The sequence below is a fragment of the Hippopotamus amphibius genome, chromosome 12 (genome assembly GCF_030028045.1).
Source record: "Hippopotamus amphibius kiboko isolate mHipAmp2 chromosome 12, mHipAmp2.hap2, whole genome shotgun sequence".
Lineage (NCBI taxonomy): Eukaryota > Metazoa > Chordata > Mammalia > Artiodactyla > Hippopotamidae > Hippopotamus > Hippopotamus amphibius.
In genome coordinates this window covers 62,945,400-63,089,578 of record NC_080197.1, presented here as the reverse complement: position 1 = coordinate 63,089,578, position 144,179 = coordinate 62,945,400, and the positions used below count along the sequence as shown (strand labels likewise).

General features: G+C 35.7%; 3 protein-coding genes and 1 pseudogene across 5 annotated transcripts in view; 3 read left to right on the top strand and 1 right to left on the bottom strand.

Moving 5' to 3' along the window:
• The window catches only part of SLCO1C1 (solute carrier organic anion transporter family member 1C1), a 56,400-nt gene extending 23,232 nt beyond the window's left edge, over positions 1–33,168 (top strand). The window contains exons 4-14 of one of the 3 annotated variants that reach the window (XM_057702874.1): positions 1–81; positions 3,395–3,541; positions 5,114–5,212; positions 6,970–7,215; positions 8,205–8,369; positions 17,473–17,668; positions 20,795–20,960; positions 23,910–24,094; positions 25,714–25,778; positions 31,290–31,407; positions 32,946–33,168. The exon at positions 1–81 is cut by the window's left edge and continues 44 nt beyond it. In XM_057702874.1, the coding sequence (XP_057558857.1) occupies positions 1–81; positions 3,395–3,541; positions 5,114–5,212; positions 6,970–7,215; positions 8,205–8,369; positions 17,473–17,668; positions 20,795–20,960; positions 23,910–24,094; positions 25,714–25,778; positions 31,290–31,407; positions 32,946–33,168 (1,691 nt within the window). Of the gene's footprint in view, positions 82–3,394; positions 3,542–5,113; positions 5,213–6,969; positions 7,216–8,204; positions 8,370–17,472; positions 17,669–20,794; positions 20,961–23,909; positions 24,095–25,713; positions 25,779–31,289; positions 31,520–32,945 lie in introns of all 3 variants that reach the window. The other 2 variants (XM_057702875.1, XM_057702876.1) reach the window with 2 other exon arrangements.
• Positions 33,169–45,038: 11,870 nt separating this feature from the next.
• Positions 45,039–45,648, top strand: LOC130834006 (AP-1 complex subunit sigma-2-like; annotated as a pseudogene).
• A 24,777-nt stretch (positions 45,649–70,425) lies between these two features.
• Positions 70,426–139,865, top strand: SLCO1B3 (solute carrier organic anion transporter family member 1B3). Its single transcript, XM_057702595.1, has 15 exons — positions 70,426–70,481; positions 75,391–75,541; positions 102,048–102,189; positions 104,909–105,041; positions 108,962–109,083; positions 110,968–111,114; positions 111,348–111,446; positions 113,736–113,972; positions 117,129–117,293; positions 118,607–118,802; positions 122,693–122,858; positions 125,049–125,233; positions 130,494–130,558; positions 134,527–134,644; positions 135,702–139,865. Exons 2-15 carry the CDS (start codon positions 75,452–75,454, stop codon positions 135,895–135,897), a joined length of 2,061 nt encoding a protein of 686 aa, XP_057558578.1. The 5' UTR covers positions 70,426–70,481; positions 75,391–75,451; the 3' UTR covers positions 135,898–139,865.
• Positions 118,847–119,515, bottom strand: LOC130833203 (protein S100-A10-like). Its single transcript, XM_057702596.1, has one exon. The coding sequence runs from the start codon at positions 119,435–119,437 to the stop codon at positions 119,144–119,146; it is 294 nt and encodes a 97-aa protein (XP_057558579.1). The 5' UTR covers positions 119,438–119,515; the 3' UTR covers positions 118,847–119,143.
• Positions 139,866–144,179: the final 4,314 nt, after the last annotated feature.

The following is a 144,179-nucleotide window of genomic DNA, read 5'->3' as shown; positions in this document are numbered from 1 at the left end:
GCATCTCTCCGTGTCTCTTGGAGTCAAACAGTCCATTACCAATCTCAGTTATGGAAAAATCACAATCCAAAATAAATAATGGTAAGATGATTATTTTTTACTCAACTAAACAAGCTCTTTTTAAAGACTTTCTAGGTGCTTTAGTATGAACAAAAAGTATCTATGTGATTTTTGCTGTCAAAAGCTTTATTACTTAAATTGAGATATTATAGTGTCATAAGAATTCCTAGAATATAAAGCAATATATGATGAGATCCTAAGAAAATATGCAGACAATCAGATATTATGGAAAGATGGGGCATTAATTGTTGGTGACTGAGAAAATCTTCCAGTGGTTCCAAGGCAAGCTGTGAAACAGTGTAAAACTAGTTTAGCATACACAAATCTCAGTCTGTTGCTCAGATATAAAAGAAATATATTTTTCCTCCAAACTCAATTTAATTTGTGTTCAGCCCCCTTTCATCAGAATGGCAAAAACGTAGTCTCAGTCAGTTTGTCCCTAACCTTGACCCGTGTTCCCAGGGCTTGCTTACATTCTAGGGAGCTTACATAATGGTAAGGGGGGAAATCGTGGGAGGGGAGGTCTTGGTGTTATCAGGAGTCCTCTGTCAGCCTAAATATCTAAAATCCCTCTGGCCGCAGTGTTTGTTCATACATGTCATCTTGGGGTCATCTTATGTCCTTTTTAGCACAGCGGCTCTCTCTGATGCAAATGTGACCATCATGGAAATGTGGAAATCATTCTACTTTCCACACAAGATAGGGTGTGAGGAATTTCATTAGAATATGCAGAGTTCCACATGGCTGACCCACACTGCACAGCAAGGCTGTGTGTGAGCCAGCCTTGGGAGCATGGGAACCATCTCTTGTGTGTTACTCTAGGCATTGGAAACCCTGTGAAGAGGCAGGGGTAGGGATGCTTAGCTATACTGTGCAGCCATCTCATCTTCAGGATCTTGCTACCTCCCTGGGCTCTACCTGGCCATGGTGGCATAGGTTCTCCTCTCTCATGGAGTCCATGAATCTACCCACAGGCGTTCGCCATATCTCCAGGATGCTGCACTGGCTGGTGCTCAAACCCTTTCTCCATAGCCCTTCAGCATCAATATGCTCAGCACCTCCTCCGCCACCCTCATCTGACTCCCCACCACCCTCATCTCACTCCCTACCCCTAGGCTGGGGAATCCACTTCTATAGAGGCAGTGTGGAAGTCCTTCCTTATATACCAGCTATCCATCCAAATCCTTTATCTACACCATAAAACCTTTTCACTCCCCTAACATCCTCATAAATGCTTTCTTTTGCGATGTCCTTTTCCTGGTCAATAAACCCAAGAGGTCTGGCTCTTTGAATGAAGGGAAGGGCCAGGGAATTAAAAGAAATATTGAAACAAGAGGCAAGAAAATGGGGTGGTCATAAACATGTAAAAATATTTACCTTGCCCTGCTGTACGAAAAGAAAGCATTCTAGAAGAAAAGGCAAGTGTGAAAGAAGGTAATAGATAAATTCAGGAGGCATATATAAATCAATGGATGAGAACAGAGGGCTTGTTTATGGAAGAATATAATGGATAGTAAGTTGAATTCAGGTTCACATAAAGAGGCAAGGAGATGAGCTAAAGGATTTGGACTTTCATCTTTACACAATGTACAGTCATTGAAGATATTTTATTTTATTCTTGGTTTTGACAATCAGGGAAGAGACATGGTATAAACAATAATATGACTAATTAGGAAACATTTAAACCTTTAATGTTAAAAAGAGAAACAGTGTTTAGGGGCAGGGAATGAAAATTTTTTAATGTAAAGAGACAAGTTATTAGGCAGGTACAGAGTATAAGACACAACTCAATCCTTTTGTTTCCTTTAGATGAAATCAGCTCCCTAAAGTCATAGCTATAGTGGACAGAGGCTTATCCTAAAGGGGTTAGTGGGGTAAACAGAGGACTCTTCTCAAAAATGCTTTGCACACAAACCCCATTTCACCCAAACACTCTAGAGCTGAGCTCTCCACCAGAACTTCTGTGATGATGGAAATGTTCTGCAGCTATCCCGTCCAGTACAGTAGCTGTTAGCTGCACATGACTATTGAGCACTTGGAATACAGCCAGTGTGACTGAGGAACTGAATTTTAATTTCATGTAATTTTAATTAATTTAAATTTCAACAGCCACATGTGGCTTATGCCAGTCTATGGGAAAGCCCAAAGCTAAGTTATCTACGCATATCTACGAGACTCCTCTACCAACAAGCATACAATCCCACAAATGTCAGGACTGGAACTGACATTGGAATCAATTTTGAAAAAGGAGTCCCTATTATATTTTTGGGAGTGGAATAGAAATCCAGAGAAGATAAGTGAAGAATCCCTAGTCACTTGACCACGTTTCTAGAAGAGGCAGAATCTGAACTAAAAGCAACATGACTGCACAGTAATCTTTTCTGTCACAAAGTCTGATTCATCCACACAAAAGAGTTCACCCCAGTTTTTCATAACCCACATTTTACCTTCAAAAGTTACTTTGTAGCTTACTAGAGGAGAAAGTATCTCCTGCTTTATAGGCTTATTAGAATTCAATTTGAAAATGTCTGCAAGCCACTCAGCCCAGTGCCTGGCAGAAAGGGAGCATCCAGAAGTAGTGATTGTTAGAGATGGTATTATCACTTTTATTAAAGTCACCAAACTCTTCAAATTATATTTAATTTATTATATGGGAGTAATTATTCCACATCACATGATCATATTGACATGACTTTTATGAAAGCATTTTAAAATTGTTAGCTTTGAATTTCCCTCTAAAATTACTGTCAAAAGATTCTTTTTGTTGGAATAGTTCTACAAATAAACCATATAAGGTTTTAAATATTTATATGAATTTGTTTCCGAAACGTGAGCCCTTAACATGGCTGTTCACTAACAAACAATTGTAATTGTAGGCAATGTTGCTCAAATTTGAAGTATCACCCATATAAAATTTTGGAATTTCACATAAAACTTGGTCAGCAATAAAATCACAAGTGATTTCTGTCACAGAATAGAAAACTTTAAAGATTAAGGTGAGAAAAGCCTTTGTTCAAAATGTTTCATTTTGTCCCAAACAGGATATTGGATGTCATTGGAGTGTAGAAATTCAAAGAATTCATTATAAGTATGAAATAAAAAGAAAGAAAATAAGAAATAAGGGGTCGAGAACAAGAAGCAGTAGATTTCCTTGGTCAGTCTCTGGGGAATTTACACGGCCTAAAATATCTTGCTCAAACTCCTATCAAATTAGGTTTATTGCAGATTTCACTTCTGCATGCTAATGCAAGTTTAAGACAACATAGACATGCAGAATAAATGTTTAACTTCAATAGTGATTGAATTTCAACCTCTTGTTTGCTTTCCTTTCAAGAATGTGAAATTGATGCCAGCTCCTCCAGGTGGGTTTACGTCTTCTTGGGGAACCTTCTTCGTGGCATCGGAGAAACTCCCATTCAGCCTTTAGGCATCGCCTACCTTGACGATTTTGCGAGTGAGGACAACGCGGCTTTCTATATTGGTAATGCCCACCTCATTCATTTTCTTGGGATTCAGGGTACCTGGTTTTCTCAACTTCATTCTCAACTAATTAGGGTGTGAAAGGTTTTATACTACCTAACCAACTCCTTTATTCAGTTCACACTTTTCTGAAGTCCACAGTGAAGATTTGGAGAGTGAAGAAACTTCAGTTAGAAGGATCTATTGCATTAGCGAAAGAATATCAGATTAAAAGAAAACATTGGCAAGCTCAACCGCTGTGATATATGACTTGTGCAGGTATCTTCATGGATACAGGAGGGGGACAAGAGCAAGGCCTGAGCCAACCCCATGTCTGGAACAGGTCCCAGTGGATAGACCAGCAGCTAAGATCACAAAACCCAAAATATAGCAATGGCAAACTCCAATGCCAGACAAATGGAAGCAGCGTTTATTGAGTGCCTCATCTCCTGGAAGCTAAATTTGTTCTGTTTCATACATCAGTCTTGATTTCTTGGAGTTCTGACCTTTTGAAGGCCTCACCCTCAGAGACAGAAGGACAAGATTTAAATTCACTGAGGGTAGCTGTAGGTAGGTCCACGGTATAGTTCTGCCCTGTCTACTCACTCCAGAGGGCTCTGCTGATAGTCAAGCATGCTGTAGTTAAAAACAGGGCACCAGTTCTAACTGGAAGACTGCTGCATAGATCAGGACCTAGAACTGAAACAGAAGCTCCATCACTAGAGTAAGTGCTAGGCAATTACTCTGGGTACCAGAAGAAAGATTGCAGCCAGGAGATGCACGCAGTTGTCACGGTGTCCCCGTCCTGTCTAGGAGCTCAGAGCCTGCTCACTCTCCTTTGCCCTCTCTTCTGTTCTGAAAAGGACCTGGTAACTGCTGTTTACTCCTCCAGTTAATTTAAATTAATCTCTCAGGGATATGTGCGTAAGCTCAGCGATGAAATGAAAGACAGATGGGAGATATCTTGCAAGGAGGAGCAACCTTTCTGGTTACTAGGAATGGTGTCATTTGGGAGGTCTGCTCCACCTACTTGTTAAAGTTGCCCAGGTGGGTGGTGAGTGTTCTAGAGGGCACTTCTCCCCTCTCCCAAGTCTAGGTCCTTTGCTGGCTGCATAGTTACTGCGTTCACAGATGGTCCCTCGGAAGCTCTGAATGCAATCACTTTTTCATTAATGTGGAAGAAATCAATTTTAATGTTAAAACAAGTATTATGTTTAACTGACCATAAAAAGTTTTTGAAAGACTGTCAATATAGTATAATTCTGATTTTTATCACTGGGGGAATCTAATCCTAGAGAGTAAAATTTGCTCCACTTGGGGAAATGAACTTCTTCAGAGTCTTAGTGCTATTTTCTAACTAAGAGGAAAATAATACCTTAAAAATGCCCATTCTTCTTCCAACACCGAGAAGGACTTATTTCTGGATTCAGTGAGGTTAAAAAATTGACAAATTAAGAATACTTAAGGGAAGAGTTGATGAAATATTTTCAGTTACTAACTGGATCTCATGCACATTTCTTGTTTAAAAATTTATTAATTTACAAGAGCAAAGCAATGGAACTTTTTTTTCTTTTTTTTTTTTTTTTTGGTGCAGGGTGTGTGCAGACGGTTGCAATTATAGGACCAATCTTTGGCTTCCTGTTAGGCTCATTATGTGCCAAACTGTATGTTGACATTGGCTTTGTAAATCTAGGTAAGGGAGTTTCTTTCTGTTTATTCGTTTATTTTAGTTACTGTACTTTTTTAATGGGGATAGTGTAGAAAATATCAAACTGCCTTTCTCTAAAATAACAGGATGGTAGTCTTTCATAAAATGAAAATAACCCATGGGAAACTTATTGCTGATACAATCATCACACATTAATAAGTGGAATATGAAAAATAGGCAGTGACTGGAACTGCTTGACCCATGGTTCCTTATTCAGATGTATCATTTTCCACTTCTGGTTTCCCAGTTCAAAGGCATTCCAGCTTAAGACTAATAACTGTGGCTACTTGTTGGCTCTTCTTGGTTTCAGGTGAATCAACATTTATTACAGTCACATCAATTGGTAACATATTTTTGGACTTGCCAGAAAGGCCAAAGATTGAAAGTCTTCTGGCAACTAAAATTCCCTTTTTAATGTACAAATCGTTTTTAGTTGAAGGCATATTATAGTGAGATTAACTTTCCTTCTGGGGGAATGCTCGTGGAGGGAGTATGTGGAAGACCTTATCTTTCCATAGCTGTTTAAAATGTTTCTTTCCTTATAAGAGGTAGCCCTTAGACACAGATAAGCCATCTGTTTTTTCTAAAGACACCCTAGAAAGGAGTTAAAAACGAGTTTCATTTTTAAAAATTCTGGAATTGCATTGTCATTAGTGTGTATGACAAATGATTATTGTGTGTCAAAATAGAATGCAAAACTCTTGGGCTAGTTGTTCTTTATTCAACAAATAAACTGGAATCTGCATTCCAAAAATTTTATTTATTCATTCATTTATTCATGTATTACTCCCAAATTGATTTCACATCTACTCTATCTCAAATGTTGTTCTACCACAGTGAACAAAATATTGAATATTTGAGTTCCTTGACTTCTTGAAGTTTAAAATCTGGTCTTGGAGACTGCTGTAGATAAGAAAGTGCTGGTGTGATGAGTGGTACCGAGGACAACTCTGAAAGGGGAGCACTGCAAATGCAGTGATAAACTAGTTCAAACATTTTACTGAGTGTAATGTACATAGTACCAATTGAGCCGAGTTGCCAAAGGATTCTCATAGAGTGTAGTAGAGTATAACGTTTCATAGGTTCTTATATATATAAAAAAACACTTGATTTGGTTAAAAAACTTTGTCAGTGCTTACCTTTTAGTCAAATAAGAGTATCAAAAATAAAATTTTATGAGTAGATATTGATGTTTCAATTACATATACAAATCTTGCTCCAGATCTGGAATAGCTCTGAAGTATCATCAATCATCATTTAATAAATAACATTCTGAGTGGCTCAGACTAGGTTTGGGCCAGAGGGCGTAGGGCATAATTTTTTCTTCCAGTAAAATCTTAGACAAACATCCAGTATGTAAATCAGATGAAAGTGGCACTCATATGGGGTAGCTGGCAGAAGGTTTTAAGCCCTCATAATTCTTTCTCACATGTTGCTTTTTTCCTGTCATGGGTCCTGGGGTCCCACTGCAGAAGCCCAGAGCAGAGTGAGACCCCTTCTAGTATGTAGCCTCTATACTTTTAATCAAAGAAACAAAAGGAGAAATAACCATGCTCTGAAAACACCCCCTTTCCTTCAAAAAGCAAAATAATGATGTTCAGATAAGAAAAGGTTATCATGTATGAATTATTAGGTATTTTTAAGACATGATAGAGTTAATACTAGGATTTTTTTTTTAAGAGGCCTATTCAACACACTAGCTTTGCTGTGTATGTTCTTTGGCTACACTCTCTCTTTTTCAGATCATATAAGCATCACCCCAAAGGATCCACAGTGGGTGGGTGCCTGGTGGCTTGGTTATCTAATAGCAGGATGCATAAGTCTTCTGGCAGCTGTGCCTTTCTGGTGTTTACCAAAGAGTCTACCAGGACCCCGGAGCAGAGACGATTCCAGTTCCTCCTCTGAGAAATCTAAGTGTATTATGGATGGTCGCGCAGACCACCAAACGCATCTTGGAGACAAAGCAAAACTCATGGACATGGCAAGAGGTGAGCCAGATTCTCCTTGTGTTTGAAGCACTTTCCATTTTACGGTTGAAACTTCATAGGGGATCTATAGACAATACCTCTGTCTCCACTACATGCGTTCAGACAAAAATGAGAAACTGCACAGGAAGCAGAAAGGAAGATTATTAAAAAGTCAGCTTTGTTACTGGAGAACTGACTGAAGAACGTGTCCCAAAGTCTTGGTAACCTTGGCTGCTGTCCCCATCCTTCCACCTCCTTAGTGCAGACGCTGCAACTGCCCTTCTCCGGCAGGGCCGTTTCGCAGTCCTCTGGGTGGACAGAAGAGAGTGAATCTTCAGGGCTTGTGGCCTTTTAACAGAGGACATCCACCCCCTTGAGAATGTGCACAAGGGTGTGTGTCCCACCAGTGATCAGAGGAGTGAGTGTCACATGGGGCCAAAGGTCATATTCTAGTGAATTCCCTTCACGTGGAAATGTGTGGCCATGAGAAAGACTGGTCCCCTCAACAGGCCCAGCACTACTGACATTTATAGACAATCTTCACGTTTCTGTTTGGCTGCGCAGAAGGAAGAAGGGAGAATGCCAAAGCTCATTTCTGACAATGATTAGATGGAGATAACATTCATATTCTTTTCCCTGTACCCGTGACCCCAGTTTAAAGGAGAGAGACCAGAAAACTCAAGTTCTTGATGTCCTGCCTATGACTCCCAGCTCGGTGGTGAGGGAGTATTCATATCCCTAGGAATTTGTTCCCCTCTGACTGATACTCTAATTTATCATCTAGATTTTATGCCTTTAGAAGTGAGTGCCTATGTCTGGATCTGAACCTGACTGGAACTCAACCTTAACTTGAGCCAGTGGCTTAATATCCAGAGTGCATGCATGTCTCCATGCTATAAATGCTCCTGAGAGCCATGACAATGAGACTCAGCCTCTACTGATGCCATGGCTGTATCTTCTGCCAAGTGTGACACTGTCTTTGATTACTCTATGCTATTTTTGTCTTATAGATTTTCTGCCATCACTGAAGAGTCTTTTTGGAAATCCAGTGTACTTCTTATATTTGTGTGCAAGCACCATTCAGTTCAATTCTTTATTTGGGATGGTGACTTATAAACCGAAGTACATTGAGCAACAGTATGGGCAGTCATCCTCTAAGGCCAACTTTGTTATTGGTACGCTTCTCTGTCCTTCCTGCTTTCCAATAGGTATTATCAGCTGTGTCTTGTTAATCCTTAGTAATTTTAGAGAAATTGTTCCAATATTTAGACTGGAGGTAATTTATGGCATTTCAAAAAGTGAGCGAAAAAATCTAGCAGAGTAAAATATTTAGATAGTCTGTGGTACGACTTTGTAGCAAAAATTGTTCAGAACTATGTGTAAGTGACCGTGAGAATACCACATAGACCAAACATGCATTTTATTAGGAGATTGTTAATACTGGATATTTGTCTTTCATGTGTAGCCTCATAAAAGTGGCTGTTTTGCCTCAACAGTTTCTAGGATTACAAAAGCTAAGTATTCAGACAGGTTAAAAGGTGTGCATTGCAAAACAAAGTTTGTGTTTGCTCAAAGTTGAAAGACTTCTCTGGTTCCTGGCATTTGGGTTATTTAAAAGGACTGTGTTTCTAGCATAGCAGGACAGCCAATAAGAGACAGATATTCAAGGGCAAAGAAAAACATGAAAAGATGAAGGAAGAAGAACCAGAATCTCCAAATATGTAACCACCATCTTGCAAGCAATTGGATGCTTTAAAACCTGGATAAGCTCCTTTAGTCCATGAAGATGTTAATTAATGCTACTGTTTCAAAGTATAAAACATATTCTATTCCTTTGGACATGTTCCTTTATGATAGGAGACTCCAATGGTTTAAAAACATTTCTTCTTCATAAAATATTTTTAAAATTGCTCTATTCATCTATCTCTGAAAGACACCAGAGTGGGGGTGTGTGCAAGGAAACAGCTGAGCATATTTTGGGGTATATAATTTTCTTACAACAATCCTGGATAATGGGCACTTAGCAGATGCAATTCTAATTGACTCTTTGAATTGTTGTCCTTCCCCTAAATTCTAAATGTGAAGGCTATAACCACTGTTGAATTTTACTTTCAACATTATTTGGTTCAAATTAATTTATTATTTAATGGATGACCTGAATATTGATATTTCAGTTTTCTTTTTTAACCCCACACTGCATCCATGCCAATCAAGGCTTTATACTGACTTGAAGAAGAATAGAAGAGGAATGAAAGTTTGAGACATTCTTTTTATTTTAACATTTCTTTGTGTTTATTGAGATATAACTTATAAGCAGCAATTAAATCTACAGACCTTAGATGTATACCTCAGCTGCATAAATGTTTACACATGTATCTGTGTCGTGGTCCTTAATCCAGAACATGTAGCACATTTCAGTTGCCCAGAAGTCTCCCTCAAAACTTCTTCTACCCAGTGTTCTTCTCCAAGCTAATAACTATTCTGAACTCCATCTGTACTAATCAGTCTTGCCTGTTTTTGAACTCTATATAAATGGAATGTTATGTACTCTTTTGTATCTAGCTTTGTTCAATGGAAATGAAATCTACAAGATTCATTCATGTTATTGCGTGTAGTGGTGGTTTGATCTTCTTATTGCTGTGCAATATCCCATTACATAAATATACCACAGTTTATTTGTTCATTTTCTTGTTGATGGACATTTCAGTTGTTTACTGCTTTGAACATTCCACGTGTATTTTGGTAGGCAGATTCACTCATTTGTCTTGGCTACGTCCTGGAGTAGAATTGCTGGGTCATAGGAGTATGTTTCGATCTGGTAGATAATGCCAAAACATTTCATAAAAGAATTGTGCAAATTTTTACTCCCATTAGAAGTGTAAGAATGCTCCACTTGCTCCACACTCTTCTGATATGTGATATTGTCAGTCTTTTTCATTGTAACCATTCTTATGTAGCGTGATGGTATCTTATTGTGGCTTAATTTCCATTTACCTGCTGACTCAGGACATGGAGCATTTTCCCCCAGGCTTGTTGGTCATTTCATTAACTTTTGTTAATTCTGTTTAAGTTATTTGCCCATTTTTATTGGATTGTCAGTCTTTTTCTTATTGGTTTGTAGGCGTACTGTGTATTTTTCTTGATACAAGTTCTTTATTGAACATATGTTTTGCAAATATTTTCTCACAGACCTCAATTTGCCTTTTCAGTCTTCTTAATTTTAATGAAGTCCAATTTTAATCTTTTCCTTTTTCATTAGTGCTATTTTGAGCCTATTTTAAGAAATCTTTGTCAAACCCCAAGGTTATGAAAATGTTTTCCTAATATTGCTCCTAGTACATTGTTTTAACTTTCACATTTAGGTTATAATACAGTTCAAAGTTTTTTTTTTTTTTGTATTATGTGAAAGAGGTCAAGGTTCATTTATCAAAATGAAGAGATCATCTTTTCCCCATGAATTGTAGTAAAGGAACACACCTTTAAGTATATGTTTATTTCTCATTATTCAACATTTCCATAACACTTAGAGATTTGGGGGCATTTGACTTTGCTCTCACTAGAATGATGAATAAGTTTTTTCAAAATTTTAAAATTAAAGAGTTTATTTCAAAAAAGAAAATTAAGGACATTTTCGGGGGAAGGTACTTAGAATAGAAATGAAATCACATATAATCTCATTCCCTTATTAAGTACATAATAAATGAAATGTTTTGCCTGCAAAATAATCTTTAAGGGTAATTAGCACAGGTGAAAGAATGTGAGATTCTGAGAGCTCCAATGGCCTGCCCAATATCATGCATGTGTATCATACATACATACATGATATAGCCAGGAATAAAATTATTTCCCCTGAATTTGAGTTATACTTCCTCACTGGGCATAATTGTTTATGGAAAACTGTCAGGAAGTATCTGATTAATAATTATCTTTTGAACTGTGGCTGATTGATTTCTTTTAATCCATGACCCTACTCTGTATACTGAAATGAACTCTGAGATCCAAACAAACTCATCATCAGACTTTTCTGAGCTTTCTATCAAAGGTGGCCTGAAACTCTAATTCCTCATAGTTTCTGGCATATCTATAGATAATCGAAGTACTTTTGTGAGAAATAAGTAAAAGTGTTTAGTAATTCCACATCCTTATAACAAGGATACTTTCCTGAGTGCATTGTGATTTTTACATTACTAAGTACAGGATGCAGCAGAGTAAGGAAAGTGGGTAAATTATTCAATATCCCTAAAACTTATTTTGATTATCTTTAGAATAGTGAAAAGAATGCATCACTGGGTTAAAATAAAAATGAAGAAATACATGTAAAATGGATTGTAAACCCACATAGCTCTCATTCAACAAACGTATTTTCTCCATCTTCACTTTTTCTTTCCTACCCCTCTCTATTTTCTCCTTCAGCTTTTTTCTTTGCCTTGTGGGAGAATGACCCTTTCTCTGATAAAACATGGGAAAGGCATAAAGAAGACATATTTCCCTTCTACTCTCAGAGAGAGCATTTGATATGACACGGAGGAAAGAATAAACAGAAATTTCCCTAAAGTGTTCGAGGGCTGACTGACCCAATGACAGTTTATTTTACTGTACATGTTTTTATACGTTGGTCACATTCTTCCTAAAGTTTAGAAATAACATTTTCTTATGTTAATTACTTTAATTTTGCAAATGAAATGAAAGAAAAATACACAACAAAAATGGTTCCAATTCAGGAAACTAGAAAGTATGTGGTGAAACAGGTTTGCTTTTTTTAAAAGGGTGTGGACTTTTAAAAAAATTTCCATTGCAATTTCTACTGGAAGAAATTTGATTAGACAGCTGAATCTTTCATTTAAGCTTTTCCTATCACTATGAAGTTACATCAACATGATCTTTTCTCTTCCTTCTTAATACACAGATTGCAATTATTTATTTTTGCTTAACTTCTTGAAATGTTTTGATTAAATAAGATAGTAACTAGTAGACAATATACATCAACACTGACTACTACTGACAACAATGGTTACCATTCTCAATTTCTGCAGATGCTACACAAACAAGGAAAAAGTAAGAGAATTATTTGAGAAAAAGTGGTTATGACAGAAAGCATTATCATTTTTGTGGCTAAGCTAGCATAGCAAATTTAGAATTGTATTATGATGTGTTCTAAAATTAAGTAAAGTTACATTAAAAATCTGTGAGGTGATGGAAAACTATCAATTTGTGAGGGGAAAAAAAAACCCTGTTATTATGCCCAAGAAAGATGCCTAATTTTACTTTTTTGTCTCACCCAAAGATCTAGAAGCAAGAGAACACAGTAAACCCTCTGGAAGTTTCAAGAGAGCACGAGCCTCTAAAAAGAGGTCAATCAGGAGAGGATATTCCCAATCCATACTGAGGGAGTAACGCCCCTTGAATGATCCCACTTTGATTCTCAGGCTCTCCTGAGAGGCCAGATGGAGTGGTGGGAAGTCAGTGGAATCCAGCACAGCATGTAGCTACAGGCCAAAGAGTGTATTTTGTGCAATGATTTCTTATGTCCCAGATTTGATGGGTGCTTTACAAAATAATTTTTTTTTCTTTCTTTTTTATTGAAGTATAGTTGATTTACAGTATCACGTTAGTTTCAGGTGTACAGTACAGAGATTCAGATTCTTTTCCCTTACAGGTTATTACAAAATATTCAATATGGTTCCCTGTGCTATATAGTAGGTCCTTGTTCGTTATGTATTTTATATATAGTAGTGGGTATATGTTAATCTCAACCTCTAAATTTACCCCTCCCCACCCCCCTTTTCCCCTTTGGTAACCATAAGTTTGTTTTCTATGTCTGTGAGTCTCTTTATATTTTGGAAATAAGTTCATTTATATCTTTTTTTAAGATTCCAAATATAAGCGATATAATATGATATTTATCTTTCTCTGTCTGGCTTACCTCACTTAGTATGATAATCTCTAGGTCCATCATGTTGCTGCAAATGGCATTATTTCTTTCTTTTCTATGGCTGATTAGTATTCCATTATATGTATATGTGTATATATATATATATATATATATATATACACACACACACTTACATACCACATCTTCTTTCTACATTCATCCATTGATGGACATTTAGGTTGTTTCCATGTCTTGGTTATTGTGAATGTGCTGCTGTGAACATAGGGATGCATATATCTTTTTAAATTATGATTTTCTCTGGATATATGCCCAAGAGTAGGATTGCAGGATCATATAGCTCTATTTTTTGTTTTTTAAGGAACCACCAATAGTGTAGGAGGGTTCCTTTTTCTCCACACCCTCTCCAGCATTTGCTATTTGTAGACTTTTTGATGATGGTCATTCTGTATGAGGTGATGCCTCATTGCAGTTTTGATTTGCTTTTCTCTAATAATTAGTAATGTTGAGCATCTTTTCATGTGCCTTTTGGCCATCTGTATGTGTCCTTTGGAGAAATGTCTATTTAGATCCTCTGTCCATTTTTTAATTGGATTGTTTTTGTTTTTTGATATTGAGTTGTATTATGTGTTTGTATATTTTGGAGATTGATCCCTTGTTGGTTGCATCATTTGCAAATATCTTCTCCCATTCTGTAGGTTGTCTTTTCATTTTGTCTGTGGTTTCCTTTGCTGTGCAAAAACTTTAATTATTTCCCCTTTGTTTATTTTTATTTTTATTTCCATTACTCTAGGCGATGGATCCAAAGAGATATTGCTGCTATTTAAGTCAAAGAATATTCTGCCTATGTTTTCTTCTAGGAGTTTTGTAGTATCTGGTCTTACATTCAATCTTTAATCTATTTTGAGTTTATTTTTGTGTATAATGTTAGAGAATGTTCTAATTTCATTTTTTTACATGTAGCTGTTCAGTTTTCCCAGCACCACCTATTGAAGGGACTATCTTTTCTCCATTGTATATTCTTGCCTCCTTTGTCATAGATTCATGATACTATACATAGAAAATCCTAAGGATGCTACCGGAAAACTACGAGAGCTCATCAATGAATTTGGTAGAGTTTCAGAATACAAAATTAATACACAGAAATCTGTTGCGTTTCTATACACTAACAATGAAAGATCAGAAAGAGAAATTAAGGAAACAGTCCCATGTACCATTGCATCAAAAAGAATAAAATACTTAGGAATAAACCTACCTAAGGAGGCAAAAGACCTGTACTCCAAAAACTATAAGATGCTGATGAAAGAAATTGAATACGACAAAAACAGATGGAGAAACATACTGTGTTCTTGAATTGGAAGAATCAATATTGTTAAAATGACCATACTACTGAAGGCAATCTACATATTCAATGCAATACCTATCAAATTACCAATAGCATTTTTCACAAAGCTAGAACAAAAAATTTTTTAATTTTTATGGAAAAACAAAAGACTGCAAATAGCCAAAGCAATCTTGAGAAAAAAAAAATGGAGCTGGAGGAATAGGCTCCTTGGCTTTGAGTATACTGCAAAGTTGTAGTAATCAGAACAGTTTGGTACTTGCACAAAAACAAACAAATAGATCAATGGAAGAGGACAGAAAGCCTAGAAATAAACCTACACACCTGTGGTCAATTAATCTATGACAAAGGAGGCAAGAATATATAATGGAGAAAAGACAGTCTCTTCAATAAGTGGTTCTGGGAAAATAAAATTCTAACCACATTCTCTGAAGGTTTCAGTTCAGGACTTCATTTTCAGAAAAATTTTTTTTCCTAAACCATGTTGTGGGGGATAGAATTGAGAGGATAGTATTCTGTGCTCTTTTGTGCTAGACTCAGGTCTATGAGAATGGATTCAAAGTCAAATACTAAGAATATGAGTGTGTAACAGTAGTGTCCTAAATGATATGCATCAAATGCATGGCAGCACTTATTCTTGGGAAGGAAAACAGAACCTGGAACAGAGGGTCCATATTTAGTAGTCATGAAAAATGTGAGAAAATATTAGCAATTATTAACTTAGGTCAAGAGAAACCAGGTTTATTATATTATTTTCTATTATCTGCTCTTTTTTGAAAAATAATAATCCATTCTAAAAAATTCCATTAGTGTTTTGATAGGGATTGCATTGAATCTGTAGATTGCCTTGGGTAGTGTGGTTATTTTAACAATATTAATTCTACCATATGACACAGCAATTCCATTCCTGGGCATATAACTGGGCATATACTCCTGAAAAAAATCCAAAAACACTAATTTGAGAAGATACATGCACCCCAATGTTCATAGCAGCACTATTTATAATAGCCAAGAATGCAAGCAACCTAAGTGTCCATTAATAGATGAATGGATAAAAAAGATGTGTTACACACTCACACATATATACATACATACATACAATGGAACTCTACTCAGTCTTAAGAAAGAATGAAATTTTGCCATTTGCAGTAACATGGATGGATTTGGAGAAAGACAAATACTGTATGATATCACATATGGAATCTGAAAAATACAACAAACTAGTGAATAAAACAAAAAACAAGCAGACTGACAGATACAGAGAACAAACTAGTGGTTACCTGTGGGGAGAGGGAAGAGGGAGGGGCAATATAGGGCTAGGGGATTTTAAAAAAGTTTATTATGGGATTATCTGAAATCATGTTTGTGAAGCTTTTGAAAATTGTATAGCACTTAGAATTTAAGGAATCTTTCATCAATAACAAACAAACAAACAAATACATTCTCAAGTAAGAAAAAAAATCCCATGCCTCTTAGCTGATGTTTGGCTATTCTGGGACCCAATATACAGTTTCTACTACCTGCACACCACAAACCTCAGTTTAGCTGAAGAAGCAAAAATTAACATCTTTTTTTTTCAGTTTCACTAATTTCATGATCATGCCCCTGTCAAGGTGGGTTGATTTCTAATGTGATCATTTTAATAGTAATGTATAATCAAACCAAAAGAGATGAAGCAAAATGTCCTTTTTAAAATCAGCTATCAATATATAGTGAAAACATTTTTAAAATAAGTCATGTAATAGCTAGCTAAATATCATTATATATTTGATATTTTAGGTTCTATGAAACTCAGGAGACTGGATATACAAATCTAAAAAGAGAGAAAGAAAGGGGGGAAAGTAGGAAGTTAGTTTGCATCTTATTATTATTAGATATCAGTGTTTTTAATTTTTTAACAGTCAAATTGCAGCGTGAGTCAGAGACAGGTTGTGTTTCAGCAGATGCTAAGATCATATTGAGCCTAGTATGTTGGCCAAAGTTTCTACAAATTCAGCCCCTTTATTATTTGAAAGAAATGTGTTATCTCAAAACCTCAAGATAATGTGGACATGTCATTTAGTCAGCTCAACAACATATTATTAGCTCCATATTATATGGGAGAAGACGGGTTTGGAGAAGCTCATAGAGTTACCTGCAATTGCAGACCTATTAAGTTGTAGAATGGAGGTCCTAACCCATGTAGCTGGGTCTTCGGAGTACAACTCTAGCACTTTGTTGGACCTTTTCCTAGGGTTGTTTTTAAATCAGATTTATTTGACGGCTAGTGAGATTGCACATCCATTTATCAAGAATACTATCTCCTAAATCCCTTGAAGGAGAGGCAGTTTAATATAGTGATTTAAAGCATGGAACTTTATATCAGACTTCCTGGATTCAAATCTGGCTTTACCACTAACTAACCACAACCATGAAAAAGTTGCTTTCTGAAATGAGGATAATAATATGCCTATCTCCTAAGGTTGTGGTGAAGAGTAGATATAATAGAGAATATATCAAATGCTTAGCCGAGTGGTTGGTACATTGTAGGCAAATAACAAATATGAAAGTTGTCTAATAATATGCTGTTACTGTTGATATTGTCAGAAAGAATATCAAACTAAGAGGCTGGGTCAATAAAAGCAAATTTTGTTTTGGTCAGAAAATAGAACCAAGACTTTTTTATTCCCTACAGTCTATGTGCCTATTATTCTTTTATGCACAACCTTAAAAAATGTTATAACCACCTAATTGCCACCTGATTATACCTCTTAATCCTGGGATTAGACCAGAAAGACATTGATTCATTGATTGATATAGTGTTTATTGATTTCAAACTCTGTGCTAGACATTGTAACAGGCAGAAGTCTGTCTGTCAGTTATGCTTTCATTAATATAAAATCTAGGTGATAGTGACTGAATATTCCTATATCTTAAATTGACCAAGTAGTTAATTATAAGTCAGAAACTATTGTATAGTTTTGTACAATCCCTTAGAAAGTTTGTGTGAGTGTACTCATATTGCTTTTAGAGATTCACAAAATGATACATTTTTCTTTTTCCTCAGGGCTCATCAATATACCTGCAGTGGCCCTTGGAATATTCTCTGGGGGGATAGTCATGAAAAAATTCAGAATCGGTGTGTGTGGAGCTGCAAAACTCTACTTGGGGTCATCTGTCCTTGGGTACCTCCTATTCCTTTCCCTGTTTGCGTTGGGCTGTGAAAATTCTGATGTGGCAGGACTAACAGTCTCCTACCAGGGGTATGTTTACTCATTAAGTACTCTGAAGAGATTGGTTTGTTTAATCAAATTATTGACAGAGTTTCAAAATAAGATAATTTAATTTTTAAGCATCATAACTATGAAAAGAACTTAATGTGTCATTAAGGAATAGTAGATATTATGGAGTAGTGGACAATGCTTGTGACATGGAAGCTGTTATTGTCACCAAAATCTGTCATTTCCTTTGAATTTGAATGCGTTAGAGAAATATAAAAATGCTAAACCTACATCTTACTTTAGGGAAGCAACCTGAGTGTGGAAAATACAGACCTTGAATTTTGCCTTTGCCCATTCTTAGTGAAGTGACATTGTATGAGTTATTTAACGTAGCCTAAATTTTTGCATCTTAAAAATAGAAATAATAACTGCCTTTTAAGGTTTTGTAAGGCAAGATAATATACATAAAAGTGATTAGTGCTAATTGGGAGATTGGGATTGCCATACATACATTACTAATCAGAAAAAAAAAATCAAATTGTATACTTTAAATATATGCAGTCCACTGTAGGTCAATTATATCTCAATAAAAGTTCTTAAAAAAAGTGATTAGTACTTACTTGGCACAAAATAAATGTGCCAATCAAGGAAACAATTGTATTTTTTTTCTTTGAACACCTGGATAACTGGAATAGTCTCTATGCCACCCTTTATAGTCTTTGTTACTTAAGTTAAGGGAAATTTCAGAAGAAAATGGCTATCCCTCAGCTGGTGACCCACATGCCAGCTCTCTTTAGCTCTTTGCAGCTTTAAAGCAACAATATTTATTGATGCTTTCAGACTTATGACATCCTGCATGGGGTGGGTGATTAGATTTCTTAGTTTCTAGAGTCTAGAGGCTGGGTCTTGAAGAAACTACTTTACCCTTCCCCTTCAAGTGTCCTTGCTATCACTCTACTTCTGGACCTGAGTTCCCAGAGGCAGTTCTCATCATCCTTCCATCTAGCTATATGTTGTTTGTTTGAAAAAAATTATTGAGCTGCTACTGGTTGCCAGGACAATCTCTCTGACTGTATCAGCCTGACTGCCTAAAACTCTGCCTGTGGTTCAAAGGCCAACACTCCTGACATTATGTTCTGTTTCCTGATGGTTCAGTTGCTTCTTGTTTCTACTTGCTCTCCAGCTTCCTTCCACATTTATCTATCTGTCTCATGTTCATGTTCCATCATCTTCATTCACCTGGTTTCTCCTGCTGTTTAGTGAACATCAATTATACTTTTGCCACCTACAACATTCAGGAAAATTAATAAATGCAAAGTTCATATACCATAATTTCTGAGGGTTATCAGAGCAACAGAGTTAATGGGAATGTAGTGTTACCTTGGTAACAGTGAGCAATGTGGATTAAGAATGTTAGTTGTAAACAGGAATTGCAAGAAGATTCTGAACAGAATAGAATCCCTGTGCCATCTTTAACTGTCTCTAAGATCCTCATGGTGGATGGACAGTGGTTAAGTACTTTATATTTTGCAATTTAGAAAATACCTTAGCTTTTATTATCTCACTTCTGTCTTCATATGCCTTTATGAAGTTTGTTTACCCTTGTTTTAAGGGAACTGAGATTAGAGAGGTCAATTAACTTCCTCAAAGTATAATGTTCTTTCTACGATATTATGCTATCTCTAAGCCAAAGCAAATACCTAAGTAGAAAACAACAGAAAAATTTTGAGATTTTACATTAAAAGTATACTCAGATGGTAATGAAAGATAAAATATTTTAAACAAATAAAAAATAATATATTCATTGAGTACCACCCCTGAAAGCAGTCCCCTTGAAAGACTATAACTACATTGCAACTATGCTATCATTTTTTAAAACTCCTCTTTTGAAATTGCTTTCCATATTTTTTAGAACAGTCTCAACAATGGCAAAGATTTAACCTTTAAGAGTAGCTTTGTTATTGGAAGCAACAAAAGAAATGGCACCATCACTGGGGAAATCTCTCCCCTCCCAACATGACTATTTTGGAAGAAAAATCTCATTTGGGTATAAACATTCTGGCATGTTTGATAACGCTCACCTTAAAAATTTAAATAAGGACTCTACTGCCAACACATCCTTCATAAAACATATATGCAATTAATTTCTGCTTCAAGATCACCCTAAGTGATAAATTTACTGTACCTTCAGTAATATAAAAGAATTGGCTTTATAAAATAGACATGCTCTCCAGGGTTCTCCAGAGTCTCTCTGTTCTGCAAGGCTGTTTTGATTCCGGACGTTCAACAGGAACACTATAGACAAGCTTTAGATAGGATTATGGAAGAAATTTTTCCTTCTGCAATGATGAGAATAAGTCTGATCAAGACAAGAATTTAGAATCCAGAGGTGGAAGTGTTCTAATTCTGGGTTTGTCAATAACAAACATTTGAATTTAAGCAAATTATCTGCCTACTTTGGACCTGACTTTCCTGATTTGCCCAATAAGAAGTTGGCCTAGATCACATCCACAGTTCTTTCAGCTCTAACCTTCTATAATCTGAGCCCTACGGTAACCATAGTGGCCTGATTCTACGCTCTCAAAGACACGTATTTATACTTTCAGATACAACAAAACAGTCTCAGTTAAAACTTAATGCCTTAGGGAAGAGAACAGGATGAAATATTCCTGGATGACTTCTTAGGAGGCCTAGTTAAATACCCTTTCATTCTGCTAGAAGATATCTCAAAGGTCTTCTGTTTTTACATTTGGGTGACCAAATCCATAGCAGTTCTATGAGATGGAATATTATATGAGTTTATTATATTGATGTATAATAAGAGTAATGTCATAAATTGCTCTTAAAGTTTACTTTTCTACCTTGTTAATCATTTTCATATATCATTGCATAGAAAAAGACTAGAAGATTCTAGAGTCAGTAGATGTTAGCGAAAGCCATCAGCCAAGAAATGGATATCGTATGAAGTTGTAAACCTCGAAAGAGAACTATTTAATAGTGGATTCACACTTAATGATCAGAAGCTGGCATTTCTGATGACAACTGTATTCCCCCAAAGCAAACTTTGTTGGCAGTGCCATTTATATCACCCAAGAACATTGATTTTTGAAAGTATTAGGGTGCTGCCTACTAAGAGGTAATATTTTATACTATCACATTTCTTTTCAGAACCAAACCTGTCTCTTATCATGAACGAGCTCTCTTTTCAGATTGCAACTCAAGATGCAAATGTTCAGAGACAAAATGGGAACCCATGTGTGGTGCAAATGGAATCACATATGCATCGGCTTGTCTTGCTGGTTGTCAAACCTCCACCGGCAGTGGAAAGACTACTGTAAGACATCTTCCCTCAAGTGTGTGCCCACGGGCCTGCGACAGTGCTTAACTATGCAATCCCATGGGGGCTCAGGGACCAACCTAGGAGCAGACCACACTGGTCAAATCCCTGGCTTTTACTCTGCCCTTGTTCTTTTTGTGGAGACAGGAAATATAAGCATCGCTAGTAGAACTAGAGTTGCTAGAAGAAATAGGGTCAGAATTAGAAGAATGAAACAGGCTAGAGGAATTTCTAATTATGTAATCTAGTTCTTTCATTTGGCTTATATGGAATATTAGCCTCAAATGAGAAAGTCTCAGTCATAAGACCATATGATAACATCTGCACTGGGAGCCATCTCTCCTGACCCCTGGCCCTTTCAGGTGTTACAGGACAGGGCAAATAGAGGCTGGTGTTAGGAAGGCTAGCCCCAAAGGTCTAGACCCAGGGGTCAGGGACCCAACTGTGAGGAGGTTGATGGTTCAGGGACAGCTCTGCCTGAGATATCAAGCCAATTTGCATAATGATGAAAAGAGCAGGTGGCTGGAATGAAGGTTCCTGTAGGGTGTAAGGGGAAGATGAGATTGGAACCATAGATAGGAAACCAATTGTTTCAATCTTTAAGAGACTCATCCCTCTAATCACACCTTTACATCCCTGTTCCAAACAGAGACTCTTCCTTACACTTGCTGGGTACATGACACGGTGATTGGGTGGCTTTATATTTGTGACTGATGAAATCTGCCTGTATTTGACAGCCTTAGAGGGCTGAAAGTTAAACCACACATATATTTACATATTCTTATCAACTAGATCAGAATGCTTAGGCAAACACTTCAGTAGACAGATTCATGCTTGCTGATTGTCTCTCTGTTTACTGTTATTTTGACATTTTATTCAAAGCAGAAACAATTGGTCTCTAGCAACAATGATATAAGACCACCCACCCATCTGAAATCTGAGCTTTCACCTTCCCTTCCTTTTTGCCTTCTTTCCTTACCTCCCCCCTAGCCCCCAACTTTGGCCGCTACTCTTTGGCCCAAACTGCTTGAATGTTTTTCTTTTCTTTTTCTCTTTAACTTTGGATTTACTTTTTTTTTTTATTGATGTATAGTTGATTTACAATGTTGTGTTCATTACTGCTGTACAGCAAGGTGATTCAGTATATACATATCTATCTATTCTTTTTTTAAAATATTCTTTTCCTTTATGGTTTACCATAGGATATTGAATATAGTTCTCTGTACTATACAGTAGGACCTTGTTGTTTATCCATTCTATATATAAAAGCTTACATCTAACCCCAACCTTCCACTCCGTCCCTCCCTTAATCCCCTCCCCTTGGCAACCACCAGTCTGTTCTCTATGTCCATGATTCTGTTTCTGTTTCATAGATAGGTTCATTTGTGTCATATTTTAGATTTCACATATAAATGATATCATATGATATTTGTCTTTCTTTTTCTGACTTACTTCACTTAGTATGATAATCTCTAGTTGCATTGGAAGGTTTTTCTTAACCAGAGCTTCCATTTATTGAAAACACTGCATGCCAGAGACTAAGAGAAGTGCTTTAAAAACAAAATTGCATTTAAACATCATGGTCCTCAAGTAATTGGGTATGATTTTACTTATTTTCCTCATGTGAGAACTGCAGCATTGAGATATTCTGCCTAAGTTTACAAATCTAGTGAGAGGCAAAGTCAAGATTCAAAAGCTGTTTAACCTGTCAGTTAAAAACAAAACCAAAAAAATCCTATGTTGCTACTCTTCCTCGAAAAGGAAATGCCGCTTTTATTTCTTTTTTTATCTAAAAATTCACAAACTCTCCTGTGATAAAAATGACAACTCGTATATACACATGAAATTTACAGAAATAAACTGATGCGGAATTATGAAAGTTGCCTCTCTATCTAAGATTTAGTTGAGTTGTACCCATCAGGACATTTATTTCCTCATAATCATTATGTATTCTTTCATATCTTCAACTTGTGTCCATTTATTTCACAAATTTTTATTGTGTCTAAAATGAGGGCCTATTTTTGGGCCTAGATGTACCATGATGACAAAGCAAAGAGTTACTGCCAGAGGGTACATTTTAGTGGGGACGACATTATGTAGTTTAAAATTAAATGATTATGTAATATTCTGATAAGAGGTAATAAGCACTGTGAAGAAAACAAGTTAGAATAAAAGTGTGGAGAGATGGAGGTACTATTCTGACTGGGTGGTGATGAAAGTTCTCTTTAATGAACTATCTGTGCAGAGAACTCCAGTGTGTGTGCTGGCCATGTAACTCCCTAGAATTGCCCAGCAGAGAAAACAGGAATGCCATGAGGCCTGGGTAGACTCACCATGTTTGACAGTTGACAAGGGTCCCATAGGAACCCATGGGTGTGGCTGAAGTAGAGGGAGAGGGGGAAGATCACTGAGCAATGAGGTCAGAATGGGATTCAGAAGCTGCATCGTGGATAGTGCAGAAGCCACTATAAGGATTTGGGATTTTATTCAAGCACAATGAGACGTCATTGGAAGGTTGAGAATAGTGATGCAATCTGACTGCCATTTTTAAAGGCTTACTTGCATTATTGTGGAAAAGAGACTAGAGCTGAATGAGAATAGAAACAGATTGAGGATGATGAGACCACTGCGATAATCAAAGCAAGCAAAATTGTGGCCTAGACTTAGAAGTGGTAGAGAAGAAGATAAGGTACTGTTGGGTTTGGTGGGATTTGCTTCAAGATGGTTCTATGGGATCAATAGTTTGTAGACCATCTGCTCTTTGGATAATGAAATGTTGTCTCTCTAGATTTCACTTTGCTTGATACATTCTAACACAGAAAAATAAAAACTTCCCCATTGTTTATGTAATAAATGTAAACTATAAAGTCTTTTAAAATAAATATTTATCTTTAATTTTATGTACAAGTTATCTTAGTAATTGGATTTTACCCTATTGTGTTACAGATATTTAATAACTGCACCTGTGTGGGAATTGCAACCTCAAAATCTGGAAACTCCTCAGGCATGGTGGGCAGATGTCAAAAAGATAATGGATGTCCCAAAATGTTTCTGTATTTCCTTGTAATTTCAGTCATCACGTCCTATACTTTGTCTCTAGGCGGGATACCTGGATACATATTACTTCTGAGGTGAACACTGATTCTCCCTGCCTTAATTTTAATATAAGACATACTGTGATCATCTAGAGCAGTGATTTCAAACTCTGCTCTGTGAAACCATTATGATTCCTTACAGCTCTCTTAGGAGACTTGTTCCACTTTTATGCTTTTCCCACGTTAGGTTTTTATACAAAAATGTGGTTGTAATATAATTTATACTTGAACATTTGAATTGGCTCTCCTACCATAGATCTCAATAAAATACATACATAAATTCAAATTTTAAAATATTACTTTTGTAGCGAGTATTCTCAGTGATAAAATTTTCCTCCTCGTTGAATTAGTGTTGCAAATATTACTGCTATATAACTGATCAAAATAAATAACCTAAAGATATTACAAATTTTGATAAAATTATTAAACATGAAAAATCAAATTTTATTGGAAACCAATCTTTTATGAGATGGATTAGGAGATTTTTCAAATTAATTCACATATCAAAGGATTAATATCAAGTTTTTTTTAAAATGAAACTAATCAAAACGTATGTATCTTTAATTCACCACAATTTATATTACAGAAATTTATTAGGAAAGATCAACAGAAAATAGGAGCTAACATCCTCACATCTGTTTTTTGTAAAAGGGTTTAAGGAAACATGAGATACTGATGTTTTCAAATGGAAGCATGGGTTTGATGGGAAAGCATTACCCCAGAATTCTCAGATCAGGATTATTCTTCATGGGTATCTATTTCTTCAACTTTTTCTTATATTGTGCCAATTCACCTGGACCAAGTGAATAATCAGGCTAACAGAGGAAGAGTTTTCCTCACCACCAGTCCCTCAAATGAATTACACTTTATTTCAATGTCAGAAGGAAATGTCCTTTGCTTGAAGTTATAATTTTTGACTTTTAGAGCAGAGATTTTATATTATACATTATATATTATATTATACATTATATTATATATTATACATATGAAGAACTTACTACCATGGTTGACACACAGTAGTTATTATATATCCTCATGATTATTACAATTAAAATCTATAGGCCAATCCATCAGTTAAAGCTATACAGCCATATCAAGGATGCTTTTGTTATGCTAGGTACTCTTGTACTTGGCTGGTAAATTCAGGTCCCCACTACATAGCAAAAACACAGCATGTCACAGCGATTTTGATTCAACTTGAGTTAACATGGTCCTGTGCTTTTAGACCAAAACCCACAAAAACTAGTTATATGTTATTAATCCTTAATTGTGCCTCAAATACTTACAATTTCTTAGAATTTTTTTCCTGTGAGTCTTTGTTATTTTACTGATTAAATTTGATTTTACTTTACCTAACACCATTTGAATATGTTACATAAGAGTGCTTTACCTTTTAGAAATACCAGCTGTAAACTCCTTGATACATTGCATATAATGGTACATGGCTTTTACATAATTTTCTTTCCCTATGTTAGAATGCTAGTGGGTTCTCTATAAATGCTACTTGAATTCTAACATCATTTCAAATGTGTTCAGTAGATTATCACTGACATTACTATTTGCTTTAATGTGATATATATATTTGGTCTAAAAGCACAGGACCCTCTTGACTCAAGTTGAATATATATTTGTAATGGTGCTTTTGTTGTTTTTAGGTGCATTAAGCCACAACTTAAGTCCTTTGCCCTGGGTATCTACACCTTAGCAGTAAGAGTTCTTGGTAAGTATAATCTATGCTTTAATTATGGTAGCCATCACAAGTGCATTTTGAATACTTTTATAGAATTAATACACATAACTGAAAAATGTGGGTAGTAGAGCCCTGTTCTTCCTCCCTTTATCTCTTTCTTCTCTCCCTCTTCTCCTTGACTCTCTTCCTTTTTTCCAGAAATACTTAATGGGAACCAATGCTGTACCCATGATAAAGTGATCCTGTAAGAGTAATGACATTTTTTAACAAGCTTGTCTCCTCTGGCACTGGTCTAGTGGCTAAAAATACATTTCTTTTATAAAAAAGCCCTCTGAGAGGAAAGCAAAAAATGAATCAGTAAGAAAAGCTGAAGTCTAAATATAATTTTTAAAGCTATTAAATGGAAGGAATTCTTTTGAGCTAGGATATGTCATTTGTAGAAAGATAAGATCATTCAACCAATTAGAGCAGTATGGATTTGAGTTCATAATTCTTTAAATGTAAATGGAATGGTTTTTTTCTGACTACCAGATTTTTCAATATTCATTCATTAAAACCCATAGAAAATAGAGTGAATAAGTCAGATGAAGTTTTTGTCCTTAAAGAGTTTATATTCTAAAGAAGAAAGTGAAATCATTATAAATGTTCCTCTGTAACTGGACAGAGAGGAACTACCTGGAAGAAAAACAAATTCAGGGATGTAAATAAATGTGGTTTACATAAATCTTGATGTAAAAAATTAGATATATGTGAAGATACAATATAATCCTGATAAAATTGGGAAAACAACAAAACTGGAGGTTTATGCCATCATGGCTGCTCTATTTTTACAATGTAAAAACAGAGATTATCTAGAAAAAAGGCTGTTGAGCCTGAAGTACATCCCTGGCTGTAATTAGTCTACCTCCCTCCCTTTGGGAACATAGATGTAAACTATGGGGTGAAAAAGATCTCAGATAAAATAAGTAATTCATAAAGTTGATTTCATAAAAATATACTTAATACTGTATAATACCATTTATATGTGGGATCTAAAAAATACAGCAAACTAGTGAATATAAGCCAAAAATAGCAGACTCACAGATAGAACAAACTGGTGGTTACTAGTGGTGGGGGGGGCAATTTAGGGGTGAAGGAGTGGCAGATACAAACTACTGGGTGTAAGATAGGCTCAAGGATATAGTATACAACATGTGGAATATAGCCAATAATTCGTAAATACTGTAAATGGAAATAACCTTCAAAATTGTATAAAAATAAATATACATATACTTGGAAATGGCAAAAATATCATAAAGCAAACAGCAAACAGACAAGTGGCTAATATCCCTATTACAAGGAAAATACCTAAGTACTGAGAACAAAAAGATCGACACCCTAAGAGAAAAGTGGGTAAAAGATATAAACAACCATTTCATGGAAAAATAAATATAAATACCTCTTAATATATAAAAAGATGGTCAAGGCCCCTCATAATAAGAAGAGTACAAATTAAAACTACATTGATACTGATTCTTACTTATCAGATTGGCAAATTACCAAATGTTATTTGTCATGTATTACAATAGAAAATCAACACACTTATACATTGCTGTCGTGAAAATTATATTATTTCTGGAGAGGACTGTTTGGCAACAACTAACAAAATTACATAGAGGTTTATCTTTTGACCTAACAATCCCACTTTTAGGAATTGATGCCAAAAATGTGCTAGCAAAAGTATGAAGTCTAATCTTAGAGACATCCAATTATTGTGGCATTATTTATTATAGTAGAAGACTACAAGCAGTCTAAATGTACATCAGTATGAGACTGGTTAAATAAGCTATAGTAAACCCACATAATGGAATACTATGCATTCTGTATCTGTATGGACAAATGGGGAATATTCCGTCTCTAATATTACCAAGTTTATTAGTCAGTACTAGCTGTCATAACAAAGCACCATGGACTGAGGGGCTTAAACAACAAGAAGTTATTTTCTTGTAGTTCTGAAGGCTGCAAAGTCCAAGATCAACATGCCAGGGTGGGTGCCTGGTGAGACCTCTCTTCCTGACTTGTAGATGGCCACTTTCTCACTGCGCATTCCCATGACCTTTTCTCAGTATACAAGGGGGAGAGAGAGATCTTTGTTGTCTCTTCCTCTTATGGGACATCATTCATACCAGATTAGGGCCCCATCCTTATGACCTCATTTAACCTCAATTATATCCTTAATTACTTTGTTTGCACATGCAATCACATTGGGGGTTAGGGTTTCAACATGTGCATTTTGGAGGGACACATTTCAAGCGATCTCCAGGGTACACTGTTAAGTTAAAGAAAGCAAAATGTAGAAGAATGTATATAGTATGATGCATTTGGTGTAGACAGAGAAAGGTGAAAATATTATACACACACACACAAAGGTGTTTGCTGTTGTTAACAAAAGCAATGGGAGTATAAACTAAAAACTAATAATATTTTTTTTAAAAGGTTATCTGTTGGGGAAGAAAGGAAAAAGGGAGGAGAGAACAGGATGGAAATGAGATTTTGTAAATGTAACTGTTGTATAATTTTACATTTGAAATCATGCAAAGATTTTACATATTTCAAAATAATTAAAAAAACCAAAGAATTTCTTAAAACAAACCAAAACTAACTGTATATTATATGGGTGACATAACCATACAGAAAAAACTTTAAACTACATAAAAAATAGAATTATTACCAAATCCCCATTGCTTCAGTACACTTTATAGTCTTGTCATTAATACTAAATTTGGCATTGTTATGTTAAAACTATTATGTATTTTAAGATAAAGTAAATAAGATGTTATGTTAATATCATTAGGAATCAATATTTTCAGCATAATAGAAAAGGGATAAAAGCATAAAATAAAATAAATAAAACATTCTTAATTTAAACTTAAAATGTCAATATGAACTCATATAGTTTTATTTTAAAATAATGTGTATTTTATAACTATCTTCTAAAAAAATCTAGAATATACTTAACCCAGCAGAAATGAGCACCCATAGCAATGAGTCTGTGGTATCTAAATATCATTCCTCAATAAAGAAAGTGTAGCACCTTGGAGAACTGACTAGGGTAGAAAATGCATAAGATGATTATGGGACAACTTTTGTGTGAGAAAGTGAGAAAACTATCTAAGGGATATGTCAAAAGGACACGGGACCAATTTGAGGAGCTTGGCCCAAGATGAGATAATTTGAAAATAATATATATAAATATACTATTATATAAATACATAACATAGCTAATCATAATAGCTGCAGTGTCTTGAGATACATTGACTATATAAAAAGATGTAAATTTGTAATGATATCTGAATAATTTTGGAGAATAATAGGACATCAACTCATTATTCTTAAAACTGATAAAAGGAAAGAACTGAGCATTTATCCTGCCTGGCTTCTACTAATTATATTTCAAAGTAACCAAATAGTCAGGAAGGGAAATTTTCTTTTATAGAAAAATCCTAAATAATTTGTACACAAGGAATAACATAATTTTTAAAAATCTCTGCTTTGCAACCTCATCAATATTTGTAAAATCTATAGGTGAAAATTGATGAAAAACTTCATAACAGAGGGCATAGCCTGAGCCTCAGATCCATTTTAACATTACTAAGAATAGCAAGTAAACAGCGTATGACTCCTGCCAGGACACACAGAACTACCTGTGCCTTGTTCCTGCCTGAGTCTATGCAGGAGCTAGCTACCAGGTTATTGGAAAAATGAAGGATAGAAGAACTAAGTAATGATGTCATGAAGAAGCAATCAGTCAAATCCAGACTGTGGCACATTCTACAAGACAAATGTCTCTCTTCAAAAATCATTAGTATGAAAAAAAAAGTTGGGGAAGAAGCTGTATAAAGAGCCATCAACTAAATTTAATGTGTCTACCTGATTTGAATCCTGATTAGAATGAACCAACTCTAAAATAATGCCTTGTATACCCTGAGAAAACCATATTCAAAAAGATACATGTACCACAATGTTCACTGCAGCACTATTTACAGTAGCCAGGACATGGAAGCAAACTAAATGTCCATCAACAGATGAGTGGATAAAGGAGATGTGGCACATATATACAATGGAATAATTACTTAGCCATTAAAAGGGAACGAAACTGAATTATTCATAGTGAGGTGGATGGATCTTGAGTCTGTCATGCAGAGTGAGGTAAATTAGAAAGAGAAAAGCAAATACGATATGCTAACTCATGTATATGGAATCCAAAAAAAATGGTACCGATGAACCCAGTGGCAGGGCAGAAATAAAGACACAGACATAGAGAATGGACTTGAGGATACGGAGGGGAAGGGGAGGCTGGGACATAGTTAGAGAGTAGCATTGACATATATACACTACCAAATGTAAAATAGATAGTGGGAAGCTGCTGCATAACACAGGGAGATCAACTCAGGGCTTCGTTATGACATAGAGGTGTGATAGGAGATGGGGAGGGAGGCTTAAGTAGGAGTGGACACAGGGATATATGCATAAATATAGTTGATTCACTTTGTTGTACAGCGGAAACTGGCACAATACTATAAAGCAATTATACTCCAACAGAGATGTATAAAAAAATAAAAAATAAAACAATGCCTTGAAGACATTCAGAAAAGTTTGAATATGGATTTTTGATAGGATTAAAGAAGTATTACAAAATGCGTTAAATGGCAGAGTGATATATTTTTAAAACTAACATCAGTTAGAGATGCGTTCTGAAATACATATAAGGAGAATGATGTGATATCTGAGATATCTCTTAAAATATTTTTTTTAAAAAGTTCCTGGATGCATGTTGGGTTGTAGGACTGGAAAGAGATAACATAGGAATGGCAAAATACTGATATTAATAAGTTAAAGTAAGTGATTGTACATGAGGTTGCATTATATCATCCTCTCTAGTTCTGTGAATATTTGAAAATTTGCCATTATTAAAATTTTAAAACATACAGAAGATGGCAAGCATTTGAATCTTGAGGAACATCTTCATGTTATTAGGAGCAATATAGTTAGTTATCACCTAAATGTTTTTAAGTGACAAATAATCTATTTAGTTGGACAATGTATATAAAGAGAATTTTTATTTGACACCAAATAATCTAAACTGACTGTTAGATATCTTTATCTAACTGATCTTCTTGCTTATGGGATTTTATGCCAAGTAGGGTCAGTTAGTTCTTTTTTGAATCTAGAATTCTTCTCGTCCTGGTACAGAAAGGGAGAGATTCTTGCAAACATTTTCCTTTATAAACGTACATTTTCCTTACCAAAAGGTCACTGAACGCTGCCTTCAGAGCTTCTCCTATGACTTCTGTTTCTCAAAATTATCAGCTCAAAATTATCTTTATATAAGAGATTTTGTATATATTTTGGGGGGTGGCATATTCTAATTTCCTACAGATGCCCTGTTAACTCCAAAGAAGTGAATTTTGGACTGACTGTGGTTTCTGAGAATCATTCGTTACAGGCTTACCAAAAAGATATGCATGTATTTTTAGTGGCAATGATTTGTTTTTCTCACAGCAGGAATCCCAGCTCCCGTATATTTTGGAGTTTTGATTGATACTTCATGCCTCAAATGGGGATTTAAAAGATGTGGAAGTAGAGGATCCTGCAGATTATACGATTCAAATGCTTTTAGGTACTGTATCAAACTCGTTCCCACGTCTCACTGCTACCACATCCCAGGTCTGCACAATGCAATTGGCACTAGTAATCCTCACATATTTTCATTGCTTGTAAGGAAAAGTAAAGTCTAATCAAGAAGTTTGTTATGTTTTGTAGAATAATTCTATTATCTGATTATTTGGCTAGATCTTTCATTTTCCTCCCATTCTTAATCTTGACTCGCATTTTAAATGATTAATCATTTAAAAAATATGACATAAGAGTTCAGATTAGAGTAGAATTTTCAGTTTGTGCACACGAGTTAATTCCCTGAAACTCAGAGGCATTTAAATTTAGGTCACATTTGGGGTTTAATTCTATTCTTTTTCAAACTGAGCCAAACCGTCCCATTTACGTCAAATATAATCCCCCTGGGCAAGAGTTGGATTTGGCTCTAAATCTGTCTGGCTTTTATTGCCAAACTGATGTTCAATTATTCCAGTACTTGAAATGCATAAAAGTAAAATGTTTTCTCTGTGTGTGTGAGTGTGTATGGGGTTGAGGCCATGGTTTTTTTCACTATGGTATCATTCAGTTCAATTCATCAAACATTTAGTTTCCCTGTTGCTTAAAGCAATGCTTCAATGGCTTAAAAGCAAGAAGCTTTTTTTTTTTTAATTTACAATCTGAGTATTCTCTAGAGAAATAAACTTGGTGCTGAACCGAGTAAGTTGGAAGTTGGATGTGAATTGAGCTGACTATCTCAAATAAATTTGCTTGACTTAATAGGCTTTGATGTTATGTGAGTAATTTATTTTGGTCTTTGAAAGGGACCTAATCTGTGAGGAGAATTGGCCCTTTTTTCACATTTACTAAGGCTGTATTTTTATGTAAAGACAATGTAACTCAGTTGGAGACTGTGAGTGTATGTACAAGGTAACCAGCATGAGTCACTCAACCTGTCCTTTCAAGTCTTCGTATCTTATGATCTAATGCAGAACTAAAGGCTTCTCATGGAAGACACTGATGTACACTTCTGGTTTGTTCTTAAGTCAGTCTACTCTACTGAGAGCTCTTATTTCCCCTTAACGTTACTTCTTGCCGTTTTTCTGTAGAAGTGAATTTGGGCAAGTTTCAAGGGGAGGGTAACCACATAATTGATCACTCCAACCTGGATACTTTTGAGAGTGAAAGAGGGCACTATTAAAAATTACACTGGGACAACACTAGCATAAGCTGGGACAGTTCTGGGCAAACGGATATAGTTACCTGGTCTAAAGGAATAATTTACAGAGAGGATGGAACAAATTATATAATTAGCAGTAACTGAAAATGATGGTACTACTAAAAATTGCTTTATATTAGCTTACTGCCTTCAATAGTCTGTCAGATGTTCATAGAAAGATCTTTTACAGCCACCGAATCTGCATTCTTAAAGAAAACCATCCTGATGATGGTTTTATTGATATCGATTGATTTCATTGATATTGATATTTTTGGATGATATTATTACATTTTATTTAAAGTTGGAAAGTTAACAATAATTAAGACTGAGATTCTCTCTTCTTCTAGACACATATATCTGGGACTAACCATGATGCTTGGCACAATGTCCATTTTCCTAAGTACTGCAGTACTTTTCACCTTAAAGAAAAATTATGTGTCAAAACATAGAAGCTTCAGAACCAACAGAGAAAGAACAATGATGTCTACAAGAATCAGGAAGGAAAACTGTACTACAAATGATCATTTGCTACAACCCAACTATTGGCCAGGCAAGGAAACGCAGCTTTAGAGAAATGATGACTGGAAGCTGTGTTTTCTAATTTCTGAAAATTCTGCAAGCAAATTTTAATCAAAAGCGTTTTAAATGTGTAAAATCTTTCTCCTTTCAAAAAGATGTCTACTTTGTTTTCGATCCTAAGTATTAGATAATATACCTGATAACAAATGTAATTAACCATGTTATGGAAAATGTAGATGGTAAAGTTAATCTTAAATATTTTAATTTATAAACAAATTCCTTATATTATTTACTCATTCTGCTTAATTTTGCCTGTGCCCATTGATATATTAGCTGTACTCCTAGTGGAACAATTGTCTATAATTTAATGGCTATGTGTAAAGTAATTTCTAAACTGAGATACTTGCCTAGGATAAGCGAACACTTAAAAAAATTAAACATCTTGGTCTCCTTCAAATATCGCCTTAATGATGATGTTGGGATGAGTCAGAACACGTAGAGGAAGATTTCATTTTAAGCTTCTTCTTTCTCTTGAAATATAATAATTGATATAGAAATGTATATTTGCGAATGATCTTAGAAGTTTCAAATTTTGAATTACTAACTCCTCTTCCATTCATTACATGTACTTTATGTATGAGATTTTAAGTAACCATACTTGTAAAGTAATAAAATTAATATTAATACGCTTTCTTGTCTTTCTATGAATTCAATGGAATAAAAAATATTGTTAAATACTACCCATATTTTAATGTATATAAGCAGCTTCAGACTTATGATTGTGATGTGGTCCTAAAATTTATTTGAAAGTGAATTTTTGAAAGTCTACAATAAACTTAGATGTTATAACAGGAACACAGAGCGATGGGTTGAGTGATGGTGTGGTCGCTTGTGGTGTTCTCCCCGGCATCTGTCACAAGGCTTCCGGGCAGCGTGGTGCCACTTGCACAGCCTGTCAGATAGCTCTCTGCTTCTCTGCAACTGAAAAAGTCAAGCCAGGCATCTCCTCTTCACTGGCTTCCTGGTCCTGTTCTCACTGGAACTAGTAGATTCAGTAGTCCACCATTTTTAATCTTCAGCTCTACTACGTGCAATGTCTTTCTTCCTCTACCACTGCTACACCCTAGGAGGGGCCTGAACTTCCCAAGAAAAGCAAACTTAGGTAGATCCACTCCTCCCCCACAGTGGAATCTTGAAATTCTGTCACAATTCTTAGCAGCCTTTAGAACACAGAAACAGGGCACTCCTGACAAGCGGTCTTTTTGAGGTGTTTCTTGGGAGACTAAGTTCAACAAAAAAGTCCAGCTCAGAAATGCAATTGCCTTGCTCACACAGTGGAAGGATCGAGTAGTGTGACGAGGGTTTACGGTCTCTAAATTTTCCCTTTACATACTGGTCCTGAGAATATGATGGATGGAAAAAACTAGAGATGAAAAGTGTGCGGATGGAGAGCAGAGAAAATTTCCTTTAAATCTATATTAATTTTGCTATTTTATTTGAATTGATGGTGCAAGATTATTTCATGTTTTACTATTTTTTAAAAAGGAAAACAGGCTTGTTTTGTTTCCAGCAGGCCTGCTTCAGACCTGCTGCCGCTGCGCTAATTTCTGAGCAGGAATCCTTTTTGACATCTCAATATCAGTCTTACCCATAACAAATATTTACTGAATGGGTGAGTGGGTACATTTGTCAAGAGTTTTCTTTGTAGAGATGTAATTAAAATTCAAGTTCCTCATCCTGTCTCCCACATCCTCTTTATTTTTCAAAGCTTTTGTAGCAATATCCTGAAAAATAGCTTCTTTACAAGTAAATTTCTAAATGGGATCCTATCCAGTGTACTCTTGAATGACTTGAAAAATAAAAATTAGCATAAAGGAATATTTAAAATGATTTTTTTCATAAAAGCACCAACTGTCAATGAAAAGCATATTTTTATGTATAACCGTTAATTCAACAGTGGAATTATACATACTAAACTCAGTTGTACAGCATATGAGGGTATCATTTAGTGGCAAAGTGAATTTACTAAAGGGAACCTTGATGTTTTAGATGAGTAAATTCATTTGACAGAAGTAAGCAGGCTTTTTACGCCTCAGAAAGCACATAATTTTTTTCTTTTTTTTTTTGAGAAACCAAACTCAATTTCAGAGGTCAAAAAAATTCCCTCAGCCCTAGGGCCAAACATTAGAGGTAAGGCCTTGACGGACGTGTGGGATCCCACAATTGCACCACTTTATTCATTTATTATACAATCATGATTCCTGGAGGTGACCAGCACCTCAAATGACATCTGATTCACTCTAACCTTCAGACAGGTAATGCTCCAGCAATATAATTTTTTGTTTTTTTTTTTAATTAAATTAAAATTAGCACTTTTATTAAAAAGGAGCATCAATTTACATTATGAGGACATAGAAAATAATCCTGTACATATATCTAGGTGTCTCTCTGTTAACACTTTTTTTTTAAGCTCTTTATTGGACTATAACTGCTTTACACTGCTGTGCCAGTTTTTGCTTTACAGCAAAGTGAAAAAGCTGTATTTATACATATATCCCTGTAATCCCCTCCCTCTTGAGCCTCCCATGCACCCCGCCATCCCACCCCTCTAAGTCATCACCCATCATCGAGTTGATCTCCCTGTGTTATGCAGCAACTTCCCACTAGCTATCTATTTTACAGTTGGTAGTGTATATATGTCAATGCTACTCTCTCACTTCGTCCCAGCTTCCCCTTCGCCCCCAACCCTGTGTCCTCAAGTCCATTCTCTACATCTGCATCTTTATTCTCAGCAATATCATTTTATAAGTGGAGTGACTTCAACTGGATTAAATGACTTGCCCAAGGTAGAGGCAGTCAAACTAACGCTGGGTTCTTCCATTACATCATGATGCCTCTAAAGCAGGTAATAAAAACAATCTGAAACCTCCAAAAACAGCTGGAAGAATTTTTGTGACCATGAGCATTTAAGAAATCTCCACTTATGATAAATTTATAGACTCAGACATAAAAGGAGATAGAATAAATTGACTATAACATGTACAGTTATAACTGTTATAACAACTATTAAATATAACAATATTAAGCACTCTCTTTACTGTGTGCTGAGTGCTTTAGACACATTATCTCAATTTCAACGGTCAAAATAACCTTATGTGTTAGGTGTAAGTACTGGTATGTTCAAAGGAAGCTTAAAGAGTTTTAGTGATTTGTCCAAAGCCAACATGTTCTTGTAGTTGGTAAAGCCAAGATTTAAACTGAGGTTTATCAAACTCAAACAGCCATGTTATGCCTGTAGTAATCTAGATCCTAAATTGTTGTCTTCTACTGGCTTCGCTGAGTCAATTTTGTACACAGACATTAGAGAAGTTTTAGCATACTAAACCATGCATATGGTTAAAAAAAAAAATCAAATGGTACAAAATGATTTAAAATGGGAAGTAACAGACCTCCACACCACCTTCACTTTTATTCCTCAAAGGAAATTTTTTTCTAACCAGTTTGGTTTGTTGCTTTTTCTGATGGTCACTTCCAGTATCTTTGAGGAATATGCGCATACCACTTTTCTTGCTTTATTAACATGGGCAATGTTTACTGACTCTATAGAACTATTGTCACTTGCGCCCTGCTGTTCTTCCCCTGTAATCTATACAAACTGAGGTCACTATTCTGAGTTTCTCAAATGTCACATCCATACCTCCATTTCTTGTTCAATGAACATTGAATATCATATATTTTCCCCACTTTGCAAAAAAATGGTCCCCTCCCTTCCCTCCATGTCTCCAAACTCCGTCCCATCTCCCTCCTTCTGCTAGCTGTACCTTTACTTTTACACTGTAAAGAATGGTGACAATTACAGTCAGCTCTGCAACCATTAAATCTAGGAAAGGCCTGAGTGGTTATGATCATGACCAACGCCACCTACTGTCGAGTCATGAAATCTACCGCTAGGAAAAAAAGAAAAATAGGGAAACATATATTTAAAGAGGACCTACTATGAACCAGGTATTAGAGGCAAACTAGCATATTTAACTGTTAATAAGTCTGATGTTGAAAAGTGTTTTATGCTTGAATAATTTTGGAACATACTGATAGCTGTTGTATGATTGCAGAATCTCTCAGATTCTTATATGTGATGCTGTACATTGGCAGTCTCCTAAAGGGGATGTGTATCTCAAAATTATTTGGCATTAAATCCACTGTTTTATTAACAAATATAATAAAACTGACGTGGACCTAACTAATTTTCAATACAGTATATTTGGAAAGCAGAACATTATCATTCTCTTTGTAAAATTTTTTGCTATCTTTGTCTGCCTCTAGTGTAAGAACTAGGCAGTTTTATAAAATTAACTACAAAACTACCTTATTTTTAAGTGTCTGGAAAAGATTTTATAGCATAGGAATTATCTGTACCTTTTACATTTGAAAGATTGTTTTTAGCCTTTTTGAGAAATAATACCCTGAAAAGTTGTTAATTTGTTATAGTGGCTTTAAAAAAAAAAAGAAAATCTGCTTACTGAATCAACTTTCAACATTTGTATTTTTTCTAGAAAAATCTTCCAGATTTTTAAAAGACATGTTTAATATTATAAACAGAGCAATTAAGATAATTATTACACTCTTTTCCCATTCTTAATTTTGTGTATTCGGGTTTATCCTTTTTCTATATTATGCTTGCCGAGAACTTACGGCATTGGACTTTTCAGAGACATGGCATTTGTGATTCTGTTTCCCTGCTTTTTAATTGTTTAACTTTTGTGTTTTACTTTAGTTACCTTTTTTTTCCTTCTGCTTTCTTTAGGCTTGCTTTTCAAAAAACTCTTTACCTAAATACTTGATTTGTAGACATAACTGTATGCTCTAGCTTAGTAATGAAAACTTTACTATGCCTTAATGCTCAGCATTGTTCATAATGCAAAAGGTTTGCCATGCTGTAGTACCAATGATGTTTTCCTAACTGTTTACAAATGCATTCTTGATTTTCTATTTGATTCAAAATTATTATTTGCTCTAAAAGGAGAATGATTTAAAATTTCTCTGTGTTCGGATATTTCAGTTTAAACTTTTAATTTTTAGATTGATTACATTTATAATTAGGGAATATAGCCTATTCAATTTATTATTTTGGATATTTGAGGGTTTAAGCCAAATAATCATCAATTTGTGAAAATGTTCGGATATTGAAAATAAAGTATGTTCATTGATTATAGATGATAATACTATAGATGATATAGTTGATTATAGATAATAATATCTCCCAATTACGACTGGGTTTCTGTGAATTGCTTTCACTTTTAAAAAAAGGTTTATTCGTAGAATCAAACATTGTGTTTCATAACTATTATATCCTTATAATGTATATATTTGATTTTTAAAACTTTGTTATCAGTTACTAATTTTTCTTTGAATTGTATTTTAAATAAATTAATTGTCTTAATTAATATTGGCATTTCTGTTTTCTTTATTGATTGTGTTTACTTGATATATCTTTGGTCCTGGTCCTGCCTTTATTTTTAAAAGTTTCCAGTATTCTGTTTAAGGTTAGTTACTTGTTAACAGTACAAAATTGAATTTTATTTTTACTTTAAAGCTTTGTCTATTAATCACATGCGATGTTTGGTTTTATTTTTGTTATATTGTTCATTAAGTTTTTTCCCTTATGTTTTCCTTTCGTTCTTCTGTGTCCTATAGGTACCATATTTCTGCTTTTATTTCTCAGCATTATAGAAGATATAGCCACTTCTTTAGCACTCCAAAAAATATTCTGCAATTAGTTATCCCCAAATTATAAAAATATACATGGATATTATTCTCCTCTTTTAAAAATTCCAAGAATCAGATAAATATGGTCTATTGACTCTCTTTGTGTAAGATTAGACATTTAAAATGTTACATTTAAAAGACTTAAATATAAGACCTGAAACCATAAATACCCATAGGAAAACGTAGAGGTAAGCTTCTTGACATTAGTCATGGCATGGATTTTAAAATTTTCACCAAAAGCAAGCAAGACAATAACAAAAGTAAGTAGGACCAGAGATCGTAGGATCAACATGGTGGAGTAGGAGGACATGTGCTCACTCCCTCTTGCAAGAACACTGGAATTAAAACTAACTGCTGAACAACCATCGACAGAAAGACACTGGAACTCACCAAAAAAGACACCCCACATCCATACACAAAGAAGAAGCCGCAATGAGACGGTAAGAGAGGTGCAATCACGTTAAAATCAAATCCCATAAATGCTGGGTGGGTGACTCACAAGCTGGAGAACAGTTATACCACAGAAGTCCACCCATAAAGTGAGGGTTCTGAGCCCCACATCAGGCTTCCCAACCTGGGAGTCCAGCGACAGGAGGAGGACTCCCCAGAGAATCAGACTTTGAAAGCCAGCAGGATTTGATTGCAGGACCTCCACAGTACTGGGGGAAAAGGAGACTCCACTCTTGGAGGGCACACAAAACAGTGTGCTCACCAGGACCCAGGGGGAAGGAGCAGTGACCCCACAGGAGACTGAACCAGACCTACCTGCTGGTGTTGGAGGGTTGCCTGCAGAGGTGGGGGGCAGCTGTGGCTCACCAAGGAGACAGGAGTACTGGCAGCAGGAGTACTGGGAAGTGCTCATTGGTGTGAGCCCTTCCGGAGTCCACCATCAGCCCTACCAAAGAGCCTGTAAGTTCCAGTGCTGGGTAGCCTCAGGCCAAACAACCAACAAGGTGGGAACACAGCCCCACCCATTGGCAGGCAAGCAGATTAAAGTGTCACTGAGCTCTGCCCACCCAGCCCTACCCACCATCAATCCCTCCCATCAGGAAGCATGCAGGAGCCTCCTAGATACCTTCCTCCACAAGAGGGCAGAGAGCAGTATCAAGCAGTATCAGCAGTATTTCCTCTTGTGGAACTGAAAACCACAGCCACAGAAAGACAGAGAAAATGAAAAAGCAGAGGACTTTGTACCAGATGAAGGGACAGGATAAAACCCCAGAAAAACAACTAAATGAAGAGGAGATAGGTGCCCTCCCAGAAAAAGAATTCAGAATAATGATGGTGAAGATGATCCAGGACTTTGAAAAAAGACTGGATGCAAAGATCGAAAAGTTTATCAAAGACCTAGAAGAATTAAAGAGCAAACAAACAGAGATATGCAACACAATAAGTGAAATTTGAAAAATACACTATAAGGAACCAATAGCAGATTAACTAAGGCAGAAGGGCCAATAAGTGACCTGGAAGACAGAATGGTGATAATCACTGATGCAGAAAAGAATAAAGAAAAAAGAATGAAAAGAACTGAAGACAGCCTAAGATACCTCTGGGACAATGTTAAATGTACCAACATTCGCATTATAGGGGTGCCAGAAGGAGAAAAGAGAGAGAAAGGACCTGAGAAAATATTGGAAGAGATTATAGTTGAAAACTTCCCTAACATGGGAAAGGAAATAGCTACCCAAGTCCAGGAAGTGCAGAGAGTCCCAGGCAGGAGAAATCCAAGGAGAAACACGCCAAGACATATAGTAGTCAAGCGGACAAAAATTAAAGACAGAGAAAAGTTATTAAAAGCAACAAGGGAAAAACAACAAATAACATACAACAGAACTCCCATCAGGTTAACAGCTGATTTCTCAGCAGAAATCCTGCAAGGCAGAAGGAGTGACATGATATATTTCAAGTGATGAAAGGGAAGAACCTGCAACCAAGAATATTCTATCCAGCAAGGATCTCACTCAGATTTGATGGAGAAATCAAAACCTTTACAGACAATCAACAGCTAAGAGAATTCAGCACCACCAAACCAGCCCTACAACAAATGTTAAAGGAACTTCTCTAAGTGGGAAACATAAGAGAAGAAAAGGACCTACAGAAACAAAAACAAAACAAGTAAGAAAATGGTAATAGGAATATACATTTCAATAATTACCTTGAATGTAAGTGGACTAAATGCTCCAATCAAAAGACACAGACTGGCTGAATGGATACAAAAACAAGACATATATACATGCTGTCTACAAGAGACCCACTTCAGACCTAGGGACACATACAGATGGAAAGTGAGGGGATGGAAAAAGATATTCCATGCAAATGGAAATCAAAAGAAAGCTGGAGTAGCAATACTCATATCAGATAAAATAGAGTTTAAAATAAAAAATGTTACAAGAGACAAGAAAGGACACTACATAAAGATTAAGGGATCCATCCAAGAAGAAGAGATAACAAATATAAATATCTATGTACTCAATATAGGATCACCTCAATACATAAGGCAAATGCTAACAACTATGAAAGAGGAAATCGACAGTAACACAATCATAGTGGGGGACTTTAACACCCCCCTTGCATCAATGGACAGATCATCCACACAGAAAATTAATAAGGAAACACAAGCTTTAAATGACACAATAAATCAGCTTGATTTAATAGATATCTGTAGGACATTACATCCAAAAACAGCAGATTACACATTCTTCTCAAGTGCACATGGAATGTTCTCCAGGATAGATCACATTTTCAAGCATTAAGAGAGGGAGGGAATAAGAGGAATTGTGTATAAAAAACAGATGACTGAACTTGGTGTACCTCCCAAAAAATAATAAATAAATAAATTAAATTTAAAAAAAAATAAATAAATCAAGCATTGGTAAATTCAAAAAAATTGAAATTGTATCAAGCATCTTTTCTGACGATAATGCTATAAGATTAGAAGAAATCAATTACTGGAAAAAAACTGTAAAAAACACAAACACATGGAGGATAAACAATATGCTACTAAATAACCAAGAGATCACTGAAGAAATCAAAGAGGAAATCAAAAAATACCTAGAGACAAGTGACAATGAAAACACAATGATCCAAAACCTATGGGATGCAGCAAAGGCAGTTCTAAGAGGGAAGTTTATAGCAATACACTCCTACCTCAAGAAACAAGATAAATCCCAAATAAACAATGTAATGTACACCTGAAGAAACTAGAGAAAGAAGAACAAACAAAACCCAAAGTTAGTAGATGGAGAGAAATCATAAAGAGCAGAGCAGAAATAAATGAAATAGAGACAAAGAAAACAATAGCAAAAATCAATAAAACTAAAAGCTGGTTCTTTGAGAAGATAAATAAAATTGATAAACCTCTAGCAAGACTCATCAAGGAAAAGAGGGAGAGGACTCAAATCAATAAAAGTAGAAATGAAACAGGAGAAGTTACAATGGACACCGCAGAAATAAAAAGCACCATAAGAGACTACTACAAGCAACTATATGCCAATAAAATGGACAACCTGGATGAAATGGACAGATTCTTAGAAGGGTAAAACTTTCCATGACTGAATCAGGAAGAAATAGAAAATACGAATAGACCAATCACAAGTAATGAAATTGAAATTGTGATTAAAAATCTCCCAACAAACAAAAGTCCAGGACCAGAAGGATTCACAGGTGAATTTTATCAAACATTTAGAGAAGAGCTAACACCCATCCTTCTCAAGTTCTTCCAAAAAATTGCAGAGGAAGGAACAATCCCAAACTCATTCTATGAGGCCACCATCACCATGATGCCAACCAGGCGAAGATACTACAAAAAAAGAAAATTACAGACCAATACCACTGATGAATTTAGATGCAAAAATCCCCAACAAAATACTAGCCAACAGAATCCAACAACACATTAAAAGGATCACACATCATGATCAAGTGGGGTTTATCCCTGGAATGCAAGGATTCTTCAATATACGCAAATCAATCAATGCGATACACCATATTAACAAATTGAAGGATAAAAACCACATGATCATCTTGATAGATGCAGAAAAAGCTTTTGAGAAAATTCAACACCCATTTATGATAAAAACTCTCCAGAAGGTGGGCATAGAGGGAAGCTACTTCAACATAATAAAGGCCATATATGACAAACCCACAGCAAACATCATTCTCAATGGTGAAAAACTGAAAGCATTCCCTCTAAGATCAGGAACAAGACAAGGATGTCCACTCTCGCCACTACTATTCAACATAGTTTTGGAAGTCCTTGCCACAGCAATCAGGAAAGAAAAAGAAATAAAAGGAATCCAAATTGGAAAAGAAGTAAAACTGTCACTCTTTGCAGATGACATAATATTATACACAGAAAATCCTAAAGATGCCACCAGAAAACTACTTGAGCTAATCAATGAATTCGATAAAGTTGCAGGATACAAAATTAACACACAGAAATCTCTTGCATTTCTACACACTAACAAGGAAAGATCAGAAAGAGAAATTAAGGAAACTCTCCCATTCACCATTGCAACAAAAAGAATAAAATACCTAGGAATAAACCTAACCAAGGAGGTAAAATACCTGTACTCAGAAAACTATAAGACACTAATGAAAGAAATCAAAGACAACACAAACAGATAGAGGGACATACCATGTTCTTGGATTGGAAGAATCAACATTGTGAAAATGACTATACTACCCAAAGCAACGTACAGATTCAATGCAATCCCTATCAAATTACCAATGGCATTTTTCACAGAACTAGAACAAGAAATTTTACGATTTGTATGGAAACACAAAAGACCCCGAATAGCCAAAGCAATCTTGAGAAGGAAAGACGGAGTTGGTGGAATCATGCTTCCTGACTTCAGGCTATACTACAAGGCTACAGTGATCAAGACAGTATGGTACTGGCACAAAAACAGAAATATAGATCAATGGAACAGGATAGAAAGCCCAGAGATAAACTATGGTCAACTAATCTATGACAAAGGAGCCAAGGATACACAACGGAGAAAAGGCAGCCTCTTCAATAAGTGGTGCTGGGAAAACTGGGCAACTACATGTAGAAAAATGAAATTAGAACACTTCCTAACACCATACACAAAAATAAACTCAAAATGGATTAAAGACCTACATGTAAGGCCAGACACTATAAAACTCCTAGAGGTAAACATAGGAAGAACACTCTTTGATGTCAATAACAGCAAGATCTTTTTTTGATCCACCCCCTAGAGTAATGGAAATAAAAACAAAAATAAATAAGTGGGACCTAATGAAACTTCAAAGCTTCTGCACAGCAAAGGAAACTATAGGCAAGATGAAAAGACAACCCTCAGAATGGGAGAAAATATTTGCAAATGAATCAACAGACAAAGGATTAATATCTGAAATATATAAACAGTTCATCCAGCTCAATATCAAAAAAACAAACAACCCAATCAAAAAATGGGCAGAAGACCTAAATAGGCATTTCTCCAAAGAAGACATATGGATGGCCAAGAGGCACATGAAAAGCTGCTCAACATCACTAATTATTAGAGACATGCAAATCAAAACTACAATGAGGTATCACCTCACACAGGTTAGAATGGTATCATCAGGAAATCTACAAACAGTAAATGCTGGAGAGAGTGTGGAGAAAAGAGAACCCTCTTGCACTGTTGGTGGGAATGTAAATTGATACAGCCACTATGGAGAACAGTATGGAGGTTGCTTGCAAAACTAAAAATAGTTACCATATGACCCAGCAATCCCACTGCTGGGCATACACCTAGAGAACACCATAATTCAAAAGACACATGCATCCCAATGTTCATTGCAGCACTATTTACAATAGCCAGGACGTGGAAGCAACCTAAATGTCCATCAACAGATGAATGGATAAAAAAGATGAGGTACATATATACAATGGAATATTACTCAGCTGTAAAAAGCAATGAAACTGGGACATGGAGGGACCTAAAGACTGTTAAACAAAGTGAAGTAAGTCAGAAAGAGAAAAACAAATATCGTATATTAACACATATATGTGGACTATAGAAAAATGGTACAAATCAACCGGTTTTCAAGGCAGAAAGAGAGACCCAGATGTAGAGAACAAACATATGGACACCAAGTGGGGAAAGTGGGGAGGGTTGGGAGATTGGGATACCAAATTGTACACTCTAAATATGTGCAGTTGGAACTGAGTCCCCTCCCCGCAGCTGTACAGCTTCTCTTCCTCTGCTCAGCGACAGGGGCTTCCCCTCAGTCGCCGCCCCGCACCCAGTTTATGTTGCTTTTTAGTCATCAGGGAAAGCTTCGACTGCAGAAATGGTATGTCCCAGTATCAGACAAAGAGAAGAAAAAGGTCACAAGAGAACTTGTTCAAACCGTTTTAGCATGGAAACCTAAAATGTGCAGCTTTCTTGAGTGGTGAGATCTGAAGATTGTTTACAAAAGATATGCCAGTCTATATTTTTGCTTTGCTATTGAGTATCAGGACAATGAACTAATTACCCTGCAAATAATTCATCGTTACGTGGAATTACTTGATAAGTATTTTGGCTGTGTGTGTGAACTTGATGTCATCTTTAATTTTGAGAAGGCTTATTTTATTTTGGATGAGTTTCTTTTGGGAGGAGAAGTTCAGGAAACATCCAAGAAAAATGTCCTTAAGGCAATAGAGCAGGCTGATCTACTGCAGGAGGAAGCTGAAACCCCACGTAGTGTTCTTGAAGAAATTGGACTGACATAACTCTTCTCCCCTGTTGATGACTTCTTGTGGCATTTCACACACTGTAGATGCTCACTGCCTTCATGTCCATGTTAGCTAATGGTGTAAGATGACGTCTTGTCAGTACTACTGTTCTGCTAAGCTGCTTCATTCAGGCCTACACAATTTTTTTAAAAGGGAACTTTGGTTAATCAAGTGATAAGGGATTTAAATATGAATTAGAATGAATGCAGAAAAAGAAAGGTACTTTTTCTGGCTATTTTAAAGTTTATAGATCTGTTTCTCTTGAATAGATTATTATCATTACCTTGCTTATGTGTATCTATGAAAATGACACAATCAGGCAATAGACATTTATTAATTACTGTCTGGCAAAAAAGTTAAATTACGTGAAACCTGGTTTTATGAAACCAAAGACTAGTGCATTTCAGTATGTATGCAAATAAAGGGAATTGACATGTCACACATCAAATGAAAATTTCACTCTATGTTGAAACCTTAGAAAAAAAAAAACAAATTTATACCAAAGACCCTTATTAGAAACTAAACACCTTAAAACAAAGGCAATACACAAAAGACTAATGGAATGATGCTGTTTTACACTAAAAATTATTTCTTAGGCATTCCAAACCTGGGATGAGGAACAGAGATCAGCTGTTTCATAATAGTAAGCATGTTATTTTTAAGGCCAAGGAACATTTGACTCCTGAGATAAATTTTTTGTGGTTATAATCATTCAGTAATGTAGTTGGATTGTTTTTGATGCCCCCAAAATTAAATGGAAATGTTGACTTACCAGGGATTCTTAATAATGATATCTTATGGAAAATGTGTTACTCTCTTCACAAAGTGTTGCATAAGTCATTGTTTAAAGCACGAATATTCCTTCTGGGGTGCTTGTTACAGACAAATTAATTTTACTCCCCTATTGCTTCCCTCCACTTAGAAGTGCAGCAAACTGTAGGGCAGCTTCCTTCCCTTCCATGGAACTGCCTAGTTATCGGAAATCATAAATATAAAAACAGACACCACCTCTCATAGGAAAGTGTGAGTTGAATGAAGTAAAATGGCATTAGTGGGCTCTATATTTTTTTAAGTATATAGTTGTTTCAATGTCACTTTTATACATACTTCTACGTATGTAAATATGTCTTCACAGTTTACCCTTTATTTGTATCTGCTGGGCTGGATTAAGCTTTGTTGTGATTGTGACCAGTATTCAGGCCACATGAGCACTGCCTTATCACATCACCAATTAGTTGTAATAAATGTTAAATGTACACCAAAATAAATAAATAAATAAATAAATAGATAAATAAATAAAATATATGCAGTTTATTGTCTGTTAACTGTATCTCAATAAAAATTCTTAAAAGGTAGAGATACGGATGTAGAGAATGGACTTGAGGACACGGGGCTGGGGTGGGGGGGTGAAGGGGAAGCTGGAACGAAGTCAGAGAGTAGCATAGACATATTTACACTACCAACTGTAAAACAGATAGCTAGTGGGAAGCTGCTGTATAACAAAAGGAGATCAACTTGATGATGGGTGATGCCTTAGAGGGCCACGACAGGGAGGGTGTGAGGGAGTCGCGGGAGGGAGGGGGTATATGTATAAATACAGCTGATTCACTTTGGTGTACCTCAAAAACTGGTACAAGAGTGTAAAGCAAATATATTCCAATAAAGAGCTTAAAAAAAAGTTCTTAAAAAAAAAAGTGGGAGTACATCAAACTAAAAAGGTTCTGCACAGCAAAGGAAACCCTCAACAAAATGAAAAGGCAACCTATGGAATGGAAGAAAATCATATAAGTGGTAAATATCCAAAATATATAAAGAACTGAGACAACTCAATAGTAAAACACAAACAGTGTGATTAAAAAAATTGGGCACAAGATTTGAATAGACATTTTTCCAAAGAACATACACAAATGGCTAATAGGTAAATGAAAAGGTTCTCACCATCACTAATCATCAGGGAAATGTAAATCAAAACCACGAGATACCACCTCACACCTGTTAGAATGGCTACATCAAAAAAGGCAAGACATAACAAGTGTTGGCAAAGATGTGGAGAAAAGAGAACCCTGTACAATGTTGGTGGGAATGTACAAATTTTGCAGCCACTATGGAAAAACAGTATGGAGATTCCTCAAAAAATTAAAAATAGAACTACCATGTGATCCAGCAATTTCACTTCTGGGAATATATCCAAAGGAAATGAAAACAGGATCTCAAAGAGATACCTACCCTCCCATGTTCATTGCGCCATTATTCACAATAGACAAAATATGAAAACTACGTGTCTGTCAATGGATGAATGGATACACATCAACTATCTTTCAACAAAGCTGAAACTTTAAAAAAAAATTTAGCTAAAGTTTTTACTTCTATCTCCTCTCCTACCCACAAGTCCAAGATTTTTTTTTTACTAATGTAATTAAGGATTTAAGACAAGTTATTAATAAATTACTTTTTACTTTCTAATTCTTTTTGCTATAATAACAAATTTACAAGGAAAATTTCATGCATGCATCTGTCCCTTATCTTTATTTAAAATAGATTCCTAGGTATAGAATGTTTCAAACATATTAGCCAACAGCGTTCCAAAAGGCAAGGACAGTAGAGCCTTTCACAAACAACTTTTGAAAGATTAGCTCTCCTCAAACTTCACTAATTTATCAATTTTATAAATTGAAAATGGCATCTCAGTGGTTTGACTTTAATGTCTTTGCTAGTGAGTTAAAATTTTATATGTGTATTGGTCATATCTCTTCTCTTATAGATTGTGTTCACAGCCTTGCTTATATGTTTGTTTTAGTGGTTATCTTATTAATGATATAAGGTGACACATTACTGTGTCCCATGCAAAATAATTATTTTTCTAATTTGGGAGCTGTATTAGTCTTCCAGAGCTGCCATAACAAAATACCACACTGGGGGCTCAAACAACAGAAATTTACTTTCTCACAGTCTGGAGGCTAGAAGTCCAAGGTCAAGGTTGGGCAGGGTTTGTTTCTTTTGTGGGGTCTTGGCTTCCAGACGGCTGCCTCCTCACTGTGCTCACAAGGTCTTTTCTCTGTGCGTATGCATCCTTGGTGTCTCTTTTTCTATCCTAATCTCCTCTTGTTATAAGAACCAGACAGATTGGGTTCAGGCGTTTTCTAATGGCCTCATTTTAACTTCATCACATCTTTAAAGACCCCCATCACCAAATACACTCATATTCTGAGGTACTGGGTGCTAGGGCTTTAAAGTATAAATTTGCGGGGAACACAATTCAACTCATAACAGGGGTTTATGTGCTTTTTTTATTTAAAGATTTTTTAATTTATATAATCAAATATCTCCTTTCTCTATAGATTCTACATTTGCATGTGTGCTTAAAATAATTTTCTTACCTTAAAATGATATGATTACCAACATTTATCTGTATTTTATGATTTAATTTCTAAAGCTAAGATATTTTAAATATCTCAATTTATTTTGATGTAATATTTTGAGATAAGAAACTCCATTATCTTGACAAATGGTTAGACAATTGTTCCAATACTGTTAATTTCAGAATCTGTAGGGACTTCCCTGGTAGTCCAGTGGTAAAGAATCTCCCTTGCAATGCAGGGAACTTGGGTTCAATCCCTGGTTGGGGAACTAAGATCCTACATGCCACCAAACAATTAAGCCAGAGTGCCACAACTACTGAGCTCGCACCTGTCAGCTAGAGAGCTAGAGAGCCCGCATGCCGCAAGCTACAGAGACCACACACCCTGGAGCCTGAGCACCACAACTAAAGAAGGGAAAACGCGAATGCCACAACCAGAGAGAAGCCCACGCACCACAACAAAAGATCCCACATGCCTCAACCAAGATCCTGCCTGCCGCAACTAAGACCTGACTCAGCCCAAAATAAAAATATAAATAAATAAATAAAGTAAAAATAAATTTAAAAAAGAATCCATATTCTCTACCTTCAAAACTTTTAAAATTATGAGTATTTGAGGACTTCCTAGTCTCATTAATAGGCCTGTTTCTGTCTAGGGTCATGCTGCATAAGAATTATATCTGTAAAATGTAAAAATACATTTTAATTTCTGATAACTCATGTCTTCCTTTGTATGATTCATTTTTTAAAATTCTCTAATATTTTCCTTTTTTTTTCTGAATAAATTTAGGATTATTTTGTCAGGTTCCAAAAATGTCCAATTGAGACAAATAATCTAAAAGAGAAAACAAAAAACAAACAAATTACCTGTTTCTTCTCTGTACTATACATAGCATTTAAACTAAAAGAAAATCCCCATTTTTCTCAAGCAAGATTTTTTTTTCCCCACACACCAAGTTCTTCAACACCAGCTAGGTGTCCTGCAATTTAACTCAATTCTATCTACCTGGAGTAATTGTCAGATTCCACAGATTAAGAGTTCATCCGACAAGACTGGGTGCCTCTTCAGAGGCCAATCACAAGTGCAGGTTATCACCTGTGCTTCTGACCATCTGGCTGTAAATCAAAGACGGCCACAACCACCTCTTCATGTTCCATACAGGCCAACCTCGGAGATATTGCAGACTCGGTTCCAGACCACAGCAAGAAAGCGAAGAGACTCTGTTAAATATGCAATAGCATTATGTCTAAAAAAACAACCTTATTTAAAAATACTTTGTATTGCTAAAAAAAAATGCTAACCATCATTTGAACCTTTAGCAAGTCACACGTAGTAGTAACATCGAAGATCACTGATCTCAGCTCAGTGTAACAAATAATGAAGACATTGGAAATATTGTGAGAATTACAAAAATGTGACACAGAGACATGAATGAGCAAATGCTGTTGGAAAAATGGAGCCAACAGACTTGTTTGACACAGGGTTGCCACAAACCTTCAATTTGTAAAAATCGCAGTTATCTGTGAAGCAAAAGTTGGGCTGCACTCCACAGGCCTACAAGACCTATACCTGCCCAACTTCAGGACCAGAGAAAGAGCCCGGAGTCAGGACAGAGACATCAACGGTTTAAAGGACGCGGGGAGCTTACCTCTCTGAAGCAAGGTCCTGGAGCAACACTCCTCTGGGTTAGGCAGACAGCGGGCAGAACATGGCGGCACTCTTGCTTCCAGCAGGGAGGGGGGAGATTGCCAATTATAGGGGGAATTGACGTCAGGTTGGCATCATCAGTTACCAGGGAAACTAACAGAGGGGCAGGACACTTACTGCCCCTTTGAAAGAGCAATCACTGGCTAGGGCCTGGGGCAAGTATGTAGGAAGGTCAGTCAAGTGAGCAGGGTGTAGGTGAAGCAGGCACTCGCTGGTCAAGTAGGGGATGTACAGAGAGCAAGAGAATAGCCCCCAAGAGTGCCCTGACCATACATGCAGTAAAACAAGGTATGCCCTAGACAGCTCACAGAACTCAGGAAGGCTTAGTAGATTACTGATTTATTATGAGAGGATAAAACTCAGGAACAGCCAGATGGAAGAAATGCATGGGGCAAGGTACCCGGGAAGGAGTAGGAATCTTTCATGTCCTTTCCACGTACATCACCCTCCCGACTCTTCCAAGTGTTTACCAACCTGGAAGTTCTCTGAAGTCATGCATCATTTTGGTTGTTTTGTTTGTTTTGTTTTGTTTTTATGGAGGTTTCATTAAGTAAGCAAGATTGATTAAGTCATTGGCCATTAGTGATTAATTCAACCTCCAGCCTCTCTCCCAACCCTGGAGGTGGTGGGCAGGGGAGCTGAAAGTTGCAGTGGTTCAAGTATTTGATTCCCCTGGCAACCAGCCCCACCTCCTCAGGGGTTTACCTAAAATTACCACATTAACATAAACTCACGTGGTTGAAAGGGGCTTGTTATGAAAAGAAAAGGATGCTCCTTTCAATTTATCACTTTCATCACTTGGGAAATTCCAGTGGTTTTAGGAGCTCTGTTATTATTATAAATCACAATATCGCACAATCTCCTAGCACCAACCTTAGAAACTGATATTTTTATAACATTGAGTCTTCCCATTAGGAACATGACTTATGTTTCTGAATAAAATTTTATACTTTGAAAAATATATACACATCAAATATTTCTTACTAAGTTTACTTATAGTCTTCAACATTTGTGTTAATATAATTTGGAATGTTTTATTCTGTTTTATTTCCTAAAAGGTTATTTAGGATCTTTTATTCTATTTTCTGTGTAACGGACCTAGCAAAGCTATTAGGAGCTTCATGTTAATATTGTAACTGGCCTTCTTTACCAAAGTCCATTATTGGTTTAGTTTGCTCAATTGATTCTCTAGGTGTTTCTTGGGAGGTGATCAGAGAATCTATGAAAGAGTGTTATGTCAACTCCCTTCTCATGTCATTTTTCTTGCCTGATAGAAAACCCAGTGATATTTATATATGTCATACATCTAAAATCTCTTCACTCCTTCTCCCCAAAACTCCTAACTCAAATTCTTCACTAGATCCCCTGGCCCACTGTACTACATGTAGCTCCCGAAATGTACTGTTCAGACCTGCTATTTTCTTCTCCTAGAAAACACTTTCTCCTTTTTTTTTTTTTTTTTTTTTTTTTTTTTTTTCTTTTTCTTCCGGCACACGGGCTTCGTTGCTCCGCGGCATGTGGGATCTTCCTGGAGCTGGGATCGAACCCTTGACCTCTGCATTGGCAGGCGGATTCTTAACCACTGCGCCACCTAGGAAGCCCCCACTTTCTCCTTTTTTTACCTTTTCACCCAGCTCAGGGCTTCTCAAACTTTATTACATCTATGAATCACTTTATATCTATGAATCATTCATTATATCTATGAAACAAGATCTATGGAGATCTTGTTTGAAACACAGATGTGATTCAGTGGTTCTGGGGTGAGGCCTGAGATTCTGCATTTCTAATTAGCCCTACAGACCAGCAACATCACATCCTTAGCAAGGACCTGGTTAGTCCCTCCTCCTTCGTGACAATATAGTTCAGTCACCTCTAGTCAGCTTTCCCTGGACCTCAGCCTCACCCAAAGTACCAGGTAGTGGCCCAGTACAGACTGATGGTAGAGATTCTTTTATCAATCTATACTATCAGGCACATTATTGGACACATGCTACTAACTCAATGTTGAATAAATGAATGAACTACTGTTACAGGAAAAATAAACTTCCTTTAGGAATTGAGAACAAGATTAATAAAAAGTCACACCTTACATAATTCTTCTCAAATTTCTATATTCTTTATTGAATTCATTGCAGGAAGAATTTGTCAAGGGTAGAATAGAATAGAATAGAATGGAATAGAATATGGAAATAGAAATAGGTTAAGTGTGCTAAAGTTTTTCTGGATCTTTCAAATTGTGAACAAACTGAAAAAACATAACCAATGAGGAGATACTATTTTCTATTACCTAAGCAGCTAGATATTTCATGAACTCTACAAATCACGTTTCTAAAAATGCTCAGTTTTAATTTAGATATGTATTTTCTCTTGCAGCATTTCTATCATTTCTATTAATATACGATTCTTTTTTTTTTCTTTGACTGAATGGCATGTGGGATCTTAGCTCCCCAGTCAGAGACTGAACCCGTGCCCCCTGTAGCGGAGGTGCAGTCTTAACCACTGGACAGTCAGGAAATTCCCCCTATATAATTCCTTATTTTCACCTATTTCTTTAAAGTCTATAAAGCTTCTTACCATATACTTTTTCTCTTAATTTCACATAAAGATTGATAATATTTTTCCAGTTATAGATGAAAACCTGACTATAAGAGGATTACACAAATTACCATTACTTGCTAAGGTCACAGAGTCAGATATTGGCAGAGCAAGAGCCAAATCCCGCATCTTCTGATGCCTAGTCCAGTGTTCTAGACACTTACATTTCTAATCGAAACTTCTTCAAAGTCCCAAACTAGCAGAGACTGTGATATGCCACCGTATTCATGATACTCAGTTTTTATTGTGATAAAATCAAATTTTACCTTAATGCCACAATTTTTTCCTGTATTTAAATAACAAAATTAGTTTTCCTCTCCTTTTGTTTTCTTTTTTCCTTTTTCTTTCTAGATGAGATTTCTGGACTGGCTACAATGGTTGATTCATGGGGAAAGAAAAATGTTTGGTAGTTCACACCATGCAAAAAACCCCCGTAGCAGCAGTAGGGCTGGCTAATGAACACAGAGCACCTCTCACCATGGTAATCAGAGTATCAGCATTGGAGGGCATCTCAGAAATTGTTAGTGAACAGACAGGAGGATGAGGGCCCCAGAAGTGAAAGGTCTCATAATCCAAAAACATCCTGCTACCTCTGACTGTGCTGAGCTTGCTGGCTGGGTACCTGACACCCTATGACCTCTCACCCAGGCCTCCTATTGATTAACCTGAGTTGAAAATCAAAGACTTTGAAATTCAAGGTGGATTTGAAATTCAAGCCTGGGATTAAAAACTGAGAAACTGATAATTTTATAAATAAAGCAGTCACACTAATATAGTATATAATTGTTGGTTCTTTAACGTTTTCATGGCCTTCCATCAGCTAAGCACAGCTGCCTCTCAAATCTCATTTCCTCTCATTCTACCCTCGCTCACTCTGTTCCACTTGGGTTCCCTCTCTGTAATCCCAACACATCAAGCAGCCCCTGCGTCATGGGTCTTTGCATCTCCTGAGTCCTCGGCCTGCAATATTTTGCCCCCTAGGACTTGATCTATCACTTCTTCTTTGTGCCAACATCAGCTTTTTGGAGGCCTTTCCTGACCACCTTCTCTAAAATAGCATGCACTGGCCCTTTCTATCCCCTTAACCTTACTCATTTCTCTTTATAGCAGTTATCCTTAATATAGATCTTCTTGCTACTTTATTTATTGTCTGCAAGCTTCACAAAGTGTCAAGGAAGAGTTGTTATTTTCCACTGTAATGAACTTGGAACAGAGTTAGCACCCAATGACTGAATGAATAAAACTTCCCAGATTTGAAAGGGGTAGGAAGGACAACTGAGAAAAATCTAGAGGTGTAGAAGCCTTCTCCATTAAAAAAGAATCAATTTGCCCCTGAAAAATGTGTCAATGGATGTCACATACTGGAAGCTAACAAACTTTTAACCCAAAGTTTTACATGCGTTACTCTTTACAGAAAGGCTTTATTAAGGTATTATTTACAATTAATTGGACTTTACAACTGAGGTTACTCAGCTGCATCTACATATAAGACCTTTTAATAGATTGCATTTTCTAACATTCAGCTCCAACATCAGTACAACTAAATCTTAGGTTATACAGTGCTTTAGGCCAGGTCTGGCTTGGATTAAATCCATATTTTAAAAATCCAGGCATTGATTTATTTCATGCCTAAGGCCAATGTGATTGGGACATACTGCATGCTTCATAAGTGAAATCCAAAGCTGTGAAAGATTCCAATTCCAAGACAGAAAAGTATTCAGGAGGTGAACAAGTGCATCTGTTTTTGCCTTATTCAGAAACACATATTAAAAAGAAAACAACCCACCCTGCCAGAACACTGGCCATATTGAAAGTATATACTGCAATTCTGAAATGGAGTCTTTGCCATTCCAAATCTGGGCCACGATCACCTAGGAGTTGGCCAAGTGCCTTATCTGTACTTAGACATCACCTACTCTCCTCCCCACTTCACAGTACCTCAGGGAATTCAGTCACCCTCACTACAGGGGTGCTCTGACTCTTTGCCTTCATCAAAACATTCTACAGTCCCAGTAATTTCCCAAATAGCCAGGGACACCTGTTGCTGCTGATGTGTCCTGTACCTGCATTGTTCCTCTTTCCTGCTACTTCCATGTTTCCGGATCCTCCTACGTGTAGATTACTCAAGAAACTGACACAAGAAATTTATAAAAGCTCTGGGTGTGAAATAAAGCACTGCTCCAGCTTTCCGTTTTTCTCCTATATTATGTTCCCACTAGGTGGTAAGTTCCTTTCTCTCCAGCTACTAAATATATTTTTTTAAAAAAAGACGAGAGAAAGTAAAACAAGTCTCTTTTGATCCTATACCTCCATCTAGTTATTGTTTAATCCCTCTTCTTTTATTGCAGCTAGATTTCCAAAAATATTTCTGTAGAATATTAATAGGTATTTATTATTTTTTAATTTTTTTACATTTGGCCACATGGCATGTGGGATCTTAGTTCCTCAACCAGGTATCGAACCTATGCCCCCTGTAGTGGAAGCGCGAAGTCTTAACAACTGGACCACCAGGGAAGTCCCAATAAGTATTTATTAATCATTAACTATGCGCAGGCAATGTGCAACTCCTGTAAATATAGCACCTCATTTACTGATCAGAACAGTCTAGATGTGTATACAACTCTTATCCCTGTGTTCCAGATGAGGACACTGAGACCTAGAGAGGTTAACTAATTTCCACAAAGCCACACAGAGAACACAGAAGACCTGGGATTCAAATCCACACTCTTGCTACCATGCTGCCATGTTCTAAGATGGCCAAGACATGCTGTCGGCCCAAGCCAACATGTAATCATCCTACGATATACTATAATCCAATTTCCAGATAGCAAAGTGTTCAATTAATACATAACTTTTAGCCATTTTTCAATCTTTCTTCAGCACTCAATACCTTTAACTCTGTTTACTTGATGACTTCAACCCTCTAGGCTTCCATAACTGCATTCTCTTTCAGACCCTCTCATACTTCTCTGACTGCTTGTTCTCAGCTTCTCCTTCATTTCTGCCTCTTCTTTATGTTTATTATACTCATACTTGCGACCTCCCCTAAGTGATTTCTTTTGTAGTCAAAGTTTTTTTTCTACCATGTCTTCTAAACATGATATCTCTAACCTAGAGCTGTCTGTTGGATGCATTTCTATTTAACCACAGATATCTTAAACTTAATTTGCCTGTGAGCAAATTACCCCAACATTATTGTGTGTACATGTCTTTTGCAAGTGTGGGAAGACCTATAAGGAAAAGACTTCCATGCTTGTTATTATATGGGGTCATGGAAGAATGAGGTAGGTTTTAATGTCATTAACCTGGGAGAAAGGGAGCCCTTAGACAGAACATTTGACTAAGAGAGTGGAATATAAGTCAATCTCAGGCTCCACTCTGAGTCTAGTCACCAAAGAATTGATATTACAGGTTTTTACTCATTATAGGTTTTGATATGGAGTCCAACATGGAGTAAGACCAATAGCTAGAAAGGGATAAAATTTGCAAAGGCAGGGGTTAGCAAGTTTTTTCTAAAAAGGGGGAAGACAGTATACATTCGAGGTAGGCCATAGGATCCCTGTTACAACCACTTACCTCTGCCACTGCAGTGCGAAAGCAGCAAAGACAATATATAGATGAATGAGCATGCCTGGGTTCCAATCAAACATTTTTTTGAGAAAACCATCAAGGGGTTACTTTTGGTCCTCAGCATGTAACTTGCTGACCATTGATCGAGAGGAACAGAAAGTAATGATCAATAAGCTATTACTATAAAACTACTCCCAGCCCCTGCTTTTCTTAATACCCTAGCATTTAGTTTGAACATTTTACTGACTCTTGAACTGCATTCAAAGAAATTTAAGGATTTGATAGTTTGTCCATGCATGAGCAAGAGAGAAGTAGCACACCCCAAGGTCATTCACTTTACCTACGGTCTGTGAGCTTCTTGAGGACATGAATATAACTTATTTTTTTGTGTAGATGCCCAGCTCTGAGTACGTTGATTAGCATATTAATGCTATAGAATAAACTTGTGTCCATTGGATGAGTTGAGTCTTCAGCCCTAGTAGATTGTATTGTCTCCAGTGTTCAGCTACTTTCCAGAATCCCAAGCCTGATGTAAAAGTTCCTAATGTATATAGATGACACAAATAATTAGAGATCAACTCAAGTCTGTATTTCTCGACATAGGGAAATAAAATTTACTTTCTCTAGCCTTTAAGGTACTAATGTATTTGTAATGGTGTTCCAAAATTTACTTCTGTGTTGAAGGACTCTGCTCCTTTAGCCTGAGGCTGACATGGCTGGGACTCCAACGTCAGGGTTTTTTCTCTGACGTTGCCTATCCCACTTGCTGCGTCTTTCCTCCTAGGACAGATAATGTCAACTAGATGGCCTTGACTTTATATTCTTTTGGCTATAGACAACCTTGAAGGCCAGCCAAGGAAGAGAGAAGAGAGATGAAGAAATCAGTTACCACCTGTATTATTTTCCTATTGCTGCAATACAAAGTGTCACAAACTTAGTGGTTTAACACAACACAAATGTATTCTCTTACAGCTCTGGAGACACAAGTCTGAAATCAGTTTCGCTGAGCTGACGTCAAGGTGTCAGCAGGGCTGGTTTCTCCTGGAATCTCAGATGGGAGAGAATCCGTTTCCTTGCTTTTTCAGATTCTAGTGACCTGTTGTATTCCTTGGCTCGTGGCCTATTTTCTCCATGTTCAAATCTCTCTCTAACTGCCTCTTAAATGACACTTTTGATTACATTTAGTACCCATCCAGGTTATCCAGGTTACTCTCTTCATGCTAAGATCCTTAACTTAATTATATTTGCAAAGTGCTTTTTACCATATAAGTTAACACTCAGAGTCCAAGGATTAGAATGTGGATTTCTTTTGGGATCACTCTTCAGCCTCCCACATCATTGTTCTCTATTGCCCTTCAATTTTCTTATTACATACATTTTACAAAGGATATGGCTGAGCTTTCAAATCCTGAGAAGAGACATCATTCAAACTTATACTTAATTGTTCAGCATTTTATTAACATATATTTAATGAGTATCCACTAGGTATCTGGAACTGTGTTAGCCTTTGAAGCAAACATTGTAGCTATACCCCTGCCCTCATTGAGCTCATAGGTTATATTGAGACAGGCTGGGACCTGGGACCTGGAACCTGGGACCTGGGACACTTTGCTGCAGTGCTTGCCCTGGGATAAAATCCTCCTCAAGCAACAAAATATAAAGAAATTTTAAGAAACTAAAAATAACTGTGCCAATTCACAGTTGGGGCAAATTATGGAAAAGAAGATACAAAAAGACCAAAAAAACCCCAACTGGCCACTTCTGAACAGCCAGGAGCAAAAGCAGAGTACTGAGCATGCCCCACTGCCACCAAAGGGGCGGGCAAACCACCTAAGACACCGCTTCCACGTGACCCCTGGACACACCCCTACATTCACCCCATATAAGGAACCAGTTCATCTGTTACTTGTTTTCACTGTCCCCCTGCCACCGCAGGAGCCCCAATAAAACTGTGCCTGAATTTCTTGTCTGGTCTCTTACCAATTTCTACTGATTGGGGAAGGCCAAGAACCCTGATCGGTATCAACATCATCCCCATTATTAAATCACATTTGCCTTCCCACTTACTTCCTTCTCTGTGGATTTGCCCTTCCTGGTCCAATCCTGCCTTTTTAGGAGAATGCACTGTCTTTTTAGGAGGATGAGGCAAGAATAGAAGTCATTTACCAGGTAAATGATTAACTTATGAGCATTAAAGCCTACTTAGGTGACGTTTTACTTTTTTGTTATGTTTACTTCACCTAAACTGAAGTTGCATGGAAAAATATTGTAATATCCTAGGCATGGGTTAAACTTGTGAAGCCTCCTAATCTGCTTGGAATGGGGATTAGTGACTGCATAAATATTGCCCAAGAAAGACCAGATTCCTGGAGAATGAAAGCTGCTTTTACTGCAAAGTGCTAAATAACTGCTCAGATATGTGAGCTGTTTCTAGTTTCCCTCTTTACAGACAGGAGTCTGCTTCCACCTACTGGCTGAAGAATTTCACAATCATCAGTACCACACAGGTAATTTCCACTTGGGTCTTGGTATTTGCTTCTGATTTGTAGCCATATTGTCCTCTCCCATCTACCTAGGACTTCTTTACTCCAAAACCTACCAGCCCTTCTGGTCCTCACTTCTGTAATGATTGATTAAACTAGCCAGTGTGTTGTATTATGAAACTTATTAATCAGCTATAGATATCCAAGAAGACATCTGAAGCCATGAAGTACTGGGACATGACACACTTAGAGAGGCCTGAGGAAAATGGACAAGACGACTCAGGAAAATTGACTCACAGCTGGAATTTCAGGGCACTCTTGATTAGCAGTAGTTGAGAACAGAATTCTGTTGCTCCAAAGACAACATTGTGACTGGTCTTTGTTTTATCGCATGAGAGAAAACAACTTGAGAATTACCTGGTAAAGTTAGAATTTCCAGAAAAAAAAAGTTTATTTTGTGGCCTGTAGTATTAAGAATATACCAGAAAATAAGGCTAAGCAGGATTCCTACTACAGAGAACAAAATTCTATATTGGTGCTAGTTCAAGAGGACACACATTTTTGTCACTTGAGGGTGAAAAACACATTATTCTGAGTTAGAGCCAAAGATAGCTTAGAAAGAGAAGAAGGAAATAATATGTGTGTCATATGAAATATATTAGAGGACTTTATCATAAGGTCCTATGGAATTAGCATAAATGTGGCCTATAATCAAATCAGTGCAAAATGAAACAACAGTTTCCATTTTGCAGCTAATGATCTAATGTTGAAAAAAAAAGATGACTGAAGGATATAAATTGAAAGGTGCAATATATATGGAGGGACTGTTACTGATAGAATATTTCTGGAAAGCAATTTGAAAAGCGAGTTTTTAAAAGCTTACACTCTGAATCAGTAATTTTGGTGCTAGTATAGTATACCATAGAAATAATCATAGATGTTTTCAAATATTTACATTAAAAGATGTTCATTAAAGCATTGTTTATAATTTAAAAAGTCTGTTATAATAGCTACCATGTATTGTGATAATAACATCTGACATTGTGCTTAATATTTTTTTCTTTTTGGCTGCACCAGGTATTAGTTGTGACATGCGGGATGTTTCCCGGCAGTGTGTGAGCTACTCTCTAGTTGTGGCGGGGGTACTTCTCTCTACCTGTGGTGCACAGGTTTTCTCCTCTCTAGTTGTGGCGCTCGGGCTCCAGGGCATGTGAGCCCTGTAGTTGTGGCCTGTGGGCTCCAGAGTGCATGAGGTCTATAGTTTGTGATATGCTGGCTCTCAAGTTGAGGCACACAGGATCAAAAGTTGTGGTGCATGGGCTTAGTTGCCCTGTGGCATGTGGGACCTTAGTTCCTGACCAGGGATTGAACCCACATTCCCTGCACTGCAAGACAGATTCTTTACCACTGGACCACCAGGGAAGTCCCTGTGCTTGATCCTTGCTTCTGAGAGATAGCAGGAAATGAAAGGGAGAAAAAAGAGGAAAAAGAGGGAAATCATATGTGAAAACAGAATAGAGCATTTCCTATCTCCTCTGTGTCTTAACAGCCTATTGATTTGGTATTTTGGTTCTTGGAAATAGGTTAAAAGTAAAAGCCTAAGGAACAGTTTAAGTGAGATTTTTGACAGTCTTGAGAAAGGCCATTCTTCTGCTCCACCAGGGTACAGATTGACACTGTGAAGTTATGCTATCCAATAATGTAGCCACTAGATATATATGGTGACTTAAATCTGAATTAAATAAAATTAAAAATTGTTTCTTGTTTGAAGTGGTCAATAGTCACATCTAGCTAATTGCTACTGCAATTGAGAATGCACTTATAGAACACTTTCATCATCACAGAAGGTGCATTTGTACAGCACTGCCCTCCCCCCTCCCCCCCCCGCCCCCCTCACCCCCCCCCCCCCCCCCCCCCCAGCCCCCCCCCCCCCCCCCCAGCCTTGGGTAGAATTTCTATGCCTTTTTGAGCAGTGGGAACATGCATGCCTCTATTCCACTGCAGTCACCCTATCCTGTAGCCATATTCTGGTATTTGTCATCACCTGGAACTGCTCCAAAATAATACGAGGCTGAGTCAAAACTTATCTGCACTCCAGTTGTATTAAAACTTCTGTTGGCTGCAGTCTTATCAGCCTTTTCCGTTCAAGGCTACTGTCTCCCAAGTCACTGCTGTGCAGGTGTGAAACTGTTACATCAGTTCATTTGTAACTGTGGTGAGAGCAAAAATGCTCTGCTTGTGATTTGCATGAAAGAAAAGCAGTGTGCAGTGATTCATGTTTTGTGATCTGAGGGTGTGCACGTCAACACACTTCTGCCCACATTGTCAACACTCTGCAAAGACTTCATCTTGAGGTGTTAAAGCATCCTCCCTATAGTCCTGATCTTGCTCCATCAGACTTTCACCTGTTTGGTCCCCTGAAAGCAGCCCTACAAGGCCAAAGATTCACTTCTGCTGAAGAAGTGAAGACAGCGGAGCATTTGTGGCTTGCAGCTCAGCCTAAAACAGTTTTTAATGAGGAAATATGAAAGCTTGTTGACAGATGGACAAAGTGTGTTGAAAAGCAAGGAGATTATGTCAAAAAATGATGTATTTGTCTTTTCTAAAAGTTAATGAAAATAAATTTTACAACCAGAGTTCAGATAATTTTGACTCATCCTTGTATATTTAAATTCCCACTTTTTTCCTTCATCTCATTCCCTTAATTTCTTTCAGATACCCTTTCTCCTAACTCATTGGACCTCCAATTTATTGGACCCTCTATTTTCTCCCTATCCATCAATACCGTGATGTCCAATAAAGACATAATGAAGTATAATGATTATATAGGTATTCTGGTAGATACTCTGTATTACCTTAAGGAAGTTCTAGTCATAGTTTGCTATGTGTTTTTATCATAAGTGAATGAAGAATTTCATCAAATGTTTTTTCTGCATCTTTTGAGATGATATAAGTTTAAGGTTTTTTTTCTCTTTATCCTACTGATGTGGTGAATTATTTTGATAGACTTCTGAATATTAAGCCATTTGTTAATGATAAAAGAAAAAACACCTCAGAAAAAGTAGAAATAGCAGGAAATTTTTTAACCCATATCTACAAAAACCTATAGCTAACATCATACTTAATTGTGAAATACTGAAATCTATCCTCCAACATTGGGAACAAAGGAAGGATGCCTGCTCTCACCACTTTTATTTTGGGATATGAGAGCCCAGAGAGGGCATCGGAAGTCCTAGTCAGTACACTAAAGCGGGGGCAGGGGGACATCAAAATGGGAAAGGAAGAAAGAAGTACAGGTATCTTTATTTGCACAGGACATGGTAAGGTAGATTAAAAATCCAAAGAAACATATTTTTAAAAATCCACTAGAACTACAAAGTGAGTTTAGCAGGGTTGCCGGATACAAGTCCAATACACAGAAATCAACTTTATTTCTATATACTGGTACTGAACAGAAATTGAAATTAAAATAAAACAATAATAATATAAAAATATGAAATGCTTAACAAATTTGACAAAAGATATGAAAGACTTGTACACTGAAAACTACAAACTGTGCTGAGAGAAATTAAACAAGACTTAAACAAAAGAGAGATATACCATGTTCATGAATGTTATGATTCAATATCGCCAAGATGCCAGTTATACAAAAACTGATCTACAGAGTGGCTGCAATCTCTACCAAAATTCCAGCAGAGGTTTTTTTTTCAGAAATTGACAAGCAGGTTAAAAAAATTATATGGAAGTGCCAAGGACCCAACATAGCCACAATGTCCTTGAAAAAGAACAAAGTAGGAAGACTTAACACTATTTCATTTCAAGACTTTTAATGAAACTATAGTAATCAAGACACTATGGTATTGGTGTATAGACATATTGACCAATGGAATAGAATAGTCTGGAAATAGACCAGCACAATTATGTTTAACTGATATTTTACAAAGATTCTAAGACAAGTTAATAGGGAAAGAATAATCTTTTTAACAAATGATGCTAAATAAATTAGATAACAATAGAAAAATTAATGAACCTTGACCCTGGCTTCACACCTTGTACTAAATTAATTCAAAATAGAATATAGACCTAAAGGTAATAGCTAAAAATCTAAAATCTATAGAACAAAATGAGAAAATCTCCTTGACCTTGATTTTGGTAAAGATTTCTCACATAGAACACAAAAAGCACAAACTGTAGAGAAAAAAATAAACTGGACTCTATCAAACTTTTGCTCTTGGAAATCTTTGCAAACATTTATCCAAGAAAGGCCTTGTTTGAAGGCATCTAAAGAAATCTTACCATTCAATAATGAGGACAAACATTCCAGTAAAAACTAGGCAAAAGATTTGCAGAGACATTTCACAAGAAAAAAAAATACCCTCAAAGTGAAAATTATATTTAGGGAGATGGACAACAAATAAGCACATGACAAAATGCTCAACATAAACCACAATTAGATACCACTACATATCTACTAGAAGGACTAAAGTTAAAAAGACTATTTATACCAATCATTTGTGAGGATGTGGAGGAACTGAAATTCTAATACACTATTGATGGGAATGTAAAATGATACAACTATGTTAGAGAACACTTTAACAATTTCTTAAAAACTTAAACATACACCTCCCGTATGAGCCAGGCATTCCACTATCAGGTATTTTTTAAGAGAAATAAAAGCATATGTACACAATAAATACTTATAAACCAATGTTCATAAAGACCTTTATTTGTAGTAGCCAAAAACTGAAAACAACTCAAATTTCTATAAACAGGTGAGTAGATAGATTGTGACATATTCACATATTGGAATGCTAATTAGCATATAAAGAAATGAAACTATTGATATACACAACATGAGTGAATTTCACAATAATTATATGGAATGAAAGAGGTCAGACAAAAAGCAGTAAGTACAATTTGATTACATTAATATGAAATTCTATAAAATATAAATTAATTTGTAATGCTGGAAGCAGATTAATGGCTTGGTCTAGGGTGGGGAATAGCAGAGGAGGCAGGAGAAAACTTCTGGGAGTGACTTTTATGTTCATTATTTTGGTCTTATTGGTGAATATATATGTCAAAACCTTAAACTGTTTTTGCATAGGCATAGTGTACTGTGTATCCAATATTCTTCAATAAAGCTGTTAATTTTTTTCAAAACACTATCTGTGCCTGCATAACCTTTGGAAAGCCTCATTTCTTCAGGAGAATACATAGCTCAGATTGAAGACCACTAAAGACTGAAATTCAAAGTATGATGAATAATGAGAGAAAAATAGTGATAAGCTATATTGAAATCAGAGGGGGTAATATTTAAAATAACTTTCAGAGATGACTTCACTGAGAAAGTATCATTTGGATGGGTACTAAAAGATGACAATAAAATGAGCTATACAAGTATCTGGAGAAGAACATTCTTGACAAAAACAACAGCAAGTACAAAGATCCAGAGCAGAGGAGCTTATACAGCTTTGAGGCCATTCTTTGGATTTTATGGTGAGTAATGTAGAAATCCACTGGAGGATTTTCACAGAGTGGTGTCACAATCTGACCTGTTTCAACATAATGATTCTGGCTGCTGTGTTAAAGTTTACACTGGGGAGTGGGGTTGGGGAAGAGGGATGGTCGTCACAGAGCACTGAGCTGAGCTTCCTGTGCTTTATAGCATGTTCCTACTAGCTACACACAGAAGTGTATATATGTCAATCCCAGTCTCCCAATTCTTCCCACCCTCCCCTTCCCCCACTGTGTCCACACATCCATTCTCTTTGTCTGTGTCTCTATTCCTGCCCTGCAAGTAGGTTCATCTGTACCATTTTTCTAGATTCCACATATATGTGTTAATATATGATACCTATTTTTCTCTTTGTGGCTTACTTCACTCTATATGAGAGACTCTAAGTCTATACACATCTCTACAAATGATCCAATTCTCTTCCCTTTTATGGTTGAGTAATATTCCAGTGTATATATGTAGCACATCTTCTTTATCCATTCATGTGTCAATGGACATTTAGGTTGTTTCCATGTCCTGGCTATCAAAAATAGTGCTGCAATGAACATTGGGGTACATGTGTCCTTTTGAATTAAAGCCTGATATGGTGTAAGAGAGGTGTCAAGAATGATTCCAGTATTTTTTGTGTGTGAAACTAGAAGGATAGGTGAGGAATATTACAGGAGGCAAGGTTTGAGAATGGAAGATGATGAGAACAGCTTAGAAAATGTTAAGTATGAGATGTCTATGACATATCTAAAAGAGGATGATGAGCAGGCAATGGAAAAGTCTAGAGCTCAGAAGTAAAGTCTTGATCAGAGATAAAAATTTGGGAATTAACAATATATAGACAATATTAAAGATGAGAAAAATGAGATATTCAAAATACAGCAGTTAAATCCTTTAATTAAGATTAAGAGACACTTTAATTAAGAGACACTTTAATTAAGAGACTAAAGTATATAAAGGATTTAGTAAATGATTTGGAAATGGAGTAGCTAATCAGTTAAGAGGAAAACCACAAAAGATGGTGTCCTGTAAAGTATTTTCAGGAGAAGGAAATAACCAGCTCTGAAGAAAAAAAAAAAAAGCTGCTAATAGGTCAAGTCAGCTGTAGCATTTTGGTAATTATGACTTAGGCAAGAGTAGTTAGAGTGAAGAGTTGGGGGCAAAAACTTGATTGAAGTGTCCTCAAGGGAGAATGTTAGGAAAGGAATGGAAAATATTAAGTATACATAAACATTCTGAAAAGATTTTTTAAATGTAAAAAGAGCACAGAAATAAAGTAATACCTGAAGTGGGAATGGGATCAAAAGAGGGCTTTTTTGAAGATGGGAAAGTGATGGCATGTTGATATGCTGAGGGGAACATTTCTTTAGAAAGAAAGAATTGCTATCCTTGGCAACACCAGGGGACGCAATCTGGTGCACAAGTGGTTGGCCTTAGTTAGAGCATCAACAGTTCATCAAGGCAGAGTGTGTGGTACTGATGCTATAGGTAGACAGATGTGGTGAAAGGAGCTTTTGGAAATGTTGTTCTTCATTTTTGTTAGTGAAATCATCATCAGCTCAAGGTGGAGATAGGAAAGGATATGTTAGACTTTTGAGGAGAGAGATGAAGGCAAAAGATAATTATTGAGAAAGGAAGACAACATGGATTGGGAAAATGCAACATGATATCTAAGCCCAAGAAAGACCCATTTGAATTTCACGATCATAAATTTAAAATCAACATGGTTGGGGGCTTTTCTTCGACCACGTTCAGCAGTATGGACAAATGGGCAGAGTAATCTGAGAGTTGAATTTAATCCAGGTTGTAGTTTTGTCAAGCACTTAAGGTGATGCCAGGGTCACAAATGACTTGAATATATATGGAAGAAAGTGATTACCATGACCATTAAATTTAACCCAGATATGGAGGGAAATAAGGATGTGAAATAAGGCACAGTGAAATCTCTGGTGAAATCAATCAACAGTCAGATAGATCCTGGTCATTAAAAGCACTGTTGCATCCAGAGTACCATGGTGTGTGAGTTAGCAAGATAGATACTGGAAACCCAATCTCTGAAACAGATGTTACAGAGAAGTCACAGTTTTGATGTGATAAAGTCTAGGCCATGTCCATTGGAGTGGGTAGAAGCAAGATCATTGGAGAAGAGAAAGTTGAAAAACTAAGAAGTCAGGGAATTAGGATTCTCTTCATGGTTCATTAAAATTACCAATAATTATGATAGCAGGAATATTTTGAAAGATTGGCTTTGAACCAAAAGCTAAAACTCATGGAAGAAGTGGCCAGTGACTCAAGGACTGTAGATGATTCCACCAAGAAGAAGTGAAAAAGTCTTTAGATACGAGGTTCATAACAATGAATTCTGAGAGAAGAGGGTGTGAAAACAGAAAGAAAGCAGCACAGTAAGGCAAATAGGAAACCAAGGCATCTGGTGTGGAGCAAAATGGAGAACAATGTAGTCCGATTGATCATAGCAGCTGGAAGGGCAATGTCATCAGGGAAGGGCCAGGTTTAAGTTAGAGCAAGAAGATGAAGCAAAATGTGTCAGGGAAGTGGCTGAAAGCAGAGAGAATTCTGCTTGTGTTTAACCATGAGTTCCAGAAATCTCAAGAGAAGGATCTCAGTTCAGGATTGGGAGAGGGATAGGAGATGAGTGGCAAATACAAGAGGGGGCAGAGCTGTATGCAGAGTAGACAGGAGCTGATGAAGGTGATCACGGAATCCCTCCCTTCTCATGGTGGTGACCAACACAAGAGAGATGATGGCCACAGTAAGATCAATCATGACAATGCCAGGGCTTTAGTAGGTAAAAAGATGTGAGGTTCTTTCTGGGAGTCTGCAGGCTTTTTTTGATTGATTTTTATTGGAGTATAGCTGATGTGCAGTGTTGTGTTACAGAGCTGCCTCTTGACCATTGCCAAGAGAAGTTCGGCAGGAGGCAGCTGCAGGCTGGCCTTGAGCCTGAAGTCTCCATCTAAAAGAATGCCTGCAGACCCATCTGAGCACTCTGCAAATAAAACCTACTGGGAAAAAAAAAAAAAAAAAAAAAAAAAACTTCTGGGTGCATGTCTTAGAGATTTTATTTTTAGTCATTTCATATGAATTAATTGCTTTGAAAATTTATAATACACTAATGTCATACAATGAATCTTATTAGGCGTTGAATCTATAATTTGTCAGGTACTGTGCAAAGCACTTCGCACACATTATTTAATCCTTACCCCAAATATCATCTTCCTACTTTACAGATACGGATATTCATGTTCAGAAAAGTTTAGATAACCTACTTAGGTTCATACTGCTAGCAAGTAGCAGAGACAAATTGTCATCAAAGTCTATCAGATTTCAAAGACCATGATATCATCAGAACTGGGATGATTATCTCTGAAGTAAATACCAATAAGATTATTTTCAGCAAATTTTGCAATTCTGTTGACCCATGGATGTTAGCATAATATTGATCTTGAAAGAACTGTTGCAATGTCTTTCCTCTGACCACTTTTATTCTTCCACGAGTCACACAAGAAGAACAGTCTAAGTACTTAAAACGGTCACACAAGAAAAAGAGCAAATGCTGTTTGACCTCTGGAAACACTCCAGAATTTAACCAGACAGGTTTAGTTTAGGGATTAGAAAGAGTCCAGTTAATTTGTAGTGCTTTACCTTCATTCTTTCTATACAGCTGTCTGAAGTAAGCCAGAAAGAGAAATACAAATACCGTATGCTAACTCACATATATGGAATCTAAAATAATGGTACTGATGAGCCAAGTGACTGGGCAAGAATAAAGATGCAGATGTAGAGAACGGACTTGAAGACATGGGGTGGAGGGGAAGGGGAAGCTCGGACGAAGTGACAGAGTAGCATTGATGTATATACACTACCAACTGTAAAATAGATAGCTAGTGGGAGGCTGCTGCACAACACAGGGAGATCAACTCGATGATGGGTGATGACTTAGAGGGCTGAGATAGGGAGGGTGGGAGGGAGTCTTGGGAGGGAGGGGATGTGGGGATATGTGTATAAATACAGCTGATTCACTTTGTTGTACAGCAAAAACTGGCACAACAGTGTAAAGCAATTATACTCCAATAAAGAGTTTTAAAAAAAAGTGATGTGACTTGGGTAGAATAGAAATTTAAAGAGAAAATTATTAGCATGGGAACTCCTAAACTATAGCCCTACTCTGAATGGAAAGGAAGTACATAAAATCAACTGAAGATGTTCTCTAGCTCTGCTACAGTGATTCTCAAAATCTGGTGTAACATAACAGTTCACTGAGGTGCTTATTAAAAAATCATAATCTTTGGTTAACTAAATCAGAATCTCCTGGGTGCGGGGTCTCATCTGCTGTAGAATGATGACTCAGCAGAGGAATATTTGGGAGCCTGGACCCTAATCTTCCCAGCCCTGGGTCTTCATTTCTCAGTTCCCTTTGATTGAGAAATTAAAGATTTCCTAACCTTTTCCCTCCACACTCTCTGGCTCTTCTGTGATTCCAACAGTTCCAAGAACAAGGCAGGATCAAATAACTGAGGACTTAAGTAAATACTGTTGCAGCTGTATCAAGGATTGTCCTACAGAAGTGATAAGGGGTAACAATGTTTTTACATACACATTTTTACATTGCTATATATGTATGTACATATATATATGTACATATCTGTATACGTATATACCTTCACATTGCTATCTGTATATAATAGCCATATGCAGATACACATCTCTCTCTATATGTAATATTATATATACTACATATAAATATAATAAATAAATACAATATATATAAAAAACATATATAATATACATTGTTTATTCATATGAGAGAAGAAGGGTCTGAATCTTATTTACATTAGTACACCTCCAGAACAGAGCCCAGTGTCTGAGGTATAGACGTACAGTAGAGATTCAAAAATGTTTGAGTTAGTGAATGAATGAGTGAGTGCATGAAACATCATTCCTCCTCAAGAAAACTTTCGACTGGGTCAAGCTCTCCCCTTCTCTAAAAAACAAGTTAATAGAAAGAAATAATGTGATCTATCTTTCTGCGGACCTTGATATAAGAAATCTATTACGTAAAGCAGTCTTGACTTTCATCATCTTTAAAATTTTTGTCACTTAGAAGACCTATCTTGTAATGAATTGGCACTTTATTATTCTATGTGGGACATCCGATATCCAGACACATCATATTAGAGTTGCACCCAATATCAAGCAAAAGATTTGATCTTTGGAATGCGAAATTAACCTTTAGACAGATTTTTAAAATTACCTGGTAGTCTTTTCTCTGTGGAAGAGTTTTAATACTTTGGGTCATCTGTTGTATTTGTATTTTTAAAGAAAAATATGCTAACAACTTAATTGAGTGAGCAAATATAAATTATTCTCAGATATAAAGCTTAATTTTTGTATTTTTGCCTACAAATAATTAGTAAATTCTGAGAAATTAACATAATCTTTAACATATTGGCGTGCAGGGGGGACTCTTACGAAAAGCAGTTACATTTCTTCTATTTGCCTGGGACAATGACCTAATGAGGTAGTTAATCATCATTGGACTGTAAAAAAAAAAAAGCCAGCTAACTATTTAACAAGAGACTAACAACAAATAAAGGAATGGACCTCTGGCTGTTGCTGTAGGATCCTAAGTCCAGGTAAGAACCTTTGAGATTCTCGAATTTCAATATTTCTTCTACGTGAGAAACTTCCAGAATTTTCAAGGAAAAAATTAGTTTTGATGGACATGATAAATATTATACATTTTATGCTGTGTGGCTTCTACACACTTTTGTTCTAAACCCTTAAAATCTATTAACTATCCCTTCTAAAGTTAGCTGAGCCTCAGGTTGATGTTTTTAAAAATACAGAAAATCAGAAACTTATAATTTAAAAATAAAGTCTGAAATCCCGTTCCTATTACTTTTTATTCAAGTGGAAGTTCGAGTCTGAAAAAATGGACCTTCTCAAAATATGCTACAAGGCAATTATTTTCACTCACTATGTAGAATTATTAGACTTACTCCCGATTTCTTTGATTCCAACTGGATAATGTGGATTGGAGAGTTAATTGGCAAGCTTCAAGAAATGCGGTGTCTCAAAGCCACTTACCCACCTCGACTTTCCTTGTTTCATATCAGGTTTGACTCAAAGGGAAGGAAAAGAAAGAGATTTTCTAGATAATTTCATCTCTGATTAAATGAGAAAAAAATTCTGCTCAGCACAGTTCCTGGCACAAATGAAGGAGTCAAAAATATTATTTCCTAAAATAGATTAGCAACAAGGATATATTTTATTTCATGGGCAATTGTATCCATTATCTTGTAATAACTTTTAATGGAGTATAATCTTTAAAAATACTGAATCACTATGCTGTACACCTGAAACTAATGTAATGTTGTAACTCAACTGTTTATCAATTGAAGTATACTTCAATAAAAAAATAGTATTTCCCTTCTACAATTCAGGAAGGTGGCTACCCTTAATTATTATTAATATTATTTAATTAAAAATTATTAAATTATTTACAGACCCATAAAAGGTCTAAGAAGTTAGTAAACACTGTTCTCCCTTTTTCCTCCCCAGTACCACAGGTACAGGGTAGAAACAGGGTCATTTGGCTTGCACTGCTTTTCTGTGATCACTCAAGCACAAAAAGCTTACACAGATAAGCCCAACTGGTGAGATTCTGCCCTGTCTTCCACCCCAATAAAAAGGGGCAGAGTTGGGCTGTTCTATTATTCAGAGAAGAGTTGCAATTCTACATCTGAATGCCTGTCTTATAGAACATTGTGGTTTATGTTACAAACTTACTGTGTCCCCCAAATTCATTTACATGTTAGCTGTTTAGAACTCTGAGAATAAAATATGCCCAGAGAAAAAAAATGCAAAAAGTCAGGCTTGAAAAGTCATGGTGATACCGAAAGTATGGTGTTTAGAGTCAACCCTGAATTGATATTTCAACCTTTTAATTGCTCTACAGTGATTTATTACAATTTAATCTTTTTCAGAAATAAGGTAAAATTGCCAACATTTCCAACTTTTTATCCGGATAGTCTTTCTGAATATGAAGGAGAGAGGTGTGACTAGTAGTCTGTCTGGGAAAGTAGTAGAAATACAGGGAAAAGGAGTGCTTATGTTATAAGGGATTTTCTCCAGTGCAGCAGCAGTGTTGGAAAGGTTATTTCAACTGGGAGTAACAACGGGACAGTATGTAAGAGGTGTGATTTGGGGCAGAATTACAAACAAGAGATGAGGAAGAACATTTCAGGTTAAGAAGAAACATATAGGTGGGCAGAGAACTTTCTTCTGGGGACAGTGGTTCCATAGGGTGGAAAGTGTTTATGGGTGTATTGAGAAATGAGACTAAAAACAAAGACTGGGTTTAGTTTGGGAAGAATATCAAATACGATGTGTGAATTTTATTTTGTATGGTACAAGGGACCTCTGAAAGATTCCAAAGATGGATATGATATGCATAGGAAAGGGAGAAGGCTGGGAGACAGGAGAATAATTTATTCAATTGCAATCAACAAGTGGTGAGATCACAGCATTCAGGAATGGTTGTTCAATAGCCAAATCAACCAACCAAACAAATAAAAAACTAAAGCTAAAGGGTGACTACCTACCTTTCAAATAACTCAGAGGATTAAGTGATAAGAATGATTTACTAACATTTAAGTCCTGAAGAAAGATACAGAAAGAGGTATTTGTGTAAAAATGACACAAAATTTATCAAAGGGCTGCCAGTGACTTTGAGACCAAACTGCTGATTCCCTCCTCCCTGCACTTCACTTAGTAAACAGGTCCAGGTATGCACGGGACACGTGCCAGAAGTGGAATAACTGGGATTCACTTAGATGTACATGAGTGTGGGCTTCCGCATTCATGCATATTTTTTTTTCCTCTTCCTTATGATTTTCTTTTTTTTTAAGAATTTTATTGAGATATAATTGACATACAATGAACTGCATATATTTAAAGTGTACCATTTGATTTTTTTTCTTATTAGTAATGTATATATGGCAATCCCAATCTCCCAGTTCCTCTCACCCCAACCCTCCTCTCACTTTCCCCCCTTGTGCATATGTTTATGTACATTCGTATATACACAGGTGATACTATCTTTAGATATTTATCATTTCTGTACTTATACATTAGCCATTCAATATGCATTATATATGTTGGTAGACATTATATATTTATAATATGGAGAATCAATAAATCCTTATTGAACGAATTAATGAATAAAAATAAAATCGATCCTCATCTTCTGTGGATTCTGTATTTGTGAATTTTCCTACTCACTAAAATGGGTTTGTAACCCCCAAATTAATACTGCTGTTCTTTCACAGTTATTCACATACCTGCAGAGAAGGGCACAAAATTTGAATACTCCCACACAAATATTCCCGGCTGAGGTTGGGCAAGATATGGCTCTGCTTTCTTGCTTTTGCTCTCATATTATAAACAAGTGACCTTTACACGGTCTACTTAGTGCCATTTTTTTCATTTGTGTGCTTTTTGTTGGCGATTTTGCTGTTAAAATGGCTCTCAGGCATGGTGCTGAATTGCTGTCCAGTGTTCCTAAATTCAAGAAAGCTGTGATGTGCCTGATGGAAAAGATGCATGAGTTGCATAAGCTTTCCTCAGGCTTGAGCTATAAAGTGCTATTGGCTACTAATTCAATGTTCATTGTCAATTATACAAATGAAATAAAGTGTCTTTAAAAGGAAGGAGACATAAAACAAGGTTATATATTGATTGGTTGACAAGAATGTTGTGACCACGGATACACAGGAACCAAACCCTGTTTTTCCCCTAGGAGCAATGTTTAGTAATTGTTGATTCAGTGTTGGCGGGAACTTTATAGAACACAACTACTGCAAAAAATGAGAATCAAATGTATATAGAACATGTATTAAGTATGTTATATAATTAGAGCCTTATTAGTAATCATATATCTATGCTTATGTGTGCTTCAATATATAAATAGATATTTTTGCTACATAAATATATATTATGGACATACGAATGAATAAGAATACATTTTCTAAACCTCAGTGAAGAACCCACTATACTACAAAAAAGAGCACATCTAAAAATTAAGTTGATTTATTTTACCAGTCTTTAAAATAGGGGCTTAATAACTCTTGCAATTTTAATCCCTCTTACATTTGACCTCAAAACTCCCCTTGTAGGAATTTTATCCTACAGAAATGATCATGCATAAGTAAAAAGAAATTTTTCTAATATGAAAAAATTAGATGCAACCTAATCTAAATTAGATCCTACTTACACATAAAACTAGGTAGATAAACTGTAGACAACACAATACTTTACAATACTAAGAAAACTGAGTAAGCCATATTAAGTACATAAAGCAGAGCAAAAAGGCAGATAACGGTAGTAATTGTTTGCTGCCATTTGTGTTTAAAAAGGAAAATATTGTGTATTTAATTAAAAATGCATATATTTCTGGACACGATTCACTGAAAGCTAATAATACTCCTCCTCAGAAAGAGAAACTGGATGACGGTTAGAGGAAGAATCTTTCCTGTATGTCTGTTTTGATCTTTTGTGCTTTCAACTTCAAATACACTTTCTCTTCAAAAATAAATGAACAGGGCTTCCCTGGTGGCACAGTGGTTAAAAATCCACCTGCCAATGCAGGGGACCTGGGTTCAAGCTCTGGTCCTGGGAGATACCACATGCTGCGGAGCAACTAAGCGCGTGTGCCACAACTACGGAGCCTGTGCTCTAGAGCCCGTGAGCCACAACTATTGAGGTCACATGCCACAACTACTGAGCCCACACGTCTAGAGCCTGTGCTCCGCAACAAGAGAAGCCCACCACAACTATAGAAAGCCCATGCACAGCAACGAAGACACAAAACAGTCAAATAAATAAATTAATTAATTAAAAAAAAATAAAAAATTAGCAAAATTAAAATAAAGTGGAATCATGGTGATGGAAAGGTCAAACACAGCCATAGTCTCTTTGCAAGGCACTTAGAGTACACTAAGCTCTTTTTAACAAATGCAAACTTTCTCTGCTTCTTGAGCCTGGTTCCAGAGGTATTTATATTTCCTCCCTGAAACCTTTTTAGGCCACTCTAATTACAATTAATTACATTATTTTTCTATTCATTTTACTTTCTACTATATGCAAGATGCTGTTTGGCATTTTGTAAAATTAGAAAGATGAATTAGACATTTATTTGCCTTGCTAAATCTTACAGTGTAGATATACAGAAAATACCATTTTATATCTAATAGGTAATTGCTAATAATGTATTTAATCCAATCTAGTGTGTGATTCTATATTACCTTATTTATTTGTTTTGTTTCCCTCCATAAATTTATCTTCCTAAATTATAATCTCACTAAGGCTGGAAATGTGTGTATATATGTGTGTTTCCCTCTTCTTTTGTGTCCCAGTGCTAAGGACATAGTAGGTCCTGAATGAATATTAGTGGAATTATTGATTGATTGATGTTGACCTTGAGGCTTTTCTCATTTCTGAATTGTTAAAGTGAAATAAATTATACCTTTTCTCCCCCAAAAGGTGACATTTTGAACGAAACATCAACAGCAATTGAAACCATTCACATGATATCTGCAGTTCAATGATGGACCAAAATCAACATTTGAGTAAGACAGCAGAGGCACAAACTTCCAAGAAAAAGAAAATTAGAAACTGCTGCAATGGATTCAAGGTGGAATAAGTTTCATGTTTTTAAACTAAAATAAAGGGAGAATTTTTATTTCAAGAAAAGGTAGCCAGTTTTTAAAAAAAAAAATTATATTTCAAAGTAGAGTTTTCGACTGAAGCATACATTAAAATGTTAACCAAACAATATCTTGATATAAATCAGTCTTCAAATCTGAAAAAGAGTATTTCTTTGGTGATATTGCTAAATAAGAATTTATTAATGTTGAAAATTTAGAAAGATTTTATCTTCTCTTCAGTTCTTGATGGGCCAGAAGATGCTTATAAATGTAATTAAAATAAAAGTAGTCTCTGTAATGGGTAACATGTAAAAAAAAAATTCTTACATTTGACCTATAAACAGAGAAGATTTATTAGTCTTGTGAATCACTTTATGGTCTTACCTATCTAATTTTTGTTTTTTTTAGAAAACAGCATTTGTTATTCTATTAACTTAAATAATATAGTCTGATGGAAAAAAAGGTCTGTAATAACAACTAAAAGACCTGGCCCAAAGACCTAGTTGATGACTTAAGAAAGTCATTTAATTTTTCCATATGCAAGTGGGTAAAAGTGATAATCCTGTATCTTGCTTTTGTCACAACATGGTGAGACACTGAACGATATAGACTGTACTGTGATTTTGACAGACGGGAAAAAGCAATTCTTGAGCACAGCGTTAAGGAAACCAAGACTCAGTGAAATCGAGAAGTTTGCATGAAGTCATCTAGGTTGTAAATGGAAAACTCCTGAAACTAAATCAAAGCCTTTAAACCCCCAAAGAGAAGATTAAAGGAAATGAAAAAATCAACCAGGGCTGACTTTGGTCAATATTTAAAATATTTTCCTCAAAGTTATAGTTTTATCTAGCTGAATACAGACCAGAGATCAGACTCAACTGCAATCATGTTGTATAAGATCTGTTTTACCTTTGTCCAGGGAACATGAAGTCTGTTTGTTTTTCAAAGATTATTGGTAAAGTCAATTCTAATGAAATATTTAAGTAATATTTAAGCGGAAAAGCAGTCACCAGGAGAAGGTACTGGCTAATGCAACTGGACCACGTTCTATTGCCTAGAGGTAGCATGGTGTGCTGGATTATTTTGCTTTTAAACATAGAGGGTCACAGTGATTTTATTTGCACATGCGTTCAAGGTGACAACAAACAAGCTGATGCAAATAAAATTGCTTGGGTAGTCTCTTGCAGCATATTTGGAGAAGAGCTTAGAGACAGCAAGTTGTCAGTGTGTATAAAGTATGTTAATCGCAGCCCAATAATAAAGAACAGAGAAGCAATAACAATAACAGTATACTGAGTACCTACTATATGCAAGACACTGTTCTAGTGTTTTAGTTCTAATAGTGGATTTATTCCTTACCACAATTCAGTCAGCCATATACTATTATCTCCCTTTTACAGATGAAAAAAAAAAAAAACGTAGAGGGTGAATGACTTTCTCTAGGTCCCTAGGCTGGAAAGTGGTGGAGCCAAGGTCTGAAATTAAGCAGTCTTATTCCAAGTCCCATGAGCTCAATTGTATGCCATGTTGCTAAAGTACCTGTGGGTTTTCATAATATGAGTACCCACAAGATGTTCTGATAAGCACAGATTTGTAAGTGGGCTATTTAATAACCTTCCTCATTCTATACTTCTAAAAGTTCCCCTTTATACCAAATAATTCAGTTTCAAGCAAGCATATGTGCCTGCACACACACAAATACACATGTTGTTACTGATGTGGGTATACAGGCTCAGCAGGTCGAAATGTGTAAAAGCGCAAATAGATGATTTAAAATAACACCAGCATAGTTTGATTATTTCTTACCCCTTTCCTTCAATTTTTGAACTGAACTAAGTAGGTTATGTAAATCCTGCCAGTACATTGCTCATCTTTACACTTGCCATTTCTGTGCTTCAGATTTCTTGTACTGCTGCGTTGTAATGAAAATTATTCAGAAACACAGAAGTAATGCATCATCATCAAAAAACATAAATAATAGGGCAAAAGTTCTCCCAGTCTACTTCCATTCCCACCCCTCCCCTTCCAAAAATCATTAGCATAACGATCCCATCTGTAACCACCAACAGTATCCCTATCCCACAGTTTTATTCTGCTAACCTTCCTCTGGCCTGTTAGACTTTTTGCTATTTCTCAAGATGTGAAGTGCACTTCTGACTTGGAGAAGCTTGCACTTGCTGTTTCCTCATTTGAAATGTTCGACTTCCAGTTATCTTGTACTTTCATCTCATTCTAATCTCTATTTAAACGTTACCTCATCCCTGACTGCCTCATATAAAATAACATTTCCTATCCATAACTCTTGAACCAAATTGACTTTTCTTCATAGCATTTATCACCACCTGACACTGACACACAAATGCACATATATGTATAGGTGTGTGTGCATATGTATGTCTTTAATAGAATAAAACAACACAAATGTATCACAGTTTTGTAATAATCATACAATTCTGAAGTTGAGAAGTCTGAAATTGGTCTCACTGAGCTAAAATCAAGGTGTTGGCAAGGCTGTGTCCTTTCTGGAGACTCTAGAAGACAATTTATTTCCTTGTCTTTTCCAACTTCTGGAAATTGCCCAAAGTTCTTGACTAATAACTCTCTTCCATATTCAAAGCTAGTGATGGTCAGTCAAGTATTTCTCACATTGCATCACATTGACGTCAACTTTTCTGCTCCCTCTTCCACATTTAAAGGACCCTTGGGATTGCATTGAATTAAGCAGGCTAATAGAATCACCTATTCAGGGTCATCTGATTAGCAACCTTAACTCCATTTGCAACCTTAATAGCCTCTTGTGATGTTACCTAACATATTCACAGGTAGGCAGAGTAATGGCACACAAAGATGTCCAGATCCTAATCTCCAAAACCTGTAAATATATATATTTTCTCCTAGAGGAAGTCATTTGCCCTCTCTGTATCTAAGTTTTTTCATCTGTGAAAGAGAAATAATAGCATCTGGCTGACAGAATTATGGTGAGGAACAAATCCACTAATAGAAGTAAAATACAACGTCTGGCATATAGTAAATGCTCCATAAATGCTAGCTACTATTATTTTTATTGCTTCTCTGGTCTTTTTATTATTGGTCAGCAATGAACATACTTTATACACACTGCCAGCTTGTTAACTTGAAACTCTTCTCCAAACATGCTGCAAGGGACCATGGAGGCAATCTTACTTGCTTTGGCCAGGTTGTTGTCACCTTGCTATGCATGTGGGAATGAAATCACTGTCCAGCACATTGAGATGTAAAGTTGGGAGGCTGATTTGAGGGCTCTCTTCTTTATTTATGTAGGTGATAATCACTATGAAATTCCTTTTTAATATTGTAGTTGTATATACTGTATGGTTTTGTACTTTGTGATTTCATTTTTGCCTTGAGATATTTTCTAAATTCCTATTTGAGTTCTTTGACCTGTTGTTGTTCAAGAGGGTGTGGCTTAATTTTCACATATTTGTGAATTCTCCAGTTTTTCTCCTGCTACTGATTTCTAGTTTCATTCAATTGTGGGTAAAAAGGATACTTGGGATGATATCAGTCTTCTTAGATTTGTTAAAACTTATTTTGTGGCCTAACATGTGACATATCTTGGAGAAAGATGTGTGTGCATTTAAAAGGAATGTGTATTTCCCTGTTGTTGGGTGGAACATTTTGTGTATGTCTTTTAGGTCAATTTGGTCTATAGTGTTCTTTGAGTTATCCATTTCCTTATTATTTCTATCCACTATTTAAAATAAGGTATTAAAATCTTCTACTATTATTGTATTGCTGTTTATTTCTCCCTTCTGCTGTGTCAGTATTTGCTTTATATATTTAGGTACCCTGATGTTGGGGATAGAAAGAGAGAGAGAGAGAAAGAGAGAGAGAGAGGGATATTTATTGTCTTCATGGTCAATTGACCCTTTTATCATTATATAATGTCCATTTTTGTCTCTTGTGACATTTTTTACTTGAAGTCTATTTTGTCTGATATAAGTACAACCAACCCTGCTCTCTTTTAATTACCAGTTGCATGAAATATCTTTTTCCATCACTTCATTTTCAGTCTTTGTGTGTCTTTAGATCTAAAGTGAGTTTCTTATACATAAGGCATAGTTTAGTCTTGTTTCTTTTTAATTTTTATTTTTTTAATTGAAATATAGTTAATTTACAATACTATATTAGTTTCAGGTGTATGGCATAGAGACTCAGTATTTTTACAGACTATACTACACTAGAACTTATTACAAGATAATGGCTATAATTCCCTGTGCTATACCTTATATCCTTGGTGCTTGTTTATTTTATACATAGAAGTTTGTATCTCTTAATCCCATACCCCTAATGTGTGCCTCCTCCTTTTCCCCTCCCCACTGGTAACCACTAATTTGTTTTCTATATCTGTGAGTCTGTTTGCTATATACATTTGTTTGTATTACTTTTTAGATTCCACGTATAAGTGATATCATACAGTATTTATCTTTCTTTGTCTGACTTATTTCACTAAGCACATTTTCTAGGTTCATCCACATTGCTATAAATAGAAGATATTCATTCTTTTTAATGGCTAAGTAATATTCTATTTTGTGTGTATGCATGTATATATATGTATATATATACATCTTCTTTATCTATTTATCCGTCGATTGACATGGGTTGCTTCAGTATCTTCACCATTGTAAATGGGGATACTATGAGCATTGGGGTGCATATATCTTTTTGAATTAGTGTTTTTGATTTTTCCAGATATATACTCAGGATTGGAATTGCTGGATCATATGTTAGTTCTATTTTTAGTTTCTTGAGTAACCTCCATACTATAAATGGCTGCACCAATTTACATTCCCACCAACAGTACAGAAGTGTTCCCTTTTCTCCACTTCTTCACCAGCATTTATTATTTGTAGACCTTTTGATGCTAGCCATTCTGACAGGTGTGAGGTGATATCTCATTGTTGTTTTGATTTGCATTTGTCTAATAATTAGTGATATTGAGTAGCTTTTCATGTGCCTGTTGGCCATCAGTATGTCTTTTTTGGAAAAATGTCTGTTTAGATCTTCTGCCAATTATTTAATTATTTTTATATTAAGTTGTATGAGCTGTTTATATATTTTTAATGTTAACCCCTTGCCAGTCATATTATTTGCAAATAACTCCAATTCCATAGGTTGTCTTTCCTTTTCATCCATGGTTTCCTTTGCTATGAAAAAGCTTTTAAGTTTAATTAGGTCTCATTTGTTTATTTTTACTTTAATTATTTTTGCGTTAGGAGACAGAACCAAAATAAAAAATGTCGCTACAATTTATGTCAAACAGTGTTCTGCCTATGTTCTCTTCTAGGTGTTTTATGGTTTCAGGTCTCACATTAAGCTCTTTAATCCATTTTGAATTTTTTTTTTGTATGTGATGTGAGGAAATGTTTTCACCTCATTGTTTTGCGTGTAACTGCACATTTTTCTCAGTCCCACTTGTTGAAGAGACTGTCTTTTCTCCATTGTATATTCTTACCTCCTTTGTTGTAGATTAATTGACCATAGGTAATGGGGTTTATTTCTGGGCTGTGTATTCTTTTTTAAAATTTTTTGAAAGACTTTTTAAAAATTAATTAATTAATTAATTTGGCTGTCTTGAGTCTTTTAGTTGTGGCACACAGGCTCTTCATTGCAGCATGCAGCATCTTCTGTTGCAGCAAGTGGGCTCTTCATTGTGACATGCAGGCTTCTTTCTAGTTGTGGCATGCAGGCTCCAGAGTGCATGGGTTCAATAGTTGAGGCACATGCGCTTAGTTGCCCCATGGCATGGGAGATCTTATTTCCCAGTCAGGGATCAAACCTGTGTCCCCTGCATTGGAAGCTGGATTCTTAACCCCTGACCATGAGGGAAATTCCTGGGCTCTCTATTCTGTTCCATTGATGTATGTGTCTGTTTTTGTACCAGTACTAGGTTGTTTTAATTACTGTAGCTTTGTAGTATTGCCTAAATCTGGGAGAGTGAGACCTCCAGCTTTGTTCTTTTTTCTCAAGATTGCTTTGGCAAATCAGGGTCTTTTGTGGTTCCATATGAATTTTAGAATTACTTGTTCTAGTTCTGTGAAAAATGTTACCAGTATTTTGATACAGATTACATTAAATCTGTGAATTGGGTAATATGGAAATTTTAAGAATATCAATTCTTCTAAACCAAGATCAAAGGATATCTTTCCATTTCTTTGTATCATCTTCAATTTCATCAGTGTTTTAAAGTTTTCAAAATGTAGGTGTTTCACCTACTTGGTTAAGTTTATTCTTGGGTATTTTATTATTTTTGATGGAATTTTTTTACTCTCTTTTTCAGGTAGTTCATTATTAGTATATAGAAAAGCAACAGATTTCTATATGCTAATATTATATTCTGCCACTTTGCTGAATTCATTTATTAGTTCCAACAGTTTTTGAGTGAAGACTTTAGGGTTTTATATATAAAGTATCATGTAATCTGCAAATAGTGACAGTTTTACTTCTTCCCTTCCAATTTGGATGCTTTTATTTCTTTTTCTTGTCTGATTGCTATGGCTAGGACTTCCAATACTATGTAAAATAGAAGAGGCAAGAGTAGATATCCTTGTCCTGCTCCTGAATTTAGAGGAAAAGCTTTCACCTTTTCACCATTAAGTATGATGTTAGCTGTGGGTTTGTCATAGATGGCCTTTATTATGTTGAGATATGTTCCCCTTATACCCACTATATTGAGAGTTTTTATCATGAATGGAAGTTGAATTAAACCACAAAGGAAGAAACAAAAAGAAGAAAAAATGTACAGAGAAGAGCTACATAAACAACCGGAAAACAAGTAATAAAATAGCAATAAGTACATACCTATCGATAATTACTTTAAGTGTTCATGGACTAAATGTTCCAATTAAAAGACATAAGGCAGCTTATTAGATAAAAAAAAAAGACCCTTCTATAAGCTGCTTAAAAGCGACTCACTTCAAAGCTAAAGACACACACAGACTGAAAAGTGAGGAAAAGGAAAAAGATATTTCATGCAAATGAAAGCAACAAGAAAACAGGGGTAGCAAGACAAAATAGACTCTAAAATAAAGACTATAACAAAGGCAAATATAAGGGCATTATATAATGATAAAGCAATCAATATAAGAAGAGGATTTTATACTCATTAGCATATATGTACTCAATACAGGAGCACCTAAATATATAAAGCAAATATTAACAGACATAAAGGGAGAAATTGACAATAATACAATAGGAGTAGGGGATTTTTAACACCCCATTTACATCAATGAACAGATCATTCAGGCATAAAATCAATAAGGTAACAGTGGTCTTAAATGACACAATAGACCAACTACACTTAATAGATATTTGTAGGAGATTATATTCAAAAACAGCAGAGTACATATACTTTTTGAGTGCATGTAGAACATTCTCCAGCAGCGATCACATGCTAGGCCACAAAATAATTCTGAGCAAATTTAAGAGGATAGAAATTATATCAAGCTTTTTTTTTCTGACCACAATGGTGTGAAGCTAGAAATTAACTACAGGAAAAAAAGAGGGAGAAATAACAAACACGTGGAAACTAAACAACATGCTACTATAAAAACCAATGGAACAATGAAGAAATCAAAGAGGAAATCAGAAAATACCTCAAGACAAATGAAAATGGAAACACAACACTCAAAAATCTATGGCATGCAGTGAAAGCAGTTCTAATAGGGAAGTTCATAGCAGTACAGGCCTTCCCCAAGAAACAAGGAAAATCTCAAATAAACAACCTAACCTACCATCTAAAAAAATTTGAAAAAGAAGAACAAACAAATCCCAAAGACAGCAAAAGGAAGGAAATGATAAAGATCAGAGAGGAAATAAATAAAATAAGGGTCAAAAAAAATAGAAAAGATCAATAAAATCAAGAGCTTTTTTAAAAAAAGATAAACAAAATTGATATAACTTTAGCCAGGATCGTCAAGAAGAGAGTACCCAAATAAACAAAACAAGCAATAAAAGAGGAGAAATAACAATCAATATAACAGAGATACAAGAAATCATAGGAGAATACTATGAATAGTCATATGCCAATAAGTTGGATAACTTAGAAGAAATGGACAAATTTCTAGAAACATACAATCTGCCAAGGCTGAATCAAGAAGAAAAAGACAATTTGAACAGACCAATCAGTAACAATGAAATTGAATTTGTAATAATAATAATAATAATAAAAATTCCCAGCAAACAGAAGTCCAAAACTGAATGGCTTCATCAGGGAATTCTACCAAACATACAAAGAAGAACTAGTAACTATACTTCTCAAACTATTCCAAAAAATTGAAGAGAATTGAAACACTCTCAAATTCATTCTCTAAGGCACCAATTACTCTGATACCAAAACCAGACAAAGACACTGCAAAAAAAGAAAATTACAGACCAATATCTTTGATGAATATAGATGCAAAAACCCTGAACAAAATATTAGCAAAGTGAATCCAACAATGTATAAAAAGGATCATTCACCATGATCCAATTGGATTTATCCCAGGGATGCAAGGATGATTGAATATATACAAATCAATCAATGTGATATATCACATTAACAAAAGGAAAAATAAAAATCACATGCTCATCTCAATAAACATAGAAAAAACATCTGTTTTTTAAAAAAAGCATTCAGCCCCCTCATATCTTTTGATTAGGGAGTTGAACCATTTACATTTAAAGCAATTATTGATAAGGAAGGATTTAGTATTGCCACATGTTCATTGTTTTCTGATAGCCTTGCATTTCTTTTGTCTGTCTTTTCCTCTCTTATTACCTCCCCTTGTGTTTTGTTGATTTTTGTGTGTGTTGTTATGTTTTGATTCCTTTTTTATTTTTCTTTTGTGTAAATCTTGTATTTTTTTAGTGTGTAGTTAGTGTGGGGCATACATAAAATATCTATAGTTATAGCAGTCTTTTAAAGCTGATAACAACTTAAATTCAACAGCACACAAAAACTCTACATTTTAACTTCTCCTCCACATACTTTACATTATTGTTGCCAGTTTTCATCTACTTATATTGTCTATTTTTTAAAATATTTTGTTACAGTTATTTTAAAATATTTTTGTCTTTTAACTTTTATACTAGAATTATAAGTGATTTACCCACTACTTATAGTAATACAGTATTTTTTGTTTGTCTCTCTATGTACCTTACCACAAGTTTTATGCTTTCTTATGCTATCATGTTGCTGTCTAGTATTCTTTTATTTCAACTTGAGGAACTCCCTTTAGTGTTTCTTGTAAGGGAGGTTTAGTGCTGATGATCTCCCTTAGCTTTTGTTTGTTTGGGAAAATTATCTTATTTCATTTTATTTTATATTTTTTTGGCCATGCTGCTCAGCACGTGGGATCTTAGTTCCCCAACCAGGGATCAAACCCATGTCCCCTGCAGTGGAAGCATGGAGTCTTAACCACTGGACCACCAGGGAAGCCCTTGTCTGGGAAAGTCTTGATCTCTCTTTCACTTTTAAAGGTTTCCTTTGCTCAGTATAGTATTCTTGCCTGGTAGAATTTTGTTTTGTTTTCTGGTTTTCTTTTTTCCCAGCACTTTGAATATATCATCCCATTTCCTCTGGCTTGTAAAGTTTCTGCTGAAAAACTTGCTGTTAGTCTTCTGGGGGTTCCTTTTCATGTAACAAGTTGCTTCCCTCTTGATTCTTAAAAAATTCTCTCTTTATCTTTGATTTTTAATTATTTAATTATAATGTGCCTTGGTGTGGCACATTCATATAGATATTCTTAAATTATTTATTATTTTTTCTTCCAGCATTCATATATATTTAAATGATTAACTAAGAAAATGATTTATGTCAAAAGAAGTTTATTTTTTTATAAAGCACTTTAAAATTTGTAAGTACTAAAGCTAATCACATAGGCAACTACCAGGATATCACCAAAAGCTAGGGATTGTGACAGTGAATATGTAGAATTTGGCTGAAATGAATCAAATAAAAATGCATGGAAATAAACAGAAAATAAAAATGATAGACTCTGTAAAAATGCAAAAGGAATTAACCATACGATGTTTATTTATCCAAAGTGAATTTTAAGGGAATACAATTACCTATAATTAGTAAATAATAGAAAAGAGAAGAAAGATATCAAACATCAAAATTTAAAACAAAATGAAATAAAAGAGATGCAGATTTACAAAGACAAGGAAATATTTTTTAAAGTATAAGATTAATATTTAATAAAAATAAATCTTTGGTCTGGGTATTAGACAAGTGCTTTATAATTTTTTCACTCTATAATACACTCTATAATACATGTTTCTAACTCAGTTATGATATGTCTTACAGAGGTGGTAGGAAGAGCTTTGGCACTCAACACTCTTCCTGTTATTTCACTAATGCAGAGAACAATCTATGTTATTGGAGAGTGTGAATGGAACAAAGTTTCAGAAACATCATGTTAAAAAAAGAAAAAGGATAAATCTATAGTGGTCTTCCAAATTCTATACATGTTTGGTGCATTGACAAACATTCACAAAAGTGTCTGTGAACTCACAAACATAATTTCTTTTGAAGCTTGCAGGGACTCTATAAAATAAATGTTAAGTATTATGTATTATCTTTTAATGGATTAGGAAACTGAAGTTCAGTGAATTGTGTAACTTTTTCATCTTTGTTAGTTAGTAAGTTAAAAAGAAGACAACTGGATCTAGACTCTCTGATTGCAAAATACATTCTTTTTTCTTGCATCACATGCACAGCAGGTAACCCATGAATAATTTTCTACTTTTGCCAAGAAGAAAACAGTGCAGTAGGTGGGGATTATCAGAATAAAGAAGGGGAAAATTATGAGATATGAAATCCAGGTATGAAATAAAGCCAGGTAAAAAAGAGATATAATGTATCTTGAACCCAGTTTTTCAAAAACATACCAATAAATTGTATTCCAACCTTGTCTGAAAGTAGTGTATTAATCTATAAGACCTACCTTCATTTCAAAATTAAACTAAATCTTATGGAAGTTGAAATATAATAACGACATTCACAAAGCATTCTAGCTAGGAATTCTTCTAAGTAATTATACAATTTAAAGATGATAGGGAAACAATCAATTTATCTCAGTAATGCAAATAACAGAGTAATTTTAGATTACAAATATTCTGAAATTAGGGCTTATGAGTAGGTAACAGAATCATGGTAAAGTGAGAGTCTACTTTTTTCTGTCCCCTTCAATCTACAACCAGTAAAACATCCACAGCTGAACAAAAGTAAATCTGCACAACACACCAGGACACCAGAAAATTCCACACATCTGTACATTCAAAGTTGAGTGGACTGGAATATATAGAGGAGGTGGAATTGGGGGACAGCAGAGGGGGTTCCTATGATCCAGACTTCCATTCATGACTGCCGAGCCTGCAGCCTCAGAGAACCTAATAGCATCAGGAGAGGCAGTACACAGTTCCAGCCTCCCAGGCATAGCCGTGCCTGCAGCCATAGGAAATTGGGCAGCAGTGGCAACAGGGCCTGCTACAGTTTCCTCTAGTCTGGGAGGTGCCCATAACTATGGGCCATACCTCCCACCCACAGTAGGTGCACCCATGAATCTGACAACTCTGAACACAGCACTTGTGACCCTGGCTTCCAATCCACCCTTTCCCTCCCTCTGTGGTGAAGGAGGCTGTGACTCAGGAGATCTTGGAACAATGGACACATCTGCCATACCAGTGACATAGGTGGTGACAATGGCAGCAGCAAGGCACCAAAAACCCCAGAGTCACAAGCAGTGGCAGTGAAGGCATCAAGCTACAACTTTGACAGAGGTGTTGGAGGGTGAAAAATGCTCACTCTTAAATATACCAGAGGCAGCTCAGGTAAGAGTAACCAAAAACTTGTGCTATACTGTCACCTACTGAAAAACAGAAGAAAGTCCTCTAATTTATAACCTGCTGAATCATTAGAATCAAGTTTTTTTAAAAAGCTTTGCCTAAAGAAGAAAGGTGTTCACTATTTCAAGTGTGATGGCAGAGGAAAACTCATTAAGCACTGTGAAGAACCACAGTTACACTGAACCACAAAAAGGTGACAATTCTCCAGAAACCAAACTTAAAGTCATGGAATATTGTGATATAACCAATAGAGAATTCAAGATTTCTGTGTCATGAAGAAACTCAGTGAACTACAAAAAACTCAGAAAGGCAGTTCAACAAGCTCAGGAGTAAAATTAATGAACAGAGGGAATACTTTACCAAAGAGATTGAAACCCTAAAAAACTCTAAAAAAAAAAAAAAAAAAAACCTCTTTAAAAAAAAGGAGAAATTCTGGAGCTGAAAAAATCAATAAACAAGATGAAAAATGAATTAATAAGCACTGAAAATAGAACAGGCTATATGGAGGAGAGAATTAGCAAGCTCAGAGGTAGAAACGATACAGGTAAGAGAGGAGAGAGAATTAACATCTAACTAAATGAGGAAATTCTTTGGAAACTATCTGACTCTTTTTAAAGAGAAATATTAGAATAACAGGCATCCCAAAATAAGAGAGAGGGAGAAGGGAGCAGAGTTTATTTAAAGAAATAATAGCTGTGAACTCCACAAACCTGGGTAGAAATTGGGAATGCAAGTCCATGAAACTAAGAGAATACTTAATCACTTCAATACAAAAAGACCTTCTCCAAGACACATTATATTAAAACTATCAAAAGTCAGTGACATAAAAGACTTTTAAAGGCAGCCAGGGAAAAAATGGATGTTAACCTATGAAGGAACAAAGATTTCTTATCAGAAACTCTACAGGCTGGGAGAGAATTGAATAATTTTTTAAATACTGAAAGAAAAAACTGTCTGCCAAAAATACCCTATCCAACAAAGTTATCTTTCACATATGAAGGAGAAATCAAGACTTTTCCAGACAAACAAAAGTTGAGGGAGTTCATCAACACTAGACCTGCCTTATGAGAAATGTTCAGAGGAGGTCTTTTACCAGAAACAAAATGGCAAAAATATGCAAAACTTTGAGTAAAGTGATAAATAGAACCAGAAAATTGCAACTATATATTTGAATAGGTTTTTAAACACTTTATTATGGCATAAAGCTTAAAGAAAAAAAATAGTAAAAATAACTATAGCAATAACAAACTCACAACATAAAAAGGGATAGTTTGAGACAACAAAAACATAAAAGTTGACGAGGAAAAGGATAGACTTGTACAGGTAAATGAAGACAAGGTACTACCAGCAGAAAAAGATTATTTTATCTATGAGATATTTTATACAAACTTCATAGTAACCATGAAACATAAATCTAGAGCAGAGACACAAAACATAAAAAAGAGGAAACAAAATATGAATTCTCCAAAAATTCAAAAAAGATATAATACCTATCCTTCTCAAAGTCTTCCAAAAAAATTGAAGAGGGGAGAACACTTTTGACTAATTTTATGAGGCCAATATTACCCTGATACCAAAACCAGGCAAGGATGACACAAAAAGAAAACAGATCAATCCCTTATGTTCATAGATGCAAAAACCCTCTATGAAATATTAGCAAACTGAATATAACAATACGCTAAAAAGATCCTATACTATGATCAAGTGGTTTTTATTCTAGGGATGCAAGGATGGTTCAACCTCTGCAAATCAATCAATGTAATACACCACATTAAAAAATGAAGATTAAAAATTATACCACTATCTCAATAGATGCAAAAAAAAACATCTTTTTTTGCAAGATTCAACACCCATTTATGATAAAAAATCCTAAACAAAAATTGGTATAGAAGAAACATACTTCAACATAATAAAGGCCATAAATGACAGACCCACAGGTAACATCATAATCATTAGTACAAAACTGAGAGTTATCCTTCTAAGATCAGGAACAAGACAAGAATGACCACTTTTACCACTGCTATTCAACATAAAGTATTGAAAGTCCTAGCCAGAGCATTTAGGCAAAAAGAGGATCCAAACTGAAAAAGAAAAAATAAAACTGCTGCCATTTATGGATGACATAATTTTATATATAGAAAACCCTAACAACTCTTCCAAAATGCTAGTAGAAATAATAAACATATATAGTAAAGTTCCAGGATACAAATCAATACACAAAAATCTTTAGTGTTTCTATATGCTAACAAAAGAGCTAGCTGAAAAAGAAGAAAACAATCCCATTTACAATTTCAACAAAAAGAAGAAAACACCTGGGAATAAATTTAAGCAAGGAGGCTAAAGATATGTACACTGAAAACTCTAAAACATTGTTGAATGAAATTGAAGACAACATAAAAAAATAGAAAAATATTTTGTGCTGATGAATTGGAAGAATTAACATTGTTAAAATGTCCATATTATCTAAAACAATCTATAGATTCAATGCAATTCCTATCAAAATCCTAATGATATCTTTCACAGAAATAGAACCAAAGAATCCTAAAATCTGTATGGAACCACAAAAGACTAGCTAAAGCAATGCTGATAAAAAAGAACAAAGCTTGAGGTATCACACTCCCTAATTTCAAAGTATATTACAAAACTGTAGTATGTAAAACAATATAGTATTTAAAAAATACATAGATCAATGTAACAGAATTGAGAACCCAGAAATAAACCCACACATATACAGATAACTGACTTATAACAAAGGAGAAAATAACATACTGAAGAAAGGGTAGTCTTTGAAGTAAATGGTTTTGGAAACACTGGAAAGCCACATGTAATGACACTAGACCACTACCTCATACCATACAGAAAAATCAACTCAAAACGGATCAGAGTTAAATGTAAGAACTGAAACCATAAAACTCCTAGAAGAAAAGATAGGCAATACACTCTTTGGCATTGGCCTCAGCAATAACTTTCTGGCTATGTCTCCTCAGTCAAGGGAAACAAAAGTAAGAATAAACAAATGGGACTCTATCAAACTAAAGACCTGCCTAGCAAAGGATACCACCAACAAAATGAAAATACAACCTACTGAATGGGAGGAGATATTTGCAAATCATATGTCTGATAAGGGGCTAATATCCAAAATATATAAAGAACTCATAGAACTTAACAGCAACAAAAAACTTGATTAAAAAAAAAATGGGCAGAGGAGCTGAATACATATTTTTCCAAAGAAGACATACAGATGGCCAGCAGGCACATTGAAAGATGTTCAACATCACTAATTATCTGGGAAATGCAAATCAAAACCACAATGAGATATCACTTTATACCTGTCAGAATGGCTATCATTAAAAAAAAAGCAACAACAAATAAAAAATGTTGGCAAAGATATGGAGAAGAAGGAACCCTTCTGTACTGTTGGTGGGAATGTAATTCTACGGAAAACAGGGTAGAGATTCTTCAAAAAGTTACATATAGAACTATCATATGACCCAGCAATTCCACTCCTGGGTATTTATCTGAAGAAAACAAAAACACTGATTCAAAAAGATATATGTACCCTTACGTTCATTGCAGCATTATTTTCAATTGCCAAGATATGGAAACAACCTAAGTGTTCATGGATAGAGGAATAGATAAAGACGGTGTTGTATACATATAGAATTGAATACTACTCAGCCATTAAAAACATGAAATCTTGCCCTTTGCAACAACATAGATGGACCTTGAGGGTATTATACTAAGTGAAATAAATCAGATGGAGAAAAACAAATACCATATAATTTAACTCATATGTTGAATATGAAATACAAACAAACTAAAAAACAAAATAAATGAACAAACCAAACAAAACAGAAGCAAACACTGTGGGCACAGAGAACAAAGTAGTGGTTACCAAAGGGAAGTGGGTGCAGGGCAGACAAAATTGGTAAAAGGGGACACTAAGTTTTTAATGGTGGGCATGCTGTAGTATATAGTAGAAATATAATGTTGTACACATGAAACTTACATAGTGTTATAAAATATAATATTATAAACCAGTTACCTCAAAAAGAAGATTAATTAAAGGACTGTAAAACTTGAAAGGCAAAAGAGATGTTAGAGGTAGTTTTCAAGAAGTTGTTGAAAGCAAGGGAAGATCAAATGCAATTTACAGTATTCAGTCAAAATAATTTTGCATCCCAGTTAAGCTAAAAGAACGTCCTTATATCATTGACATGAAAAATAAACATGTTTTAAAAAGTAAGAGCTCTGAGAATAATAATGTGAAAACAATGAAGCAACACATATTTGATGAGTGTAAACACTCATCCTATGTTTGCCTGACTTCTTACCATTGCTAAGAATACTAACTTATTAAAGATATTTCAAATACAAAATCAGTTAATCAATAATGATTTGATTTTGGTTCTGACTCAATTCATAGAATCAAAGTAAAGCTTTTGAAAGTTCACTCTTCAAAGGTGAAATTTCTAATATTATTGTAAACACTATCATATATTTAACTTAAAAATTCAACATTAATACTAAAATATATTTTCTTGTGGTGCTCATACAAATACAAATTTTACTGGACCATGAGTGTTACAGTAAAAAACAATTTACTAAAACAAACAAAAATACAATGGAGCAGAATGTTTTTAGAACTGATTAAAATGCATTTATAATCCATAATTGTGTCCAGTCTGAGATAGTCTACCAATTGAATTGAAGCTGACATTATCAACAGTTACATATGTATGTGATTAATTGAATATAAAGTTTTGGGAAGAAACTGATCTTGGTTATAAAAACAAGTGTACTTCAATGATATTGGATATATTTGTAAATTAATTCTGTAAATTATCACTGCACTTTCCTCAAAATAGATTTGCATTCTTTAATTAAAGCATTTAATGAAGAGTCAAAAACTTCCATTTTTAAAACTTTTTGTGTATTGCAATTATTGAAATCGCAATTTTTGCAAACAGAATGTAAAGAGCTGAGCAAATTAATTGGTTAAAGATCATATAATGTACAAAATGTAAGTTTGTTATTCTGATATTGTGTTTTAGAATATCTTTACATATGGAAAAATTATTTTAATACATGTCCTCTTTTAATTGGGTAAACGTATATTCTGTATCTGAATAAAAATAACTGAATATACCTATAAGTTTCCAGCAACAAAAACTGGCAAATGTAAAAGAAAAATAAATTTTTTTATATTGTTTTCAGGAAAGATACTCTAAAGAGGCAAAAATGATAGCACCTGTGATATTTAGAATAAAAAATGTACATAGGTAAATATTTTAAAAAAGGAATTGAGAATATTTCCACTTAGCACAATTTGCTGTGGGCTTATTAAAGGAATATTTTCTTCATTAAAAATATTATGATCTACAGAGAAGTCAGTTGAAATGTTGACAGTTTCAAAGTCAGTAATCATAAAAAGCAATTTTGATGAAGATTTCCAATAATTTTATTAATAAACTAAAATGTTTAATAATAATTTGAAAATTATCCTTCAGAAAAATAACAGTGACATAATAATGGAGACAGATATTCATAAGAAACTGAATAAAACATATGGGTATACGTGGATACATGCTGGTATACATAAAAATGTACCAATATATCCACCAAGAATCATTATACTGTGTGTTATTTTTAAATACCAAAGTAAGCAATGAAAAGAAAAAAATTTAATATTTCCTTCCATGTACTTGGGTATGTGTTTTTTATTTGAAAAGAATTTTATTTGAAAAATAATAACAAGCAATTTATTGATCAAGAAAATTTCAAAAAAATGTTCTAAGCTTAATTGTTTTTACCACCCATTTTGCTCTAAAAAGTATTCCAGTTTATATGATAAATTATATATTTACACTAGGTATAAGATAGATACAAACTAAATTCCTACTAGGGAACATAAAGCTTCACTAAAGATGTGTTATTGAGGTGGATATTAAAGAGTTGAACTCATGGAAACAGAGCATAGAATGGTGGTTGCTAGGAGCATAGGGTAGGGGAAATTGGGTGATGTTGGTCAAAGGATGTAAACTTTCTGTTATAAGATACGTGAGTTTTGGGGATCTAGTGTTCAGCATGATGACTCTAGTTAACATTATCATATCATATACTTGAAATCTCCTAAGAGAGTATATCTTCAATGATCTCACTACAAAGATAAAACATAGGTAACTATGTGAGGTGATGAATGTGTTAACTAATTTTATTGTTCTAATCATTTCACAGTTAATGTATATGTCAAATTGCAATGTTGCACATCTTAAATTTATACAATTTTATTTGTCAATCATACTTCAATAAAGCTGGAAAAATAAAATCACATGCAGTATTCCCATTGCTGCAAATGAAGGAGAGCGGGCAGGCTACTACAAATAAACCAAGTGAGAGGTAACAAGGATCTGATTTAACGATAATTAAAAGATGAAGGAAAAGTGGGCTAGTATATTAGATCCAAGAACTGTTTTGCTTTCCATGTGTGAAATATTGTACTTGTGTTCAAATCACAGTTCTGCTACATCTTTAGCTTTATTCCCTTAATTAAATGTTTGCATCTCTATTATTCTTACTTGTAAAATGAAGACAGTAATGCATGCCATGCAAGGATTCTGTGAGCATTAGAAGTAATACTTGTAGAGTACCTGGAACATGTCCTAGCAAATATTAACTTCCACATAATGACATAATTCACTCATATCCTTCCTGTATCAGTTGGAAAGAGAAATATCTAGTGGAATGGGAGACATTAAGTTTCTGTAGGCTGTCTGATGCAAACATTCTGTAGGATGTCTCACTTTTATCTCTGCTATCAAACATTTTTCAAAATCTTTATTGACTATCAATAGTTTCTGTCTAGGAAAATTTGGAGACATACTAAGATCTATGTCATAGGAAAGCATAGATTACAAAGAGAGTACATACACAATATCTCTCCAGAAGATGTAGTATAAATTAACATCTTCATTATGCATATTATTTCAGATATTGCATTTTTCTCATTCTTATAGCTTCTTTTTATACTTTGTGTGTGTGTGTGTGTGAAATTTTCTATTTCTTTTCATTCATTGTGAGATTACTTTTCTTTACATCAAAGAGCACAGTTAGATTAGTTGCTTTCAAATTCTTGTCCAGTAATACTAGCATGTATGTAATCTAAAGGTTGGTCTTGATTGATTGTTATTTTTCTTGAGAATTGGTCACATTTTCCTGGCTCTTCATATGTTGATAATTTTGGACATTGTTATATTTTTCCAAATGATGTTGATATTTTTTGTTTGTTTTACAAGGCAATTAAGTTTCTTGACCTGAAACTGCAATCTCTATCTCTTAGGAAGTATTTCAGATCTCAGTTCAATTACTTTATCCTTAGCTGGGCTAACTTGAGTTGCCCTGTTCATGCATAGTTCAGAGGTCAAAAATTTGGACAGTTTATATACAGAATTTGGGGCCCTCCCAGTCTCTGGATCTCTCCTTTATGAGATTCTCCCCTAAATTTTAACCTAAACTCTTCTTTCTCATTCTTCAGGCCAAAAGGACTGTGATTTTTCTAAAAGAATTATGGCTTTTCTGAATAATGCTAACTGTGGCCTCACCTTAAAGCCATAAAAATGAGAAATTAACCTTAGGCATTTCCTTCTTGTAAGGGTCAACCCCTGTCCAGAATCTGACTGCTTCTGTTTGCTTTCCCATGCTTTTGGGTATTTTTTGTTTTCCCCTTAGACTTTGCAATTGTTATTTTCTACAGGATCAGTCCAGTGGGAACTTATTCAGCTATACTGGAAATGCAAATGGTTATGAATATTTAAAAATCACCCTGGCTGTGGTGTGAAAAGAGTTGACAGTGAGGAAAGAGATGCCAGTTAGAAATAGTAGTATTTTGGGTGAAAGATGATGGTCATTTGAGGTAGGAATATAAAGTGAAACATATTAAAAAGACAGATGTTTATAAGTTTAAATTTTTAGCTTTGAGAGACTGATTGGATGTGCTCTATAACAGAGTAGACTCTAAGTGGTGACACAGGAAAAGGAGGTGAAAGAGGAGGAAGAAGAGGATGCAATCTGGACATTAAAACCAAAATGGAACTCTGATGTAGGCACTTTGGAAAAGCAGCCTAAACCTCCGCAAAAGCAAGCTTGACTCAAGAGATAGATTTGGCAGTCATTGGCATTTAGGTGTCAATAAAACAATGACAAATGAGTTTTTTCAGAAAAAGTATGTAGAATAAAAAGAGAAGAGAGTCTGAAACAAAATCCTGAAGTAAGGTTTGGAATAGCCAGAGAACATAAGCCTGCTGAGGATACTTAAGAAGAATGATGCAAAAAATGAGCTATGGAAAAGGGAGGATGCAGTGGGGCAGGAGCAGATTTTTTAATGGAATAAGACTGAATATGGATTAACTGTACAGTTATCTCCTGGTAAATCTCAAAACCGCTTCCAGACAAAACTCTCTCTTGAGCACCAAATCTGCCTTAGTTGTGTCTATTGGTAGAGATTTATTTTTAGTCATCTCAAATTTGATTTGTGAAAAGATATTTTCATTGTCTTTAACCCTAAGACTTCTCTTTATCTCATCCCAAATAATAGTATTACTACATAACAATTATACAAACTATAAAACAAAATTAGAACACTCATTTTCCATTATTCCCACATCTTATTGGTTCTCCTCTTAAACTTCTCCCAAGCGTGCCTGTAACCTTTTGTTCCTTTCTTCCCATCTCTGCTCATCTTTTTTTCTGAAATCAGCTTTCTAACTCATTTATTTGCCATAAATTCATTTTCCTCATGGCTACCAGAATTAGCCCTCTAAAATTTAATCTCCTTACGTCACATTTAAAAGTGCAGATTGATTTCCTAATGGGTGGCATATTTTCATCCTTATGTTCCACCCACAGACATTTGTTTTATTTTTCACATGATCTGTGTTCTTTCACTACTCTGGGGCTATTTGGTTTTAAATGTTTGTTTCTTCTTCAGTTTCAAAGCTTCTATTATCCCCTAAAGACTTAGTTCGAATGTTACCACATCTATGAAAACTTAGACCTATGTACACACTCTTTCCTGTGTACTCATAAATTTATAAATGTATAGCAATTACAGTACTCATTACATTATTATATTGGCATTATTTGTTTGTTATTGACCCAGGGAAAGATTAGTTGAGGACATTTGTTACATCTTAATTGCTGTTACTTCCCTTCTTACCCTGTGCCTGTCTCAACTCCAAAGTTTAGTGGAGTAATTGCCATATTGCAATTGCTCAATAAATGTTTGCTGAGTAAATAAACTGAGGTTCAAATGAGTTAACTGAGTTTTTCATGGCTGTACACATGGCAATGTGGAAACTTGGAACTGTCTTCTGACCTTAATTCTAAAACTCATGCCATAATAAACAAAGGACTGACCTGCCACGATTGCAGGTAAATATAGACTTTACCTCTTATCTCAATGCTAGTTGTGTCTTTCTGCCTGTGATATTTTAAAATCTATTTGATGATTGTGAACATTTGTATCTTTGTTTTGAAATCTCTCAATCTTAAATTCTCTATCCTCAAGGCATTGGCCTTTTAATATTTTTCATTGGAGATTTTAGTTTTATTATTATTTAATTTTTTATGTTTCGAGAAAATCATCATATCATTCTTTCACTGAGCATCAGCCCCACATTAGGAACATGGTTAAAAATCTCCATCTCTCAGGGTTATAGTTAGAGTAAAAGAAAGCACATTTATAAATCTATCTATGTTAACTCATTTCACATCCTTCTAAAATCCAAGCTTATTGGAGGAATCCTATCATGGCCATTGTGTTTGCATCTGTTACCATTTTCTTCTTTGTAAAACCAATTTAGGATTATAGTGTACGAATTTTGACTTTATTGGGTCTCTCTTTTGTCTTGAGCTAATCTTCCTTTTAAGACTGAAGACATGAACATTACAAAATCTTTCTTTGAACTTTTAGAAAGCTGCTCTTATGTAGGACAGGTTTTATATCTGTTTATGCTTGTATCTGCTTTAATGAGATTGTCTGTTACTTTCTGAATCTCCCTCCTCTTTGATTTCACCAGTTAGTGTTTTGATGATCAGGATTTAGATAAGAGTTTGCCTCAGTGTTTCTTTAATAATCAATAAATCATATTGTCAGTATGCTCATTACTGATTCTGCAGTACCTGAAATAGTGCCTGACAAAAAATGTGTTTGGCTAAATAATGAGTCCTATTTTTACCATAATGAACTTACAGCCAAAAGCTTAATGATGATAGCTCACAATGATAATAAAAACAGACATATCAATGCTTACTATGTGCCAAAATTTTTATGTATATTAATTTTCATAATCATTTTACTGTAATTATCTCCATCTAAAAGCTGAGTAAACTAGGAAATGAGAGGTTTGACCACATATAAGCTCTGTACCATATTTATAACCTAAATTTGGGGAATAACAATTTATTCAACAACCAAAAACACTTATTGAGTACTTACTCATTATGTATCAGGTATCTGACTTTGATAGAGAGACTGATAACATATTTTTATGTTTATTAGAGAAAGAAAGGCTTCCAGTTCAATACGGCAGACTGAGAATAATAAGGCTGAAGCCACCTCCTCCCCACTCCAATTTAATAAATAATGTAAAAGTTATTAAAAGCAACTTGATGTGCTAGAAGACAAGAAGAGATATATTTTGTAAATAAGAAACTATGAGAGTTTCCTAAAAAGTAAGAAGTAGAAAGAATTAGGCTCAAGAAAGAAATCACAGTCCAAGACAAGTGCAGGAGAAGAAACCTGAAAAAACACGGACGTGGCTCCAAGGGTGCTTCAAAGGCAAAACCACTGATAATGGGATCAAGAGAGGTCCCAGGGACAACCGACAGGCAGTTGTATGGGATATTCCACTCAATCAGAGAAAATATGCCTCCTTCCTTATTTAACATCTCCCCTGATCATCAAAACACCCTCCCCCAACTCGTACAAGCAGCAAACTGCAGAGGCATCTACCCTGGGTAGGAAGGAGTGAGCGTGGGCGGATGCCGGGGCACATGGAGCAGAACAGTGTCTCAGGTGGCTGACGACACCCATGGACAAGTGACGTGCCCACATGCAGATTAACTATTAGCTACTGTTCTGCTGCCTCTCCATCCCAGATAGGCTTCACAAAGACTGAATATTCAGAGACAAGGAAACGGGAGCTTCCATGCGTAAAACAAAGCAGACAGGCAAGATTCACCAGATATTTTCATTCACCACTCTTGAAAAGAGGCAACAAACTCAATAAATTAAAAAAATTCTCCCATGGCTGTACATACACACACATACGATATATGTGTAGATATATAATTTTTATTTATATTTATATATATTTATATAAAAGAACTTTAAAATTAGTAAAGCATAGGGGAGAGGAATGGAGGAGGGAAGGTTTACCAAGAAGTTCTACATCTGCATAAAACTTCACAGATCAGGGATGAAAACACAGTAAAGGGAAGTTATGGGGAAAAAATGAAATTATGTAGTAATGTACCACCATCCTTCAGCCATAGTGACACTGAACATATCCAGTGGGACATGTTACTTCTCTCAGTAGAAGGCCACCCACATTTTTGTTCAACGGGAAAATATATTTTTTATTGTGGTAAAAACATATAAATCTTTAAATTTACCATCTTAACCAATTTTTGAAGGTGTAGTTCAGCGGTGTTAGGTATATTCATATTGTTGTACACAAATTTCTAGACTTTTTCATCCTGCAACACTGAAATTTCTATACTTACTAAACACTAGTACTCTCTCGTCTTCCCCCAGTTTTGGGGAACTGTATTCTCACTTCCTGCTACAATGATTTCAACTACTTTAAATACCACATATGAGTGGAATCATACTGTATTTGTCCTTTTGTGATTGGTTTATTTCACTAAGTGTAATGCTTTTGAGGTTCAGCCATGTTGTAGCATGCGATAGGAGTTCCTTCCTTTTAAGGCTGCATAATATTCCATTGTATGTATATACCACATTTTCCTTATCCATTCACCTATTGATGGACATTTGGATTGCTTCCACCTCCTAGATATTTTGAATAATGCTGTGATAAAAGAGGATGTGCAAATATCTCTTTGAGATCCTTCTTTTAAGTCTTTTGGATACACACACAGAAGTGGGATTGCTGAATCATATGATGATTCTACGACTCTGGGTAAAAGGTTTCCCTGCAGAAAGAAAAGCAAAAACAAAAAATCTGAGGCGATATAATAAGCATGGAATGCTTGAGGTACAGCAAGAAGGCTAGGGTAGCTGTAGTGGAATGAATAAGGACTAGCATCACAGATGATGAGATTCGAAGGTAAAAGAGAGCAGGGGAGAGGAAAGATCACCTTGAGCCTTGGAGGACTTTGGCAAGATTAGATATTACTATGCGTGAGATGGAAAAGCAGGGAATGCTGGCATGATCTACTTTTCATTTTGAAAGACCTTTCCTACCTAATGTGTTGAGAAGAGACTGTAGGGGAACAAGAGTGGAAGCAGAAAGGCCTATTAGGAGGCTAATGCAATGATCCACCCTAGACATGATGGTGCCTACCACTTAGTAGAGTAGGAAGTAATGGAACGGGCCTGTCTTAACCAGCTTGGGATGCTGTCACAGGATACCATAGACTGGGTGGTTTAAAAAACAGAAATTTATTTCTCACAGTTCTGGGGCTGGGCATCTGAGATCAGGGTACCAACATGGTTGGATTTTGTCAAGAGCCCTCTTCCTTGCTTTCAGATAGCTATCTTCTTCCTGTGTCCACAGGCTGCAGAGGGAGAGACACTAATTCTACTATGAGGCCTCTGCCCTCCTGGCCTAATTATAGGTATACCCAGCTTTCAGAAAGTTCGCTTTACATCATTCTCATTTACGAAGGATCTACTTTAGTACATGTTTTCACTAACTGAAAGAACTCCAAAGAGAAGTTTTGCTTTTACAAAAAAAAAAAAAGAGAGAGAGAGAAGAGAAGAAAAGAAAAAAATGGTGAAAAGCAAAAATAGCATTTAGCCTTTGTTTTGCAGCGAGCCATTAAAGAGGCAGTGGGCACGTCGAGCAATGACAACAGCACCTCTAATCTCCTTCCCTGGGAACTATGTTCAGGATCCCAGTATCAAGCTGCCATAGATTTGAACTGTGTCTGTGAGCATCTCTGCTTTATCTCAGCTTATATTGTGCATTTGTTAGCAAGATGTGTCCGAAGGCACTTGCTTCTTTGCCATTTTGGCTTATGAAAATTTTAGAGGAATGCTCTACTTTCAGATAATGGAGGAAACCTGTACCACCCAAAGGACCCATCTCCAAATATCATCACTTTGGGGATTAGAGTTTCAACATATGAATCTGGTGGAGACACTAACATGCTGTTCATAACAGGATGATATATATTTTTTAACTTTTTAGCAATATTTAATATTGGAGTTTGGTGATTAACAATGTTGTGTTAGTTTCAGGTGTATAGCAAAGTGATTCAGTTATACATATACATGTATCTATTCTTTTTCAAATTCTTTTCCCATTTAGGTTGTTATATAATATTGAGCAGAGTTCCCTGTGCTATACAGTAGGTTCTTGTTGGTTATCTATTTTAAATATAGCAGTGTGTTTAAGACTAGATGTAAAAGGAATTTTCTTACGGATATAAATGTGGGCTGTAAGAAAGATGCATCAATACCTTTTGTCAAAATCAAAATGAAAATAAAACATTTGTAACCAGTGGAGTTAAAAGTCTTCTGGTTTTTGTTTCTTTTCTTTTAGAACACTGACTATATTGCTTTGTTGTCTTCATTTTAATTTTGTTTTCTTCAATATTCAAGAGGTTTTATAAATGAAAAAAATTTCAGCTGACTTCCTGGAAATGCTACCTTTGGAAGTGTCTAGCTACTCCTCTCACAGTTTGCCTTTGCTATTCATTTGGGACCAAAGAAGAGCTTGTCATCACAGCCATCTCACATCATTATCTAGCTTCTTAGAAATCAGCTAATGACATTAATTAAAAAATAACAACTTTGACTGTCCTGCTCTAATAATCTGATATTGTAGCCAAGTTAGAAAATGAGGGACTTCCCTGGCAGCCCAATGGTTAAGACCACTTGCTTCCAATGCAGGGGGTGCAGGTTCCATCCTTGGTCAGGGACTAAGATCCCACATGCTATGCGGCGTAGCCAAAATAAATAAATTGGCTTTTAAAAAAGAAAGAGAGAGAGAGGGAAAGAAAGAAAGAAAGAGAGAGAGAGAAAGGAAGGAAGGAAGGAAAGAAGGAAGAAAGAAAATGAAAGAAAGAAAGAAAGAAAGAAAGAAAGAAAGAAAGAAAGAAAGAAAGAAAGAAAGAAAGAAAGAAAGAAAGAAAGAAAGAAAGAAAGAGAAAAAGAAAGAAAGGAAAGAGAAAGAAAAAGAAATGCTTTATCGGTATAGTAATGCTAATGCTAAAAGGACTAAAAAGTACCAATTGGAATAGAAGAAAGGTGGGTATGTTTTTTATCATAAAAATAATACTAAGTAAAGAAGAAAAGCTATTTTAATTCTATGCACATATAAGCATTATGTGATCTTATGATTAATTATTTTTCCCTTTCCTTTTGCTTTTTCTCAGATGTTCTTGGCAGCCTTGTCACTCAGCTTTATTTCTAAGGCACTAAGTGGAATCATTATGAAAAGTAATATCACTCAAATAGAAAGGAGATTTGACATATCATCTTCTACTGTTGGCTTAATTGACGGAAGCTTTGAAATGGGTAATTTTTATTTCTATTTTGATTGTTACTTAGTAACCAGATTTGCAGAGGTAAAAACTGTTCGCATATGCTTTTCACCACTGATCCTTAACCAGGGGTAATTTGCCCCCACCCTCTACCCCACCTCCCCCCACCCAGGGACAATTTGGCAATATCTGGAGACATTTTTGGTTGTCATCGCTGAGGATTAGGGAATGCTACTGGCATCTAGTGGTAGAGGCCAGGGATGCCTTGAAACATACCACAATGCACAAGACAGCCTCCAAAACAAAGAATTACCTAGTCCAGAATGTCAAAAGTATAGAGGTTAAAAAACCCAGATTTATACAAACTCATTGCCTGCAAACTAATATTTCACAGGGCTTAAATTTCCCTTTCTCAAGATGCCCTAGAGCAAAAACAAGGTTGGCGAGAGGATTATGATTCTGATGATCTGAGGAGAGAGGAACAATTTTGAAGCAATCTTTGTTAGGTTCTACTGTTTTAACTGGGTATAAAATCTGGGGTTAAAAGTCTTTTTTTTTAAAGAACATTGAGTATATTGCTCTGTCTTCATTTTAATTTGGATTTCTCCAATAATAGTGAGGCTTTATATAATTATTGAACATTCTTTTCTCTTATTTTATGAACTGGTCGCTGATTACCTCTGCCCATTTTCCTTTTCCCCCACTTTTTAATGATTTGAAGGGACTCAAAAATTATGTCTGTTGTATAGACTACACATATTTTTTACAAGTTTGCTCTGTATCTTTTAACCTTTTAAAAATATACTTGGTTATTGAAATTTAAAAAATAATTGTGTAAAGGAAGACCCATCTATCTTTTTGTCATGAATTCTGCCTTTTCATGATTCAGAGGCTATTATACCATACATATCCTTCACTTTTCCACCTTTTAGGTTTAATGAAACCATCTAGAATTTTAGTATTAGACTATGATTAGCTTTAAATTCTAATTCATTGTGTATCTCTTTATATTGAGGAATTGATTCTTATTATCCTTGTTATACTTTGTAGCTATTTAAGAGCAATTATTTGGACATGGTTATAAGTTTTACTGGTTTTCTTCTTAACACTATTTCTTAAACCTTATGACTTCAAGTCTCATCTTTAGTTTTTCTGGAGTTCCAGTAGTATTTTTTTCCAGAAATAATTGAACATAAGACATATTTTCTGAGCCCTTGCATGTCGGAAAATATTTTTCTTTGCTATCATAGTCAAGTGATAATTTGAGTATGAAATTAGAAGTTCAGAATCTTGTTTTCTCAGAACATTTAAAACACTTATCTACTATGTTATAACACAATATTTAGATAGGTAACACACAGAATTTAGATTGTAAGGAGTGAATGAAAATCTCAAGTGACCTCTCCTCCAGGAAACTTTCCTGAAACCTCTAATTGATCAGAAATCATTACAAGTATCATTGTCATCCACTGGTAGGTACCTTCTCTTTATGCTTGAATTTCAAAAATTTTACCAACATATATCTAGGACTGCCTCTTTTACATTATTTATGCTGGAGAAATGTAGAAATTTTTATCTGATGCTTTAAGCCTTCCTTTAGCTAAGGAAATTTATTTTCTATATTTAAATTTGTTTCTTCCCCTCTTTTTCTTCTGAAACATATATAAGATGAATATTAAATTTTCTGGCTGTTTATTCCCTTTAAGTTTTTCTTTCTAAAGTTCTACCTTTTTTTTTCTTGAAATTCTATCAATCTTCTCTAATGCCATCTTTCATCTTACTGTATCAGGTCCCAAAATATACATTTTTGTATAGTATTTTAAATTTGCAACAATACCTTATTGTTCTCTTATTATTTTTGGTCTGACAGTTCTTATTTTATAGGTGCAACATACCTTTGTAACTCTAGAGATACTAACTGGATTTTTTCAAAATGTTTTCTCTTGCTAGTTTCCTCATTTAACTGTTTCTTTGTGAGTTAGTTTCTCTACTGATTCAGTTTGGTGCTTTTATTTCATGCTATTTTTTCCGTCAAATGTTCAGTAATTCTTGGTTGTTGTCTGTTTGTTTTTATACTTGTAGCTCCAGATGGATTGGAATTGGTCATGACCCTTCAGTTAGAATGCTCTTCTTCCTCTTTTGAATCTAAATAACTTATACTTAACATTAAATCTCAAGTGACCTCTCCTCCAGGAAACTTTCCTGAAACCTCTAATTAATTTAAGCTTCCCCTTTCTGTGGTCTAATAGTACCTCTATCCATTTACCTATTTTTGTCACTGGTAGGTAAGTTCTTTTAGAGCAGATACCTTGCATTGTTTATTCTTTTCCTATATTTCTGTCATCTCACCCCATGACAGGTACTTAATAAGAATTTAGATTGTAAGGAATGAATGAAAAATGCATGAATAAATATCTTTCCTCAAGTATTTTTGTCCATTTTTCTCCATTCCAATAGAATCCACTGAACTCCAAATTCTTCATAAAATTTTTCTTCACTAATATCGCTAATTCAAGTTCTTTTGTTCTTATCTAAAGTCAATTCTACTTGTCATTAATACCATACAACTTTATAGTGAGTGGCTTAAGGTAAGTTTCATCTTAATTAACTTACTTAATCTTTGAAGAAAGGTACCATGTCTTATGCTCTATTTGTACCCATTCCAGGGCCTTCCATCCTATTGGACACAAAATTGGACTCAGTCACTGTTTGCTATAATGAATCATATGACAATAATTTTATTCTCTTTCTAGGAAATTTGCTTGTGATTGTATTTGTGAGTTACTTTGGAGCCAAATTACACAGACCGAAGCTAATTGGAATTGGTTGCGTCATTATGGGAATTGGAAGTATTTTGACTGCTTTACCGCATTTTTTCATGGGATAGTAAGTGGCTCTATGCCATCAATTATCATTTTCTTGTACATTAATGGTAGAATTTCATTTTTTTCCTTTTAAATAAGCAGTCCCCTTTTGGTAACAACATCCACTAAGTGTGTGTAGAAATGGAGTATATTTTCTATGTAATAATTAACTCATTATTTTATCTACCATGACTCTTATTGATATTGAAATATGAATAGCAATAAATGAGATGTAGTTTCATAGAAAATAAATGTTTTTTGTGACTTTTTAGTGTAATATATATTTTATGTCTTTGCCTACAAGGTTTTGTTAATATTTAATAAGACTTTGTTACTGAACTCAGGTCCAGCTGCTCACCACTCAAAAATTAATACCTGAAAGGCAATTGTTGGTAGAAAGGAAAGTTGTTATTAATCAGAATGCCAGCAATCCAGGAAGAAGGTGGACTCATGTCCCCCCAAAACCAACTCCCATGATTCCGTTTGGCCAAAAAGCTTTTAAAGGGAAAAGGAAATTAATCTCAGTTAATCATTGAGATAGAGGGTCAAAGTTGTCATTATTCCCCACTGCTTGTCAACTTCTTGTGATCTTTCTTTAAATACTACCTTGTTCGCACAGTTTGTTCATGAGATTACTGAAGGGGAAGCTAGGGAAGAGATCTGGTCATCTGTTAATTACTCATTCTTCAATTCTACTTCTTTGTTCTATGGAAGGAACCAACAGGTTAGGCAAGGTATCCTGTGATCAAAAGATTGGAAAGGTGTGCTTGGGCTGGAGATGTGTAGAGCATGGGTTGCCTGATTTAAATATTAGTTACAGTGTAGTTTTGCTAAAGTGACAAGACAAATGGGCCTCCTGCAGAAACCTCTTTCCTGCCAAAAGCTGCTTACAACTTCACCACTCAACTCACTTCAGTATGGGTTTTCTCATTACCATCTCCACTGAGACTTCTTCCTAAGTTTCTGTGTGGTTTTAATTAGAATTAGATACTAATGAAAACCAAAAATAGTGCTGGCTTAAATAAGATAGGAGCTTACTTTTTACATAAAAATTTAATGTAGCCAACCCAGCCTTTGACTGGCCTTGACTTCACAGTCTAAATTGTGGCAATGTTGTTCCTTGAAACAGGATAGAAGAATAAGAAGAAACTGACTTCGCATTAGCCAGAACTTTGTTACACCTCACATCCAGATTTAATTGGGAAAATAGATTTTATTTCAGGGGTCCACTTTTCAGCTAAAGATCCCAGTTCTGTTACCATACAAGGAGAAAAGAATGGATACTGAGAGCCAGTGAGCAGTTTCTGCTAAAGATATCAATTACTTACTCATTATCAATGCCAACAGCCATGCCTTTGGTTACTATATTAATTACTATATTTGACCCTCATAAGTTCTTTCTTCTTCCTAGTACTGTTCCTTCTTATTTTCATCATCTTACTCTCTCTTAATTTATTTCCTCCTTTTGGCTTCTCCGTTATACCCATCCTTTCCTTCTGCTACTGTCTTCAATTGTCTTCATTTTTCATTCTACATGATTTGTGTGGAGTACATGCATTAAATGCAACTATTACTGTACACAGTGAGTGTATCTTATACTCAAGATCTATACAACAAACCACCTCATGGGTATCTCCAACCTAACATCCTACAAACATTTTGCATCCATATATTCAGAACTGAATTAATCCCTGTGCCAAAACCAGCTCAGATTTTTCACATTCACTCTTTCAGCAATGATTCATTTAGCCACAGAGGAACTCAAGCTAAAGTCAAGGTTCTCATCCTAGACTTATTCTTTACTTCAATACACATGACCAGTATTCACCAAATCTTGATTATTCTGCCTCTTATCTGTCACAGTTGTTGCCCTTAATCTGATAGAGGATTCTATCTTCCCTAGCATGGACTTTTTGCCTCCCATCTTAACTTCCTTCTAATTCATATTCTATACTACAGTAATCATTTTAAAAACAAGAATCTAATCATTTTACTCCTACTTAAAACTCCCAATATCCTAGAGCAGTATTTTTCTTTAAAAAAAAATTATTTATTTATCTTGGTTGCACTGGGTCTTAGTGTGGCATGCAGGACTTGTTTCCCAACTAGGGACTGAACCCAGGACACCTGCATTAGAAGCTCAGAGTCTTACCCACTGGACCACAAAGGAAGTTCTGTAGCCTAGAGGAGTATTTTTCAAACTTCAGATCTTGAACCCCTCGTGAACCAATAAATCAATTAAGATTATTGAGACCAACAATTTTTACATAGGATGGGATAGAATAGAATAGAATAGAATAAAACACAGTGTGAGTGGAGATAAATATTATACTGTGAAATTTGTGTTTTGGTTGTAAATTTGTGAGTGTGTGTGTGCGGATACGTATTATTGTGACTGTGATGCAAAATAATGTATTGGTCACTGTTGGTAACAAAGTATTGAAAGCTTTTTGCCTATAAATCACTATCTAGGCTTATTTACATATCTAGGCTCATTTGCATATACAGGTCACTCGCTGATTTGGTCCTTGACCATCTTCCTAGCTTCATTTAACACTGTTTCCCACGATTGGAGATCATACTCTAGGCCTACAGTTTTCCAAATGTGCCATAATATGTCATACCTTTGCTCATGGTGTTTCTACACCTTTGAATGATTTTCCTTCTTTGTCTACCCATTAAACTCCTAACCATCCTCAAGATTCATCTCATATGGAATCCTCACTGTGAAGTCTTCTCTAATCCACACCCTTCCCAACCTCCAAGCAAAGCTGATCATCCCTTTTTCCTTTATGACAACTCAGGATCTGGTATATTAACCTTATCATATCTCTCATCATATATATTTATCTTAGAGGGTGTAAGATGTCTTAAGTACAAAACCTGTGTGTTTTATTTCTAGTGATTTGGAGCTGAGCATAATGCCTGGCATGCAGTAGGTTGCCCTCAGACCTCACAGGGTACCTCAGTATTTTTAATTTATATTTTTTGTTGAAGAATAATGGACAAATTATATTCATATCAGGTTTACAACATAGTGGTTTATCATTTTTATAGATTATACTCCATTTATAGTTATCATAGTTATTATAAAATATTGGCCATATTCCCTGTGCTGTACATCTTTGTATCTTACTTATTTTATACCCAGTACTTTGTACCTCTTAACCCCCTTACCCTATTCCCCCCCTTCCCCCACTCCTCTTCCCACTGGTAACCACTACTTTGTTCCCTGTATCTGTGAGTCTGCTTCTGTTTTATTTGTTCTTTTTCTTGCTTCTCTCTCTTTTTTTTTAGATTCCACATATAAGTGAAAACACACAGTATTTGTCTTTCTTTGCCTGACTTATTTTACTAAGCATAATACCCTTAGGTCCATCCATATATTTCTAAATATCAGTATTTGTCCCTATTCTAGGTCCATCTCTATTGTTCCTATTAAGTTCCTATCAGAACTTTTTAAATTAAGTTTTGAAGAGTCAGGTATATGACTTGTGTGTGTGTGTGTGTGTGTGTGTATCCATGAAAGAAAAACATACAGGTTAATGATGGAAAATGCACATAAATCAGTGTGATTATAAATTGATTCTGAAAGTTCAGATTGTAACCATCCTTGAAGATAATTCAAAAGGATGGATAAACACAGTTAGCAGTATTTTTAAAGCATGAAACCAAGATATTTCATGTGTTGACCAGAATATAAGCCCTCCTAGCATGAGAGCAACATGGTACTCCACCTTGCCTGGGGAGACTTGCATGGTATCTCTTAGTGAACACTCCCATTTCACTTTTACCCATCACCACTCCTAATATATAGGCTGGGAAACTGACAAAGAGGATCCTGATAATTTAGAGAAGAGAATGGTGCAAATAAAGGGGAAAATTCCTCTGTATTTCTGGGAAAAGTGAAAATATTCAGTAAATATAGTGATGTTCTTACAGTTACAGGTATGCTAAAGACACTCCTGTTAATCCAGCAGAGAATTCAACATCAAGAATATCAACCTGTTCGATTGATCAAAATTTGTTACTTAATGGAACATCACTGGAGAGAGTGAGAAAAGGTAAGAATTCAATTGGCACTACTGAATATTAGTGTCACAAATAAATATTCTAAAATTTAACAATTTAATTACATCTATAAAAAACAATTGATATCCATTAGCAAAACTGATTTAAAAAATAAATAGGAAAAACATTTGCATCTTATGTGTGTAAGATAAAAATCATAGTATTAATATGTATTATATATAAAAAGTTTCTAAAAGTAATAAAAAAGGAATATTTTGATATGAAATCGGAAAGAAAATATACAACTAATATAAAGAGGAGGAAGGGGCATAAATATGTTAAAACATATTTTTACTCTTTATGAAAAATGCAAATGACACTAATTAAAGATTTTTTACCTATTATAACACAAATCATAAATTTTAATTAGAAATTATAGTACTAATTAAAGATTTTCCTACCTACTAGATAGGAAAAGATTAAAAATAAAGAGAACAACAAATGTTGGAGAGGGTGTGGAGAAAAGGGAACTCTCCTGCACTGTTGGTGGGACTGTAAGTTGGTACAGCCACTATGGAAAACAATTTGGAGGTTCCTTAAAAAACTACAAATAGAACTACCATATGATCCAGTCATCTCACTCCTGGGCATATACCCAAAGAAAACCATAATCCCAAAAGAAACATGTACCATAATGTTTATTTCAGCACTCTTTACAATAGCCAGGACATGGAAACAACCTAAATGCCCATCAACAAATGAATGGATACAGAAGATGTGGCATATATATACAATGGAATATTACTCAGCTATAAAAAGGGATGAGATGGAGCTATATGTAATGAGGTGGATAGAACTACAATCTGTCATACATAGTGAAGTAAGTCAGAAAGAGAAGGACAAATATTGTATGCTAACTGACATATACGGAATCTAAAAATGGTACTGATGAACTCAGTGACAAGAACAAGGAAGCAGATACAGAGAATGGACTGGAGAACTCGAGGTATGGGAGGGGGCGGGGGGTGAAGGGGAAACTGAGAAGAAGCGAGAGAGTAGCACAGACATATATATACTACCAACTGTAAAATAGTCAGTGGGAAGTTGTTGTATAACAAAGGGAGTCCAACTCGAGGATGGAAGATGCCTTAGAGGACTGGGGCAGGGAGGGTGGGGGGGACTCGAGGGGGGGGGCGTCAAGGAAGGGAGGGAATATGGGGATATGTGTATAAAAACAGTTGATTGAACCTGGTGTACCCCCAAAAAAATAAAATAAAATAATAAAAAAAAATAAAAAAAAAATAAAAAAATAAAAAAAAAAAATAAAGAGAAATAAGGTAGAGGAAGGAGACACATTTTATGTATTATGGGGAGTATATAGATTTCTCTTTTTTGGAGGCTAATTTTCAATATGGTAAAGAACAAAAATTTGCATATCTGCTTAAGTCAGCAATTCTACTTTTATTGCTTTGTCTTAAGGAAATAATCAGGAATGTGCAGAAGGATTTATTTACTGTCATAGCCATGGCATCCCTGTTTAACAGAATAAAAAGTTGGAAATACTTTGTGAGTCAAAGAAAGAGATGCATTAAATAAATAATCAAACTTATTCAGCACACTATTATGCAGTCATTAAAATCCTGATATAAGAACATAAAGAATATTATGCATAATTTTATGTTCACTAAAAATGTGAAAGATATAAACAAAATATTAGAAGTGGCTCTCTCTGTGTGGTGGGATTACAGATAATTTGTATTTGTTTTCTTTGTCCTTTTCTATATTGTCAAATTTTGTAATGTGACTATAAATCATTTTATAATTAGAAAAAGCAAAAGAAAACCTTAAATGGAATAATTAAAGGATTAAATTAGTTGAGTTTTTAACAGAAATGCTAAGATTAATGTTTAAAATAAAACACTCTCTTGTCTGCGTAGGTTGGGAAAAGGAATCTGGGTCATACATTTGGATATACGTTCTATTGGGTAATATGCTTCGTGGAATTGGGGAAACGCCCATAGTGCCCTTGGGAATTTCTTACATCGATGATTTTGCTAAAGAAGGACATTCTTCTTTTTATTTAGGTAATGTACAGAAAATATTAGATTTTATGGTTACTTTCCCTGGGTGTACCTTGAAATAACAGTATGTATAAATACAGCTGATTCACTTTGTTGTACAGCAGAAACTGGCACAACAGTGTAAAGCAATTATACTCCAATAAAGAGCTGAAAAAAAAGACAAAAAAAAAACAAAACAAAAAAAAAAACAGTGCTCCTAAACTTATTCTTTTACTTCATATTCTTTATGTTCTTAGGTAATTTGCTTGCAATAGCAATGATTGGTCCGATCACTGGCTTTTTACTGGTATCTCTGTTTTCTAAAATGTATGTGGATATTGGATATGTAGATCTGAGTAAGTACAATCAGAACAGGTAACATGATTATGCTTTTTACCTACATGACAGCATTCTTTCAAATAACTGAATTCACTCTTTCAGTGGCCCTTTGCTGACTAATTGTCAAAAGCTACAAATAGGTGATGTGTTAACAACCAGAATAAAAAGAAAATTCAGCTCCTTACCTACATCAGGTTTTTACAACTAAACACAGCATAAGAAAATTTAACAAACTTAAAATTACTTCACCCAAAATAATTGCAAACTAATTGCAGGTCTCTCAATGTGCCCTCTAATGTCACTTCCCCGCATTTACCTTTTCTCCCGTCTCTATCTGCATATTTCTTAAAGTCTCTTCCAAAATAGAATAGCGGTTCCTCTTCAGAGAAGACTTACTTCACCACCTCCTACTGGTTCCAAGTTAAATGCCCTTATAATCAGCAAGAACACGCCTTTATTGTAGCCCTTGTCACAGTGAGCCATGAATATTTGTGCATTGACCTGCCATCTCTTTTAGAACAAAGCAGTATGGTGGCTGTTTTAACATATGATAAGTAATTAGTGTTTGGAAATAAATCTGATTTTCTATTTCACCAGGACTACATAGAGTAGACAGCACAGCGGGCCAACAATAGCCACAATCTAAAATCTTGATAGTGTTTTAATATAAAGCTAAAACATGGACCTGGTGGAATGTGTTATATCCTCTATTTCGGATGTGTGAATTAGAGTAGATTCACATTCCATATGTTTCCACTCGTTCCTTTCCAGGTTATCATTGTTTTTTTACCACTAAGAACCCAGAAATAAATGGTTAAAGTCTTTAGAATGATGGTTTTGTAACCTATTTTCTATAGTCAGAAATCACTACTCACAGTATTTTAGATTCATGGTGATCCCATTTCTACCACTAAATGTCTAGACCTTATTACATCTTCTCTTATTCAATCATGGGTATGATGTAAACATATTGTGAAGTACACTTTGGCAAACTCCAATGTCAAAGGAGCCAACAAGATGACATAAGTGAATAAACAGTGTTCGGTGTTGTGGTTAAACTTGGAAGAATTGGTGGTGGTGAACTGCTCTCTGCACACACCTGAAAGTGCACATACTACTCAGCCTCAGCCTATTCTTTTCATGCAGAAATTTGGATCCAGCATTGACAAAATCTTCTCACTGGTTTTCAAGAAAATCCAGAAATCCAGATTTTCATGCAGAATTTTCCAGCTTTTAAGACAGTGTATGAACAAAAAACACTTTGGCAGGCTGTGTCTAGCCAAGTTATGACCTCTAGTTCCTATGTGTACATCAGGGATAGAACACCAAAAAATATTATCAAAATGACACTTCTGACAGCTGATGAATAAATGCTTAGCATGTAGATGGAGTCACTGATATTATCAATCATTTCTGTCGGAGTTGCTGATTATGGAATACTATGAACATGTCAATCATTTTTAAACTCAGAGCTGTGCATATTTGAAAACCACTTCAATAAATAGAATGAATAATTTATTTCTATGTGTCAAGTCAGTGTTTTCTCAAGTTAAAGAGTTTTTGTATAGATCAAAGAGTAATAACACCATTATTGTGCTTCAAACATCTATGGTCTGTGTGTGTGTTGTTTTCTTATTAGAATGTTTATATTTATAAATTTAAATATATACTGAAACTTCATAGTTACTGAAACAGCTCATTTATACTCGTTTAGATATAGCATATATATAGCACTTACATATCACTCACACAGCTTTAAGGGGAAATATTATTGAAATAAATGGTTAAATTATCCCTAAAACTTAAAGTCCTCTGTCAAAGAGTTGGAAATGCAGATTCTAGGGGGGAAAAGCTCCACTACTGGCTCTGAGAATTTCTTGCAAAGTGCTGTAAATTTCATTGCTGGTGCTTTCTTGACCTCGAGATGGTGCCAGTACAAGTTTTCAGACAATGAGGATTTGTGCCTCCATAATTGGCCCTTAAATAGTTTGCAGGCTTCAATCGTTTAATAATGGCAGCTGTTCAGTCATGTCACCTGAAAAGCCACCAAGTTCACACAGGCTCAGGCAATGACGACAATGTCGCGACTGATTCTTGGACAAGAGCAATTGTGAGATGTCATTAAATATTAGGCTTACCCTTATTTCAAAGATTAAAAGTGTGAAAAAAAGAAAAGTGTCTCAGAATTGATGAAACATCACTTACTTTCTTCATGTATGGAGGACAGCAATTATTACCACTATTACCCAGAAATTCTTGCATTTGAAAATGATTTTTGACTCATTTCATCTAATTCTTTATTCTAGGCACTATCAGAATAACTCCTAAGGATTCTCGTTGGGTTGGTGCTTGGTGGCTTGGTTTCCTTGTGGCTGGACTAGTATCCATTATTTCCTCTATACCATTCTTTTTCTTGCCCAAAAATTTGGATAAACCAAAGAAAGAAAAAAAAGCTTCCATATCTTTGCCTATGAAAAATGAAGAAAAGAGTCAAACTACTCATTTGACCAAGCAGAGGCAAAATGTTACTGAAACTGTAGCTGGTAAGTATTTCACATTTACAGTCAATTTGGAATTGTTAATCCCAGTGAAAGGGAGGGGTAAATATTTCAAAATACTAAGTCATACTCAAGTCACCTGAAGTTAGCTTTCTTCTGTACTAAATTTGGCTAAATTATTCTTCTGATTCCTACTAAAATTAATAAATATTTTCTGAACACATATCAGCTCTGAGGAGAAGAGAATTAAGCTTGTGGTCTTTAGCAGGGAGAAACCAATCAAATGTTAAAAATATCTGTTATTTGTAAACCAAAGAGTATACATTCATTTCCAAATTATATAGTACAAACTATTGAGCCTGCACTTTAGAGCCCGTGAGCCACAACTCTTGAGCCCAGTGTGCTGCAACTACTGAAGCCCACATGCCTAGAGCCTGTGCTCTGCAACAAGAGAAGCCACCGCAATGAGAAGCCTATGCACCACAACGAAGAGTAGCCCCCGCTCACCACGACTAGAAAAAGCCCATGTGCAGCAGCGAAGACCCAACACAACCAACAAATAAATAAACAAATTTATTTTTAAAAAATGATACCAGGAACCATATTATACCCAAATATTGCCTCTGTTTTCCAAGTATTTGCCATGTAATGGGGTTGTACTGAGAAGTATATAGACAATTGCCATATAGTGCCCATATAAGGAAACATGAGTGCCTACAAATTGGGCAACTTAACTGTTCTTAGGTGGAGAGATGCAGTATGGAGAAGGAAATCAGAGGGAGTTTCTCTCTAGGTAATTAGAGCAAGATTATTTTCTGGGTAATTACATACAAAAAAAATTGCTTACCTAAATATTCAGAATGAAGTAGAAGCAACAGCAATAGTTGAGATTGTTGGAGTCAGTCATGTGAATAAGAATCCTTTGCCACTTGATAGTGCCTTCCTTCCAAATATAAGCCCTGAGGGCTAATGGAGAACAATTCAGGAGCAGTAATCTGGGGAAAGATCCATTAACAGTCAGAGCAAGGTGGCTGAAGTAATGAGGGGTTAATAGTGCAGTTTTCAGATTGCACAGAAGTGGTGGAATAGTTAAGGGTCAAAGGAGAGCAATGCCTGAACCCTTGGCAGCCTTTTTAAGTTGAAGTGATGTTAGAGATTGTCAGGTGGAGCCCAAGTTCTCCCTCTCATCAGTTCTTCCACTAACTCCTTTTATTGTTACGTTCTTCTCTCTGTCACTCTAATCTGAAAGCAATGGTGTGACTTGTATTGACTCATGAGAGACGGCTTAATTTTTCAGCAACACTGGTAGCGTGAAATTGACCATGATGGCAAGAGTTACCACCACTTACTACCAAATTTGGGAAATACTCAAATCAGGGGTTGTTTTTTCAAGTTTCAGTTGTTAAATGTTTACCAGCACACCACTGAGTTAGGAGTTTTTGAAATTTAACATGCACACTAAAAATAGCGTTCTAATAAATTTTCATTTGGTCTGTGCTATTTTCACACTGCAGCAAATTAAATCCATAAGAAGTAGTGGATTATCTAAACTCATAAGGAACGTGGTTGAATGTAAGCCCGAGAAGGATGAAGAGGACAATGAAGATGCAAAAATAGCACAATTATAAACATCATGTATATTATCAACTGTGTTTTTAAGATAGTGACCAGAATAAGATAGTACAGAGGTCCTTAAGTAGGTGCTATTAGGAATGGATGAAATAACTAAGAACATCTAGTCAGAAAAAAATGTATCTAATTTGAGTAGAAATAAGACTAATTGGTTAGAAAGAAATAAAGATTTCAGTTCTCTACAAAAAAGTTTGTAAACAAGAAGAATTGTCAAAAAAAATGGAACAATTTGTTTCTGAGACAGTCAGTTTCATGTCACTTGAGTTGTTTATTGATCCGGTTATTGAGGCTGCATAGTGGATCATGATTGTGTAGAAGCAGAGATGACAACCAAGTTCTCACTCACCTCAAAAATTCAGTGATTTGGTGAGCCCAATGCCTTACTTCTTTTGATCAGATATCACAACTCACTTAGAATGCCTTACTAGTCAATGGTCCTTCCTGATGGAGGAGTCCCATGGAGAGAAGTTTAGCATTTTGACCTAACAATTTTAAATGTTACTTATTCCTGCTATACATTTCCTTATATCTTCCTTTTTTTTCTTCTATGCCCTTTGCCCTAAACTTTTTTCTTCTTATTATAAGCAGATGAAACTATTTCTTAGTTACCATTGGATAGAATGTTTGATTTTGACCATATCTAGTGGAAACCTTTAGAGATCTACAGCACAAGATCTTTCAAAGTCCACACCATCCATCCCTCAGTAACCATATCTGGTTCTGTCTTGCTTGACTCTGATACTTCCCACTGTTTTTCTATGTAGTTCCTTCCACTTTTAACTCCTGTAGCAACTGGTTAATGTGGTAATCATAAACCCAGATCACATAATTCTTGCTAGGTATGGAAGTTACAGACTTGTTACATACCTGTTTGTAGGCATGGGTTTTTGCCCTACTGTTGTCATAATGTCACTTGAGAGACAATATCTCTTTAAGAAACGTAACTGATAATACTGCCAAATTTACTGAGGCAGTCTTTTATGGTAGAAAAGCTATATACCAGGAAACAAGAGATCTGAGTCCTGGTACTAAATTTACCTTTATAGTTTTTGAAGCAAACTTCTTATTTCTGTGAGCTTTGGATTATACTGTCTTTAAGAGAAATTTCTACTTAATAATTATATTATGAATATAATAATTATATTATTAAGTGCTAATAAATGAGACATTGCATTCCATTCATTTTTGTTTCTTGAGTGCCTAGCATATTGCCTGGTACCCAGCTAAAATCCAAATATTTATTAAATGATGAATAAATGAACTAATGGTGTGTGCATTTGTATGATAGAGAGCTAAGAATAACCAAACATGAAGTGAACAAAGCATCAGACAGCATGTATAGTTGATCCCATTTTGGAGTAAAATGAACTAACTAAATAAATACGAATGCACATATGAAAAAAACTGAAAGAATATTTTAAAAACAGTTAAGAGTAGAATTGCAGGGTACTCTGACAGTCTGTGCTATGTATTTATGGAATTTTAAATCATAAATTATATATACAAGATTAAAATATTAATATATATTTAAACTGCATTATAATGTTTTCTTTTTTTATGTCTTTATAGGTTTTTTCCAGTCCTTGAAAAGCATCCTTAACAATCCCCTATATGTTATAGTATTATTTTTGACACTGCTGCAAGCCAGTAGCTATATTGGTTCTATCACCTATATCTTCAAATACATAGAACAACAGTATGGCCGGTCAGCCTCTGAGACTAGCATTTTGTTTGGTAAGACCTGTTGTTTATGTTTGCTTGATAATGCTACCAAGTAATTGAGTTCCAAGTGATTTTGTTGTGAAGGCAATTTCACATTTTATTAAATATAATTTTCATTTATTTTTTTTCAAATTTTATCAAATCCATCGCTCATGATAGGAGCACTGTTCTGCATTTGAAGTTGCATCTCATGTTATCTTTGAGGAGATGGAGATGAATTCCTGAAGGAAAAGTGACATGTGAATGAAACATGTAGATATCATGACTGGATCCTACAAACTAGTGCTGAGATCCTGAGGCAAATCCTTTTGTAATGTGATTATTATACTTCCATCCTGCATGGATTTTGAATCAGGACTCAGATACTTACAAAAAATAGGACACTGAAGTTTCCAAAAGAAAAATCAACGTGAACACATCATTGGCATCTACATAATTCAAAACAAATATTGTATTTTAGAGAGGTTTTTTTGCTCCAATACCTATTTCCAAATTCACATGGAGACTTGTTTATGAAGGAAAGGTGTTTTCATATTATTCTTTCCCTACCCCCAGGATAAGATTCTTAAGAGCAGTAGCATACCGAGTACAGGGCCCAGCACATTGTAGAAACTCAATATTTGATAAGTTAAGCTGAATTTATCAAGTGGTATATAAATAGGTCATAAGTAAACAAGAAAATAATAATTCTGTGTGATGTTCTTAGTGAAACTTAAGATAAAAGTTAAAACTGCAAATTTAGCTCCTAATAAGGTTCTCAGCCTAATTTTTTGTTAGAGGCATCTTCATCTTTAATCAATCTTGCAAGACAATGAAATAGAAAAGTTATAAAAGGAATCAATTATTTTTAATGTCATGTATAGGCCTGTTTATCATCTCAGGAGATATATTTATATGAATAAAGAAAAGATATTAATTCTAAAGTACTGGTCAAATTCGCAGTAAGTTTTTAAGGATGGGAAACCTTCATTTTAAGGAGATGTAAAGGATTTTAGATGGTAGGATAAAAGTCTCAGAGTCAGGAAGGTAATATTTTGTTGTTTTCCGGGGGGGACAGAAAGCACCTTATAGAAACCATATATGTAGACATACAAATATTCTCAGTCACTGACTTTTGCTGGTGAGGAAACAACCTTCAGCATTGGCAGGAAGACATGATTTTTGTCTCTCCCACATGGTACACTGGCCCTCTGCCTCCATCCTGGACTGCCAGCCTTCTATTTAAGAAGTAATAAGATTGGATGATTTTGGTTGATATACAGTGTTTCATATGTAAAGACATTCAGAATAAATATATTTATATAATCACATTTTTTCTCTTCTAGGAATCATAACCATACCAACTTTTGCAACTGGAATGTTTACAGGAGGATATATCGTTAAAAGATTCAAATTCTCCTTGGTTGGAATTGCCAAATTTTCATTATGTACTCACATGTTGTCCTTCCTGTTTCATTTATTAAATTTTGCACTAATCTGTGAAAACAAATCAGTTGCTGGACTAACCTTGACCTATGATGGGTTTGTATATATCAATATATCAATTGCACAATATATAAACTATCCAGTGTAAAAGAATGTAAGGAAAACAAGGCAGATAACAACTTTTATGAAAATTTTTTAAAGGAATTTGTTTATTGAAGGCAAGGAGATGCAAGCAATATAAAAATCAGAAGCTTATTTGGCTTTAATTGACTTTTCTTTCTCTGCTTCTCAAGGTGGAGTTGGATTTTACTTGCACATTTTCTAAGCGTCCCAATCTGCTCAGGAAATCCTTATACAGGGGGAAGCTGTGGGGCAGATTCCTTAAGCAACGGTTTATGAGAATTCTTATCAGGGTGGGAGTAATTGCTCAATGCTGCCTACTTCTTTCCCTTCTGCTTCATGTGTACTACAAAATAGTCCTTGCACACAATGGTGAGCCCAGCGATTAGTGAAAAGAAGCTCTGGAAGCCCACCTTGCCATCTCGGCACTGGTCCAGGTCCTTCACTATTTTGTCCACAGCCAGAGGGTCTTTTTGATTTTCCAAAAATCCAGGGAATTCCTTTTCCATGAGTACTCTCAGGTCCTCCTTTGTTAAGTAGCCTTTATCCCCAGCAAATCTCTGAAATGTGAACATCATGGTTTCCATGGCGTGTTCCATTTGAGAGGGCATTTTGATGAGGTCTGTTGAAACCTTGGCAAGAGGCGCGGCGGGGACGCGCGGCTGGCGGGGACGCGCGGCTGGCGGGGACGCGCGGCTGGCGGGGACGCGCGGTCAGTCTACGAAACTTTTAACTGAGAGAAATTTCAATTTGTAAATTCTTAAAACATTCATTTCATCTCAAAAAGTTCTTTTTTTCCCTTCCTTAAAGAAAAGCTAATAGGTTGTAATAATAATAATTATTTTGGGGGTGCTTACAATGAGTGATGGGTACTTTTATCCCCATCTAATAGATAAAGCAAGGCTTAAAGAAATACACAGATTACATAGCTAACAATGTTAAGTTTTTTATTCAAATTTGAAGGTTTTGACTCCAAAACTATTAGTGCTCACCACTACAGTCTTGGATGAATCATGAGAGAAATATAAATGACATTTCCCAAAACTGACTGAACAATCTTTATCTCCAGTTAATTTGATGTTTAACAACTATCTTTATAAGAAAAGCCTTACATTGTACTGAATTCTCCTTTTCTGCAAGCTAATTCTGTTTCTTTGGTATTGTCTTCATTAGCAGTAGAATTGATAAATATTCTGTATATAATGGCGTATTCGACCTAGAAATCTTTTACTTTTCATCATGTATTGTGCAGTATACCTAGTACTACAGTCTCTACCCCAAATCAAGGGCAAGATTCCTGTGTAGATTTCTTTTCATCTCCTGAATATAGCCAACAATTTAAATTTAGAAAGGTTCACATTCAAACAACAAGCAAAGATCCTTGGATCACAGTTTAGTGACCCTGCTCCTTAGCACTGCTTATTGTTGGCTGTGAGCTTTTAAACTCTGGATCTTATGAGGTGCCAGTTTGAATCCGTTGAATCTTCCCACATTCACTTACCTAAACATCATCCTATTCTTGGAGGCTTGCCAACTTAATCCTGAATTATCTCCCCACTCCCTCCTAAACCTGTTTGTTGTTGAATATTCCTATTAACCATCACTCATTCTGGTAAATTAAATACAGAGTACTTAGAAAATTGAACTTTAAAGGGAAAAGAAGCTGGAGCTCATGCCGCCCAAACCTCTTATATCCTCTTAGTTGCTAGCTGAGACCCACAGAAACCGTGACTTGTTTGAAGTCATACAGTGACTCCAGAATGATGCTACTTCACATCATGAGCATATAGGCTTTAACCTAAAGCCAGTTGCCTGAAAACAAATACAGTAACTGTGCTATCTATTCAAAAGAAGGCAGCTAAACTTCTATGGGATTTTTCTTATTCAGTAAAATTGCACTGGATGCCTCCTTAAAAGTCAAGAAGATTTATAGGATACATCAGTGCCCTCATGGAGCTCAGAGTCTAGTGATGGCTATTAACAGAATCAATATATTCAGCATTTATGAAATGCTAGTCACTGGGAAATGTTTTTAAAGTATGAATTAGTGCAGAGGTTCTCAGAATGTGGTCTGAGAATCTGTAGGGGTCCCTGAGAGTTTCTCAGAGGGTCAACAAATTCTAAACTATTTTTATAGTAATACCAAGATAGTATTTTCCTTTTTCATTCTCATTTTCTCATGAGTGTATAGTGATATTTTCTTTGTTAAATTTTTCTTTTATATTGAAGTGTAGTTGATTAACAATGTTGTGTTAGTTTCAGGTGTGCAGCAAAGTGATTCAGTTATACATACACATGTATCTATTCTTTTTCAAATTCTTTTCCCATTTGGGTTGTTACAGAATATTGAGCAGAGTTCCCTGTGCTTGTATAGTGATATTTTCTAAGGCTAAAGATACCTCATGATAGAATCAGTCTGATGGCTAAGGATATATGTGCCTGTGTATTCTCATGCATTAAATTTTTCTTACTATTAATCTCTAGTAGCGTATATTCCAATAAATAGAACCCACCTTAATGGAAAAAACTTTGGGACCCTCAATACTTTTCAAGAGAGGAAAGGATTCTGAGAGGAGAAAGTTTGAGAACAACTAAATTAATTTTCTTTCAAAGAACATTTCTATGAGTATTTATATCTTACAAGTCACATTGCTATGAAGTGGCTGATCTAATGTGAACACAGGACTCTCTAATTGCAATGTCTGGACTGAGTCATTAATCATTATGTTAAATCACTCCCCATCCGTCTTATGTCCCCAAGCAAGATTAGGTATTAGATGCTTTGAGTAAAATTATTGATTACAGAATTTCTGAACCTACCTTTTTCTTCCTTCATGAAAATTACTTTCTCATTAAAATGTAATTTATCGTGATTTTTACCAAAAGTGAAAGAATAATTTTTAAAAATCTATAAGCAGAAAATTAATAATATGAGTAATCCATTTTTTAATTTCAGTCGTTATAAGATTATATTTTATAAATACAAGCATATTTTACAGTAAATCATTATAAACTTTCTTGTAGTTTATAAAGCATATGAAGTTTTTCTAGTCTTTCTTAACTGATTCTGTTGTTCTTGATTTTTAAAAATTGATCCTTTAGGGATTCTGCTTTGTCCATGTTGAATTCTTTTCTTGTGTAGTTAAAATATATATTTTAAAATTCAAACTAGTTAAGTAATATTTACAGATTCATGGGGCTTTATAGTGAGCTGGGAAGAACCTTAGTCTAATGCCATTGCGGTACTGAAGAGAAAATGATCCTCAGAAAAATGAAGTGATTTTAAGGAGTAATTTTTTGATAGAATCACAAAGACCTGTTGTCTATGTCTTACCTGTCCTCTTTGGTTTCTTATTTATGTTTTATTAAGTCATAAATCACATCTGGGTAAAGATAAAGAGTGAAAAAGTTAATAAGCGCTAAAAATAAAATTTGCCATTTTGGAAAGGCAAAAATTTCTCTATGTAATTTAAAGACAAACCCTTTCCCTTATTTCTCCTCTCTTCTTTCTCTCTCCTCCTTTTCTTTTTCTTTCCCTTCCCTTTTCTTTTTTTTCTCTTCCTCTCCCTCCACCTCTCCCTTCTTCTTCCTCCTCCTCCTCCTCCTCTTCCTCCTCCTCTTCCTCCTCCTCCTCCTTCTTCTTCTTCTTCTTCTTCTTCTTCTTCTTCTTCTTCTTCTTCTTCTTCTTCTTCTTCTTCTTCTTCTTCTTCTCCTTCTCCTTCTCCTTCTCCTTCTCCTTCTCCTTCTCCTTCTCCTTCTCCTTCTCCTTCTCCTTCTCCTTCTCCTTCTCCTTCTCCTTCTTCTTCTTCTTCTTCTTCTTCTCCCTGTCTTTCTCTTTCTGATATGTGTCTATCATATATTTCCAGAAATCATCCAGTGGCATCTCATATAAATGTACCACTTTCTTATTGCAACTCAGACTGCAATTGTGATCAAAGTCAATGGGAACCACTCTGTGGGGACAATGGAATAACTTACATATCACCTTGTTTAGCAGGATGCACGTCTTCAAGTGGCAGTAAAAAATCTATTGTGAGTATTAGTTTTTACTTTCTTCTCCTTAATCAAAATCGGAGATTTGAATTAACTTACTAAAACTTTGATAATTACTTATCAAATCTTTCTACAACTAAGGTCCCCAGTAAAAGATAGAAAAAGATTCCCATTATTGTCTGTCATTGTGATGGTTGTGATGTATAAACAAAGCCTTACATAAAATCCTGCTTGGGACACAAATAGGTTTTTCTGTTGCTTGAATTCTTATGAGATTACTCCCACCTTTTGCCCTTGAGTTTATTTGCCCTTTTGAAATTTAGAAACATTTATAATCTCTTAGAAGCACCTCATTTGAATAAAGGATATGATTTCCATTAGGTTGGAGGCACTTTACCCTTCAGATGCTAGGGGAAAGTCCTGAGCCAACCCCTTGTAAACCTAGGTGCCTTTCCAGGACAACCATCTATATGCAACCATGCATATAGATTCTGGAGAGTTTAGGCTCAATACCCTTTTGACTTTCCAAGAAATTAATCAAGGCTTCATGTTCACTTAACTGTCCAATTTTTGGCTTTCAATTTTGATTTTTTTTTCAAAGCTGGCACTTCTCATACCCAGGATAACTAATATTAATATTATTAATATTCTGCTTACCTTTTGCTAACATCTCCCATAGAAATGCATTGCCTTCTTCACTCAAAATCCCCTCTCATACAGATTATGAGGTCTCCCCAGTCCCCTAGGCAACTTCCAATAGCTGGGCATCAGACATGGTGCTCTCTATTCTGCTTCCAATCTGCTGAATATCTCACAAAGGTGGGGAGCCATTTCTTGGGCCCCTTTCCTATCACCAGTATGAGCAATATCATCAGCTATGATCATTGCTCTCTACCACATCTTCCTGTCTTTGATTTTCAAACGTATCCCATCATTTTCTTGCCCAGTCCTACTAATTGCATTAATGAAGGCCACTGAGAACTTTGAAGAACTTTAAAGAATCGAGATTCTTTGAAGCTGCACAAAATGGCCCCAAATTTTTACAAAAATGGCCCAAAGACTATACTTAAAAACCACACCTCGTATTCATGGCTATAGTGCCTTTCACTGAGAGTGGTCCATCTATGGTTCCACCTTGCCCATGAGTGAAGAGCTGGAAGAGACATGATGCTAGAATCCTAAAGAGAGCTCTGTCTACTATGAAGATATCATCTTCTTAATACTGGCAATGATTCATCATTTGGGGACCACAGGGGAATTCTTTTACCAAATTCTTAGTAATAAATCATCCCTTCTTAATCACTCAAAATAATGTTCTTTGTACCTAAGGTTGATTTTATTGGCCAATAGGCTTGTTGCATAAAGAACTGCTTTCTTCTTACTATTCTTAGTAAAAAAGTAAAGCTTGGGCATCAGATAAGTGTGAATTCAAATTCTTCCTCAACTCCTCCTTCAGTAATTGGTCTTTAGCTTTAATGGGTTCAAACTTCCCTTAAACCTTAGTTTAGCCTAGACTCAGAAAAAAATTTATTAAAGTCATCTAGCTACATAAACTCCCTGCTGAATTGTCTCTAAAATCATTTGTTCCTAAATTTTCTCCAGCTATGCTCTAACCTTTAGGGTATTCTGTTGTATTGAACCTCTCTGGTAATGGCATCATCTATCCTATAACCTGTCACTATGCTCTTAGATGTTGTGTTTGCTGGCCAAAGTAGAATTCTAGCATCCCTGCCTGCTCCCTTTTGCCCTGAACTCTGCCCCATTGCGGTGGGTGGCTCTAGTCCCAGGTTTGGCCCCTCCAAAACTACTATATTTTCTGAATTCCCTAGGCAATCCCTACCCTAACACTCTGTAGAGATTGTTAAGAGAGTAAGTAGGTGTGCTATAGAAAATAAAAGTGAGTGGTAGAGAAATATTTTTAAAATTTATATTACTAAGAAAATTATATACATAGTTTCAGACATTACTTTTTCCTATTCTTTCCTAATTTTTAATCTAGGGATGAATGAAAAGTTAATAGTAAATTACGTTTTCTTGTCTTAGAAAGGAATCCAGGAAGCTGTTTTGCCTTTCAACTCTTAAGCAGCTGTATTGTTACAATACTTTCTTTAAAAAATGTAAATATTTTAGCTTAAATGAGTGAGATGTCTTTAAATGTAATAGAATGTACTTATAGTCCAGTCATATTTTGCAAATATATTCAGTAATATTTCAAAAACTATTTTTTAGGTGTTTCATAACTGTAGTTGTATGGAAGTAAATGGTTTCCAGAGCAGAAATAACTCAGTGAAGTTGGGTGAATGCCCGAAAAAAGATCACTGTACAAGAAAATTTTACATTTATATAGTAGTGCAAATATTTATTTATTTTTCCTCTGCATTGGGAAGCACCTCAAATATCATGCTGGTTTTTAAGTGAGTATGACTTTTTTAAAGCATTTTTATGTATATTAAACTATAAACACACTGATAATGTAAATATTTTTCCATAATGTATTTGGAACCCAAGTTGATATTTTGTAACATTTAAATTTTCTGAGTGCATTTTCTTAGGATTACTGTGGTACTTCACTACCATAATTAATAATTTTGCCTTGGATTCTTCCACGACAAAATCTAGACTTCATACTGTCTCCTCTTAATAAGAATTTTAAGACAGAGACTGATTGATAACTGCCTCAATGTGAAAGAATCCCTGTTGTGATTCTAAAAGAGCTTCTCACTTTGAAATGCCTTATACCCTGTTGGGCCTGTCAGAGTGAATCACCTATTGATTTCATTGAAAAAAAAAAAAACACTTGGGAGCCAGACTACGTAATATAAACAGTCTATGATATTCCAAAGTTTGTAATCCTAGCTAAAAGAATGGTTTTGACCTAATTTCTCAAATACCTTCATAGAGAAAAGAAAAATACATGAGCAAAATTCTTTCCTTTCTTCATTGATTAGACAAATATTTAGACGATGCTTGGTGAAGAATACTCCATGGTGAATAAAACAGATAAAGTACCTGTTCTCCTAGAGTTTAGAGTATAACAGGAAAGACTGACGTAAGGCAAATAAGCTTAAAAATAAACACATAATTACAAATTGTTGTTAGTACTAGTAAGAAAAAAACAGTGCTATTAAAGGGAATAGAAAGGGAAAACAAATTTAGGATTGAGGTGAGGAGCTGAGAGGAAGGGGACTCAGAAAATACTTCTCAAAAAAAGTGACACAGTCTAAAGGTCTAGAGGGTATATTAAAGTTAGCAAGTGAAGAACTTTACAGGGAGAGGGGCTACATGCCAATGCCTCAAGGCAGGAAAGAGCTGATGTGTTTGAGGAGTGAACAGAAGCTGGCTGGTTGGAACATACTGAATGAGAGAGACGGACAAGGTAAGACTGGAGGGTTAGGAAGGGAGCGGGTAAAACAAGCCCTGTTACTGAAGTTAATCATTCAATCCCCTAAAACTGAAAGCATATAAAGACTTGCATGTAGGAATTAATATATACATGTGTAAATATGGTGACCTAGGTTAACATCTAGTTATACTTTGAAGACCTAAGTAGTTACTTAACAGGTTCATAATCAGCCAACAGCGTGACATAGAAGGGAACAAAAACAAATGTATTAACGTATGTTAAAATGAGTATAAACCTATAAAATGAGTCTTTGGTTGTTTAAATTCCACAATGACCCTAAATCTTGTCAAATTATGTATACTAATTTATTCCACAGATAAAGCTCCAGCTTAATATAAAATACTATTTACTCAAAAGGAGAAGCTTTCCATATTGGCCAAATTACAGAGTCATTAAATTACAGCAAGTTGTCTCAAGACTCCAAACTAGCTTGCATCTCAACAAGTCTTGGCTTCTTAACAAAATTTTTCATGAGGAGAAGGAGAATTTTAGAAATCACTGTTCCAACATTGATGCTACTTTATCTTATTAAGAAAGTGATTTAGATCAACACTACCATTTATTAAAAACATATGGATCATGATTTTTGCTTGAAGATTTAAAAAATAAAATCATCATTTCTTTAAAATTTCAAAAAATCCCCACATTTATTGGTTTCTTACCAACCTTTGATTTTATTGAAAGAACTTTTGTGAGGCAGACTGTAGAATGAAAATATAAGCTTCAGTTTATTAATGATTTTCCAATGCTTACATCATAAGGCTATTATTAAAAGTAGATTAAGAAGGAATGATAATTACACATTCAGTATATATGCATGGCGTGTCTCAGGAACAGTTCTAGGGGCCAAGGATGGAACTGAGAACAAAAGTGATCAGGGCCCTCCTTTCATTAGCTTTCAGTGGGTGTGAGAGATGGGAGAGTGGATGGGTGTAGGAGGAGAAACAATAAATAAATAAGCACGTAAATAAGTAAACAAGAAAGTTTTAAACATTAGGAAGAAAAATTAATCAGAGTAAGAACATAGAAAAGGTAATAAAATTTTAGTGTTTGGAAATACAGGTGAAGGGAATGAGGAAGGAATTCTTTGTACTATTCTTGCAAATTTTCTGCAAGAATAATTAATTTCAAAAACATTTTTTAAAACACTTTCTAAGAGATGGTAGTTTCAGACTTTTCCATCCTAAGAATTTGAAGACTCAACCAATCCTGTGAATCTTTAAAACTTGGACAGGAATTAAGACAACTCATCATAAGAGCCCCTTTCCTCTTACCAAAAGCCACCCTCTGTGCAAGAATAGTTAAATTGTGAAGAAATCCACATTTTATAGAATAACTGAGCTTAAGCTGTGATCTGGATGTGCATGAGAACCATCCTACTTCACTTCTACAAAGTGTGGTTAGTCTACCAAGTGCTTTTCTGGGGCTTTTATTCAATCACCTGTCTGAGCCCTTGAAAGGGATGGATCACCAAATTAGATCACACCCTGCCGTGAGCATCTGAACCTCTAGCTTCACCAGGTCAAGGGCCTGCCTCTCCAGTGTAATACAATTAGCTAATCACCATGTATCCAAAAAATTAAACATAAAAAAAGCCTAACAGAAAAGTCTTTATCACATTGCTCAGGCCCTCGGCAGAGCCCTCCGTCACTAACTTCTGGTGAGGAAAGAGGCGCACTTTATCTTCACTAACTAGGGTTTTGATCACCCTCTGTCTCTGTAAATTGCAATGGCAGGGTCTGTTTTAGGATCTCCATATCACTGTCACCATACCTTGGCTTGATGTGCTCCCAGGGTGGGAAAGGGGAGACCATAGATGAGAATGACCTGATGAGGAAAAAGGAAAAAAGAAAAGAAAAGAAAGGCTGGATAAACAGTACTAATTCAGATGCTGTACATTGGAAGTCATTTGATGAGTCCTGAATAAAGATTAAGGGTACAAATCATGCAGATCTGAACAGGTGAAAAGCAATCCAGGCAGGGCAGCAGCGAAGGTAAAAGTCCTGAGGTGGAACATACTTGGCATATACAAGGAGATCAGGAGGAGTGTGTGAAGAAGAAAGAGGTAAGAAGTACAATGGGACAGCAAGCATGGTCCAGATAACACAGACCCCGTGGACCACAGTAAAGACTTTGGAGTTTACTCTCATTGCATTCAGAAGCCAGCAGAGAGATTTGAGCATTAGAATTATACAACTATCTTATCCAATTAGAAGATCACTCTGGCTGTTGTGTGGAAAATATGTCTTTGGGAGGCAAGAACAGAATCAGGGAAAACAGAAGGCTGCAGTAGGAGGTGCTTTTTGTGGAGAATTCATCCTGAGAAAGGTCAGTCAAAATACAGAGCTGATCAATATCAGATGTGAGGTAGGATTCACACTGCAGTGACCAATATTATATGTGATAATGATGTGTGTGTGTGTGTGTACGTGTTGAGAGTGTGCATGTAAGTATGAGCATGGGGGGTGGCTGTGAGTGTGCGTGCATGTGAATGTAGCAGTGTGTGTGATTGTCATTGTGTATGTGTACATGTGTGTTGTGTGTCACTATATCACATAAATCTATCATTTCCACTGAGCTGTCTAAGATTTCAAGTTCCCTTTCAGGAAGATATTATCTCTATCTCCAAGTCCCCTCAATTCTCCTACACACGAGCCCTCTCCCTGCGTGAAAATACAAGTTGGTAACAAATATCTCAATTTTGTTTCTATTGCATCTGGCATGTAGGCCAAATGCATCCTTTAAAATATCAACAGCAATGAAAAGTGACACTTCAGGCACTTGTCACAGAGAATTCAACCAGGAACAAACTGCATTCTCTATCTTCCCAAAAGCCCTTTTAAGAAATCTGATATTTGAGAGGACAGCTAACTGGACTAGTTAACTGTCACGGCTGATTCCCTCATGACAGTTTCCTCAGGGAAGAAACCACCTCCTTGAGTAACATGACCTCATCTGCTTACTGGCATCTACTTACTACTTCACTGCCCTCAAGGATAGTGTTTTGTGTCCTCAGCTCAGCTAGTGGAAGTGTCCCTGTCTTTTGCAAAAGCAGAGAAAAAACTCTTTCCATTCATTTTCTTTCTTAATACATAACTCTGCTATGTTTAATTTTTATTACGCTATGTTTAATTTAATTTTTTTACCCTGTTTATTTTTATAAGCTTTCTTGGGTACTTTTGAGAATCTCACTCAAGGGTAGCTCTTCTACAAGGCTTAAGGGGCAATTATGTGTAAAGAAAATTGAGGTATAGAGTGCCAACTCATTACATTGGATCCTCACAACATACAAATAAGTCTACTTAGCAGATAAGGAAACCAAGGCTAAGAGTGGTTAAATGACTTATCTAAGGCATTTAGTTACTATGAAATATGATTTACCTCTTTATTATCAAGAACAAAGACTAGCATAGAATCTCCTAGGAGGCACTTGGCAAATGTTTGTTGAATGACTAAATTTATTTATCTCTGAACAAATACAGTCATTTAAACCAAGAAAAATAAATAAACCTTCATATCAGTTAATTCAATATTGCAGTAAAAACAGACCTTTTGAGCCTCAGTCGCCCTCCCCTACCTTGACACTGCAGCCAGGTAATTTATTTTGCTTGATATGTATTAGGTTATCACAGAGATGGTGATGCTCATTAAACATAGAAAAATGGAATTGTGGAAATAACTTTCTAAATGCAAAAGTGAGTTAATTTTTAAGAGAGGATACACATGTGTTTGCTACCTTTAAAATGACATTTAAATATATTAGACACTAGAATAAAAATATCATTTTTTTACCTTCCTGGTTATATTATATGGTTTATGAATCATATTAGTCAATTTTTCTGTTAATAGCAGTGACAGAAATAATGTAGTATAAAGAGTTCTGCTCAGACCGAGACCTACGTAAAAGTATTTGCTCTCTCAGATAGTCTGTGTCAACTAAATAGATCACACAAAATCCCTGTCTTCATAGATATCATGAAGTCTATTCCAACCACTATCTCGGGATTTCCTAAAGATCAAATGTGAAAATGTTTGTAAAACTGTCTTGAAATTATAACACATTCAATAAGTAAAGGAATAATAACTATTAATTTCATTTGGATGTTTGCCCTTTAAAACAGCTGAAAATATAACTTTAAATAATATCAGTTCTTCACTTGAGGGTTTTCATTTGATCATGAAGAACAGGAACACTGAGAAATGCTGTAATATTTAGCTCAGCTTGATATTTTAGAGATGTTTAATGTTGCTTTGCCTTTATCTTATTTCAGAAATGTTGAACCTGAACTGAAATCACTTGCCATGGGTTTCCATTCACTAACTATTCGAATGCTAGGTATGATAAATATGTAGATGATAAATTCCAGGTATAAATTTTAATATTGAAGCTCAAAGACTGAATATAATTGATTTCCAATTATAAGAAAGAGTTGTTAAAAAGGTATGAGTAAACATTTTAATTTTTGTGGTAAATGAAAAATAATGAGATAAAGAAGAACTAAATGACCTAAAAAAGAATTTGGTTGTCAATTCTATTTAGAATTGATTTGTAAGAACAAGGCATCATTGTATTTGTATTCTATTCTTTCTAAAACAAAGATAAGTGGTCTCTAGAGATTTTTCATTTAAGACTTAGGAATATTTCTTCCCATAGGCAGAGTGGAGAACCTTCCTTCTATGGTGAGGGGGGTAATGCCCAAAACAGCTCAGGAGGCCTGTGAGATTGTGCAAAACAATGGATGCTTTCACAGTCCCACAGACTAGTTCTCTAAGGCTGGGGCAGATAACCTTTATTAGAAGTTTAAAATGCAAAAGGGAATGGGGGTTACTGAACTCAGATTTGGCTACTCCCTATTCAAAAGCAAGTATTTGAGAGGCAAGTGTTGGTAGAAAGGAAAGTTGCTTTAGTCAGAAAAGCCAGCAATCTAGGGAGAAGGCAGACTCATGTCCCAAAACCATCTCTGAAGATTCTGCTCAGCCATGATAGTTTTTAAAGAGAAAAGGGGGAAATAATCTCAGTTAATTATTAAGGTGGGAGGTCAGATTGTCATTTTCCCACTGTGTGCAGACCTGCTGACCACTACTGATCTTTCTTTGTATGCTATCTTGTCCGTGTGATCTGCTTGCAAATTTGCTAAGGGGGCAGATGGGAGTAGATAGTCAATAATTTTTTTAACTACTTAATTCTTTGTTCCTACCTTTTTTATTCTGGGAAAAGAATCAACAAGTTAAGTAAGGCACTGTACACATTCAGTAGAGCACAAGTCAGGAGTTAGATTAAATGCTACTTAGTGATCTCATTTTTATAATTAAGGTTTAGGGGGAACAGGAATAGGCAAATAGGAAAGGGGCAAAAGAGCTGCTTACAAATCCTCACGTGTCAGATATCATTCCATTTCTATGGGATTAGGGATGAAGGTCCATCTTCTGTAACTTCTTTATGCTCACCTAGGGCACTGTATTCTTAAAGTGGAAGATGTCGACATGGATATGTAGTGTCTTCTTGCTGATAATTTTAGTTGCCCACTTACATATACAGGCAGAGTAAACTACAATTATTTTGATGCCCACAAAATATGAATTATTATGAGCAATAATGTTAATCCCATTATCTTGAGGCCAGTTCTTGGAATTGTGCTAGCCATAGATGGAGCAGCTCATGGCATGGCTACAGTCTGGTCATTATGCAGTTAGCTTTCTCCCTTTGGTGGCAGTTATGGTACCTGCAAAACAGCTCGATGTACATCAGACACTGAAAGGTTCTGTGACTCTATTGTCCTAATCATTAACTACTTGAGCTTGGTCTTTCATGACTCAGGGAGGCCTGGGAGTCTTCAGCTTTTCTACAAAGAAGAGATAGGGGACATGGAGGGGCCCTTGTACTTGGGGAGGCCCACAGGGTTCTGCTTAGTTTCATGGGAACTGAAACTCTAGAACTAAGCATCTTGGAATGGGGAGTGCTCTGAATGAAAGAAAGCTCAGGAAATTGTGAGGCTTTTTTTTTGTTGTTGTTGTTGTCAAATAGTAAGACTATAGAATCCGGAGGCTAAAGGCCTATTTCTAAATATTCAAATGAAGTGGTTAGTACAAGATTTAGGAAATCACCATTTTCCCCTTGTTGCCATTTACCATGTATACCACAAATATTCCTGTTGTTAGCTTAACAGCTTTTAACCTAACTCCCGTGCTGCTCTTTTGTAAGACCTGTTAACATTATATCCTTACTCCTGGGAAGTAGGGAAAGGACATGATTGCTCTAGCAATTGGGGTGAACAGCTGATCATGGCCTGGTGGCAGAAGGAAAAGGAAATGGAAGGGTGTCAATCCTTGAGACTCTTGCAAGCAAAAGAAAGAAGCATAACTGTGGCCAAATTACAGTGGAGAAATTGTCCAAGAAGTATACTTGGGGAGAAGGTCACAGATCCTCAAAGGTAAAAGAGAAAATATAAAAGGCATGGGAGAGAAGGAGAAGATGGAGGTACTGCAGGATGATAAGGGCTGTGAGTGAGCTATGAGTGCTAAGAGTTCTAAAGAGGATAGTTATTTCCAGCTGGCAGGAATAGTGCAAACTTTACAGAAGAGGATCATATAGTTGGAATCACACAGTAAGTAGTTTTTCAGATTGGCTTCTTTCACTTAGCTATGTCTATTAAAGTTTCTACCTTGTCTTTTTGTAGCTCTCTGTCCTATTCTGGCAGTTCCTCTAGATTCAATGGAGAAGCCTCATCCCTTGAATCTAAGCTATGGAAGTTAGCAGATGGAAAGAGAATTTGGGGAGCTGATGCTCCTTCTGATATGCTGAAATGATACTGAGAATAGAGGAAGTTCCTCTAAAGACAGAAAATAGAAAAAAAAAAAAAAAAAAGGATTTTGCTATCCTGATTGCTACATCTTATTTTGATACATCCAGTATACAGCCCAATGGAATCTAACTGCTTCTAGGGGAAAAATACATATGGAGGACAACAAGTCCAATCACAAACAACTGTCTGAATACAATGTAAATTGTGGAAGGTATACTAAACTGGAAAAGGTATTTGGAAAACAGGTTATCTGAAGTTTTAAAATTTCAATGATGTAAGACCAAATTTGTTACCTGAAACAGTTCATTAAGTTTGATCTAACCAGTGCCATTTTTATATAGGGAAAATAAATTGTTGGCATACATTTTTTCATTTTTCAAAGCATGGCTATGATTTGTGGAAACCTATGAATTGCTAATCCAGTTTCTCAGTACCAGTTTTCCTCAGATATCTTTGTCTCAGACACCAGCTCCTTGACATTCTAAGATTTCTCAGAAAATTGAGACTGATTAAAAGTAAATGAAATTGGCAAAATTGTAAACTGTGAATCACGATCATTTTTATATAACAATATAAAATTTGAAAATTAACGTATCCTCCAAATTTGATCAAATTACTAGTGCTTAGAACTAGGAGTCAATCTCAGAGTTTATTAAAATAGCAGTAAGAGCAGATGGACACTTCTGCTATAAAACAACATATGTGCTCCTGAAAAGCCTCAGATTCTGCAAAATCATATACTAGAAATAAAAACTGGGTTAGGTACAGACCACTGGAAACATAGGCATCATTATGATCAGAAAGTTCAGCACCACAGGCCCTTGGATAGCCCAGGCTGCTTCAGGCAGTATCAAAAATGAACACAATCAAGAGACAGAAAATGCATGATTGCGGGCTTTAATGACTCCAAGAAGGTGGGAGTGGAGCTCTGAGGCAAGAAACAAGCACAGCCTACCAGGAGCCTAGCACTCTGTGAAGCTGGGCCTGTGCTTCTCTGAGGAGGAAGTCCTGGTGTTGGCCTTCATCTTTTAATTTTCTTAAAAATTGAGTTGAAAATGTCCTGCCTTTGTAGCAATTGAGCTGTGAGCTTTTCCCTTTCCCTGTGAAGTTATAACTCTACTCCCACTATTCCAGCTGTCCTTGCCTAAGAGAAATTACGTATGAACCAACATAACTTCTATGTTTTACTGATAACATTTTCCTTTTTACCAATCAGGCTTAATTGGCATTATAAGAAGAACAATATACAGGCATACAATCTTCCTTCTTCCCTGTGTGTACTGGGATGGTGAGAGTGGATAAAAGATCTCTATACTATTGTATGCAATTTGAGATTTGGAAATTCCTAATGATCTTGACTCAAGTAGAGTTAGTCCAGATCAATGGAAGAGTCCTCCAAATTTTTTAACTTCTACATAATCCAAAATGTATCAATGTGGAATATCATTGTTTCCTTTAAAACACGTTCCTTGGATTGACATCTTCTCATCTCATGCTGCAGGAGGAATTCCAGCTCCTATCTATTTTGGAGCTCTGATTGACAGAGCTTGTATGAAGTGGTCTGTCAACAACTACGGGAAACAAGGGTCTTGCAGAATATACAATTCCACATTATATGGGTAAGTCGTCATAAACATATTTCATTAATTGATTTTTTCCTTTGACTATGTTAATTCCTAAAGAATCTGTCATTTTCAGTGTAATAATAATATTAGGAATTACAGCTACCATTTCATAAACTTTGTAAACAGCTCAAAGTTATAGAATTAATTCCTTTCACCTTTGGTTAAACCCAATAATTGTTTAAAGTGTCTTTAGCATAAAGCTTGTGAACGTTTACTTAACAATGTTATGAGGCGAGGGCTTCCTAACGTGCTGGGTCAGCGGTCATCAGTCTATCCTGCTCATTATAATCACCTGAGGAGCTTAAAAAACCATTCATTTCTTTTTTTTCTTTTTTTGGCTGTGTCGTGTGGCTCACGGAATTTCAGTTCCCTGACAGGGGATTGAACCTGCACCCTCAGCAGCGAAACCTCAGAGTCCTAACCACTGGACCGCCAGGAAATTCCCCCAAAATACTAATTTCTATGTCCCACCTTCAGCAATTTTGATTTAATTGGTCAGGGGTGTGGCCTGAGGAATGGGCACTTTTAAATCTCTTCAGGTGATTCTAATGTTCCACCAAAGTTGAGAATCACAGGAATAGACCATGTATGCTGGGTATTTTTATGTGGTTTTGTGAAAATTTTTCAGTAGACCACAGGGCAGGGCTTTGTGGATCATCAGCCTGTAAGGTAAACATTGGCTCCTGGTTCAATCAAAATGGATTCAATTTTATTATCTCACAGTCAGTTCATTTCCTTTATAATCCGTTCTCATTTCACATGAACTAGCGCATCTTTGAGAAAGTTAAACATTCCGAATATACCTTCCTTTATGGATAGCACTTGGGCAGATCAAAAACCATCCTTAGTTTCTGTGGGTTAGTATTCCTTTCAAAATAATCACAAACCTCTTATGTATGCTCTGATCAAAAGAATCACTGAAATTGCAACTTTAATATTTTTATGTAAGATTTCAAACATTTTTTTAAGGTCTTCTGCATACTGGAGAGCAACATTGTAAAGTGTTTTATACAATTCCAAGTGAAAATGGACTTTTTTTCTCTTTTCACAGAAATACTTTCTTTGGCTTGACTACAGCCTTAAAACTCCCAGCCCTTGTTTTATATGTTGTATTAGTTTCTGCTATGAAGAAAAAATATCAAGGAAAAGATATCAAGGCATCAGAAAATGAAACAAAAGCCATGAATGAAGCAAACTTAGAATCGTTAAGTAGTGATACCAAGGTGGACCGTGAAACACGTATTTAAGGGAAGAAAAAAAAATCTGCTGCTGTGTTTTCAACTAACATTGTATTAATTGAGTAGGATGTTGCCTTTGAGCAGTTCCTGGTCCTTTCACTGAAGATTTCCACATTCTATACTAATAATGGAACAATGAATCGCCTATGAATTTATGACAATGAAACAAACTATAAATGGGGAAAAGTGGGAGTACTCACTGTTAAGGTATGGCTGTGCATTTGTGGTTAAGATTAGAATATATGAGCCATACAAATTTAAAGTGAAAAGTATGGTTAATACGTAATAGAAGAAAGAGTATTTGCTCAGGTAATTGTAATGCAATAAAATCAGTGACTAGAAAATAGGTAGAGGTGAAAAAGGGAGAGAGAAATTAAGAGTCTAAATAAGGAGAAAAGCCTAATACATTTAAAACAAAACAAAACAGTTTGGACCACGTTACTCAAACCTAAAGTTTAGTCTGATGGAGGGCTTATGCTATCGTGACATCTGTCATTCATATATTGTCATATATTTCCCAGACCTTATTAATTTCTAATTTGAAATTGTGTTTGTCAACACCTGATATATCTTTTTACAACCTCTCATTAAAATACTGCCGAAGAAATAGAGCTAATCAAAAACTGCAAGCTGTGATCATCAGACAACATATTGCAGAATGTGTTAAGTTTCTTTCAGGCCCATGGAAATGAGTTAAGAAACACCGACATTAACTTGAGAAAGCAAAGCCCATTTAAAAGATGTGTCTTCATTTTGTTTGCTCTCTGGAAGAAGTGGAGTCTGCACCAAATCATGTACCAACTGTCTTGCAATTGCATGGCTTTTTGTGTGTTTGTTTATGTTTGGTGCACAGAGACATCTTTCACACCCCCACAAGTAGAACAAGAAGTGGAGTGAATGAGAACAAATATTTGAATAGTGCATTTGCTAGTGACGGCAGCTTTATTATAGTGAATGCCAGAAACTGTAGATTTTATTCTCAATAGGCTAAAAGAAAAAAATGGGGGGTCATCAGAATCACCTGTGAAACATTTTTTTAAGACACCACAGTCATACACCCACCCAAGATTCTGATTCAAATCACTTGTGATATAGCCTAGACATCTCCTTTAAAAAAAAAATCCACAAGTAGCCCTTGATAAGGAGATATAATAAAACAAGCCACATGATAGAAGACGTTTCTGAGAGTACCAAAGTACACAACAGGAATGCTTTTTAGAATCTGGGAATTACACTGGAATTATATATACTAACCTATTCGCAAACTGTAGACCTGAGAAAAGATTCATTAATCATAAAAGCAGAAATTTGGAAAAGTCACCCACAGGCTAGGGTACTGTGTGACAGGTCTGATGGGATCGTCTCACTAAAAAATAAAGAGAGAAAATTACAGAGCTGTTTTCTAAAACATTGCAAAGAAAATACAGGCAGTATCTTGAATATTTATTTCTTCAATAATTATTGAATGTCACAAATCTGACAGGTAAAATGAAATATAACAGTAAACAAAAACAAAGAAAGACACTACCTCGTGGAGCTTACACTTTAAAGGGGAAGAACTTTAAATTATAAAATGTTAAAATTATATAAATTAAAAGAATAAATTTATATTTATATGTGGTATATACAGTGAAAGAAAGGAACATTTACATATATATATACAGCAGATTATTTGATCTACTTCAGAACCCAGGAATCCAGAATAAATACTAATCTTTAATTCATTTTTTCTTTAATCTTAAATTCAATGGCATTTATTAAACATGAATACAGATCCTAGGGAAAAAATTCAATGGAGATAAGAGTATGATAAGAAAACTTTTCAAAGAAGCAAAATAATGCAAGTGTGTAGTTAAAATATACATTGGATAAAATTGAAAGAAGACAATGGCCCAAAATTGAAATCCATGATAAAGAAGATACATTTGAAAAAAGAACAAAATAATGCCATTTGCAGTGACATGGGTGGACCTAGACAGAGATTGTCATACTGAATGAAGTAAGTCAGACAGAGAAAGACAAACATCATATATCGCTTATACGTGGAATCTAAAATAATGGTACAAATGAACCTATTTACAAAACAGAAATAGAGTCACAGATGTAGAAAACAGACTTATGGTTACCAAGGGGAAGGAGGGGAGGATAAATTGGGAGACTGGGATTGACATATACAAACTACTACATATAAAATAAGCAATAAGAACTTACTGTATAGCACAGGGAACTCTACTCAATACTTTGTAATGACTTACATGGGAATAGAATCTAAAAAAGAGTGGATATTTTTTTAAAAATCTGTGAAAATGTAGAAGAAAAATATAAAGGAGCAATTCGTAAAAGAAAGGTAGGCGATTTAGAGGACAAACTAAAAAAGCAACCTAAGAAATCTTTTTTTTGAGGAAGAAATCAGAGTTGGAAAAGAAGCATTAATCAGAGATTTAGTGGAAGAATGCCTTCCTGCTCTGAAGAAAGACTTGAGTATCCAGACTGAGGTCTCCACGTCTTCGCACTCCTTTCCATTTTCATGCAATGGAGTCTTTTCTCATGATGTTTCCCTCTCCTGAAATGTTCTTTTTTTCCATGAAACTGCTTCTCAGCATTCAGATGTAAGCTCGGTCACCATTCCCTCAATGTCTCTGACGTCTTCATCAGTAACAAAATCTTCCAATATATTTGTAGCAATACAGCACTTACCAAAATGGTAATTTTACATTTATTTATTATGGTTTTTTGATAATTGTCTGTCTCCCCTGCTAGTCATAAGCTCTAGGAAGGTAGGAAGTGAACTCATTTTACCTGTTTGTTTTATTCCCTGGATCTAGCTTTGTGACTGACAAATAGGTGGTTATTAATTATTTTTGAAAGAACGAATGAGTGAATGAATATATGAACTCCAAAAATGTCAATCACATGAAATATGAATGTTATAAGAACTAAAAACAACATGCAAAAATAAAAATAGCTGCATTAAGTAATTGGATAGGGACTGATGGTTTCTGATGTTTGAAGATTTTCTTTAATATCTTTAAATGAAAAAATATATTTTAAAATGTCAAAAAAGAGTTTTTTGAGTGCCATCTACATGCTAAGCACAAGAGATAAAAACATTTATGAAATAGAATCTTGGCCCTTTAGGAGCCCACAATGAGGTGAGAATAGGCATATAAATGTATGATAATATACACTGTAATCAATAATAGAATAAAAAACGTCCATGTGTCTCATTCATAAAGATCAGGCTAGACTCTGTTTCAGTTTCAGCATATATATTTTTGGAGATTTTTACAACCCTCCCGCAAAAAACAGTGTTGAGAATTTATCACAACCAATCTGGCAGTGGCCATTGTCACTTTCCTCTTGTGTGCCTTCCACCCTTCCTAAATAAACTTGCTCACCACCTGGAAACAAGAACCAACCTGATGAGAAGATGAGTAGACAAGCAGTGTGATTTCAGCAACACCAACTCCAAATCTGACTGTCAATTTTATAAGACCAAAAGGTTTTGTAAAGGGAGTGTCCTTAGAAGCAGATGAAAAGTAGAAATTTAAGTTACCACTAAAAACAAACAAACAAAAAACCCAAAAAACAACCCACAGACACATCTCTCTCAACCAATCTCCATTGTTAAACTTGAGGCTGTTTCAAGTTCTATCCTTAGAAGCTTATACCTTTGAATTAAAACTCTGTTTAAATATATTTATCGAGCACTTCACAGTAGGAGTGAGATTCCAATCCTTTTAAAGGAATACATTTTTGAAAGGAGTGGAAATGGAAAACAATGAAGATGTTCAGAAAGCAAGAGCAAAGGTAACAGAAAAGTGAGATGATTGGCACCAAATATCTTTTGTCTATTCCCCATTCTGTTTAAGACCGATCTTACCAATAATGATTCTATACAATTTAAACCCTCTGTAAAAATGTTCCTTTGAGTCACATTCATTTTTAAAATGTCTTCATTTGTTTAATAATTCTAATAATATGTCTATAATCTGTTTTATATATGTTTGGTTCTGATGATTGCTTTGCCTATTCAGAGTGTGCTTTTTATTACCTTCTTATGTCTTATAATTCTTTGTTGAAGACCATAAATGTAGTATAGGACAGCTGAGGTAAATATTTTCCATACTTGGAGATGAGCACATCTTTCCCTTCTACTAGATCTGTAGCATGGGGTTTGTATTAGGAGTGGGGCTGGGTTTGAAATTTGTCATTGCTATGGTTACCCTCAGTGCATCAAGGGCTTCAAATTCCTCTAGAGAAACCTTGTATTTAGAGTCGACTCCTTGTGTAGATTTGGTTCTTCCTTTGCCCTGTTACTCACAATCTCTTGCTGCTCTCCCAAGTATTTCCCACCCTATTTTTACTGGATTCTTGTTATCACGGGTGGATGTAGGTATGAGGAGGGAGACAGGCAGGCTCGGTGCACCAGGGTCTTGGGGGTGACCTGCCTCTTCCCCAGGAGTGGAGCTTTTATTCATGCTGCCTGTCCCAGCTGCAGGAGTTTTCAACGGCACCCTCCAGGCTACAGTTTTTGTTGCCCATCCCCGCTGAAGAGGAAAGCTTCCTTTCCCTAGAGAAGGGAGACTGGTCTGAGCAGAATGTGAGCAGGACCTGTGTTCTGCCCCAGCAGGCACGCCAGTGTGCTCTCTAACCTGGCCTGAGTGGCTGGTAGGGCTTCTGGAGGAATCAGCTGCAAGAGATGTGAACCCCCTTCTGTCTGCTGCCTTCAGTGGCTTCACTTTCTCATATCAACTCATACTTGGTCTTTAGCAACTCATTAAAAATTTCTATCTGAATCATACTGACTTATTTGGCATGAGGTGGTTTCTGCCCCAAGTCAGTAATTGTTCAAATCGTGCTTCTCCCTGCAGGAGCCTGACTTCAGCTTTCCTGTTACCTGTTCACCCATTAACCTCATTTCATGGATGGGTTCGAGAAAAGTTGTAATTTACATTTTATCCAGCTTTTTCTTATCATAAGGCTGTGGGTGCAACACTCTTTCCTGCTTTCTGCATGTCTGAACTGAAACCAAAAGTCTCACTTTTATTCCTTTGATGTAAAGGAAAGTGTGTTTCAATTAACTTTAGGGATTTTCAAGACCTATTTGAATTATTTGAGAGTACCTCTTTTCCTTTCCCTCCCTTGATGCTAGTCAGATTCTCCAATAATTAGAAAATTATCTACTTGGTAAGTATATCTATCATTCTGAAATGTATCTTTCCTAAACTCACTCATTCCACAGGGCCAAGTCATCAGGCAAGAAGGCTTTTATTTCTTTATTTTTTATTGAGTTCCCTCTATCTTCTCATTTGATTATTTTTTTTAAGACGGACTAGAAACTTTTTAAAATAGTAAGTCTGATTTTGTTACTCTGGATTTTTTTTGCCCAAAGATTTATCCCTAGCACCTGTGTATAAAGAGTTCTAGTGACGTTCAGCCAGCAATCTCTCATACTCTCATGATCTTTTCATTAATATAAAGTCTCTAGACAACTGATAAGAAAATAATAAATAATGCCATTAAGAGTAAAGGTGGAGAGAAAAGATGGCGGCGAAGTAGAGAGACGTGGAGTGCATCCCTCTCCACAGATGCATTGGGAATGCACGGAAGGACGCAGTCATTCCCACAGAGAACCAGCTGAACACCAGCAGACGGCCTCGGACACCAGAAAGGGCTGCGGGGAGCCCGACATAGCCGGTAGGGAGGCATCTACGAGGGCTCAAAGAGGGTGAAGCGGCGGAGCTGTGGCAGACGGGAGGGAGTGAGCAACATACGGAGGGTCCGCAGCGCAGCTCAGCGTTCCCGGACCGAGACATCGATCCGCGGCTGAACGGAGGGTCCAGGAGTGGGAGCGTGGGAACCGGAGAGCTGGTTCAGGGTGAGAAACATTGTTGCCGGTAGGGTGACGGACCGAGAGGACAGGAGGGAGGAGGTCCGCGGAGAGGAGTGCCCGTCCCTGAGAGCCGCCCGGCCATGATGGCGGCTGGAGGCTGCAGGCTCCCGGGTGGGGGGGAGGAGCCGCGCGCATAGCCTCTCCCTCTCTTTCGGTGCCTCTGCAACAGGCAGTGGAGAGACGCCCTGCGGGCCACCTAAGGTGCTCAGGGATAACAAGCACGCTCAGGCACTCGGGCGGGGCTAGATTAAAACTCCTTGCAACGCCAGCAGCAGGGAGGCTGCCGAGAGAAAAAAAAAAAAAACCAGCATCAAAAAGAAAAAACCCCGAGAGAGGCCCAACTCTAAGACTTTCTGTGTACGCCTGAGCCACCAGCGCCCTCTGCAACAGGCACCTCCAAGCCTGACTGAAACAACAGTGCGCCACTGCTCACTCACTCCCAGGAGAAGGAGCCACTATTGTACCCTCTCCCTCCCCACACACCGATGCTAACAGACGAACAATAAAGGAACCTCTGCTGGTCACAGAATCACGCAAAAAAAAAAACCCAAGGCAAGGAGAAGGACACTTACAGCTGAGACACTAAGGAAACAGAAATAGTAGTATCAATACCTATTGAACTGGTCCATTCTGGGATCAGTTCTGGATTTTTTTTTTTTCTTTCTCTCTCTCTTTTTTTTTTTTTTTTTTTTTGATTTATTAAATACGATCTTAGCCCTAAGGGATCTACAAGTTTTATAACATAATTTTTTTAAGGATATTTTTTCTTCTTTTTTTTTTTTTTTTTTTTTTTTGCCTTTTTATATACTTCTATATCTAGCTAAGTTTTTGGTAGTATGGACAAAATATCTCTCATACTTTCCTTTCATCCCTATCTTTTATACACTTCTATTCCTTTCTTTTTCTTTGCATATTTCCAACCACATTACGCTCTTCTGTTCCCCTTTCTTCCAGCCATTTTAAGTTTATTTTATCTTAACATACTTATAAGCAACACTATCGGTCTGCTCAGACTCCTTGCTCTATTCTCCAGATGATGCACTGCCTTGGTATTAATATTAGGCTTTTGTCTTTATCTTAGTTCTTAGTACAGTTGTCTAATTACATTCTGAGAATCTCCATTCTCTCTGGTGGTACTTCAGCTCATTTCTATATTTGATCCTAGCTTACAAAATCTCCCTGGATTGATGTTTGTAAGTGTAGGGTGTTATTTGTTGTTTGTTTGCTTTTGCTTTTGTCTCTGATTTGTTCTGTTTCAGTTGTCAATTTCTGCTGGGTTTCTCTTTGAATATCTGATAGCACACTGGGGTTCTGTCAGGTCTTTCTAGAGCCTTATGTCCTAATGGATTTAATAATTGTGTGTCTTATACATGTATGTGTTTCCTAGACTGAATATTCGTTTAATCCAATACTTGGACATTAGTCTGAGGCTTGGGCAGTCTTCTATAAACACCTCTATCACCAGGACAAGCAACCCCAAAAGCTTGGACAACCATGAGGAAACAAAGAAACCCCATGCAGGCAAAGGAGCAGGAAAAAACCCCACAAGACCAAATAAATGAGGAGGAAATAGGAAAAATGCCTGAAAAAGAATTTAGAGTAATGATAGTAAAAATGATACAAAATCTCGATAACAAAATAGAGAAAGTACAAGAAACAGTTCATAAGAACTCAGAAAAACAAACAGCAATGGATAACAAAATAACTGAAATTAAAAATACTCTAGATGCTCTAACCAGCAGAATGACTGAGGCAGAAGAACGAATAAGTGAGTTGGAAGATAGAATGGGAGAAATAAACGCCACAGAGAAGGAAAAAGAAAAAAAAAATAAAAAGACTAGAAGACAGCCTCAGAGACCTCAGTGATAACCTTAAACGTACCAACATTCGAATTATAGGCATCCCGGAAGAAGAAGAAAAAAAGAAAGGGTCTGAGAAAATATTTGAAGAGGTAATAGTGGAAAACTTCCCCAACATGGGAAAGGAAATAATTAACCAAGTCCAAGAAGCACAGAGAGTCCCATACAGAATAAACCCAAGGAGAAATACACCAAGACACATATTAATCAAACTAACGACAATTAAACACAAAGAAAAAATATTAAAAGCAGCAAGAGAAAAGCAACAAACAACATATAAGGGAAAACCCATCAGGATAACAGCTGACCTTTCTACAGAAACTCTGCAGGCCAGAAGGGAATGGCAGGATATACTGAAAGTCCTGAAAGAGAGAAACCTACAGCCAAGAATACTCTACCCAGCAAGAATCTCATTCAGATTTGAGGGAGAAATCAAAAGCTTTGCAGGCAAGCAAAAGTTAAGAGAATTCAGCACCACCAAACCAGCCTTACAACAAGTGCTAAAGGAACTTCTCTAAGTAGGAAACACAAGAAAA

What these genes read in the sequence shown, in the direction of transcription:
- SLCO1B3 (XM_057702595.1), top strand. Translation starts at nt 75,452, where the DNA reads ATGATGGACCAAAATCAACATTTGAGTAAGACAGCAGAGGCACAAACT. An exon ending in ACTGGAGAGAGTGAGAAAAG is followed by an intron (nt 109,084 to 110,967) that starts GTAAGAATTCAA and finishes TTGTCTGCGTAG; the next exon opens with GTTGGGAAAAGGAATCTGGG. An exon ending in TGTTACTGAAACTGTAGCTG is followed by an intron (nt 113,973 to 117,128) that starts GTAAGTATTTCA and finishes ATGTCTTTATAG; the next exon opens with GTTTTTTCCAGTCCTTGAAA.
- LOC130833203 (XM_057702596.1), bottom strand. Translation starts at nt 119,437, where the DNA reads ATGCCCTCTCAAATGGAACACGCCATGGAAACCATGATGTTCACATTT.